General features: G+C 44.1%; 2 protein-coding genes across 2 annotated transcripts in view; both read left to right on the top strand.

Moving 5' to 3' along the window:
- The first annotated feature begins 22,066 nt into the window (after positions 1-22,066).
- Positions 22,067-106,372, top strand: LOC137379986 (protein SSUH2 homolog). The gene is made up of 12 exons (XM_068051441.1): positions 22,067-22,180; positions 57,323-57,427; positions 61,434-61,512; positions 66,581-66,710; positions 74,904-74,964; positions 77,759-77,883; positions 79,874-79,936; positions 81,504-81,589; positions 86,594-86,686; positions 99,337-99,442; positions 100,299-100,406; positions 102,618-106,372. The coding sequence occupies exons 1-12, from the start codon at positions 22,156-22,158 to the stop codon at positions 102,753-102,755; spliced, it is 1,119 nt and encodes a 372-aa protein (XP_067907542.1). The 5' UTR covers positions 22,067-22,155; the 3' UTR covers positions 102,756-106,372.
- A 6,752-nt stretch (positions 106,373-113,124) lies between these two features.
- The window catches only part of LOC137379985 (interleukin-1 receptor-associated kinase-like 2), an 82,595-nt gene continuing 68,731 nt past the window's right edge, over positions 113,125-126,988 (top strand). The window contains exons 1-2 of the mRNA XM_068051440.1: positions 113,125-113,586; positions 123,402-123,581. Of these exons, the coding sequence (XP_067907541.1) occupies positions 113,487-113,586; positions 123,402-123,581 (280 nt within the window). The 5' untranslated portion in view covers positions 113,125-113,486. The remainder of the gene's footprint in view (positions 113,587-123,401; positions 123,582-126,988) is intronic.

The following is a 126,988-nucleotide window of genomic DNA, read 5'->3' as shown; positions in this document are numbered from 1 at the left end:
TTCATGGAGCACAGGGTGCCTGATCAAGAGGGCACCCCCAGCCTGCAAGGAGGACACCAGGTTTAGCTGGGCAGCCTCCCCTGGGGATGAAATGTCCATCCGCTGCTGGTACAATACCAGTGGTGGCAGGAAGAGTCCCTTAAATGGTCATTAATTGGCCACTTAAAGACCTCAATTGACCTAAGGGCAGGTGGGCCACCTGCCACCTACCCTGCTGCTGGTAAAATATCAGCGATGTTAGTTAGGCAATGGGGACAGCACCCCCCACCATCCCACCAATTTGACGCCTGCCCCCGGTTCCCATCCTGCTCCCAGGGGGTGGGCGCAAAATCCTGGCCATGGTTGTAAATGTAAAGTTGAGGAATGGCAGTGTAGATGGGACAAATGGACTTTACAGTCTCAGATCTAAACTGTACACTATGGTGAGGTTTTTAATACATATACTTGAAACACAGTTCTTACGATGCATCTTTTTTAACATCTGTCATATTTTAATTGGAATGAATCCTGATTGTGTAATTGTCTAATTTTATGTGTCGAAATATTTGATGAAAGGGATCAATTTCACTTTATTAAAAAGTTTTCAGATGTTACTGTTCTTGAGTGTTTTGTACGAAAGGCATACCCACCTCTCCCTTCAGATCATTTATTCACACCTCCAGTTTCTATAATGTATTAAATATTAAATGCCACACATTTCTTATTGTTGGCGAAACCATTCTGCCATAACTCTAAATGGTGTCTAGATTGTTCATTATAGAACTGCCTGTCAGACAGTCACATCTGTAGCTGTACACTTCTGATAGGGAGGAGTGAACAGCCAGAGGTCATGGTTCCTATTGGTACCAATGACTTAAGTGAAAAGAGGGGTGAGGTCCTGCAGGTAGATTTCAGGGAGCTAGGAAAGGAATTTAAAAGTGGGATCACAAAGGTAATAATCTCAGGATTACTCCGAGTACCATGCACTAGTGAATATAGAAATAGGAGGATGGTGCAACTGAATGCATGGCTGGAGAGATTGTGCAGAAGGGATGGCTTTAGATTGTCGGGGGATTAGGATCGGTTATGGGGGAATTGAGACCTGTACAAACTGGGCGGGTTGCACCTCAACAGGGCTGTGACCAGTATCTTGGCAGGAGGTTTGCTAGTGCTGTTGGGGAGGGTTTAACCTAGCTTAGCAGGGTGATAGGAACCTAAACCTAGAGACAGAAGGAAGAGAAGCAAAACTGGAATAGAAAGCAGAAAATTAATAAGCAGGTATGAAAGGGCAAGAAGTCAGAAGAAAGAAGATAGACAACAAAGGAGTTGTTCAGTGGTTAGTGGTATATACTTCAATGCAAGGAGTCTAGTAATAAGGTAGATGAACTGAGGACATAAATAGACACTTGGAAGTAAGTCATCATAGCTTTTACATAAAAGCGGATTAAAGAAGGGCAGGAATGGCAGATCAACATTCCTGGTTACAGGGTTTTTGGATAGGATAAAGAGGGGGATAAAAAAATGAGTGGGGTGGTTGCAATATTGCTTAAAGGAACAATCATAGCTGTGAGAAGGGATGATATGCTAAAAGCATAAAATGAAGCTAGAAGTGTTGAACTAAGGAACAAAAAAAGGGGCAATCACACTGCTGGGAGTATACTATAGACCCCCAAACAATCAGAAGGCGATGGAAGAGCAAATATGTAGGAAAATTGCTAAAAGGTGCAGAAACAAAAGGGCAGCAGTAGTAGGCAATTTCAACTATCCTAATATTAACTGGAATAAATTCAACGTAAAAAGTACAAATGTAAGATTTGATATGATTAGGGTGGTTTATACCCCCTTCTAGAATGGGAAGAGATTTGGCAGCACAAAGCTTGTTGTGAATCGACTTTATTGAGATAAAGGTAAAGACACATTTGTTAAGTTTTCAGATAAACTATTAGTCACAAACTCAGGCAGTGATTAACAGTCTAACACAGATGATACTACCCATATCAGAAACTGGATGGTAAAGCGCACGACTAGTTTCTTTTGCAGCTTTTGGTCCTCAGGCTTTTCTGTCGGTCGCTCTCTCTTGTCGTTTCTCTTGTCTCTTGTTGTCTGAAAATTCTCTGCCGTACAGTATCAAAGACAGGACTTCTTTTATCCTGGCAGCTTTCCAGTTAACCCCCCCACCACCACTCTCTCAATCAGTGATTAGTCTTGTATTAAATGCCTTTCTTTACCAACCAAGGATCATTTTGTGATAGTTGCTAACCTTTTGGATTTGCGCAAGTAGTACCCCTCTGTCTTGACTACTTTATCTCAATGCTTTTACATTTCAAGGCTCCTTATCTCATTACAAGGCAAATCTACATAGAAGCTGTTTTCACTGTCTGCTGTCAAAGTTTCACCCTTTTGCTGCAAGTAAGCATTTTAATACTTGACATAATCTCTTAGAATCCCTCTGCCTTGACATCTTGTCTAGACTGTGCCCTGTTTCCTAAATTTTTCCACTTTACCATACTACAATGAAGGGTTCTAATAAAGCTAAATGTTAGTTTATGATAATAAGTTAGTTGTTTGTTTATAATGTTTGGATTTTAACAATTAGTACTCTGGTTAGTAACTTTTAGTAACGTAACAATCTTACACAAAGGATGCGGAATTCTTAAAATGCAGTCAGGAGAACGTTTTCAGCCAGTATATAACAAGCCCAACAAGAGAAGGGGCAGTTCTGGACTTAATGAACCTGGACAGGTGGAAGCAGTATCAGTGGGAGAGCATTTTAGTGGTAGTTTATTTATTTAGCGAATGCAAATCCCCAGGGCCAAGCGATAGCCTCATTTGCTGAATTTGATGTGATTTGTCTGCCACTTAGTCTGTAGAGGGGTCACTCCTCAGTAATGTGCAGCATTGTTTGTATCTCTCCACAAATGCATAAGGGGTTTGTACTGAGGCCCCAGCAGTGGAGGTTGGCTGTACAGGGGCCCTGGCTTGTCCTGAACCTGTTTAGCAAGGACCACTCTCGCCATGGTAGTTCAAAGCCTGCCATTGGACAGATGGGGTTTGTCACAAGGAACTTGTCAGTGACTTCCCGTGTTTCCCATTCCTTGATCCAAAGGATGTCTGTTGGTAGATCTTGCTCAGGAAGGTTGCTCCATATGGGGCGTTGAGATGGAAGGCGGGCAGTAGGTGGATTGAACATGTCATTATGGGGTGGTAAGTGAGGTTCAGCACGGATGGTTTCAACCAGCTTGTGGATTTTTGTCAGTTGGCCGATGTCTGGGGGAAGTGATGTTTGCGAGGACAGGATGCCAAGGGAGGGATGTTGAGCGGAGGGTTCCAGGTATGATGCGCATTGTTGCATCCAGTTGAGTATCAACAAGATGTGTGTGTGGTGACCTATGCCCAGACAAGTGCACAGTACTCTGCTGCTGAGTATGATAGGGCAACCCTCTGGCTTTAGTGGTAGTGATCATAATTCAGTTAGATTTAAAGTGGTTATGGAAAAGGTTAAAGATAGACCATAAGTAAAAGTTCTGAATTGGAGAATGGCAATTTTACTAAGCTGAGATGTGATTTGGCAAAAGTGGACTGAAGACAGCTACTTGAAGGTAAATCAGTGTCAGAGCAGTGGGACAGTGGGAGGCATTCAAGAAGGAGATAAAGAGGGTTCAGAACAAACATGTTCCCACAAAGAAAAAAGATGGGACTCACGAACCTAGACACTGACACCCACTTCCCAACCCCCACCTGATGCCAAGGAGCATACAGACTAGGATAAGGCAATAAAAGAAAGCTTATGTCAGATAGCATCCTTGAAAGTTGATAAATCACCAGGGCCAGTTGAAATGTATCCTAGGCTGTTAAACGAAGCAAGAGAGGAATAGCAGAGGGTCTGGCCATCATTTTCCAGTCCTCACTGGATATAGGTGTGGTACCGGAAGATTAGACAATTGCTAATGTTGTACCTTTGTTTAAAAAGGGAGCGAAGGATAGATTGAATAATTACAAGCCAGTCAGTCTAACCTCAGTAGTGGCCAAATTATTGGAATCTATTCTGAAAGACAGGATAAACTGTCACTTAGAAAGGTACAGGTTAATCAAGTCAGCATGGATTTGTTAAGGGAAGATCTTGTTTGACCAACTTGATCGAATTTTTTGAATAAGTAACAAGGAAGACAGATGAGGGTAGTGCAGTTGATGTGGCCTACATGGATTTTAGCAAGGTTTTTGACAAGGTTCCACAGGCAGACTGGTTAAAAAAATAAAATCCCATGAGATCCAGGGAAATGCAGCCAGTTGGATACAAAATTGGCTCAGTGGCAGGAAACAAAGGGTAATTGTTGACTGCTGTTTTAGCGACTGGAGAGCTGTTTCCAGTGGCGTTCCGCAGGACTCAGTACTGGGTCCCCTGCTTTTTGTGGTGTATATTAATGATTTGGACGTAAATGTAGGGGGCCTGATCAAGACGTTTGCAGACGACACAAAGATTAGATGTGTGGTAGATAGCGAAGAGGATAGCTGTAGGCTGCAGGAAGATATTGATGGTCTGGTCAGATGGGCAGAAAAGTGGCAAATAGAATTCAACTTAGAGAAGTGTGATATGATGCATTTGGGGAGGTCAAACAAGGCAAAGGAATATGTGATTAATGGGAAAATACTGAGAAGTGCAGAGGAAGTAAGGGACCTTGGAGTGAATGTCCACAAATCCCTGAAGGTAGCAGGACAGGTTGATAACGTGGTTAAGAAGGCATATGGAATCCTTTCCTTTATTAGCCAAGGTATAGAATACAAGAGCAGGGTGGTTATGCTGGAACTGTATAACTCATTGGTTAGGCCACAACTTGAGTACTTTGTGCAGTTCCTGTTACCTCATTACAGAAAGGATGTAATTGCACTAGAGAGGGTACAGAGGAGATTTACAAGGGTGTAGCCAGGACTGGAAAAATGCAGCTATGAGGAAAGATTGCATAGGCTGGGGTTGTTCACCTTGAAACAGAGAAGGCTGAGGGGAGATGTGATTGAAATGTACAGGATTTTGAGGGGTCTGGATAGAGTGGAGATGAAGGGTCTATTCGCCTTAGCAGAGAGATCAGTGATGAGGGGGCATAGATTTAAAGTGATTGGTAGAAAAATTAGAGGGGAGATAAGGATAAACTTTTTCATCCAGACAGTGGTGGGGGTCTGGAGCTCACTGCCTGAAAGGATAGTTGAGGCAAAAACCCTCAACTCATTCAAAAGGAGTCTGGTAATGCACCTCAAGTGCAGTAAGCTGCAGGGCTATGGACCAAATGCTGGAGGTGGGAATAGATTAGCTGGATCGTTTTTCAGCTGGCACAGACACGAAGGGCCAAGTGGCCTCTTTCTGTGCCTTAAACTTTTTATGATTCTATACCAAGAACTCAATATTGCAGAAAGCCAAGCAGCATGGAGAGTGCAGGGTAAAATTAAAAAGAAAATCAGGAAAGCAAAACTGGCATGAAAGAGTATTGGCAAGTAACATCAGAAAACCCAAAGATCTTTTAGGAATATGTAAAAAGAGAATAACTAAAGAAAGGTTAAGGGCCAATTAGAGACTAAAAGGTAACTTGTGTGCGGAGACGCAAGACATAGATATGTTTTTTTCTTATTAGTGCTTGGGATGAGAGCATCGCTGACAAGGCCTGCATTTATTGTTCATCCCCAATTGCACTTGAGCAGGTGGTGGTAAGCCGCCTTTGAACCGCTGCAGTCCCGGTGGTGTAGGTACACCTACAGTGCTGTTAGGGAAGGAGTTGAAGGATGTTGATCCAGTGACAGTGAAAGGAAAATATTCAGCAATGAATTGTTCCATAATCCTAAATTATAAAGAAATAGAACTGTACCGTTAACGCTGTCACACAATGACTATTGTTAGTTTTACAAACTTCAGGTGTGCTGGTTCAAGACAGCCTGGGAGCAACCATGGGGTCACTCATAGAACATGGGTGCAGTGCTGCAAGCAAATCAATGACTTGCTCAGATTGGTGAGGGTAAGTGGTCCCGACAAAGCTGTTCCATTAAAATAAAAACAAAATACTGCAGATGCTGGAAATCTGAAATAAAAACAAGAAATACTAGAAATACTCAGCAGGTCTGGCAGCATCTGTGGAGAGAGAAGCAGGGTTAACGTTTCAGTTCTTCAATTCTGAACAAGGGTCACTGACCTGAAACGTTAACTCTGCTTCTCTCTCCACAGATGCTGCCAGACCTGCTGAGTATTTCCACCGTTTCTTGTTTTTATTAAAGCTATTACATTGTTTTCTTCCATGGCAGAGGGAGTACACAAGGAATGCAGTGGAATCCGTGAGCAGCCTTGGTGCCATTCACTAAATGGTCTTGCGCCAAGATGAAGATTGCCATTGTTTACATGCTTGGATGTGTCGTGTGAAAGCCGATGCAGAATGAGTGATGTTGATGCATGTTATGCAACGGTTGTGATGCGTCAATTGCCATGTCATTAAATCTGCACTGGCTGCTTCAGGATAAACAAAGCCACAACCAGCGTGAGGGAGGAGGGGTCCCTGACAAAAGGCTGCTGACCATAGCTGAGGAGGAGGTTTCTGAGATCGTGAGAGAGGAGGGAGGCAGGGCAAGCGGAGATGGCGAGGCAGGAACCACAAGTGTCATCTCTGCTCTTGCAGCCATATGTGGAAACTGAAGGAAATTGCGTGAACTCATGTGAAGCACATGCTCAAAGTGCCTCTATTTATGTCTCCACTGCAGCTGCCCATACTCGAGTCACCACGTGGCCCAAGAATCCTCCTCTGGGGAGGAAGGTGAAGCCTCTTCTTCCAACTCTGCCACCACAGATACATTCACATGGTCCGCGGGAGGTTTAAGATTAGAATCTGGGTCACAAGCTGGTATGCTTGACACAGACACGTCCCAGCAGCTGAAGGAGCATGTTTCAGCCGAGTCCCCTGACAATCGGAGGACTGTTGGGGACCAGGCCCCTGCTCAGTCCTACGCTCATGATGATCCTATGTTTGTCGCTATGAGACGTCTGCTGAATGTGCAGCAAAGCCATGTGGAAAATATGTCGGAGATGCCTGAGGTCATGTGTGGCTTTGCACCTGCCATGGAGGAGTCCATGCAAGCCATGACGTCTGCCATGTCCCAGGTATTTGAGCATATGGTTTCCTCAGTCGAGAGCCTGACGAGCTCTGTTGCAAGTCCGATTGACCACTCGAGCCATATGCGATCTGACCTGCACTTCGCTGTTGCCTTTGGCTCCATGCAGCAGAGTCTAAGCGAGGGGGGGAACGAGGAACCTAGACCTCTCTCCTGGAGCTCTTTCCCCTCAGGGAGACAGGCAGGTGCCCCGGGGCCATGCTGTCAGGACACCCCCAGGGTAAGCAGTTACTCGTCCACCCCCCGACATTGACCCCTTACCTCCAGCAGGCAAGTGCACGGGGGATACTCAAGCACCATTGCTGCAGACCCCTAGCAGAATGGAGTCATCAAGGCCCCGTTCCTCCAGAGGACGCCCGCTATGGTCACCCACAGCAGCGGGACAGCGCACTGAACAAATCGCCTCCACCTCAGCTGTTAATGTTGGGGTAGCACCTAGATATAGTGGGAGAAAAAAGAAATTGGAACAATTTAGAGCACAGGTGGTATATACATTGTGACATGAGAAGAGATTTATTGATACATTTTTGCTTCATGCAAAACAACCCTAGCCTTTTCTGTCTCTCTTCATAGCTGAAATGTTCCAGCCCAGGCAACATCCTGGTGAATCCCCTCTGCACCCTCTCCAGTGCAATCACATCATGAACTGTATGACTCAATACCACATCAGGTACTGCATGTGGTCACTGAAATGTCAACATTTCTTAACAGCAGTTTTAATAATTTCGCTGTTATTTATTAATGTTAGTGAAACTACCTAACTACAAGGAGAAAATGACTGCATTATAATCAACTTATTATCCACAATACGGACAACCAATATTTCTTGTACTATTAGAAGTACTGTTCTTATTTTTTCACGAACTTTGCAATGTCTTTGGGTTTTGAAGTTAGTTTTGGCTGTTACTCACTTCCTGTTTGTGGATTTCTCTGCACACATAAGAGTTCAAACCAATGCAGCACAGCACATAAAACTGTTACATTTCTTTCCATTCTGCTGTTAAGTACTGACCGCAAGCCAGCATGGGTCCCATACATTCGCCTCTGGCACAATGTCTGGACAGATCGTTGACATCGATTGAGCCACTGCTGACATGTGAAGAGAGGATAGTGCAGACTGTTGGGGTCAAAAGCTAATGGCTAGCATATGGGGAGCTAGGAGATTAGGCGATGCTCGGGTGGGAAGCTGAACATTTTTTTTTCCCAATCATGAAGATTGGTTTTGGAGGCAATCGAGTGTTTAGGGATGAACAAGTGGCTGGAAGGAGCCTTATCAGTGGCAGTGGCTTTCAAAGTGGTGGCAACCTATGTAATGAGAGCATGTTAGTGTGGGTGGGACAACTGGTGTGTAGGGTAAGGTTGAGTGTGCACAACAGCTCAGGCAAGTCAAAGATGAGGGGGGTTGGGTGGGCTGAGTATAGTAATTACTGAAATATAGTACGTTTCTTCACCATGTCAATTCTCTTTATGCAAAATGGACTGAATAAGCATTCAACTGAAATGAGGCACAGGCTTTGAACCAAAAGATAGCATATTTACATTTAATACATGAATGAAAATATGCAGTTTTTGTGCCAAGAACATTTATTCCACCACACTCCTCAGTTTATGGAAATAATACAAACAAAACATGCATTCTCTTTAACCTGACCCTACACACCAGCTGTCCCACCCACACCAACATGCTCTCATAGGACAAAAGATCATTTATACCAACTTAACCCTTTAAAAATACGCAGGATCAAGCTTTAAGATACGGGCATTTGTCTGCTGGTTGCAAAACTAACATAACACTGTAACAGAGAGACTGACCCCATGTCTAAGAGCACTGCCCCCTTACATCAGTGATTGATTTAACCCCTTGCATACCGATCGAGTGGTACACAAATAAGTTAAAAATTACAGAATAGGCAATATAAATAAAAGACTCTTGACAAGAGGATCGACCTGGTCAAGTGATAGAACATTTCTTCATTCTGCCTTCCATAAAGAGGAGAATTCACACTGTGGAATGTGCCATTTTCCATACCTTGTGTACAGAGGAAGGGTTCACTGCTATGATCCTGCAGTCTTACTATTGTTTAATTAGATCGTAGCAAAGACCTGCAAAACATTTGCGGTAGAATTAATATCTTTATTGCAAAAGTACTTCTTTAAGCCCCCATCCCATGCCATTACATCCTTCCCATGCCATCCCTCTCATGCCATACCCATCTCATTCCTTTCATTCCTCTCATGCATTCCGCCCTTTCCATGCCATTCCCCCACCTCCCATGCCATTTCCCCCCTCTCATGACATTCCCCACCTCCCCTATACTGTCCCCATCTCCCTTCCCAATCCCTCCAGGTAGGGTAACTTTGTTGTTAGGCTCCCCTTATCTTCGGCTGTTCTTTTTCTCCACAAATCCCCCCACCCTGCCGCCACCACTAACCATCGGCAGCTACACATGCATCACGTGCTCCAGTGCTCTATGTGGCCCACGTGCACCAAGCTTCAATGCACTGACCAATCAGAAAGTGCGGACAGACAAAAACTGCATATTATTTTTATAGATTGGGTAGAAAAGGTGCAGTCTGGGTTGTAGTGCATGCGAGGTCCAGTTGCAGGGATTACAATTGATGCTGAACCTGAGGGAAAGTCTAACAAAGAAATCGAAAAACTATGACACTCTTGCTCTGCAGAATTATTGATCTTTGCTATGCTCAGATGCAGACAGTACACAGCCCAGGGAGACCCAAGAAAGAGGGAGGGCAGAAAATAATTTTTGCAACACTAAGCTTTATTTACCTCAGTAACTAAATAGCTCTACCCGCTAATCCTTTGCTACACTTTGTGCCAATGTTTCCTTTTTCTTCCCCTCTTACTGCAAAGGCTAGAACTCTAGGGTATGATGCCAGATACTGGCAGCCCTCCAGTACCTGAACATTCTTCAAATATGAACCAAGCTGTGAATGTCATTAAATTGCTCTATCTTGGAGGGCATCACAGTCATAAATGATACAATTTTAAAGGGGGAGGAGGAACAGAGGGACCTAGGGGTGGGTGTACACAAATCTTTGAAGATGGCAGGACAAGTTGAGAAGGCTGTTTAAAAAAAGCACACGGAATCCTTGGTATTGCTAATTGAGGAATAGAGTACAAAAGCAAGAAAGCTATGGTAAACCTTTATAAAACACAGGTTAGGCCTCAGCTGGCGTATTGTGTCCAATTCTGGTCACCACACTTTAGGAAGGATGTCAAGACCTTGGACAGGGTGTTGAAGAGATTTATTAGAATGGTATTAGGGATGAGGTACTTCAGTCATTGCTGAAAATGGAGACAGGCTGTCAAAGATTTTCGTCTTGCACTCATCAGGACAATCCGCAAGAATACCAATGTAAGGGAAAGCAGCAACTTTATACTAAATGACAAGAGAGTGCTGATTGGTTGGCAACTGAACTCTGATTGGTAGAGGCATTGCCATGGAGAATGCACCAGTTTATGGTGACTGACAGTTAACTGCCAAGCTTTGTTTGAAATTTAACCCAGGCAGCTTGACTCTGATTGGTCAAGGCATTGCCCTAAGGAATGAACCAGTGAATGGCTGTCACTTATTTTGTTTAGCTGAACCTTGCCTGCGATTTACCCTCCATATCTTGGGACACTGAGGCTACACAATATATGAACAGGAACAGGAGAAGAATATTCAGCCTCTCATGCCTGTTCTAGCAGCCAATCGGATCACAACTAATCTGTACCTCCACTCCATTTACCCACCTTTGATCCATATCCCTTGATTTGCTTCCCTAACAAAACCTTATTAATCTCAGTATTGAAAATTTCATTTGACCCAGCGTCCACAGCCTTTTGGGGACAGAGTTCAACGTTCCTACTGCACCTTATGTTAAAAGTGTTTCCTGGTTTCACTTCTATATGACTGAGCTCGAATTTTAAGAATTTTGTCCCCTTATTCTGGATTCCCCCACCAGAGGAAAGAGTTTTTCGGTATCTACCCTTGTATATCCTTTTATTGTTTTAAACACCTCAACTGTCAAAACTCAAGGAATATAAGTTTGTACGACTTGTCCCCATAATGTAATTCTTTAAGCCCCTAAGATCAGATGACACCACAGACCAGGAACTGAACCTAGGATCTTCTGTATGACTCAGTACCACACCAGGCAGTGGATATCATTTTCATTTAATTTAACTAGTGTTGAATTTGTATAAGACATTAGTTACATTTCCGTATGCGAGGAAGGATATTGAAGCCAATGATACAAGGTTTGATGCACTGGGGCATTTTCACTGGAACACTGAAGGTTAGGGGGAATCTGATGGAGATTTTCAAAAACATTTTTTTAAATTCGTTCATGGGATCTGGGTGTCTCTGGCTAGGCCAGCATTTATTGCCCATCCCCAACTGCCCTTGAGAAGGTGGTGGTGAGCTTCCAAGATTCTATAGACTCTGGAACAGTTCCTACAGATTGGAAGGTAGCTAATGTAACCCCACTATTTACAAAGGGAAGTAGAGAGAAAACAGGGAATTATAGACCAGTCAGCCTGACGTTACTAGTGGGGAAAATTCTAGAGTCCATTATTAAAGGTTAAGTAGAAGAGCACTTGGAGAACAGTGGAAGAATCAGACAGAGTCAGCATGGATTTACAAAAGGGAAATCATGCTTGACAAATCTACTAGAATTCTTCGAGGATGTAACTAGTAGAGTTGACGAGGGGGAGCCAGTGGATGTGGTTTATTTGGACTTTCAGAAGGCTTTCGAATAAGTCCCACATAAGAGATTAGCGTGTAAAATTAAAGCGCATGGAATTGGGGATAGTGTATTGCGATAGATAGAAAATTGGTTGGCAGACAGGAAACAAAGAGTAGGGATAAATGGGTCTTTTTCCGAATGGCAGGCAGTGACTAGTGGGATGCCGCAGTGTTCGGTGCTAGGGCCCCAGCTATTCACAAAATACATTAATAATTTAGATGAGGGGCGGCACAGTGGCGCAGTAGTTAGCACCTCACCGCAGCCTCACAGCTCCAGTGACCCGGGTTCAGTTCTGGGTACTGCCTGTGCGGAGTTTGCAAGTTCTCCCTTTGACTGCATGTGTTTCTGCCGGGTGCTCCGGTTTCCTCCCACAGCCAAAGACTTGCAGGTTGATAGGTAAATTGGCCATTGTAAATTGTCCCTAGTGTAGGTAGGTGGTAGGAGAATGGTGGTGATGTGGTAGGGAATATGTGGTTAATGTAGGATTAGTATAAAATGGGTGGTTGTTGGTCGGCACAGACTCGGTGGGCCGAAGGGCCTGTTTCAGTGCTGTATCTCTAAAAAAATTAATAAATAATAAAAATAAACTAAATGCAATATCTCCAAATTTGCAGATGACACAAAACTGGGTGGGAGGGTGAGTTGTGAGGAGGATGCAGAGAGGCTTCAGGGCGATTTGGACAAGTTGAGTGAGTGGGCAAATGCATGGCAGATGCAGTATAATGTGGACAAATGTGAGGTTATCCACTTTGGTAGCAAAAACAGGAAGGCAGATTATTATCTGAACGGCTATAAACTGAGAGAGGGGAATATGCAGCGAGACCTGGGTATTCCCATACACCAGTCGCTGAAAGTAAGCATGCAGGTGCAACAGGTGGTAAAAAAGGCAAATGGTATGTTGGTCTTCATAGCAAGAGGATTCGAGTACAGGAGCAGGGATGTCTTGCTGCAATTATACAGGGCCTTGGTGAAGCCACACCTGGAATATTGTGTGCAGTTTTAATCTCCTTATCTGAGGAAGGAGGTGCATGCTATAGAGGGAGTGCAGCGAAGGTTTACCAGACTGATTCCTGGGATGGGGGGACTGACGTATGAGGAGTGATTGACTCGGTTAGGATTATATTCGCTGGAGTTCAGAAGAGTGAAGGGGGATCTCATAGAAACCGATAAAATTCTAACAGGACTTGACAGGATAGTTGCAGGAAGGATGTTCCCGATGGTGGGGGAGTCCAGAACCAGGGGTCATAGTCTAAGGCTATGGGGTAAACCTTTCAGGACTGAGATGAGGAGCAATTTCTTCACCCAGAGAGTGGTGAGCCTGTGGAATTCGCTACCACAGAAAGCAGTTGAGGCCAAAACATTGTATGTTTTCAAGAAGGAGTTAGATATAGCTCTTGGGTCTAAAGGGATCAAGGGGTATGGGGCGAAAGCGGGAACAGGTTACTGAGTTGGATGATCAGCCATGATCATAATGAATGGCGGAGCAGGCTCGAAGGGCTGAATGGCCTACTCCTGCTCCTATTTTCTATGTTTCTATGTTCTTGGACCCCTGCAGTACTTGGGGTGTAGGCATACCAATAGTGCTGTTAGGAAGGGAGTTCCAGGATTTTGACCCAGCGACAGTGAACCAGAAAAGGGTATAAAGCCACAGCTCACAAGGACATTGTTGCTGCAGCTGGGAATTGTGACTTGGTCAGTCAGAGGAAGTTGTGTGGAACAATTCATTCAGCAGATCTGACCACCTGGGAACAAGTTTCTGTATGCGAGTCTACGAAGCAACTGGTGTTGTAAGTATATATTATTGCTTGGTGAGTTAATAAAGATGTTTCCACATAAAGTGGAAATTGAATCCAAAGTTTGTTTCATGCGATTAATACTCAGTACGGAGTCAGGACCCTAGAGGGAAGTGAGGCCCCCTTGTTAAGAGTCTGACACTGCAAATGTTTTCTCTTCAGATAATTATCCAGTTCTCTTTTGAAGGCCACAATCAAATTTGCCTCCACCACATTCTCGGGCAGTGCATTCCAGATCCTAAGCACTCACAGCGTAAAAAAGCTTTTCCTCATGTCACTGTGGCTTCTTTTGCCAAACACCTTAAATCGGTGTCGTTTGGCTCTGGATCCTTCAGCCAATGGGAACAGTTTCTCTCTAACTACTCCGCCCAGACCCCTCATGATTTTGAACACCTCTATCAAATCTCCTCTTAATCTTCATTTCTCCAAGGTGTTCAGACTGTAGGATGGTAAATAATAGTGTTCCCCAAAGGTCAGTGCTAGGACCACTGCTTTTGTTGCTATATATCAATGACTTGGATATTGGAATACTGAGTAGAATTTCAAAATTTGTCAATGATACCAAACTTGAAGAGTGACAAACACTGAGGATGATATGAACCATATGCAACAGGTCATAGAAATGCTAGCAGAATGGGCAGAGAAGTGGCAGATTGAATTTAATACAGACAAGTGTCAGGTGATGTATTTTGGCAGAAGGGATAGGGAAAGGCAATGTAGACTTAATGGCGCAGATCTAAAGAGTGTGCAGGAACATGGAACCTTGGGGCACATGAGCAGCGATCTTTGAAGGTGGCAGGGCATTTTTTTTTTATTCATTCATGGGATGTTGGCGTCACTGACCAGGCCAGCATTTATTGCCCATCCCTAATTGTCAATCCCTAATTGCCCTTCAGAAGGTGGTGGTCAGCTGCCTTCTTGAACTGCTGCAGTCCATGAGAGGTAGGTACATCCAAAGTGCTGTTAGGAAGGGAGTTCTAGGATTTTGACCCAGCGACAGTGAAGAAACGGCGATATAGTTCCAGGTTAGTATATTGTGTGACTTGGAGGGGAACCTGCAGGTGGTGGTGGCAGCATTTGCTGCCTTTGTCCTTCTAGTTGGTAGAGGTCGCGGGTTTGGAAGGTGCTGTCTAAGGAGCTTTGGTGCATTGCTGCAGTGCATCTTGTAGATGGTGCACACTGCTGCCACTGTGTGTCGGTGGTGGAGGGAGTGAATGTTTGTGGATGGGGTGCCAATCAAGCAGGCTGCTTTGTCCTGGATGGTGTCGAGCTTCTTGAGTGTTGTTGGAGCTGCACCCATCCAGGCAAGTGGAGAGTATTCCATCACACCCCGACTTGTACCTTGTAGATTGTGGACAGGCTTTGGGGAGTCAGGAGGTGAGTTACTCGCCGCAGGATTCCTAGCCTCTGACCTGCTCTTGTAGCCACGATATTTATATGGCTACTCCAGTTCATTGTCTGGTCAATGATAGCCCCTAGGATGTTGATAGTGGGGGATTCAGCGATGGTAATGCCATTGAATGTCAAGGGGAGATGGTTAGATTCTCTCTTGTTGGAGATGGTCATTGCTTGGCACTTGTGTGGCACGAATGTTACTTGCCACTTATCAGCCCAAGCCTGGGTACTGTTCAGTCTTGCTGCATTTCAACATGGACTGCTTCAGTATCTGAGGAGTTACGAATGGTGCTGAACATTGTGCAATCATCAGCGAACATCCCCACTTCTAACCTTATAATTGAAGGAAGGTCATTGATGAAGCAGCTGAAGATGGTTGGGCTGAGGACACTACCCTGAACTCCTGCAGTGATGTCCTGGAGCTCAGATGATTGACCTCCAACACCCACAACCATCTTCCTTTGCGCTAGTTATGACTCCAACCAGCAGAGAGTTTTCCCCCTGATTCCCATTGACCTCAGTTTTGCAAGGGCTCCTTGATGCCACACTCGATCAAATGCTGCCTTGATGTCAAGGGCAGTCATTCTCACCTCACCTCTTGAGTTCAGCTCTTTTGTCCATGTTTGAACCAAGGCTGTAATGAGGTCAGGAGCCGAGTGGCCCTGGCGGAACCCAAACTGAGTGTCACTGAGCAGGTTATTGCTAAACAAGTGCCGCTTGATTGCACTGTTGATGACACCTTCCATCACTTTACTGATGATTGAGAGTAAGCTGATGGGGCGGTAATTGGCCGGGTTGGACTTGTCCTGCTTTTTGTGTACAGGACTTACCTAGGCAATTTTCCACATTGCCGGGTAGATGCCAGTGTTGTAGCTGTACTGGAACAGCTTGGCTAGGGGCGCGGCAAGTTCTGGAGCACAGGTCTTCAGTACTATTGCCGGAATATTGTCGGGGCCCATAGCCTTTGCAGTATCCAGTGCCTTCAGTTGTTTCTTGATATCATGTGGAGTGAATCGAATTGGCTGAAGACTGGCATCTGTGATGCTGGGGACTTCAGGAGGAGGCCGAGATGGATCATCAACTCGGCACTTCTGGCTGAAGTTGTTGCAAATGCTTCAGCCTTATCTTTCACACTGATGTGCTGGACTCCCCCATCATTGAAAATGGGGATATTTGTGGAGCCACCTCCTCCAGTTAGTTGGTTAACTGTCCACCGCCATTCATGGCTGGATGTGGCAGGACTGCAGAGCTTAGATCTGATCCTTTGGTGATGGGATCGCTTAGCTCTGTCTCTCACATGTTGCTTATGCAGTTTGGCACGCAGATAGTCTTGTGTTGTAGCTTCACACCTCATTTTGAGGTATGCCTGGTGCTGCTCCTGGCATGCCCACCTGCACTCTTCATTGAACCAGGATTGGTCTCCTGGCTTGATGGTAATGGTAGAGTGGGGGATATGCCAGGCCATGAGGTTACAGATTTTGGTTAAGTACAATTCTGCTGCTGCTGATGGTCCAGTGCACCTCATGGATGCCCAGTTTTGCATTGCTAGATTTGTTCAAAATCTATCCCATTTAGCACGTGGTGCTAGTGCCACACAACACGATGGAGGGTATTCTCAATGCGAAGGCGGGACTTCGTCTCCACAAGGACTGTGCATTGGTCACTCCTACCAATACTGTCATGGACAAATACATCTGCGTCAGGCAGGCTGGCGAGGACAAGGTTAAGTATGTTTTTCCCTCAGCACCTGCTGCATATCCAGTACTTTAGGACTCAGTCAGCTGTGGTACTACCGAGCCACTCTTGGTAATGGACTTTGAAGTGCCCCACCCAGAGTACATTCTGTGCCTTTGCCACCCTCAGTGCATCCTCCAAGTGGTATTCAACATGGAGGAGTACTGACTCATCAGCTGAGGGAGGGCAGTAGCTGGTAATCAGTAGGAGGTTTCCTTGTCCATGTTTGACCTGATGCCATGAGACTTCAAGGGGTCTGGAGTTGATGTTGAGGACTCCCAGGGCAACTCCCTCCCAACTGTATACTACTGTGCCACCACCTCTGCTGGGTCTGTCCTATGGTGGGACAGGACATATCCAGGGATGGTGATGGCAGTGTCTGGGACATTGTCTGTCAGGTATGATTCCGTGAGTATGACTATGTCAGGCTGTTGTTTGACTAGTCTGTGGGACAGCTCTCCCAACTTTGGTACAAGCCCCCAGATGTTAGTAAGGAAGACTTTGCAGGGTCGATAGGGCTGGGTTTGTCGTTGCCTAGGTCAATGCTGGATGGTCCGTCCAGTTTCATTTTTTATTGACTTCGTAGCGGTTAAATACAACTGAAAGGCTTGCTGGGCTATTTCAGAGGGCATGTAGGAGTCAACCACATTGTTGTGGGTCTGGAATCATATGTAGGCCTTCCCTAAAGGGCATTCGTGAACCAGATGGGTTTTTACAACAATTGACAATGGTTTCATGGCCATCATTAACTTTTAATTCCAGATTTATTAATTGAATTTAAATTCCACCTTATGCTGTGGTGGGATTTGAACCCTTGTCCCCAGAGCAATACCCTGGGTGTCTGCGTTACTAATCCAGTGACAATACCACTACACCGCAACCACACACCGCATCCCCCCCACCTCCCCATGAGAGAGCAGTTAATAAAACATATGGGATCTTGGGCTTCATAAATTGAGGCATAGAGTACAAAAGTAGGGAAGTTATGCTGAATCTTTCTAAAGCTCTGGTTAGGCCACAACTAGAGAGTCATATACAATTGTGGTCCTTGTCTACCTTATCTAAGCCTGTCATAATCTTGTACACCTCAATCAAATCTCCACTCAATCTCCTTTGCTCCAGGGCAGGAAGGATGTGAAGATCCTTGAGAGGGTGCAGAGGAGAATACCAGAATGGTTCCAAGGATGAGGGATTTCAGTTACAAGGTTAGGTTGGAAAAGCTGGGGTTGTTCTCCCTGGAGCAAAAGAGATTGAGTGGAGATTTGATAGAGGTGTACAAGATTATGACAGGCTATATAAGGTAGACAAGGAAAACTGTTCCCATTAACTGGATACAAAGACTAGGGACATAGATTGAAGGTTTTGGGCAAGAGATGCAGGAGGAATGTGAGGAAGAACTTTTTTACGCAGTCAGTAGAAATGGTCTGGAACTCACTGCCCACAAGGGTGGTGGAGGAGGAGACAATCAATGATTTCAAAAGGAAATTGGATGGCCACGAAGGAAATAAACTTGCCGGGCTACGGGGATTGAGTGGGGAGTGGGACTGACTGGATTTCTCCGTAGAGAGCCAGCATAGACTCAATGGACCAAAAGGCCTCCTTCTAGGATGTAAATTACTCTATGACTGTAGGAGAACAGACACAGCTTCTCCAACCTATCCACGTAATTGAAGTTCCACATCTCTGGAACCATTCTCGTAAATCTTTTCTGCACCGTCTCTAATGCCTTCACATTCGCATCACATTCACACCCACACAAGTGCCAGGCAGTGACCATCACCAACAAAAGAGAATCTAACCATCTCCCCTTGACATTCAATGGCATTACCCACTATTAATATACTGGGGGTTACCATTGACCAGAAACTTAAGTGGAACAGCCACATAAAGACTGTGACTACAAGAGCAGGTCAGCGGCTGGGAATTCTGTGGCAAGTAACCCACGTACTGACTCCTCAAAACCTGTCCACAATCTACAAGGCACAAGTCAGGAATACCCTCCACTTGCCTGAATAAGTACAGCTTCAACAACACTCAAAAAGCTCAACATCATCCAGGACAAAGCAGCCCACTTGATCGGCATCCCATACACCACCTTAAACATTCCCTCCCTTCACCAGTGTGTACCATCTACAAGATGCATTGCAGCAAATCACCACATGTCCTTCGACAGCACCTTCCAAACCCACAACCTCTTCCACCTAGAAGCACAAGGGCAGCAGATGTATGGGAACACCACCACCTGCAAGTTCCCCTTTAAGCCACACACTATCCTGACTTGGAACTATATCACTGTTCCTTCATTGTCGCTGGAGCAAAATCCTGGAACCCCTCCCTACCAGCACTGTGGGTGTACCCACACCAGATGTTCAAGAAGACAGCTCATCACCACCTTCTCAAGGGCAATTAGGGATGGGCAACAAATGCTGGCCTAGCCAGCCACTATTCAGAAACAAATAAAAAAAATTCTTTCTGAATAGTGGTGCCTAGAACTGGACATAATACTCCAGTTGAGGCCAAATCATTTTTTTAATACAGAATTATCATAACTTCCTTGCTTTTGTACTCTATTCCACCATTTATAAAGTCCAAGATCCCATATGTTTTATTAACTGCTTTCTCAATCCTGCAACCTTCAATGATTTGTGCATATATACCCCCAGATCCCTCTGCTCTTGCACCCTCTTTAGAATTGCATCCTTTAAGTTATATTGCCTCTTCTTGTTCTTCCTACCAAAATGAATCACTTCATACTTTTCTGCATTTAATTTCATCTGGCCACTCTAGCAGCCTATCTATATCCTCTTGAAGTTTATCACTATCCTTCTCACAGTTCACAATACTTCCAAGTTTTGTGTCATCCACAAATTTTGAAATTGTGCCCTGTACACCCAAATCTAGGTCATTAATATATATCCAGAAAAGCAGGAGTACCAACATTGATCCTTGGGGATCAAAGGTACTATGTACCTTTCTCCAGTCTGAAAAACAAGCGGTCTCAACTACTTGATTGAAACATATAGGATCCTGAGGGGTCTTGACAGGGTGAATGTGGAAAGGATGTTTCCCCTTGTGGGAGAATATAGAACTAAGGGTCACTGTTTAAAAATAAGGGGTCTCCCATTTAAGACAGAGATGAGGAGAAATTTTTTCTCTCAGAGGGTCGTGAGTCTTTGGAACTCTCTTCCTCAAAAGGCGGTGGAAACAGAGTCTTTGAATATTTTTAAGGCAACGGTAGATAGATTCTTGATAAGCAAGGGGGTGAAAGGTAATTGGGGGTAGGTGGAAATGTGGAGTAATCAGTTCAGCCGTGAACTTATTGAATGGCAGAGCAGGCTCGAGGGGCCGAGTGGCCTACTCCTGCTCCGAATTCCTATGTTCGTATGTACTGTTTCCTGTCACTCAGCCAATTTCATATCCATGCTGCCACTGTTCCCTTTATTCCATGGGCTCTAATTTTGCTGACAACCCAGTTATGTGGCACTTTATCAAATGCTTTTTGGAAGTCCATGTACACCACATCAAGCGTATTACCCTAATCAACCCTCTCTGTTACTTCATCAAAACAATCAATCCAGTAAGTTAAACATGATTTGCTCTTAACAAATTCATGCTGGCTTTCCTTATTTAATCCACAATTGTCTAAGTGACTTTAAACTTTGTCCTGAATTATCATTTCTACAAGTTTCCCACCACCGAGGTTAAACTGACTGGCGTGTAGTTGCTGGGCTTATCCTTACACCCCTTTTTGAATAAGGGTGTAACCCTTGCAATTCTCCAGTCCTCTGGCACTATCTAAGGAGGAGTGGAAGATTATGGCCAGTGCCTCTGTAATTTCCACCCTTAACCTCCCTCAGTATCCTTGGATGCATCTCATCTGGTCCTGGTGACTTATCAACTTTAAGTACAGCCAACCAATCTAATACTCCTCTTTATCAATTTTTAAACCCCATCCAGTGTCTCAACTACCTTTTTAACCATGACTTGGGCAGCATCTTCTTCCTTGGTAAAGACATTTAGTACCTGAGCCATGCCCTCTGCCTCCATGTGTAAATCCCTTTTTAGGTCCCTAATTGGCCCCACTCCTCCTTTTACCACCCTTTTACTATTTATGTGCCTATAGAAGACTTTTACATTCCATTTACATCCCGCCTCCTGGTAGGAGACACTTTGTTCTGTCCCCCATGGTGATCACACAATGGCCCAGGACATAGCTACTTCACACCTCTTTGTTTCAGAAGAACCCAATCAATTCTGGAATATTTTATGATTTGCGTAGGATGAGTGCAATTGACACCTCTTAGCTTTGAAGATTTTCCTTTGTCCCTGTCAGACAGTTTGAATATACAGAGGCCATGTCCTTTTCCTTCAGCAGCCATTTTGGAGCATATTGTCCACTTTTTAAAAAAAGACAAAGTCAGTGTTTTTAACTTTTCCCTTTTTGTCCACAACTTTTCATCATCGCACTTTTTGTACACATGACAGCTTTTTCACTTCCCCTCTGAAACTTTAATATCCAGCCTGGTTCTCAATTGTATTATCCACCTCTGTAACATCGCAGACTTTGTCCCTCTGTCATCAGATCTGTTGCTGAAACCTCATTCATGTCTTTGTTAACTATAGATTTGACTATTCCAATGCACTCCTGGTTGGCTTCCCACATTCTACCCTCCGTAAACTTGAGGTCATCCAAAACACTGTTACGTGCGTTATTACTTGCACCAGGTCCCATTCACCCATCACCCCTGTGCTCCATAACCTACATTGGCTCCTATTCAAGAAATGCCTGGATTTTTAAATTCTCATCCTTATTTTCAAATCCCTCAATGGCCTTACCCCTCACTATCTCTCTAATCTCCTCCAGCCCCAAGATATTTGCACTCGTCTAATTCTAACCTCTTGAACATACCTGATTTTAACTGCTACACCATTGGCAGCCATGCTTTTGGTTGCCTAGGCATTAAGATCTGTAATTCCTTCCCTGTTTCAGTGCTGTATCTCTAAACTAAACTAAACTAAACGTCTCTGCCTCTCTACCTCACTTTCCTCCTTTAAGACACTCCTTGAAACCTACCTCTTTGATCAAGCACCTGTCCTAATATCACCTTGGTGTATAATTTTGCTTTATAAAGCTGCTGTGAAGCACCTTGGGCGTTTTATTACAATAAAGGTGCTATATAAATATAAGCTGTTATTTAATAGAGATCTGCCCCTTTAATTATGGGTGTAACGTTGATTTTCTGTTATGCTGAAGGGGGAGTCGTTGAGTCATAGCTCAGTTGTGTTCAGAATCAACATTTTGTTCCTGATTGTTTCTTTGAGCAACCGTCATTTTCAACATGAACCTTTGAGCTGGCAAATTATGGATCCCCAACAAGCAGAACCATGTAAGTCAACTGCAGTTTATACTTGAGCGCACTGTCTGTTATCAGTGAAAAAGCATGTGTTATTGTTAGTTCTGTATGATCTACAGAGCCACTTGAGAACTCACTAACATCCCCCAACAAGGGGCCCCCAGTACCAAGGCTGAAGACCAGGCAACAGGCTTGTTCGGGCCTGAATAGTCAGATTAATGTGTGGATGCAGCAAATACTTCTCAATGCTCCAAATACTTCAGGTGCAAAGAAACAAGGTTCTTAATGTACCTCAAACACAAGGAGAAATATTCCTGAAGTGGGTTCAGTTAGAATTAAAATAGTTCACTTGGTATTGGAGCACCGTTTTTAGGTTTGAACAAGTGTCTCAGCTCCCAGTAAACAACTGTGGTAAGACGATGAATTGTGTTTTGAATTCCTGAATCTGCTTGTGTAGAGTGCCAACTTGGACTTTAACTCCTGGTTGCAGTTGGCGAGATTTTAACTCCTGAACCTCATTTGCAGGTTTCCGCCTGAAGGGTAGGGTTAGAATTGGGCATAAGTTTTCAAGCTGGGATCCCAGAAACCCAGTGGGTTCACAAGGTGGTCTGATTGTACAGCCTCTGCCATCAGATTTCTGCATTTTCTGTATTTGTTGAATGAATTAAAATTACCTCAGTTATTGTATTATAATTATTTTTTTTAATGATTTTGCATTAACATCACCGTTTTCCTTTGGATCATTAACACTGGAGTAAATGGGATGAATGGGCACTTTCTGTGCAGCAAATCTTTCTATGTTTTAAATTTTTGATTTCAGCGACTCTGGGCGAGAATCTGGTGGCGTAGATCACCCATCAAACTTCCACTGACTGAACATCGGTAGATTTTATAACGAACTTGCGATTTACTCCGCCAGGTTACTGCCCAAGTAGTGAAGTCAATAATTTATCCCACTGGAATTTAGGACAGTAGGTACCCTGAGAGTGTGTCAATATTTTTTCAGAGGTGGGGTGATGGTTTCCCCTGTCATGTGTCAGTATTTTTGGGGGGGGGGGAGGGCAAGGGGTGTCGCAAGGACTTTGTCAATATCTGTAGTGGGTCCCATACATGGAAAGGTTGAAAACCACTATTAGTGAGGCAGAGAATAAAGTAATAAAAGTAAAATACTGCAGATGCTGGAAATCTGAAATAAAAACAAGAAATGCTGGAAATACTCAGCAGGTCTGGCAGCATCTGTGGAGAGAGAAGCAGAGTTAACGTTTCAGGTCAGTGACCTTTCATCAGAGAATAAAGTAAGGTTTATGAAGTTTGTACAAAGAGACGGCAAGAAAGTCAGAGTTGTGATGTTATTTTCCATTCTTTTTTTGCTTCCCTCACAAAAAATTGTTGGTCAAACATTTTGTTTCACTCTTTGGACACGCTTTTTCATTAAGATGCCACTTTAAAAATATTACATCCGAGGTTACAATGGGCTAACCTTCCAACTCACCCTGATTTTGAGAGCAAAACCCTCAGGTTTCGTTGTTTGGTACACATTCCTTATTTTACTGGTGCATTGTGTATCAAACAGAATAATTGAAGATTTTGTGGCAAGGCCAAAGCTTCTAGGGGCCCATAGCAGCTGCTGAATGCCGGCAGATTAGGCTATGATGCACATCTTCAATACTTGGCTGTGTTTTCACTCTGATCAAATGCTGGAAAGTCCACAATCGAGACCATTTAAAGCAATCACGCTATTTAATGAAATCCAGAACAAGAGAGCACGATCTTAAAATTAAAGCTGGTCTATGTAGAAGTGAAAGCAGGAAGCAGTTCTTCATACAAAGTGTGGTGGAAATCTGGAACTCTTCCCCCACCCCAAGCCCCCTGCCCCTGCCCCAAAAGGCTGTGGATGCTATGTCAGTAAAAGTTTTCAGAACTTAGATTGACAGGTTTTTGTTGGCTAAGGGTAATAAGGGATATGGAGCAAAGGCAGGTAATTGGTATTGAGATGTAGGTTAGCCAAAACTTAACTGAATGGCTGAACAGGCTTGAGGGACTGAATGGCCTACTCTGTTCCTAATGTTCCTGAGGTGTGCAAGCTGTTTGCCAGCACTTTTAGTGAAGTGCAAAGTGGCAAATAAGGATATCTAGGAGCGAGCGCACTCAGTCACATGCTGAAGCTGCTCTTTTACTTTTATCTGTCATTGTTTATATAAGTGAGGAGGTTCCATTGCCTTAGGCCCTGAGGGTGTGTATGGTTTGTTTAATAGTTGTACGCAACAGCTGACATTGCTGCTGCCATGTATAGAATGTCGAAGTCCGCTGGGCACATGTGAAGCATTGAAGATGTGCAGATCCGTTTTTGAAAAACTGCGCTGTCCATCGGGCCACATTTCTCCACTCCACAATACTCCTATTCGAGTCCCACTAGAATCTGCCAGCTAGATCACAACGTCTGACAAAAAAACGAGTGGCATCCTGAATTGGGTGGGGGGGGGGGGCGGGGGAGGGGAATAGGGATGAATTGAGTGAGAAGGAAAAGAGTGTCAGTGTAAATGGAAGAATAGATCCTATGCAGCGGGTATGGTTTCCATGTCCTTCCTGCCTCTCCTTCCTCTCCCCTGCCCGCCGGATGCCCGGGGCTCCGCGCTTTCTACGGAGGGTGTTGCCCTTTATCATCACTGGGCCCAAAATCTGACAGTCATACCCCCATTGCCAGTTGCAGCCTTCCTTGTGCTCAGACAGCTCCCCAATTGTCCTTGGCAGCCTTGGCCCCGCTCTTCTGCCCTGGGATGCCGGAAGGGCGACTTCCGACTCCCCTGTCACCTGCGCAGTGCCAAGAGAACCTGTTTGTCAATGGTTGAATCCTCCTCTGCACCATTTAAACTTCTATGGGTCCGGGGTAATTCCCTGGCTCCCCATTCTGTACCCTCCTCCCTTCCCCTGGTCTACCCCAGACAGTGCACGTCGACTGTGAGCCTCCATAAAATTTCAACACTCCGCTATTATGTATTGCTGAAAATAGAGACCAATCAGAGTTCACTTGCCAACCAATCAGCACTCTCTTCTCATACTGTATAAGTTGTTGTTTTCCTTTACATTGGTTATTCTTGCGATTGTCCTGATGAGTGCAAGATGAAAAGCTTCAACAACATGTCTCCATTTTCAGCCATACTCAAGTTCTGTACTACTAAACGACTACTCCCCTCTTAACGAGCTCTTAACAAGCTCTTCAATCACTTAGTTGGCTCCAATAAGGGACCAGGCATGATCACGCCCCCACCCTGGTGAATACAGCCAGCACCGGGAATGGCATCAGTAAACTGGCACGCCAGCCAGCCAGTATTTTCAGCATAGTGTTTCCATGACTTACCACAGGGTACTGGGATGTGAGTGACTGGCTGAGAAACCCAACTTTCTCCAGTCTTGTCTCATAACCCTGATACCAGGGATCAGCCTGCTGGCTGTTCTCTGCACTTCCTCCAGCACCTGAATGTCTGATTCTTAACAACTAGAACTGCATATAGTATTTAGGTTATGGTTTTATTGGCAAACCAAGAGTGGTCTGACTATAAAGTTTGCTCGCTACTTCCTCTAACTCATTTGCCACAATTTTGGCACTGGAATTTAATATCCTTCTCGTTTTGTTGATTGCTGCTCTGCATTAGTTGGACGAGTTAACAATAAATCGATGAACTACTTCCCTTTCAGCTTCATTCTTAACTTTTTGTACACCATATCAGCATGGCATTGGTTAGGTGTGTGTGCATGTGGCCAGAAATGTGCAGGCTTGCTTTTGAAAAACAGCATTGGCAAACTTTGATATAGCTCCTCCAGAATTGTTTGCAAGAAATTTTAAAACTGATTACATGGCCGACAAATTAATTACTTGGCCAGCTACCTGCTCTCACTTCCCTTATAACCCAGGGTCTGGGTGCAGTGTGAGGGACCAGGGTATAGTTTGAGGGAATGGGGTGTTGTGTGAGGGATTGGGTACAGTGTGAGGGCCTGGGGTACAGTGTGAGGGAATTGGGTACAGTGTGATGAAATGGGGTACAGTGCAAGGGAATGTGGTACAGTGTGAGGGGCCGGGGTACAGAGTGAGGGAATGGGGTACAGTACGAGGGAATGGGGTACAGTGTGAGGAGCCGGGGTACAGAGAGAGGAAATGGGGTACAGTGTGAGGGAATGGGGTATAGTGTGAGGGAATGGGGTACAGTGTGAGGGGCCGGGGTACAGTGTGAGGGAATGGGGTACAGTGCGAGGGAATGGGGTACAGTGTGAGGGGCCGGGGTACAGTCCGAGGGAATGGGGTACAGTGTGAGGGGCCGAGGTACAGAGTGAGGGAATGGGGTACAGTGTAAGGGAATGGAGTACAGTGTGTGGGGCCGGGGTACAGTGTGATGAAATGGGGTACAGTGCAAGGGAATGTGGTACAGTGTGAGGGGCCGGGGTACAGAGTGAGGGAATGGGGTACAGTGTAATGGAATGGGGTACAGTGTGAGGGGCCGGGTACAGTGTGAGGGAATGGGGTACAGTGTAATGGAATGGGGTACAGTGTGAGGGGCCGGGGTACAGAGTGAGGGAATGGGGTACAGTGTAAGGGAATGGGGTACAGTGTGAGGGGCCGGGGTACAGTGTGAGGGAATGGGGTACAGTGTAATGGAATGGGGTACAGTGTGAGGGGCCGGGGTACAGAGAGAGGGAATGGGGTACAGTGTGAGGGGCCGGGGTACATTGTGAGGGAATGGGGTACAGTGTAATGGAATGGGGTACAGTGTGAGGGGCCGGGGTACAGAGTGAGGGAATGGGGTACAGTACGAGGGAATGGGGTACAGTGTGAGGGAATGGGGTACAGTGTGAGGGGCCGGGGTACAGAGAGAGGGAATGGGGTACAGTGTGAGGGAATGGGGTACAGTGTGAGGGAATGGGGTACAGTGCAAGGGAATGGGGTACAGTGTGAGGGGCCGGGGTACAGAGTGAGGGAATGGGGTACAGTGTGAGAGGCCGGGGTACAGAGTGAGGGAATGGGGTACAGTGTGAGGGGCAGGGATACAGAGTGAGGGAATGGGGTACAGTGTGAGGGAATGGGGTACAGTGTGAGGGGCCGGGGTACAGAGTGAGGGAATGGGGTACGGTGTAAGGGAATGGGGTACAGTGTGAGGGGCCGGGGTACAGAAAGAGGGAATGGGGTACAGTGTGAGGGAATGGGGTACAGTGTGAGGGAATGGGGTACAGTGCGAGGGGCTGGGGTACAGTGTGAGGGAATGGGGTACAGTGTGAGGGGCCGGGGTACAGAGAGAGGGAATGGGGTACAGTGTGAGGGAACGGGTACAGAGTGAGGGAATGGGGTACAGAGTGAGGGAATGGGGTACAGTGTGAGGGGCCGGGGTACAGAGTGAGGGAATGGGGTACAGTGTGAGGGGCCGGGGTACAGAGAGAGGGAATGGGGTACAGTGTGAGGGGCCGGGGTACAGAGTGAGGGAATGGAGTACAGTGTAAGGGAATGGGGTACAGTGTGAGGGAATGGGGTATAGTTTGGGGGGGTGAAGTACAGGCCGGAACTTTGCTCCCCCCGCAGGAACGGGCTGCAGGCGGAAGGGGAGTATAAAATGGGTGGGAGGTGGGGGATGATGTTCCCGTTGCTTTCCTGCCCCGCTGCAATTTTAAGAGCCAACTAATTGCCATTTAAGGGCCTCCTCCCATCACCGCTGGTATTTTACCAGCAACAGGCAGGCGGCTCAGCACCTCAGGAGAATGCCCAGTAAAACCTGGTGGCCTTCTTGCCCCACGGAGGACACCCACATGGCACAAGCCGCCCCTGCTGCAGTGCATTAACCCCCCCCCACAACACCTCAAACGAACCCCCCACCTTGCCGGGGCCCTGCCGATTGTCTCTGGCGAGGCCCTACATACTTACCTCAATTCTGGGGCCTCTTCCATTGCTGCTCCTCTCGCTGGGTACCGTACTAGCAGTGGCCACCGCTCCAGGTGGCGCTGCTAGGAGTGAAGAGCTGCGGCCGCTGATTGACTGGCAGCTCTTGAAGGCAGGATCTCCTGGCTCAGAGGAGCAGAAGTACCATCCGAGGCCAATTAAGGGCCTGGGCCACGTAAAATCATTGCAGGGCTTCCAAGCCAGGCGGAGACGAGCTTGGCCAGACTCTCTGGATGGTGGGTGGGGCCTCCGGCCAGACTTAAATTCACAGTGTGAGGGACCGGGCACGGTGTGAGAGAGCTGGGGTACATTGTGAGGGAACAGGACATAGGGTGAGTGTCTGGGTTATAATGTGAGGGAACTGGGTACATTGTGAGGTACTGGGGTATAGTGAGAGGGAACTGGGTATAGTGTGAGGGATCACAGTACAGTATGAGAGACTAGGTTACAGTATGAGGGACTAGGGTAAAGTCACATTAGGCATCACTTGTTCGGCTGGTCAATAACTTCCTGCCTCTTTCTACCAGGGACTGAAAGGAAATTTCTTGCAACATTACAAGGAGAAAAAGTGTAGATGTGAAATGGTTAAATGGATTAACATGCGTATCCGAAGGTCAGACTGGCACAAGGATTCAGAATGCCCCCGAAGTAGTGCCATGGGGCTGAATTTAATGGGCCCTGCCTGAGAGGAGTTTGGATGTGGGGGAGCCCACAGAATTATGACGGGAGCAGGGCGGATGGCCTGTTATCTCCCAATGCAATGCAATTTTGTCAGGGCGGGATGAGCCAAAGGGGGCCTGCTGACCCAGAGGCCAATTCAGGCTCTTAAGAGGCCTATGAATGGCCACTTAAGGGCCTCTTCCTGTCACTGCTGGGATTTAACCAGTAGCGGAGGGGCGAGTGGGCCCTCCAACAAGCGGGGAGGGCGCCTCATAAAACGAGGGGAACTCCCTGCAGGCCTGGTGCCCTCCTGTGTTGGCAATCTGTGGCCCACAAAGGGCCCCTACCGGGAAAGTTGGGACCTCCCTGAAACACCCTCCCCCGGCACTTAATGCCCACCCTACTCCCTCCCCCACAACCCCTCACCGGAGCCTGCCAGTCTGGCTCTGGCGACCGCGCCTTAGTCACCTTGGATCCAGGCTCCAGCGTGGGCCTAGGGCCAAGGCTTCCTGCAGTACTGGCAGTGGCCACTGCTCCCATTGGCGCTGCTGATACTGCTGAGCTGCTGGCCCTGTGAATAGCTGACAGTTGTTGGAGGTGGGATCCCCGTCTTAAAAGGTATGGGGATCCCAGCTCCAGGCTGTTAATTGGCCCGGCGCCAGAGAATAACTCTGGGGGGGCCTCCAGCTGACCGAGGGGAGATTGCCCCCGCCTTTTAGGCCTAGTGCCATGAGCTCCGCTTTGGGCACAATATTTACCCATTGTGTGCCAGCACTAAAATGGGCCATGGCATTTCAGACTCTTTTGTTGACATACTCCAGAAATTTCTCTTTTTTATTAAATCTCTGGAGAAACTGTCTCCAGACAGTTACATTATTCCCAATACATAATGGATCCAAATTTAGTTTCACCTGGTGCAGTTTCATGATGCTGCAGGTATCAGTTTTAAGTTTTCTCCACTCAGCAAAGAGGAAACCAAGATCGTTTACTCACTGAAGCTAACAAACACCTGGAGGCAATTTGAGAGTGTGAGGGACAGTGAGGCATCGAGAAGGTCGCAACTCTGCATTATCAACAGAGCAGAGGGCGAAAGTCAAGGTTTAGGGCCTGCCACACTCTGCTGGAAAAAAGTTAAAGTTAAAGGCACTCTATCCAAATGCACAAAGCATTTGAAGGCAGCAGCACAGGTAGAACAAGTGGTTAGGAAGACATATGGGATACTTGCCTTTATTAGCCAAGGCAAAGAATAAAAGAGCAGGGAGGTTATAAAGGAGCTGTATAAAATGCTAGTTAGGCCACAGCTGGAATACTGTTTACAGTTCTGGTCACCACACTATAGGAAAAATGTGATTGTACTGGAGAGGGTTCAGAGGTGATTCACCAGGATATTGCCTGGGCTGGAGCATTTCAGCTATGAAGAGAGACTGGATAGGCTAGGGTTGTTTTCCTTAGAGCAGAGAAGGCTGAGGGGGGACCTGATTGAGGTATACAGAATTATTAGGGGCATTGATAGGTTAGATTGGAAGAAAACTTTTCCCATAGCAGAGGTGTCAATAACCAGGGGGCATAGATTTAAAGTAGGAGGTTTAGAGGGGATTTGAGGAAATAAAATTTCACCGAGGATGGTTGGAATCTGGAACGCACTGCCTGAAGCGGTGGTAGAGGCAGGACCCCTCGCAACATTTAAGAAGTATTTAGATGAGCACTTGAAACACCATAGCATACGAGGCTATGGGCCAAGTGCTGGAATATGGGATTAGAATAGATAGGTGCTTGATGGCTGGCATGGACACGATGGGCTGAAGGGCCTGTTTCTGTGCTGTATAGCTCTATGATTCTATGATTTGCCACAAAATAAATGAATTATTAGCACAGACAGAAATTAATGGGTTTGAGCTAACAACCTGCACTTAATCAAGGTTACAGAGACATGTTTGCACAATGTCCAAGGTTGGGAACTAAATATTCCAGGATGATTAACTTTTAGAAATGATAGGCAAAATGGAAAAGGAGTTGGTGGGGTGTGGGAGGAGGACAGGAGAGGGTAGCCTTACAATAAGGAATGGGATGAAGGCAGTAGAGAGAGAGGATCATAGCTCCGAAAATGTAGAATCAGCTGTGGTCGAGCTAAGTAACAACAAGGGGCAGAAAACATTGGTGGGAATTGTTTATAGGCCCGCTAACAATAGTTGTAGTGCAGGGCAGAATATAAATCAGGAAATTAGAGGCACATATAATAAGTGTAATACAGTAATCAAGGGGAACTATTACGACCGGGTGAGGAAGGGGTCTCAGGCTCCCCTCTTGCCCCTTTCCTGGTTTGGCCATAACAGGGTTTGTCTTTTAAAACACAGTGATTTTAGCTTACCCTCCCCTCAGTGAGGCCTTTACTGACTGCACCCTAATTGTAATTGCAAATGAACCAATCAGACAGGTTTTCTTTGGTTTAAAGAAGAAAGATGTACGTTTATTAGCCTTATCACTCTAACTCCTTTAAAATTACTAAAATACGTGACGCAATCATGCTAGCATGCATACGAGAGAAACACACACACAAATAGATACAGAGGGGAGGAAAGAACAGGGGGATGTGGTGTTGAAGTAGAATTCAAAACAAAGGAAATTCGGTTACAGTACTTCAAAGCTTACGAGACACACTCGGTGCGGGGATGGAGTGCTGGCTCTTACACAGACAAATTGTGGATCATCACTATTCCCCAGACCAATCTTAATAGAATCAGTGAGCACTTCCATTGTCTCTCTAGTCAACTGTCTCTCAGAATGCAAATGCGCAACAATGTTTTCAGCCACTCTGCTGTTTTTTTAAAAACATGTTCTATGCAATGTCCAGTAAAAAAAAAAGTTTCAGTAGTGTCCCATATGACAAAATTAAGATGTTTCCATTCCCCTGAGTTGGGTCTGAAATAGCTCTGTGTTGCCCAAGGGGTTTAAAGTTTCTTTACTATCAGCCTGCAATACGTTGGGAATGGGCATCCCAATAAACATGTGATTTTTGGGGAGGTTTGAAGTTTGCACATTTCCATGATAGTCTAGGGTGCCTTTGTTCCTGTTGGGGTCTGCAGGACTTGGTTAGATTTAATTAGCCCTGGTTTGGAGCTCTGATCATGGGAGTCGACAGTGAGTACATCCACTCTGACCTCACTTTCAGTGCTCCGGTGAGTCATGCATGTGCTATTCACTTCAGGGTTGGTTCCCTTTTCTCCTGACTGTGGAGGCGGATTCTTTGCTAATCTACCCTTTGTCCTCTGGGACATTCCTGCTTGCAGGTACTTGTCCAGATTCTGCTGCACTCCCCACGTGGCACTTCGACTTGGTGAGGCATCACCCTCACGTCTTCTCTGCCCTCTTGAGGACTTTCTTTATCCCTACAGATTTCTGCAAATGCTATTAACAATCCTGCTGGGGTGCTTAGAGTGAAAGCATTTACATAGGAGGATGTGGGGTCTAATGTTTCCAACATTTTGGGGTTGGCCAACCAGATAGTAGGGGTTTTCATTTAGGAATCTTCCCAGACCTTCTTTAACCTGTCCTCTGTCCCTTTTTCCCTTTTCCTCTCTAACCTTTTGCCAGACCTGTGCCTGTCTGTCCCCTTTTGTTCTCGGCAGGGGTCCCTTACAATTCACCAGCCCTCTGCTGGAGGGTCCTCCAAACACCGGTACAGGATTAGGAGTGCAGATTTCACTGCAGGTCCCCTCAACCTGGCACATGTGGCAACTCCTACAGTACTCTAGTACATCTTTGTGCAGTTTTTGCCAGTCAAACTGCTGTCTTATGCAGGCTTTGGTGTTTTGTATACCAACATGTACAGCCATTAAAATCTCATGGGCCGTTCTTAATATTTCTTTCCTGTACCTCTGTGGCGCCACTAACTGGTAAACCACTGTCCATTCTTTGTCCTCAGGTCTGTGAAGAGAACTCCACTTCCTCATCAGTACCTCATTCTTTAAATAGTCTCAATCAGGGACTCCCTCTGCTTCAATTTCAGTCTGGGCAGCCTGTGCCAACTCTCTCAGGACTGGGTCAGCTCACTGAACCTCAGTTAGGGATGATCCGTTTAATCCATTCTCTGGGTCCTCTAACTTTCCAAAGAAAGTTTCAGACAGGCAGACCTCATGGTCATTGTCTGCAGTTCCAATTCATTCTCCTCTGGGGGAGCTGGTTTGGTCAAGGCCCGATTCACTACACATTCAGGGGAATTGCAGGGGGCCATCTCCTGCCACTGCTCCGTCCCGCTAACCTCCTTCAGTCTCTCTATCACTACAGGGGAAACTATCACCTTTGCCCCCGCCAGATCATTACTAGGAGCAGATCAACCCTGTCCACAGGCAAACTAGGGACAATCCCTAGTCACCGGTCCCAAAACTAGGTCGTACTCCAAGTGCACCCAGTGTAAAGGTACAGGCATACACTGCCCTCCAATACCATTTAACACCATTCTGGTATTTACTGCACTCTCTGGGGGAAAGGTCATGCCTGTTCCCAGCAAAAGGGATCTTGTGGTCCCTGTATCTCTGAGGATTACTATGGGCTTGCTTGCCCCACTCGAGGGGTATGGGGTTACTCTCCTTTCAGATACAAAATCCTGATAACCTTCAGGGATCCTATTAAATTTTGCTGCACCTGCAGCAGTAGGTTTTCTGGGTCTTCTGGGTTTGTCCTGATTAACCCTACAGGCTTTCCTTGTAGTTTCCAGCAGTCAGCTCTTAGATGACCTGTCTTATTACAATGGAAGCACACAGGTCTCTGGGTCTCTCTCCTACTTTCAGCATCGTCCTTTTTGGCTTAAGGAGGGCCCCCTGTGTATCTAAATTTGCTTTCTCTTCCAGGACTGCTTGGGCTCCTATCACTTTCCTACCCTTTGTCCTTTTCAGATTTGTGGGGGTGACTAGCAAAGGTTTTCCCCTGGGGAACCGACTCGTATATTAGAACAAACTCATCAGGCAGAACTGCAGCTTGCCTCGCTCTATGCACTTTTCGTTCCTCCACATACATCTTTATAGAGAAGGGGGGAGAGTTTTTAAATTCCTCAAGGAGAATTACCTCTTTGAGGTTTTCATAGCTGGGCTGCACTTTAAGAGCCCTCAACCACTGGTCCAAAGCCAGCTGCTTACTTCTCTCAAACTCCAAGTAAGTTTGGTCAGCTTGTTTCTGGAGGGCTTGGATCTTCTGACTGTAGGCTTCTGGTACTAGCTCATATTTTAGAACATTACAGCGCAGTACAGGCCCTTCGGCCCTCGATGTTGCGCCGACCTGTGAAACCATCTGACCTACACTATTCCATTTTCATCCATATGTCTATCCAATGACCACTTAAATGCCCTTAAAGTTGGCGAGTCTACTACTGTTGCAGGCAGGGCGTTCCACGCCCCTACTACTCTCTGAGTAAAGAAACTACCTCTAACATCTGTCCTATATCTATCACCCCTCAACTTAAAGCTATGTCCCCCCGTGTTTGCCATCACCATCCGAGGAAAAAGACTCTCACTATCCACCCTATCTAACCCTCTGATTATCTTATATGTCTCTATTAAGTCACCTCTCCTCCTCCTTCTCTCCAACGAAAACAACCTCAAGTCCCTCAGCCTTTCCTCGTAAGACCTTCCCTCCATACCAGGCAACATCCTAGTAAATCTCCTCTGCACCCTTTCCATAGCTTCCACATCCTTCCTATAATGCGGTGACCAGAACTGCACGCAATACTCCAGGTGCGGTCTCACCAGAGTTTTGTACAGCTGCAGCATGACCTCGTGGCTCCGAAACTCGATCCCCCTACTAATAAAAGCTAACACACCATATGCCTTCGTCACAGCCCTATTAACCTGGGTAGCAACCTTCAGGGATTTATGCACCTGGACACCAAGATCCCTCTGTTCATCTACACTATCAAGAATCTTCCCATTAGCCCAGTACTCTGCATTCTTGTTACTCCTTCCAAAGTGAATCACCTCGCACTTTTCCGCATTAAACTCCATTTGCCATCTCTCAGCCCAGCTCTGCAGCCTATCTATGTCCCTCTGTACCCTACAACATCCTTCGGCACTATCCACAACTCCACCGACCTTAGTGTCATCCGCAAATTTATTAACCCACCCTTCTACACCCTCTTCCAGGTCATTTATAAAAATGACAAACAGCAGTGGCCCCAAAACAGATCCTTGCGGTACACCACTAGTAACTAAACTCCAGGATGAACATTTGCCATCAACCACCACCCTCTGTCTTCTTTCAGCTAGCCAATTTCTGATCCAAAGCTCTAAATCACCTTCAACCCCATACTTCCGTATTTTCTGCAATAGCCTACCGTGGGGAACCTTATCAAACGCCTTACTGAAATCCATATGCACCACATCCACTGCTTTACCCTCATCCACCTGTTTGGTCACCTTCTCGAAAAACTCAATAAGGTTTGTGAGGCACGACCTACCCGTCACAAAACCGAGGATGGCATTTTTTTGTCAGTTCATAATTTGATGAACTCTTATCTGGCAACAGGGAATAAACCTCATGGGCTTTTCCGGTTAGCTTGCTTTGTAACAGTAGTGTCCAGCTCTCAGCCGGCCATTTTAACTATCTAACAAGGTTGTCAAACGTTACAAAAACATGCTTCCATGTCTCCCTCATTGAATTTTGGAATCAATTGGGAAAATTTCTAAAGCTCACCACCAAGCCCCAAATTACTTTTATTCTTTGTATTGGCCAAGTTTTCACTGGGGTTACTCTGTCATCCCCTAGCTAACTCACGCCGCCTCAGCTCCCTTTCCTCCGGTTCCTTCTGGAAGGTTCTTTCTCTCTCTCTCCTGTCTTTCTTTCTCTCTCTCTTCTCTCTCCCTTTCTCTGTCTTCTAATTCAAGTTTCCTCTGTTCCAATTGTATCTTAGCTAACATTATCCTGTTGGATACTATTTCTAACCCTATCTCTGTTTCTTCATGTTCGAGGGAAACATGGTTGGCCACTAGTCTTAGGAGTTCCAATTTCCTAGCTTTGGCATGGAAAGTGATCCCACACTGCTCAGCCATATTTCTCAACTCCTCCATAGATAGTACCTTTAACTTATCCCAAGTTACTTCACCCTTGCTTGGGAGTGTATTGGCTTTAGTCGCGGACATGATAGTATTCTAGTACACACAACCACAAGAAAAACTGTATTGAAATCTTTTCTCTTTTTGATTGGGATCAATTTGATTTCCAACTTCCAATTTCTCATTTGTCTGTGGGTCCAATCCGGATGTTAGCCCCCAAATTTCTGTTATGACGGGTGAGGAAGGGGTCTCAGGCTCCCCTCCTGCCCCTTTCCTGGTTTGGCCGTAACAGGGTTTATCTTTTAAAAACGCAGTGATTTTAGCTTACCCTCCTCAGTGAGCCCTTTGCTCAATGCACTCTAATTGTAATTGCATATGAACCAATCAGACAGGTTTTCTTAGGTTTAAACAAGAAAGATGTATGTTTATTAGCCTATCACTCTAACTCGGTTAAAATTACTGACATGCACGATGCAACCACGCGAGCATGCGTACGAGAGAAACACACACAAATAGGTACAGTGGAGAGGAAAGATTTGGGGGTGTTGAAGTAGAATTCGTAATAAAGGAAATTTGGTTACTGGGTGGAAATATCCTTGATAAAAGCTGAAGTCTTGGAGTTCTTGCTGGGGCCCAGTGAACAATTTCCAACTTGCTTCTCTGGTACCAGAAAGCTGAAGAAGTGCTCCGTCTTGAGGCTGAAGCTGCTACCATGGGTCCCTGGGACTTTGCTGGAGAGAGAGACAGGGAGAGACCTTCTTTTTCTTTTGTCTTCAAATTGCAGTCTGTTACCTTTCTGTGTGGCACAATTCAAAAAGTCCCCAGGTTGGCCAGCAGGTTCTTGGGGGTGGCAGTGGTTTGCTGGACTTCGAAGCTTACGAGACACATTCAGTGGGGGGTGGAGTGCTGGCTCTTACACAGACAAGATGTGGATCATCACTGTTGTCCAGACCAATCTTGTTAATTGAATCAGTGAGCACTTGTCTCTCTATTCTACTGTCTCTCAGAATGCAAATGTGCAACCATGTTTTCAGCTGCGCAGTTCTGTGTTTTTTTAACAAGTTCTGTGCAATGTCCAGTAAAAAAATGTTTCAGTAGTGTCCCATATGAGAAAATTAATATGTTTCCATTTGACAGGTATGATTTCCGTCACAGGGACTTTAACCTCCATTTAGATAGAGAAAACCAAATTTGTAATAATAGTGTCGAAGACAAGTTCATGGAATGTGTACAAGATAGTTTTCCAGATCAGTATGTCGAGGAACCAATTAGGACGAGTATTGTGCAATGAGAAAGGGTTAATTAATAACCTATAGCAAAGGAGCCTCTAGGGAAGTGTGATCATAATATGATTGAATTTTATATTGAGTTTGCATGTGATTTGGTAAAGTCCAAAACTAGGGTCTTAAATCTGGATAAAACAAACTACATAGGTATAAGGGGCAAATTGGGAAACTATATTAAAAGATATGATGGTAGACAAGCAATGGCAAATAGTTAAAGAATTAATTCATAATGTGCACAAATATACAGCCCCTTAAAGAATAAAAACCCCATGGGAAAAGTGGTCTAACTGCAAAGAGATATAGACTGGTTAAAGATAGCATTAAGGGGAGATGTTTATAATGTTGCTAATGTTATGACCAGGTACGAAAGGTGTCTGGGGGTCTGTTACTATCTTCAGCTGGTCTTATTGTAACAAGGTTTAATTTTAAACACACTGTGTTTTGAGTCTCCCTTTGTGAATCCTTGTTCACAACTTTCCAATTATAAGGCAAAGAAATGAGCACAAACAGGCTTTCTGTGGTTTAAAGAAGAAAGATGAAATTTATTAAACCTTAAACTTAAACTCTAATATGGTTCACACCTACGGATATACAACGTGCCCACACTAGCATGCACACGCAATACACACATACAAATAGGGACAGAAAAGAGCAGAGGAAAAGATAAGTCGAACCATTTGAGGCAATATCTTGTTACTGTTTCCCAAGTTCGCTGTAATCCTTGACTGAAGCTATGGTCTTGCGTTTCATTGGGGCCCAGTATTCTTTGTGAACCTTGTTCACGTAGGAGATTTTTCTCTCTCTGAGTTTGCGTGGCTTCACAAAATTCAGTTCAGTGGGAAAACAGATGGAAACAGGCAGGAGAGAGGTCTTCTTGCTTCAGTTCCAGGATATCTTTACTCCATGAGCACACAGCTTTGTCTCAGTTCAAATCCTTTGTTGGAAGTTCAAATTCAGAAAAATTCCAGCCAGTTAGTTATATGACTAAAACTAGTTCAGTCACTTCTTCTGTGTATTGGGGAAGCAACGACTGGGTCCCTTTTGTTCTAACACTGCTAGTTATTATACAAAAATGTCTTTCCAGTCAGGGGCTTGCAATTTTAAGTTTTAATGTTCATGTGGTGAAATAATGGGTGCCTCAATCTCGGTAGGTAGGGGTTTGCCTGACACTAAAAATAGAGTAGTAAGCCAGAGGAGTGAGAGGATTTTATAATTTAGCAAAGAATGACCAAGAAATTGATATAGAAAGCAAAAGAGAATATGAGAATAAAATAGCAAGATACATAAAGACAGATTGCAAAAGCTTCCGTAAGTATGAAAAGTTAGAGCTCATGGGATTCAGGGTAACATTTTTGCACGGATTGAGGATTAGTTAACGGACAGGAAACAGAGAGTAGGAATAAGAACTCATTGTTAGTTTCTATCTGTTATCAGCTGTTTATGTTAACAGCAGTCATAAAGTCAGCTATCCAAACTAACTGTTCTAATTCCTTATCAGACTATTGAACCATGGAATTATTCATTACTCATTATTCATTCCACTAGTCTCATTTCCAGGAAGTGAAACTTAAGCAATTCCCATTAAAACAAAATTTACAGCATTAATCTAATCCTTAACCTATTCCAAGCTCTAATATAATCGTCAATTATCTGCATCACAGTTTTTTGCATATCGCTAATTTCTAACAGTAGCTAAGGTAGAACAAGTGAATGCAGTGTATTTGTATTTTCAGAAGGAATTCAATAAGGTGTTAATGGACAGGAAATAAAGAGGAGTAAATGGGTCATTTTTTGGGTTGATGGATTGTAACTAGGCTGGGTACAACAAGGATCAGTGCTTGGGCCTCTGCTATTAACAATCTATATTCATGACTTAAATGAGTGGACTGAATGTAATGTATTCAAGTTTGCTGATGATATAGAGTTAGGTGGGAAAGTAAGCTGTGTGGAGAACACAAAGAGGCTGCAAAGAGATATAGACTGGTTAAGTGAGTGGGTAAGAACATGGCAGATGGAATACAATATGGAGAAGTGTGAAGTTATCCACTTTGGGAGGAAAAATAGAAAGACAGAATTTTTTTCTAAGTGTTGAGAGACTGAGAAATGCTGGTATTCAGAGGGACCTGGGAATCCTTCTATACAAATCAGAGAAAGTTAACATGCAGGTATAGCAAGTAATTAGGAAGGCAAAGGGTTAGTTAGCCTTTGTTACAAAGGAGTTGGAGTACAAACTAAAGAAGTCCTTCTGTAATTATATAGGGCCTTGGTGAGACCACACCTGAATTATCATTAACAGTTTTGGTCCCTTACTTGAGGAAGGATATACTTGAGTCGGAGGGAGTGCAATGAAGGTTCACTAGATTGATTTCTGGGATGAAAGAAAGAGCAGAGATTGAGTAGACTAAGCCTGTATATCCTATAATTTAGAAGAATGTGAGGTAATCTTATTGAAACATATAAATATTTTAAGTGGCTTGACAGGATGGATGATGGGAGGATGTTTCTCCTGGCTGGGGAGTCTGGAACTAAGGGTTATAGTCTCCGAATCAAGGGTTGGCCATTTAGGACTGAGATGAGGAGAAATTTATGCACTCAAAGGGTTGTGAATCTTTGGAATTCTCTACCCCAGTGAGTACTGGATGCTTAGTCGTAGATATATTCAAGACTGAGATAGATAGATTTTTGGAACCTTAGGGAATATGGGGATAGTACCAGATTGTGGAGTTGAGGTAGAAGAACAGTCATGACTGTAATGAATCTCAGAGCAGACCTGAAAGGCCAAATGGCCTACTCCAGATCTTATTTCTTATGTACTTAATTTCTGTCTCCAGTGAGCTGGTCTGCAATAAATCTACACATGCTACTTAGGCCCTCGCTGAAACAAACTGACAGAAATGAAATGTTTAAGCCACCAAACTCATCTAGCTCACAGTTCCATGTGGTACATTTACTCCCCTTTCCCAATGCATGGGTCAGTTTGGTGTGTGGTCATTTGTGGCATGGGTTGAAATCCAGTTTAGAGCCAATTGCCTCAATTTTAAACCACCCCCCTCACCCCCCCACCCCACCCCTTATTGGGCAGGAGAAGGTCAGGCATTGAGGTTAAAAGTGTAAAATTTGAGTAGTCCCCCACCACGTTCCCCCCCACCCCCGCCCCCGCCCCATCTACGTTCCCATCTCTGGGTCAATATTGAGGCCAAAAGTAATGGAGTGGTGGCAATTAAATGGGGTGGGGCCACAGATGGAGGAAGAAAAGTACATGTTCTTACCAGAATGGCAACACACATTAGTATCAAAATAAAATTCTTTCATTTTCTTTCACAACACGACGAGTTTAAATTCAACATTTCTTTGAACTGAATGTGAAAAGGCCTCAGTGACATTTTCCATGGTGGAGACAGCAGGCATAGATTGAGGCACGGTTGCATCATTGATCATGATGAAAAACACGCACGCAGAAATGAGTGGGGATCCACCCCAAGTGGGAAGCAGCAAAGGTGGAAAGCGAGAGCATTCAGGTTCACACTCTACCCATGTGCTTCGATGGCTGGGCAGGTTGCTCATGTGGCAGAAGCTGCACAGTGTTTCTTTTTCCTTTTTTTTCTCTTGCTGGTTCAGCTTACTGAATATTCCCCAGGCCTTCATTCCCTTTGGCCACCCTTGTTGTTTGGTGCCCACCAACCGACAACTTCCAAACTTTAGGAGGCTCCGTGCAGTTGTCTCGAGTTTGCCAGGAAGCTGATGATTGTGTGTATGCAGTTTTGTGGCCCGTGAGGTGTCTGGTTCTTCCAATGTGACAGGCCATTGAGAATATGGCTGCTCATGTGACAGAAGTGGAGAGGTGTACAGGTAGACAGCTGAATGATCAAAATGTTCAGGAGGTCAGGGGCTAGGCTTATTGTCAGGCAGGGATGGTAACATGATGCTGATGTCCTCAGTGTAATTTGACTGTAGATCTGCAGGTGATTCTGCAACCTGCTTGAAAGAGGTCTTCTGCAGGAATGTGGTATGAGAGTGCTCGTCATCCAGGATCTCATTGTAGAAGACCAACACTTCAATGCATTTCTTCATGGATGAGCAGATGTTTTATCTTGCCATTCTTTGACGACCGATTATTGCTGTTATTCCCACATGTTCGAAATATACTTTGGGAAGATGCTGCCCACCTTCTGCAGACCGCAGTTAGTTACCAGATACTCCTGCAGGGATAGGTGAAGCTGCACAATCCTTCCTACACAGAATGTCCATTTCTCCTCTGAGCCTGTGTGAACTATCTCCCTGTAGATTCCAAATAATTGCTGCTTTCGAGGATGGTCCAGTGTGTTGCTGCAGATCTTCCTCCTCACATTTATTATGACATGCAATTGGCACAGAAACGGCTTGACAGCTGTTAGATGTTTCTTGAATGCGTTCATCTTGTTAATTTCCTTATCCATAATTGCTACCTTCACCCAATCTATGCATCATTTCAACGAACACACAGTCTCAGCTTCCTCATTCCTCACCATGGTGCAGAACACAGCCCTGCCTCAGACAGGATTGTCCTGCAGAGTTTTGGATAAGTTCAAGTTTATGGAGGGTGGAAGATCGGCCAGGAGTGCTTTGGAATATTCAAGTCTACAGGTAACATAAGAACATAAGAACTAGGAGCAGGAGTAGGCAATTCAGCCCCTCGAGCCTGCTCCGCCATTCAATACGATCATGGCTGATCTCATCTTGGCCTCAACTCCACTTTCCTGCTCATTCTCCATAACCCTTCAACCCATTTCTAATTAAAAATCTGTCTATCTCCTCCTTAAATTTACTCAATGTCCCGGCATCCACCGCACTCTGGGGTAGTGAATTCCACAGACCCACGACCCTTTGAGAGAAGTAATTTCTCCTCATCTCTGTTTTAAATCTGCTACACCTTATCCTAAAACTATGACCTCTCGTTCTAGATTGCCACACAAGAGGAAACATCCTCTCTATTTCTACTTTGTCAATCCCCTTAATTATCGTATATACCTCAATTGGATCTCCTCTCATTCTTCTAAACTCCAGAGAGTAAAGGCCTAAACTGCTCAATCTCTCTTCATAAGCCAAGCCTCTGGAATCAATCTGGTGAACCTCCTCTGAATTGCCTCCAATGCAACTACATCCTTTCTCAAGTAAGGGGACCAAAACTGTAGGCAATACTCCAGGTGCAGTCTTGTACAGTTGCAGCAACACTTCCCTACTTTTATACTCTATTCCTTTCGCAATAAATGCCAAAATTCCATTTGCCTTCCTTATCACCTGCTGTACCTGCAAACTATTTTTCTACGATTCATGCACGAGGACACCCAGATCCCTCTGCACCGAAGCACTCTGAAGTTTCTCTCCATTTAGATAATAATTTGCTTTTCTATTCTTCCAACCAAAATGGATAACCTCACACTTATCCACGTTAAAATCCATCTGCCAATTTTGGCCCATTTATCTAATCTATCCAAAGGCATGAGCCAAGGTTTTCAGCAGCAGATGAGCTGAGCAGGAGTGGAGTTGGGCGATATTACAGAGGTGGATGTAGGCAGTCTTGATAAGGGCACGAGTATGTGGTCGGAAGCTCATCTTGGAGTCAAATATGACACCAAGCTTGCAAACGGTCTGGTACAGCCTCAGACAGTTGCCAGGGAAAGCGATGGAGTCAGTGTCTAGGAAATGGAGTTTGTGGCAGGGACTGAAGACAATGACTTTATTCTTACCAATATTTAGTTGGAAAAAATTTCTGCTCATCCAATTACCGGTTGAAATGCCTCTAATTTACTATTGAAATCATGGCGAACTCTAGTGACGTAAAAATATTGAGGAACTGAAGTAGCCATCCCAGACATAAACACCTCAGGAAAACTTCAAATGGATCAAAGGGCAAGCATCAAATTAAGGGAGACCAAAGACTCATCATAGACAGTGTGAGTGAGACGAGCCACAGAATGGCAAGCACAACTTGCACCTAGTCATTCATCATTCTTGGTTTTGTGTTAATCTATGTCAAGGCGTTTTGATAAAGTGCCATCTAATAGATGGGGTTAGCAACAATGGAATGAAAGGGGCAGGGGTAGGTAGTACTGCAAGGTGGTTAAGCCCTATGCTCAGGCTCTTATTACATTCAAACAGCACAGGATATTAATCAAACCCCCACTCTCCCCCTTTCCCAATTTCTCAAGATACATCCAACTGAGTCTTAATTTGCCAAAGACTGTCAGCTTCTCTAAGCTATCAATTCAGCTTCTTGCCTCCCACCAAGTGTGATATAGTCTGGCAATAAGGTGGGACGGAATAGGTGGGGTTGCTGTTGTAAGGAGGCAGTGATGATTGCCTCAATACATCCTGCAGAGGATGCCAAGAGAGGCACAGAGAGAAGCTGTAGGCTTATCTGAGAGAAAGCCAAGCCTCGGATGGTGGCAAGAGAGGAGTAAGGTCAAGCAGTGCTGAGGGGCTGGGGCAGGGGTCTTGGGGAGCAGCATACCCATGAAGGGAGAAATGAAAGGAGACATGAAGACAGGAGAGAGGGACCTAGGAGGGTAATGAGAAAAGGAGGGGGGAAATAGAAGTGATGGGCTCTGGTCCAGAGTGACAGTCAAAACACATATGTGAATGGAGAGGAAACTCAAGTTACAGAGGTGTGGTTGCATAGCAAGGTTTGGATAGATATATCCTGGGAATAAACCCCAGAAGCTATTTGAAGAGTTGAGTATCAGAGGACACACTGCTGGAGATATTTCCCTGGGAATAAAGAGTCAGAAGGTGTGCAGAATCAATTGCGGGCAGAAAAATGATGGAAATGTTGGAGATCACCGTAAGATCCAGAAGTGACAGAGAAATGGATGACAGCCCAGGAAAGTGAATTGCTGGCCACTGTAGCAAAATCTGAAAAATCAGTAAGACAGACATAATTACAGCAGATAACAAATTGCCTAGTGGAGTAGTATAGTCTTGATGGCAAAGAAGTCCAGAGATTTGGAAGCCAAATTTAAGCATAGTCAGAGGATGAACAGTGAGCACAAGTTACTTTAAACTTGCCTCTTAAACTTATAGTTAGGGCTAAAATACACCCACTATTAGAGCCAGAGGAGCTAAAACAGTGGAAGAGTGGAGACTGGGGGAGAAAGATCAGAGAATGGTTAACGATAGAGTTGCACAGCAAAGGAGCATCCAAATGAGCTGCCACATAAAATCTCACCAATAACATTACAAAAGTTGATATTAACCACAATAAACTTTAAATATTTGTCAAGTATTTAAACAAAGATACTCACATTTAATTCAAGATACTGCTGTTCCACAGGATGTTTTCTTTCAATCGATGATGTCTTTGTTTGGTGGAGCCTTCAAATATCTTGGTGGAGCCTGCAAAGTGAAATGAGTGCACCAAAGGAACAGACATGTAGCATGTGCATGCTGATGTCACTGCATGGGTAGTGAACTGTGCACATGCGATAGTGTTGCTATGTGCAGTTGGCATATGCAAATTATTGCCGATGCTGTGCAGGCATAAAGCAACTTTGGATGCCAACTTCTGGCTGGTCAAATGGTGCTGGTGTGTCTATGCACCAACACAGTCATTCAGTGGAGTTATGCCTGCACAAATGTCTTTGAGCTGCTGCACATGTGCAAGCATCAAGTAGATCACGTGTCAGTAGGGGAACAATTAGGGGACAGTGATCATTGTATCATAAGGTTTAGGTGAGCTATGGAAAGGAACAAGGAGTAATCCAGAGTAAAAATAATTAATTGGTGGAGGGCCAACAATACAGAGTAAGAATAATTAACTGGGGGAAAGCCAACTTTAGTGGGGTAAGAATGAATCTGACCCAGATAAGTTTGAATCAAAGGTTGGCAGGCAAAACAGTAACTGAACAATGGGCTGCCTTTAAGAGATAGTTCGGGCACAGTCAAGGTATATTCCCATGAAGGGGAAAGGTAGGGCAAACAAATCCAGAGCTCCCTGGCTGACGAAAGAGATAGAGGTTAAGATGATGAAGAAGAACAAGTCTACTGATGACAGATGTTACGTTGCTAGTATAACCAAGAACCAGGCTGAATATAGAAGGTTCAGAGGGGAAGTGAAAAAGCAAATAAGAGAAGCAAAGACAGTATGAAAAAAGACTGCCAGCTAATATAAAGGGGAATCCAAAAGTCTTCTCTAGGCATATTAATAGTAAAAGGGTAGCAAAAGGAGGAGTGTGTCCAATTAGGGACCAAAAAGGAGATTTACGCATGGAAGCAGGGCGCATGGCTGAGGTATTAAATGAATACTTTGCATCTGTCTTTACCAAGGAAGAAGATTCTGCACAGGTCATGATGAAAGAGGAGGTAATTCAGATACTTGCAAGGTTTAAATTTGATAAGGAAGAGATATTGGATAGGCTAGCTGCACTTAGAGTGAAAAATGCACCAGGGCCAGAAAAGATGTATTCGAGGATACTGAGGGAAGAGAGAGTGGAATTGGTGGAGGCACAGGCCATCATTTTCCAGTCTTCCTTAGACTCAGGGGTGCTGCCAGAGCACTGGAGAATTGTAAATGTTACACCCGTGTTCAAAAAAAGGGTGCAAAGATAAGCCTAGCAACTACAGGCCAGTCAGTTTAACCTCGGTGATGGGGAAGCTTCTAGGAAGGATAATTTGGGACAAAATTAATAGTTATTTGGGCAAATGCGGGTTAATTAGGCAAAGCCAGCACGGGCAAATCATGTTTAACTAACTTGCTGGGGTTTTTTTAATGAGGGAACAGAGAAGGTTGATCAGAGTAATGCTGTTGATATGGTGTACATGGACTTGTAAAAAGCATTTGATAAAGTGCTGATCAACAAACTAGTGAGCAAAATTATACCTCATGGAATAAAAGGGACAGTAGCAACATGGATACAAAATTAGCTGAGTGACAGAGATAGTGGTTAATGGATGTTTTTTGGATTGGAGGAAAGCTTGTAGTGGAGTTCCCCAAGGGTCAGTGTTAGGACCTTGCTATTCCTGATATATATGAATGACCTAGACATTTGTGTACAGGGCATAATTTCAAAATTTGATACGAAACTTGTAAATATTGTGAATTGTGAGGAGGATAGTGTAGAACTTCAAAAGGATGTAGACAAGTTGGTGGACTGGGTGGACCAGTGGCAGATGAAATTTAATGCAGAGAAACATGAAGTGATTCATTTTGGTAGGAAGAACACGGAGAGACAATGTAAAATAAAGGGTGCACTTCTAAAGGGGGTGCAGGAGCAGACGGACCTGGGTGTATGTGTGCATAAATCATTGAAGCTGGCAGGACAGGTTGAGAGAGTGGTTAAAAGAGCATACAGTATCCTGGGCTTTATTAATAGGGGCATAGAGTACAAAAGCAAGGAAGTTATGTTCAACTTGTACAGAATCTGTTTCGGCCTCAGCTGCAGTATTGTGTCCAGTTCTGGGCGCCACACTTTAGGAAAGATGTGAAGGCATTTGAGGGAGTACAGAAAAGATTCAGGAGAATCGTTCGGATAATGAACTTCAGTTATGTGGATAGATTGGAGAAGTTGGTACTCTTTTTCTGAGAGAAGATTGAGAGGAGATTTGATAGAGGCGTTCAAAATCATGAGTGGTCTGGAAAGCATAGATAGGGAAAAACTGTTCCTATTGGTGGAAGGATCGGGAATAAGAGGGCATAGATTTCAGGTAATTGGCAAAAGAAGCAATGGTGACATGAGGAAAAACCTTTTTAGGTTTTAGTGAGTCATTAGGATCTGGAATGTACTACCTGAGAGTGTGGTGGAGGTATGTTCAATCGAGGTATTCAAGAGGGAATTGGATTGTTATCTGAAAAGGAAGAATGTGCAGGGCTACGGGGGGAAGGTGGGGGAGAGGCACGAAGTAAACTGCTCTTTTGGAGAGCCAGCACAGACACAATGGGCTGAATGGCCTCCTTCTGTGCTGTAATAATTCTGTGATTCTGTGAAATATTGTTTCCATTAGTCACAGTATTAATGGCAATGAGTAAAGCAGTGTACAGTCCCCACCCCAGTATTAAACTGGGGTGCAAAGTTGGAAATCTACCCCAGTGTATTTACATGCTGACAAATGGCAGAGTGGGAAGCTTCTCTCCTGTTTAAACTGGCTTGTAATCCACTTAACTCTCCTCTTGATAATAAATCTCTTTACTAATGGTAATTGTTTTATCCTGTCAGCTCTGGTTGCTCTAGTAACCAAGAGAAGCATCCACTGCATTGTTGTAATGAAAGAACTGAGGGACCGTATTACCTGGTCTTAGAGTTCATTTTCGGAATTGTGTGTTCTACATCATTGGATCCAATTTGAGACTGGTGTTGGTTGAGAGATTTGACTTGGAGAGTAAAACATTTAGGAACTCTGAAGCCTAAACCAAAGGTTGGGATTTCATGGAATAATTGCTTGTGAAAATGCATAAAGGCTCACCAAGTGGCACAGTGTTGTAAAGGATGCTGGAAATTCATCATGGTGGAGCTGTTAATGGGGAATTAAGTTTTAATCTTCTCTCACAGAAATGTATTTCTTGGTAACACTTTACTGTTACTGGGGTCAAAGGAACTTTTATAAAAACAATTTTAAAAAACAATCTCCTTTGTATATAACAGTTTTGAGACACTTCAAAGGATCAAAAGAAAAAGGCAGACATTGTTATGCTTTGCTTTCTCTGACTGAAGCCAAAGATTTCCAATCTGCAAGCTACCCTCATCATATAGCAATTAAACTCTCATTGACCTTGGGCTATGGTTACTTACAGCAATTAGACAATATGGTCTTAAAGAGACAAGTCACCTTGAACATAGCTCCATTGTAGCAGTATAATCATACACACTCCTGTGATTATAGAACTGTGTATCAGATGACATCATGTGAATCACTGTGAGAGATCACTGCGAAGTGAAAAAAGGACCTTAATAGCAAAATGGTAATTGAAAATCTATAGATAACAAAGGCAGGATTTGAATACCACTTCATTCGTAAATTCAAAGATCATGGGATTAAACCTCATTCCAGATCTTGAACATCTTCTAGGCTGACGTTTAAATGAAGTACTGAGGGAGTGTAGCACTGTTGGAAGCACGGTCATTTGGATGAGATGTTGAAGTGAGATTCCATCTGCCCTCTCAGGTGGACATTAAAGATCCCATGGCACGACTGAAAGAAGAACAGGGATGTTCTCCCAGTTCCCGGCCATCATGTGTTGCTCAACCAGCAACCCCAAAACAGGTTAACTGGCTATTTATCTTACTGCTGTTTGTGGGACCTTGCTGAGTGCAAATTGGCTGCAGGGTTCACCTACATAACAACAGTGACTATTCTTCAGAACTGAAGATGTGAAAGTCTGTTTAACATTTCATCCAAAAGACAGCACCTCTGACAGTGTAGCATTCCCTCAGTACTGACGCAGCAGCCAAGATTATATGCTCAAATTTCTAGAGTAAGGCTTGAACCAAGATCTTCAAACATTCAATTGAAAGTATTACTACCACACAAAGGCTGACATCTAAGTGAGCATCATAATTAAGTTCAACGTCTCCTTCCATCTGTTTCTGTTGACCTGTATTTGTTTAAAGTGAAGATACCAAAGTCCTGAGAGAACTAACTGAGCCTAACAGTACAAGTTACATGATTGCTGCAGTATCCTTGCTTAATGACTGCATCTAACTGCTCCCTCACACATTCCAGCCTCCCCAGCGAAGTCCCAGACAATGCCCTTTAAGCAGCCGCATTAGAAGCTCCCCTGAAGGGCCCCAGATTAACAGGAAGGCAGCTAAGTTAGCTGAGTTGATACAATTATCTTCAGTGCCTCTGGGCATGTGAAGGAGAAACAAAATCGGCAAGGGATCTTTTCCTGATTAGCCCCCAGCAGAAAATTGTGCATAAACAGAGGCTCGATCAGTGTTGAACATTTCTTGTTCCAGTCTACTCAGGCCCCCTCCCCCAACTTTTTTTCCAGTACATTGATGACTGTATCGGTGCCATTTCCTGCTCCCACCCAAAACCGGAAAACTTTATCAACTTTACTTCTAATTTCCACCCTTCTCTCATCTGTACATGGTCCATCTCCGACACTTCCCTTCCCTTCCTCGACTTCTCTGTCTCCATGTTTGGGGATAGGCTGTCTAGTAATATTCATTATAAGCCCACCGACTCCCACAGCTACCTCGACTACACTTCTTCACACCCTGCCTCCTGTAAGGACTCCATTCCATTCTCCCAGTTTCTCTGTCTCCAATGCATCTGCTCTGATGATGCTACCTTCTACGACAGCGCTTCTGCTATGTCTTCCTTTTTCCTCAACCAGGGATTCCCCCCCACTGTGGTTGACAGGGCCCTCAACCGTGTCCGGTCCATTTCCCGCACCTCTACCCTCACCCCTTCCCCTCCCTCCCAGAACTGTGACAGGGTTCCCCTTGTCCTCACTTTCCACCCCACCAGCCTCCACATTCAAAGGATCATCCTCCGCCATTTCCGCCACCTCCAGCGTGATGCCACTATCAAATGCATCTTCCCCTCCCCTCCCATCAGCATTCCATAGGGATTCTTCCCTCCGCGACACCCTGGTCTACTCCTCCATTACCTCCACCACCTCGTCCCCTTCCCACTGCACCTTCCCCTGCAATCGCAGGAGGTGTAATACCTGCCCATTTACCTCCTCTCTCCTCACTATCCAAGGCCCCAAACACTCCTTTCAGGTGAAGCAGCGATTCACTTGTACTTCTTTCAATTTAGTATACTGTATCTGCTGTTCACAATGTGGTTTCCTCTACACTGGAGAGACCAAACGCAGACTGGGTGATCGCTTTGCGGAACACCTCCGCTCAGTCCGAAAGCATGACCCTGAGCTTCCGGTTGCTTGTCATTTCAACACCCCTCCACCTGCTCTCATGCTCACATCTCTGTCCTGGGATTGCTGCGGTGTTCCAGTGAACATCAACGCAAGCTCGAGGAACAGCATCTCATTTACCGATTAGGCACACTACAGCCTGAACATTGAGTTCAATAATTTCAGAGCATGACGGGCCACCCTTTTTATTTTTAGTTATTTTTTTCTTTTTTATATGTTTATTTTATTTTCGTTTGTTTCTACTGTGCCTACCCACTGTTTTTTCATGTTTGTGCTTGGGACCAGGCTGTTCAGTTTTCTGGCAATTGACACCCTCTCTGTACTAACGCGTTGTCTTTCACCAGACCATTAACATACCATTTGCCTTTGTTCCATGACCTTCTGCTCAGTTATTCTCTGTGACCTTGTCCTATCAACGCTTTCTCTTTTGTTATCTTTTGCCCCACTCCCGCTTTACTTGCTTAAAACCTATTACATTTCTAGCGTCAGTTCCGATGAAGGGTCACTGACCTGAAACGTTAACTCTGCTTCTCTCTCCACAGATGCTGCCAGACCTGCTGAGTATTTCCAGCATTTCTTGTTTTTATTTCAGATTTCCAGCATCTGCAGTATTTTGCTTTTATCCAATCAGTATTGAGTTCTGTTGTGATGTTACTTCATGGTCAAACAGCTTGTCACCCAGGCACAGACGTAAAAATGGGCATGTGGGCAGGGTAGCAGAGGATTGTCAGTGCCCATAGAAATGAAACCAAGTGAGTTCTTATCTTCTTGAGGAAATTGGGTGAAATGTTTAAAAATAACCATTTATAATGGACTTTGGTACATTAAAATTGCCAACATGATACAAACAAAACTTTATCACCAGTTTGTAACAGTCTGATGAAGGGACACTGATAGTGGGGGACTCTCTGTCGAGGTGCACTGATAGTGGGAATCTCTGTAAAGGAGCACTGATACTGGGAGTCTCTCTGAAAAGTGCTCTGATATTGGGGGGGGGTCTCTCTGTAAAGGGACAGTGATAGTGGGAGTCTCTCTGAAAAGTACTCTGATATTGGGGGGGTCTCTCTGTAAAGGGACACTGATAGTGGGGGTCTCTCTGAAAAGTGCTCTGATATTGGGGCTCTCTCTGTAAAGGGGCACTGATAGTGGGGGTCTGTCTGTAAAGGAGCATTGATAGTGGGGGTCTCTCTGAAAAGGGCACTGATAGTGGGGGACTCTGTAAAGGGGCACTGATAGTGGGGGTCTGTCTGTAAAGGGGCACTGATAGTGGGGGTCTGTCTGTAAAGGGCACTGATAGTGGGGGACTCTGTAAAGGGGCACTGATAGTGGGGGTCTCTCTCTAAAGGGTCACTGATAGTGGGGCTCACTCTGTAAAGGGGCACTGATAGTGGGGGTCTGTCTGTAAAGGGGCACTGATAGTGGGGGTGTCACTGTAAAGGGGCACTGATAGTGGGGGGTCTCACTGTAAAGGGGCAATGATAGTGGGGGACTCACTGTAAAGGGACACTGATAGTGGGGGTCTCTCTCTAAAGGGATACTGATAGTGGGACTCTCTCTGTAAAGGGCACTTCTGGCAGGGGTCTCTCTGTAAAGGGGCACTGATAGTGGGGGTCTCTCTGAAAAGGGGCACTGATGGTGGGACTCCCTCTGTAAAGGGGCACTGATAGTGGGGTCTCTCTGTAAAGGGGCACTGATAGCGGGGGTCTCTCTGTACGGGGGCACTGATAGTGGGGCTCTCTCTGTAAAGGGGCACTAATAGTAGAGGTCTCTCTGTAAAGGGTCACTGATAGCGGGGGTCTCTCTGTAAAGGGTCACTGATAGCGGGGGTCTCTCTGTACGGGGGCACTGATAGTGGGGCTCTCTCTGTAAAGGGGCACTGATAGTAGAGGTCTCTCTGTAAAGGGTCACTGATAGCGGGGGTCTCTCTGTAAAGGGACACTGATAGCGGGGGTCTCTCTGTACGGGGGCACTGATAGTGGGGCTCTCTCTGTAAAGGGGCACTGATAGTAGAGGTCTCTCTGTAAAGGGTCACTGATAGTAGAGGTCTCTCTGTAAAGGGACACTGATAGCGGGGGTCTCTCTGTACGGGGGCACTGATAGTGGGGCTCTCTCTGTAAAGGGGCACTGATAGTAGAGGTCTCTCTGTAAAGGGGCACTGATAGTAGAGGTCTCTCTGTAAAGGGTCACTGATAGCGGGGGTCTCTCTGTAAAGGGACACTGATAGCGGGGGTCTCTCTGTACGGGGGCACTGATAGTGGGGCTCTCTCTGTAAAGGGGCACTGATAGTAGAGGTCTCTCTGTAAAGGGTCACTGATAGTAGAGGTCTCTCTGTAAAGGGTCACTGATAGCAGGGGTCTCACTGTAAAGGGACACTGATAGCGGGGGTCTCTCTGTACGGGGGCACTGATAGTGGGGGTCTCTCTGTACAGGGGCACTGATAGTAGAGGTCTCTCTATAAAGGGTCACTGATAGTAGAGGTCTCTCTGTAAAGGGTCACTGATAGCGGGGGTCTCTCTGTAAAGGGACACTGATAGCGGGGGTCTCTCTGTCCGGGGGCACTGATAGTGGGGCTCTCTCTGTAAAGGGGCACTGATAGTAGAGGTCTCTCTGTAAAGGGTCACTGATAGTAGAGGTCTCTCTGTAAAGGGTCACTGATAGCAGGGGTCTCACTGTAAAGGGACACTGATAGCGGGGGTCTCTCTGTACGGGGGCACTGATAGTGGGGGTCTCTCTGTACAGGGGCACTGATAGTAGAGGTCTCTCTGTAAAGGGTCACTGATAGCGGGGGTCTCTCTGTAAAGGGTCACTGATAGTGGGGCTCTCTCTGTAAAGGGGCACTGATAGTGGGGGTCTCTCTGTAAAGGGTCACCGATAGCGGGGTCTCTCTGTACAGGGGCACTGATAGCTGGACTCTCTCTATAAAGGGGCACTGATAGTAGAGGTCTCTCTGTAAAGGGGCACTGATAGTAGAGGTCTCTCTGTAAAGGGTCACTGATAGCGGGGGTCTCTCTGTAAAGGGTCACTGATAGTGGGGCTCTCTCTGTAAAGGGGCACTGATAGTGGGGGTCTCTCTGTAAAGGGTCACCAATAGCGGGGGTCTCTCTGTACAGGGGCACTGATAGTTGGACTCTCTCTATAAAGGGGCACAGATAGTGCTGCACTCTCTGTAAAGGGCACTGATAGTGGGGGCGTCTCTGTAAAGGGAGTATTAGCTTAATGATTCTCCTCTCTGGAACTGTCACCAGTCTAGGATGAAAAAACATTTCAGTTCTAGTGTGTATGTTTGCCTTGCAGAATGTTGCAATTATCCTCAATGGCTGACTATGTTTACTTTAGATTGGCCTCCGCCCAAGTCTTTCTAACATGTTGGGCCAAGAAGCAGTTCTGCTTCGGTTCAACAATCCCCACCTCTAATCTTTGTTCATCTTTAATTCAGGATAACAAAACACCCATAATCATTCCCATGCTCTTAGGCTGAAGCATTGCTTTTTCTACAGTAAGGAATGTTACTTAACTAGGACTGTGGGCACAAAACTAACAAGCTCCAAGCAACTAGAAGAAAAAAATCAGGGATATTCCTATTGTGTCGACTAAATTTTAATTAAAAATGAGATGGATAAATATCCATTTAAGAATAGGAATATAAGAATATGTAAACATGGAGATCGTCATGATATAGTCTTTTCCAGTTTTGTCCTTTCCAAGTTTTCTAATTATTTAAATTGCAACATTGTTGGTCACAAGGATTTTCCAAAACAATTTGGAGTGTTTTGATTGGTTTCCCCTTTCCTTTCTATCATTAGCTGATTAATCACCTTTTGATTGGGTTTTCAAACTTTGTTCATCATTCCTGCTTGCTGATTGGGAGGTTCCCTACCTCTTCTGCTGTGAGTATTTCCACCTATATCTGTCTACGTCCACCTCCATAACATCACTCGACTCCACCCCTGCCTCAGCTCATCTGCTGCTGGAGCTCATCCATGCCTTTCTTACCTCTTGACTTGACTATTCCAACACACTGCTAGCTGGGCTCCTACATTCTACCCTCTGTAAACTTGAGGTCATTCAAAACGCTGCTGCCTGTGACCTACATCGCACCAAGTCCCTTTCACCTATCACCCCTGTGTTCACTAACCTATGCTGGCTCTTAATTAAGCAAGGCCTCGCTTTTAAAACATCCTGTTTTCAATACCCTCCATGGCCTCGTCCCTCTCTCTCTCTCTCTCTCTCTCTCTCCGTAATCTCCTCCAGTCCCCCAACCCTCCCAGATCTCTGTACTTAGCTAACTCTGCCCACTTGAGCATCACTGATTTTCATCGCTCCAACCATTAGTGGCTGTGCCTTCAGCTGTCTTGCCCCTAAGATCTGGAATTCCCTCCCTAAACCTCTCCACCTCTCTATCTCACTTTCCTCCTTTAAGACGCTCCTTAAAATCTACCTTTTTGACCAAGCTTTTGGTCATCTGCCCTAATATCGCCTTTTGTGGTTTGGCATCAAATTTTACTTTATAACGCTTCTGTGAAGTGCCTTGGGTGTTTTATCACTTTAAAGCTGCTACATAAATACAAGTTGTTGTTGTGATTTATCACTTTTATTTTGCATGCCTCTTGAGTTTCTGGTGGGGTTGGGAGCAAACAGTGGAAACTCCTGTCCAAAATAGGTGTTAGCTTAATAATAATAAAAAGGAAAAAGAAAAACTTGCATTTACATAGTGCCTTTTACGACCACCAAACATCTCAAAATGCTTTACAGCCAATGAAGTACTTCTGAAGTGTAGTCACTGTTGTAATGCAGGAAATGCAGCAGCCAATCTGCACGCAGCAAGCTCCCTCAAACAGCAATGTGAAAATGACCATATAATCTGTTTTTGTGATGTTGATTGAGAGATAAATATTGACCAGGACATTGGGGATAACTCTTTCTTCAAAACAGTGCCAGAAGATCTTTCACATCCATCCCAAGCAAGCAGCTGGGGCCATGGTTTAACATCACATTCACAAGATGGTAGCTCTGACAGCATAGTGCTCCCTTCGTACTGCACTGGGATATCAGCCTTGATTTTTGTACTCAAACCCTACAGTGGGATTTGAACCTGGAACGTTAGAGACAAGAGAGATACTAACTGAGCCACAACAATGCACAGCAGTGAGCAGGGAGTGACATAATTTAGACATCAGAGGCAAATTCCAACAGTAGTCCTCACCATGCCTGTATGTAAGGCGTGCTGGATTTTATACAGTAACAAATTTAAAGAGTTAAAGGAGAAGATTCATTCAACAGATATTGAGCCATTCCTGCAGCATTCATTTCTTCATTTTTTGCTACCACTTAGATATCCATCAGCCCTTGTGGTAATAGTTCTGAGTTTTTTTGCTCACAACCATCTTTGTTGCTACCAATGGGAATTCCTCTTTCTGATCTTTTTGGAGGAAGAAGAGGGGGATTGATTGTGTCAGCTGTAGTTCAGTGGCACACTGATCTTGTGAGTTATTAGGTTCAAGTACCACTCCTGGCCTTGAGCACAAAAATCATGACTGACATTGCAGTGCAGCAATGAGTTCGTGAGCACTGTTTGAGGTGCTATCTTTCAGATGAGATGTCAAACTGAGGGTCCCAGCTACCTGCTTGGGTAGATATTAAAGATATCACATAGCACTATTTTGAAGATTATTCTGGCCAACATTTATCCCTCAATCAACATCACAAAAACAGATTATTTGGTCATTATCACATTGCTGTTTGTGGGAACTTGCTGTGTGCAGATGAGCTGTTCTGTTTCCTACATTGCAACAGTGACTACACTTCAAAGCACTGTGAGACGTCCGGGAGTTGTAAAAAGTGCTATAGAAAAGCAAGTCTTTCTTTTCTGAACAGAGGAATTCCAGGCAGATCAGGTTTGCTCTGTGCCCTCCCGTGGATACCATCACACTTACACCTGCAGGTGCTCGTTTTGGCATAGGATTCAGACATGCAGAGGATCCTGTTCCCAAAGGAAACTAGAGTGGATGGTAACTAAGTTCTGTGAATACCAAACTAAATGTACTGCTGAATGGTTCATTGTAAATACCCCAATCACAGTATACCATGCTTTAAATGGCATTGCATAAGTAAAGGCACGGCAGGGTGATCACAAATCAGTGTAGCCTGACTGACTATGCCCACCAAGAAACCAGTAACCATATGTGCAGGCATTGTGATGTCTACCTAGGAATGAACGTGGGGAACCATCTTGGCAGTGTCCAGGTCAGCAAACTGCCAAAGACCGAGCTGTGCCATTTGTTACAATGGCACCAGCAGTATTGGCCTGGTACAAACCAGTGACGATGTCAATTAACTACAGCTTCAAGTGTGCTTTCCCTGCCTTGCAACTGCATTCCTAACCAATGGGGGCAGCAGCAACAGTATCTCTAATTACTGCTGATTCTTTGTGACAGTTGAGTTTTGGAAGGAGTCCAGAAGGTGAGATTCTCTTCGTAAATTGGCCATTTCGCCACAGGACACCTCAATCCTGCAATCGCAGGAGGTGTAATACCTGCCCATTTACCTCCTCTCTCCTCACTATCCCAGGCCCCAAACACTCCTTTCAGGTGAAGCAGCGATTTACTTGTACTTCTTTCAATGTAGTATACTGTATTCGCTGCTCACAGTGTGGTCTCCTCTACATTGGGGAGACCAAGCGCAGACTGGGTGACCGCTTTGCGGAACATCTCCGCTCAGTCCGCAAGCAGGACCCTGAGCTTCCGGTTGCTTGCCATTTCAATACTCCCCCCTGCTCTCATGCTCACATCTCTGTCCTGGGATTGCTGCAGTGTTCCAGTGAACATTAATGCAAGCTCGAGGAACAGCATCTCATCTACCGATTAGGCACACTACAGCCTGCCGGACTGAACATTGAGTTCAATAATTTCAGAGCATGACAGCCCCCCATTTTACTTTCATTTTTAGTTATTTTTTCTTCCTTTTTTCTACATTCTTTTTTTACATTTTTTACAATCTTTTTTTGCATTTATTTCATTTCATCTTAGTTTGTTCAGTTTGCTTACCCACTGTTTTTTTCAGGTTTGCACTTGCTGCTGTTCAATATTCAGTGTATTAACACCTAATCTGTACTAATGCTTTGTCTTTCAACACACCATTAACATATTGTTTGCCTTTGCTCCGTGACCTTTTGGTCAGCTATGTGGCCTGGTCCAATCTACACCTTCTCCTTTGTTATCTCTTGCCCCACCCCCACCTCACTTGTTTATAATCTGTGACTTTTCTAATATTTGTCAGTTCCGAAGAAGGGTCACTGACCCGAAACGTTAACTCTGCTTCTCTTTCCACAGATGCTGCCAGACCTGCTGAGTGATTCCAGCATTTCTTGTTTTTACCTCAAAATCTATGATGCTAAACTAAATGTCCTACTTCACACAGGGGCGGCACCTGGAAATCCTCCAATGGCGGCTGAGGGCCCAACTGCACCACCTGCAAGCATGCTGGATAAAGTGACTGGCTATGAATCAATAGCCACAGGTGGTGGTAAGTGAAGGGCAGCAGTTGATGCAGATTAATTACACGGTATCCTGCAAGCCTGATCAACTGTACCAACCCTAATTAATATAAACATACCTAATCTAATTTAATTGAAGGTTTCAGATGGTTTACATTTAGAGTAACTGATATCATATGTGTGAGGGCCTTGGAGAGGGTGCAGACGAGGTTTGCCAGAATGATTACCAGGGACGAGGGAATTCAGTTATGTGCAGACACTCAGGAGCCTGGAAAGGTGAAAGGGAGATTTGGTGGAGGTGTTCAAAATCATGAGAGGTTTTGATGAAGTAAGTAAGGAGAAACTATTTCCACTGGCAGGAGGGTCAGTAACCAGAGGACACAGATTTAAGGTAAAAGAACCAGGGGAATATATTTTTACGCAGTGAGTTGTTTTGATCTGGAATGCACTACCTGAAGGAGTGGTGGAAGCAGATTCAACAGTAGCTTTCAAAAGGAAGTTGGATGTATATTTAAAAAGGAAAGAATTTCAGGGATATGGGGAAAGAGCTGGGGAGTGGGACTAATTGGATAGCTGTTTCAAAGAGCTAGCACGTGCATAATGAGCCAAATGGCCTCCTTCTGTGCTGTACGATTCTATGAATACATGAGCCGGAGAGTAGGTGAGTAAAGGATTTGACACCCCCCCCCCCCCCAGTCTGTTCTGGGAGCTGCTCTCAGCTGGAGCAACAATAGGGGCAATTCAGTTGACCTCAACACACAAGGTTGGGGAGGGGAAAATTGATCAGGATTCCTGCTCCTGATCATTTTCCAGTGAACGCAGCAGAAATTGTAAGTGTAGACATTGTGTCAGAATAGGATTGGGTACAGTAACCCAGCCCTCAATGTCAATGCTTGATAAGTGACTAATTGCCAGTGAGATCTGTTATGGTCAGGTGGTAATGGGCGTAGGTGGTTCCCACTGTTCACCTCCCAACTAACTGCAATCATGTTTTGTTTAAAATGATGAGTTAGCACTGAGTGTTTAACTTGCCAAATAAACAGACAGTGCAGGTTTTCTTGTAGATTTAAAACAGAAGATTAACCATTTATTGAACAATATTCATTCCCCAAAATGTTCGCAACACCATTCAGGCACACATTCACTCTGAAAAGAAAATTATTCTTCTTTGGCATCCTTGTCTCGAGAAACAATGGTTAAGCGCCTGGAGGTGGTCAGTTGTTTGTGGAGAGGCGCCTGGAGTGGCTATAAAGGCCAATTCTAGAGTGACAGACTCTTCCACAGGCGCTGCAGATAAAACTGGTTGTCGGGGCTGTTACATCATTGGCTCTCTCCTTGCACTTCTGTCTTCTTTCCTGCCAACTGCTAAGTCTCTTCGACTCGCCACTCTTTAGCCCCGCCTTTATGGCTGCCCGCCAGCTCTAGCGATCACTGGCAACTGACTCCCACGACGTGTGGTCAATGTCACAGGACTTCATGTCGCATTTGCAGATGTCTTTAAAGCGGAGACATGGACGGCCGGTGGGTTTGATACCAGTGACGAGCTCGCTGTACAATGTGTCCTTGGGGATCCTGATATCTTACATGCGGCTCACATGGCTAAGCCATCTCAAGCCCCGCTGGCTCAGTAGGGTGTATATGCTGGGGATGTTGGCCACCTCGAGGACTTCTGCATTGGAGATACGGTCCTACCACCTGATGCCAAGGATTCTCCGGAGGCAGCGAAGATGGAATGAGTTGAGACGTCGTTCTTGGCTGACATACGTTGTCCAGGCCTCAGGACACAGGCTTGAAACACTTGGACTTCTGTGTTCCGTGTCAGTGCGCCGTTTTCCCACACCCTCTTGGCCAGTCTGGACATCGCAGCGAACGCCTTTCCCATGCGCTTGTTGATTTCTGCATCAAGAGACAGGTTGCTGGTGATAGTTGAGCCTAGGTAGGTGAACTCTTGAACCACTTCCAGAGCGTGGTCGCCGATATTGATGGATGGAGCATTTCTGACGTCCTGTCCCATGATGCGTTTTCTTGAGGTTGATGGTTAGGCCAAATTCGTTGCAGGCAGCCGCAATCCTGTTGATGAGTCTCTGCAGACACTCTTCTGTGTGGTATGTTAATGCAGCATCGTCAGCAAAGAGGAGTTCCCTGATGAGGACTTTCCGTACTTTGGTCTTCACTCTAAGACGAGCAAAGCTGAACAACCTGCCACCTGATCTTGTCTGGAGGAAAATTCCTTCTTCTGAAGACTTGAACGCATGTGAGAGCAGCAGTGAGAAGAAGATCCCAAACAGTGTAGGTGCGAGAACACAGCCCTGTTTCATGCCACTCAGGATAGGAAAGGGATCTGATGAAGCACTGCTATGCTGAATTGTGCCTTTCGTATTGTCATATTGCCCAAAATGTTTGCAACACCATTCAGGCACACATTCACTCTCAAAAGAAAATAAATAGAAGGTAAAGGGTAAGAATTCAAGGTGTGTTAGGTGCTCATGGTTTACGGTAAACCTGTTGAATCTTTCAAGTAGGACAGTCTTTTTTAAAGATGCAAGCCTAGGTTGTTTGTAGTCTTGACTTTTTGAGGTGTTGTAGATTTCTGGTGGTTAAGATTTCAGATTGGAGGTGGTGGATCACTTTCAGTTCTTTGCTGCGCCAAGTTGAAGTGTAGATTTTGCAGCAGGACTTCTCCCTTGCCCAGCTGGGCTTCTTCCCACAACCACTGGATGGACTGCTTCTGTGATGTTTTTGCAAGCTCTCCCCTGTTGTGACCACACAATGGACCAGGATGTGGCTACATCGCACCTTTTTCAGAAGAACTCATTCCATTCAGCAATGTCTCTTGATGGTTTCAGGATCGGTGTAATTGACACCTCTTAGCATAATGTACCTTTTTGTCCTTAACAGACAGTGAAAAGTTTGAATATACAAGTGAAGTCAGCTGACCTTTGGCCATTTTGCCATACATTGTCCACTTTTTAAAGGAAAAGTCAATTTTTATAACTCCTCAGTTTGGTTCTGTATTTTCATTGCTGCACTGCTCGTGAGTGTGACAGATGAGTATCAGAGAGCTCTCTGCACCCATAGAACTGTATCCAGAAAGGAATTAATACTTTCAGTTGTATCATCACAATCAACCTTTCCCTGTCCAGTCTCTAAAACAAAGCCCTGCACACAGTGCTCTAAAAAAAAAAAAATCCTCCCTTTTCTAACCTTAAACTAAAGTCTAGCAGACTCCCTCAACTAACTGTCTCTGACTACATGATGTACACCACATAATCATATGTATAAAAGGTCCTAAGTGACCTGGGCCAAATTTTGCCATATTTCGGTTGAGGCTCAGCACACAGCTGTACAAACTGGGGACACAGGACTGTCTCAGGGAACTCACCTGTTGTAAGAGGTCTCTTAAAAGAAAGTCTTTATTTAAGTAAAGCTTTTGGCCAGAAATTTCCTCCAAGCTGATCCCTACTTTGCCATCATAAATTTGTCAGCAGTGGGATGTAAACCAAATTTACACACATAAATGGGGTTTTCATTGCACTACTGCCAACATTCAGCAGAGGAGTGGCAGCAGCTCTGAAGAAATTCTCGGACTTGCTTTTTTCAGACAATTTTAGATAATCTTGGCTGCATTTGCACTGTGCATTACTTGTTTTTGGTGGTTAAGTCACCTTTTTTGTAATTTTTTGGGGGATTCCTTGCTAATACTTTCCTTTGTTTCTCCTGGTTAATCCTGGCTTTGACGGTGCACCTTACATAGAATGAGATTACTTTTGGTGCAGATCCTGGAGCAGTTGTGGATGTGGCTAGATCTTCCCGGGGGGGGGGGGTCATTGCCTTTGTATTTCATGCTCCTCATGTAGAGTTTTCTTCAGATTTAGATGCAGTTTTATTGACAGGTCCATACCATTGATCACATGTACAATACTCCATATAACCCAAGATTATAACAAATATAAAATCAACAGCGTACACTGGATATTATATTGACATGCTATGATGTTATGTAACGGGAGGAAATTCTGTCTCTATCTCTCACAGAGGAAAGGTATCTGCCTCCCCCAGTTTATCCAGTGCACAGTGCGGAGGGCGGCCAATCACAGCCTGTTCAGAAATGGAGGTGAGATCTCAAATATTAAGGGTGTAAGTCCGGTGTTGGTTCTACTGTACATGATGTGCTTTAAAGGGATAGATCTCATAGCATTTACAGCACAGAAAACAGCCTATTTGGCCCATCTGGTCTATGTGGTTCCACATGTGCCTCCCCCTCCCCCTTTCCATTTAACTCTATCAGCATATCTTTCTATTCCTTTCTCCCTCATGTTCTTTTCTGTGATATTCAACTCAACCAATTCTTGAGGTGGTGAGTTCCACATTCTAACCACTCCCTGGGTAAAGAAGTTTCTTCTGAATTCCTAATTGGATTTATTAGTGACTGTCTTATCATTATGATCCCTAGTTTTGGACTTCTCCACAAATAGAAACACAAGATCAGTTCTTATTCTGATGGCCTTGAATATAATATTTCTTTCTTTATTGATGTTGAACCTCTCTCCTCCTTTAAATACCCATGCAGAATATTCTATTCTCTGACTTCCAGGACAGGCAGACAAGTTTATGCCAGGATTCTAAGTGCTTTGTGAGTGCAGGTCCTTAAGAAGGGCTCAGGGTCACTCCACTACTTTGTCTCCCTAGAGAAAGAGCCTCGGCCCAACTTGATGCCTTTGCCCAATTGAGACACACAAGGCACCATGTGTGGCAGAAATCACCAAAGCAAACTAGTGTCACACTACTCCATGACATGGTTTGCACCAAAACAGGCATTGGGTAAGAGGGTGGAACCACAGCCTTGAGTCAGAATGAAGGGGCCTAGGGAATATTTACTTGTTTATAGAACATTCAAAAGAAAAATCTATGTAGTGGCCACTTCAAGTCCTGGTACTTACTGTATCAATACTCTGTGCCACACAGATCTGCTGTTGTGATTCATCCTCCCTTGGGAGCTGGAAATCAAGACCATTGCGTCTCATCCTTCAATGAAAGAGTACAAAACAAAAATTACAAAGCTGTCATTTTTGGCTCTAATTTATTCTGAATTACACAAGCTGATGGAAGAAATGTTATATAAGAGCACAATACTGCAGATGCTGGAAATCTGAAACAAAACAAAAAGTGCTGGAAATACTCAGCAGGTCTGGCAGCATCTGTGGAGAGAGAAGCAGGGTTAACGTTTCAGGTCGATGAACTTTCATCAGAATTGGCAAAGGTTAGAAAATAATTCGGTTTTAAGCAAGTGAAGGGGAGGGGGTGGGGGAGAGAACAAAGGGGAAGGTGTTTGATAGGGCAGGAGAGATTAAATAACAAAGCTGTCCTGGGACATAGGCAAAGCGTGTGTTAATGCTTGTGGTGAAAGACAAAGCATTAGTCCAGAGAGACTGTTAATAGTGGAATAATGAGCATCTCTGACCTCATGAAAAAAAGGCACATGGTTAAAAACTAAAATATTAAAAAGAGGCCAGTCATGCTCTGAAGTTATTGAACTCAATGTTCAGTCTGCAAGGCTGTAGAGTGTCTAATTGAAAGATCAGGTGCTGCTCCTCGAGCTTGCGTTGATGTTCATTGGAACACTGGAGCAGGCCAAAGACAGAAATGTTGGCATGAGAGCAGGGGGAGTGTTGAAATGGCAAGCAACCGGAAGCTCAGGGTCATGCTTTCGGACTGAGCGGAGGTGTTCAGCAAAGAGGTCACCCAATGGTCTCCCCAATGCAGAGGAGACGGCATTGTGAGCAGTGAATACAGCATACTAAATTGAAAGAAGTACAAGTAAATCACTGCTTCATCTGGAAGGAGTGCTTGTGGCCTTGGATAGTGAGGAGAGAGGAGGTAAAAGGGCAGGTATTACACATCCTGCGATTGCATGGAAAGGTGCTGTGGGAAGGGGACGAGGTGTCGGGGTAATGGAAGAGTGGACCAGGGTGTCACGGAGGGAAGGATCCCTTCAGAATGCTGACAGGGAAGGGGAGGGGAATATGTGTTTTGTGGTGGCATCACGCTGGAGGTGGCAGAAATGACGGAGGATGATTCTCTGGATGTGGAGGCTGGTGGGGTGGAATGTGAGGACAAGGGGAACCCTGTCGCAGTTCTGGGAGGGAGGGGAAGGGGTGAGGGCAGAAATGTGGGAAATGAGCGGACACGGTTGAAGGTCCTGTCAACCACAGTGGGAGGGAATCCTCAGTTGAGGAAAAAGGAAGACATATCAGAGGCGCTGTTGTGGAAAGTTGCATCATCAGAGCAGATGCGTCAGAGACGGAGAAACTGAAAGAATGGAATGAAGTCCTTACAGGAGGCAGGGTGTGAAGAAGTGTAGACGAGGTAGCTGTGGGAGTCGGAGGGCTTATAATGAATATTAGTGGACAACCTATCCCCAGAGATGGAGACAGAGAAGTCGAGGAAGGGAAGGGAGGTATTGGAGATGGACCATGTAAAGGTGAGAAAAGAGTGGAAATTGGAAGCAAAGTTGGTAAAGTTTTCCAGTTCAGGGCGGGAGCAGGAAATGGCACCGATACAGTCATCAATGTACTGGAAAAAGAGTTGGTGGAGGGGACCTGTGTAGCACTGGAACAAGGAATGTTCGACATATTCCACCAAAAGACAGGCATAACTAGGACCCATGCCAGTACCAATAGCAACACCTTTTACTTGAAGGACATGAGTGGAGTTGAAGGAGAAGTTGTTAAATGTGATAACAAGTTCAGCCAGGCGGAGGAGGGTGGTGGTGGATGGGGACTGGTTGGGCCTCTGTTCAAGGTACAAGAGGAGAGCCCTCAAACCATCCTGGTGGGGGATGGAGGTGTAGACCGATTAGATGTCCATAGTGAAGAGGAGGTGGTTAGGGCCAGGAAACTGGAAATGCTCAAAACGATGGAGAGCATCAGAAGAGTCACGGATGTAGGTGGGAAGAGACTGGACCAGCGGAGAAAAGATAGAGTCAAGATAGGAAGAAATAAGTTCAGGGGGCAGAAACAGGCTGAAACGATGGGTCTGCCAGGACAGTCATGTTTGTGAATTTTAGGAAGGAGGTAGAAGCGGGCTGTCTGGTTTTGTGGGACTATCAGGTTGGAAGCTGTAGAGGGAAGATCTCCAGAGGAGATGAGGTCATTTGAAGAAATGTTATCCCAATTTTATTTAAAGCTCAATTGCTGAACAGGTGTAGTAATGGTCCAGTCACCATAGTGAAAATCCACACAGTACTGAAACACAAAGATACACAGGTGTGAAATAGATTAGTTTGTATTTAATACTCAAATCAACTTATGATGATAATGATATAGCCTAAAAGTTGGCCTTACCAAACATAGATACCCCAATGCCTCAAATTTAAAATCCTCAGCTTCATGTTTAAATTCCTCCATGGCTTTACCCCTCCTTATCTATGTAAACTCATCCTCCGCAACTCTGTGTTCCGCCAACTCTGACCTCATATGCATCCTTGACCCCCTGATGACCATCCACCTCTATACCATATCTTGCTGTATACTTCTCTATCACTATTGTCAGCCACACCTTTCTTATTTAGGGCCTGGTCTCACCAACCTCCTGCATTCCACACTACATAAATTAAAGCTCACCTGGAATTCCCCGACTGATGTGCTATCCTATATTAAGTCCCATATACCTGTCACTCCCTTTCTCACCAATCTTCCTTTCCTTCCCATTTTCAAACCCTTCCATGGCCACACCCCATCTTCACAATCTACTCCAGCCCCATGTTTTAGCATGTTCCCTCTCCACTCTTGCAACTTTGATCTACTCTGAAAGTGTTTGTTTGTGTTTTGTGTGTGTGTGTCTGCGACATCCTTCAGTCATCCTTCCCCTGCAGTATGAAATGAAACCCTTCCACCCTTAACACATCTCTCCCCAACTTCAAAAGGTTCCATGACTTCTTTGCTTTTGAACTTTATTCCTTGAGTCACAAAGCTGCCTGATTTTTTTTAAACAGCCTTCTCAACTAGTCCTCCCACCTTCAAAGATTTGTGTGTACATTGACCCCCAAATTTCTCTGTTCCTGCACCCCCTTTAAAATTGTACGATTTAATTCATATTGTCTCTCCTCCTACCAAAATATATCACTTTACACTTCTCTCAGTTGAATTTAATCTGCCATGTGTCTGTCCATTTCACCTGTCTGTCTCTGTCCTCCTGGAGTGGGTTACTACACTACTGAGTTTTGTTTTTTTCTGTAAATTTTCAGATGATGCCTTGTATACCCAAGTCCAAGTCATTAATATATATCAAAAAGAGCAATCGTCTTAATATTGACCCCTGGGGAACACAACAGTATACTTCCCTCCTTTCTGAAAAGCAACTGTTCTCTCCACTTCCATCTCAGTGTCCCGTTAATTGCCTTAGGTGAAGGGCCCCATATAAGTGTATGCAGATGTTATATTGATGGGTACCCAGACGATGGGCTATTGGCAGAATTAAAGTCACACCCATTGGAAAATCCAATCCAACTTGTCCATTTCCAATTTCCATTGTCTCGACCAAAAGTTTTGGCATACTGGCTAGGGTTGATTAGGTTTCATTTTTACTTCAGTCCTATATCATTATCTTAATTTTATGAGAGATTTAGGAATAGAACTTTACATTGGCAGAAGGATTAGACGGGAGTCGAGGAGAAATTTTTTTCACCCAGAGGATAGTGGAGGTCTGGAATTCACTGCCTGAAAGGTGGTAGAGGCAGAAAGCCTCATCAAATTTCAAAAGCAGTTGGATATGCACTTGAGGTGCCATAACCTACAGGGCTATGGATCATGAGCTGGAAGATGGGATTAGACTGGATAGCTCTTTTTTGGTTGGCACAGACATAATGGGCTGAATGGACAGCTACTGTGCCGTAAATCTTTCTATGTTTCTATTTTCTATATCACTACTTAGCTTGCTCATAGTATTTTCTTTTGAGTATTGTACAGAATTTTGCAGATATGGTTTAGTTTACACATTCATACTTGACCATTGCTGACCAGAGCTTCTGTCTTTAAATTCCAATTTATTTTCTTTTATTAACAAAAATATCAATTTGGCAATTACTATTTTCATCGATGAATGTAACGTTGGCAAATGCACGAAAAGAAAGGGACTTTTGTCAAAGAGACAGTCACAACATTGTTTTGCCATCTCTCCCCCAGCATTCCCTCTATCAATGAGGATACAGCTAGACAAGCATTGATCAAGTATGCGTCTGATCATGTCACCTACAGCAGTCGTCCTGCTGAAGAAATGGTCTTCAAAGAATTAAAACCATATAACATGTACAGGGTATGTGATTGATTATCTGTTGCTGTGCCTTTGTAGTCTCTTTCAGCTATTAGTTTATGTTATTCTAAATCAGGGGTGTCCAACCTTTTCGCGTGGGGAGCCATATTATAATTTTTGTCTTACATGGTGGAGGGGGGGGGGGGGGCGGGAAGGGGGTGAGACAATTTTAGAAAAATAAAGGTATTTAAAATTTATATTACTATTAATCAAAACAATAACAAACGTGCAATTTTGTGAAGAAGCTTTAAATGCAAGATTAATTTTTTGACTTACTTTCTCATCACTATGTTGGACACTGATTTAGTGAGATACCTAGCATGTTTTTGCTTACACAAGTAGTCAGTGTTTGCCCACACACTTGTTTTGGTGATGTGGAGTATTCCAGATAGATGTCCATCTGTCAGGAGTGATCTTGATCACTCTCTCTCCCTCGCTGACTCTCTCTGACTCTCTCCCTTTGTTCCCCCCCCCACTCTGTATTGTTCATCACACCCCATGTCATCCTCACTCTGTGTCCCCTCCCTCTCTCTCTCTGCCCTCCTCTCTCCCATTTCTCTCTGTTTCCCCCATCTCTCTCTTCTCCCCTCGCTCTCTCTCTCTCCTCCTGTGCCCCCCTGCCTCTCTATCTCTGACAGTTGCAGTGAGTGGGAGCACTTAGCACAGCAACTTTGTGGTTGGTCAGTTCTTTTTTAAAAGCGTCCTGTGTTTCACAGCTGACAGGTGCTGACATCGGAAACAGCAGCTTCCCAACTTTGGACAGATTCGGGGTTGTCTGGCGGCCTTTCAAAAATAAGTCGGAAAACCCCAAATCTGTCCGAAGTTGGGAAACCACTGTTACCGCTCTCATGCGGACCTGTCAGCTGTGAAACTGATAGTGTGATGTTTTAAAAAGTCAGTCTTTAAGAAGAAGACAATGGAAAAGTTCTCATCTCTGAAATACATCCATGAGCCAGATGGAAACCTTTGGCGGGCCGCATCCTGGCCCATGGGCCGCAGGTTGGACAACCCTGATCTATATTGCCCCTTTTGCTGTTAATTGTACATTAATTGAGTCTTTAATTGTATTCAGGTGTTGGGCATTAACTGGTGATTCACTTGTGCTCTTATAAATAGGAACAGACTGAAATTGGTTGTTGGGTTTAGAGGTGAATGTAAATAAAAGCTTATAGGTATATTAAGGTTAGGCTCCAGTTCTATTCTTCACAGCCTGGCTATCAGGAATAGAACATTTACTCCCTTACATTTCATTAATTCTGGGGATGTGGGTGTCAGTGGCAAGGTCAGCATTTTTGTCCATTCCTAATTGCCCTTGAGAAGGTGGTGGTGAGCCACCTTCTTGAACTGCTGCAGTCTGTATGGTGAAGGTACACCCACAGTGCTGTTAGTTACAGGGTTGCAGGATTTTGACTCGACAACGAAGGAATAGTGACACGATGAGCCAAATGCTCTCCTTTTGCACCATAACCATTCTTTATTCTATATTTCCAAGTCAGAATGGTATGCGACTTGGAGGGGAACCTAGAGGTGATGGTGTTGTCCTTCTAGATAGGTTTTCCATTTAGTGGATAAAATCAGATCCTGACAAATCCCACACACATGGGGGAATCGGGTGCTGCAAATCAATGCACCATTCCTAATGATTTTGGGAATGAGCAGCTGTTTAAAATCAAAGTTAAAGGAAGAATTGATGTTGGGGAGCTGGGCTGGAGCAGTTCGGAAGAGACCGAGCCAAAGGGAGAGATGGTGGAAGAGAAAGAATTCTAAAAAGCATGAGACCTAGATGTCGATCTCTGGAGGCCTTTGTCTTACGAAAAGCCACAGGTCTGAAATTACGCCAAGGGCAATCAACATTTGCCTGAAATTCCTCACTCCGGTTACTTGGGGAAGTCACGGGGGCAATTTTAACTTACTCCGCACATTGATGAGATCAGATGCAACGCTGCTTTTACACCCCATCCAATTTTACTCTCCATTGAAGTTAATATAGTATCATAAAAACAGAAAGTGCTGGAAGTACTCAGCAGGTCTGTCAGCATCTGTGGAGAGAGAAGCAGGGTTAACGTTTCAGGTCAGTGACTTTTCATCAGAACTGGCAAAGGTTAGAAAAGTATTAGGTTTTAAGCAAGTGAAGGGGGTGGGGTGGGGGGTGTCGGTGGTGGTGGTGGGGAAGAGAATAAAAGGGAAGGTGTAATAAAAGCAAAATACTACAGATGTTGGAAATCTGAAATAAAAACGGAAAGTGCTGGAAATACTCAGCAGGTCAGGCAGCATCTGTGGAAAGAGAAGCAGATTTAACATTTCAGGTCTGTGACCTTTCATCAGAACTGGCAAAGGTTAGGAATGTAATAGGTTTTGAGAAAGCGAAAAGTGCAGTGGGGGGGGGGGGGTGGTGGTTGGGAAGAAGAACAAAAGGGGTCTCTGATAGGGTAAAGGGCAAGAGAGATTAAATGACAAAGATGTCATGGAACAAAGGCAAAGGGAGTGCTAATAATACACTTTACGATGATAGTAGAGGAGATAAGTCTGACACAAACCAGGTTAATAGATTGGAGAAAATTTGATTTTGAGGATCTGAGAATAGAACTTGGGAAAATAAAATGGGAAACAATATTGGCAAGCAACAATGTAGAAAAACAATGGGAAACAGTTATAACTGAGTTCAACAGAGTGCAGGAAAAATATATTCCCATAAAAGAACAAACTAAACACTAATGAGACTCCATGGATGAATAAAGACATAAGGGAATAATTGAGGCAAAGGAAAAAGGCATACATTAAGTATATAGACAGTAGAGCAGTGCATGATAAAAGAGAATAGGAAGAGATTATGAGAGAAGTCAAAAAAAGATTAGGAAGGCAAAGAGGAATTACAAAATTAAATAATTAAGGAACATAAAATAAAATAGTAAAATATTTTAAGGCACACCAATAATAAAAGGAAGGCTAGGATGGGAATAGAGCTATTAAGGCATAGATTGTATAATAACACAGGTAACGACAGAGAAATGGCAGAAATATTAAATAATTATTTTGCTTCAGTATTCACCAGGGAGATAGGACAGGTGGACATGACATTAGATGTCGAAATGAGGAATGAGATAAGTGTATTTAAAATAAAATAAAAAAGAGATGTATTAAATTAATGAATCAAACTCCTGATCCAGATGGATTGCATTCACACATTTTAGAAGAGATAGCAAAGGCATTACTACACATATTTAATAATTCATTCAAAAAAGGTGTAGTGACAGAGGACTGGTGGATAGCTAACATAACTTATACATTTAAGAAGGAAGATAAAACATATTCAGGGAATTGTAGACCAGCCAGCAGAACATTGGTGGTAGGAAAAATAATGAAATCCCTACTAATGGAGATAACAGAAGAACATCTAGAAAAGGAAAATATAATAATGAATAGTCAGCATGGATTGCAAAAGGGAAAATCGTGAATGACAAACCTTATAGAATTTTTTGAGGAGGTAATGGAGAGGCTAGACAATGATAATGTATTATTATTTAATGTATTAATTTATCTGGATTTTCAAAAGGCCTTCCGTAAGGTGGCCCGTAATAAACTAATGAATAAAGTCAGAGAATGTGGAGGCAGGGCTTAAATGACAGACAGGATTGCTAACTGGCTTCAAAACAGAAAGCAGAGAGTGGGAGCAAAGGGGAGTTATCCAGAGTGGCAGAAGGTGGGAAGTGGTTTTCCACAAGGATCAGTGTTGGGACCACTGCTATTCACAATTTACATTAATGATTTGGACTTTGGAATTTCTAAAGTTGTGGAAGACACCAAATTGGGTGGGGGATAGTCAATACTGAGGACAATTGCAACAAATTAAAGAAGGACATTAATAAACTTACAGAATGGGTAAATAATTGGCAAATGAAGTTCAACACAGATAAATTTGAGATAGTATATTTTGGTAGGGAGCAGAAGGAGGACACTTTCTGTAACAATCTGTAACCTCATGGCCCGTCATATCCCCCACTCTATCATTACCATCAAGCCGGAGGATCAACCGTGGTTCAATGAAGAGTGCAGGACGGCATGCCAGGAGCACCACCAGGCATACCTCAAAATGAGGTGTCAACCTGGTGAAGCTACAACCCAGGACTACATGCGTGCTGAACAGCGTAAGCAGCATGCGATAGGCATGGTTAAGCGATCCCACAACCAACGGATCAGACCTAAGTTCTGCAGTCCTGCCACAGCCAGTCGTGAATGGTGGTGGACAATTAAACAACTAACAGGAAGAGGAAGCTCCACAAATATCCCAATCCTCAATAATGGGGGAGCCCAGCACATCAGTGCGAAAGATAAGGCTGAAGCATTTGCAACAATCTTCAGCCAAACGTGCCGAGTGGATGATACATCCTGGCCTCCTCCTGAGGTCCCCAGCATCACACATGCCAGTCTTCAGCCAATTCGATTCACTCCACGTGATATCAAAAAATGGCTGAAGGCACTGGATACTGCAAATGCTATGGGCCCTGACAACATTCCAGCAATAGTACTGAAGACCTGTGCTCCAGAATTTGCCACGCCCCTAGCCAAGCTGTTCCAGTACAGCTACAACACTGGCATCTACCCAGCAATGTGGAAAATTGCCCAGGTATGTCCTGTACACAAAAAGCAGGACAAGTCCAATCCGGCCAATTACCGCCCCATCAGTCTACTCTCAATCATCAGTAAAGTGATGGAAGGTGTCATCAACAGTGCCATCAAGCAGCACTTGCTTAGCAATAACCTGCTCAGTGACACTCAGTTTGGGTTCTGCCAGGGCCACCCAGCTCCTGACCTCAATACAGCCTTGGTTCTAACATGGACAAAAGAGCTGAACTCTAGAGGTGAGGTGAGATTGACTTCCCTTGAGATCAAGGCAGCATTTGACCGAGTATGGCATCGAGGAGCCCTAGCAAAACTGGAGTCAATAGGAATCAGGGGCAAAACTCTTCGCTGGTTGGAGTCATACCTAATGCAAAGGAAGATGGTTGTGGTTGTTGGTGGTCAATCATCCCAGCTCCAGAACATCACTGCCGGAGTTCCTCAGGGTAGTGTCCTAGGCCCAACCATCTTCAGTAACTCACCTTCTGACTCCCCAAAGTCTGTCCACCATCTGCAAGGCACAAGTCAGGAGTGTGATGGAATACTCTCCACTTGCCTGGATGCACGCTGCTTCAACAACACGCAAGAAGCTTGCTACCATCCAGGACAAAGCAGCCCGCTTGATTGGCACCCCATCCATAAACATTCACTCCCTCCACCATCGACGCACAGTGGCAGCAGTGTGTACCATTTACAAGATGCACTGCAGCAATGCACCAAGGCTCCTTCGACAGCACCTTCCAAACCCGCAACCTCTACCACCTAAAAGCACAAGGGCAGCAGATGTGTGGGAACACCACCACCAAGTTCCCCTCCAAGCCACTCAACATCCTGACTTGGAACTATATCGCCGTTCCTTCACTGTTGCTGGGTCAAAATCCTGGAACTCCCATCCTAACAGCTCTGTGGGTGTACCTACTCCACATGGACTGCAGCGGTTCATCACCAACTTCTCAAGGACAATTAGGGATGAGCAATGAATGCTGACCTAGCCAACAACACCCACATCCCATGAATGAATAAAAAATAAATAAAACTTGGAAGGTATGAGTCTAGGTGGGGTAGAGGAACAAAAGGATCCCGGAGTACAAATACACCAAACATTAAAAGTTGTGCCACAGGCTTAACAAGCAAAAAAAGCAAACAAAGCACTAGGCTTTATTTCTAGAGCGATAGAATTGAAAAGTAGGTGAGTTATGTTAAACCTGTATTGAATCTTGCTTAGACCACTCTTCGAGTACTGCATGCAGTTCTGGTTGTCACATTATAAAAAGGATATAGAGGCACTGGAGAGGGTGCGGAGAAGATTTACAAGGATGATACCAGAAATGTGAAGGTATACGTATTAGGAATGATGGGTTTTTGTCCAGGTTCATCTGAGCAGCTCCATTACGCAGGACCCAGTGCTCCAAGGGATGTTCCCATGGATGCACACCTAGATAAACATCAACTGCTGCTGGAGGATCATCAGTCCGGTGAAAGACACACTTTGGTCTGCCCAAAACCTACTGCTCTTCTAGTGCAATGAGCTGTCCGCGACTGCCTATTACAGACTGGCACATTCCAAGGTCCAGGACTACATGCAGAGGGATGCACTAAAGCTCGGAGCAGCCGCTGCAAAGGCTCAATGGGAAAGGCCACTGTTTTAGGCCCCCCTCCCAATAGCCCACAGAGGGGCTGGAACCCCTGTAAAACCCCTCAGGCTCTATGCACCAGAGAATGTTTTTTGGTATGTAATTCAAATGTACATTGTAAATATAACCTGAAATGGCAAGGGTAGTGAGGCACCTAAGGTACAAGAACACAAGAAATAAGAGAAGTAGACCATATGGCCCATCGAGCCTGCTCTGCCATTCAATATGATCATGGCTCATCTTGGGCTTCACTTCCACTTTCCTGCCCGCTCCCCATAACCCCATATGTACTGTATTGAAAGAAACTGACCTTTATAGCACTTTCTGAAATGTCCAGTTTGAATTATTTTGTAATGTATTTTTTAAAATCTTCTGAATAAAGTATATTTTTGGGAAAAATGAACAGGTTGGGTCTCTTTTCTCTTGAGAAAAAAATTGCTGAGGGGTGACCTAATAAAGGGCTTTGATAGAGTGGATACAGCGAGAATGTTTCCACTTGTGGGAAAGAGCATAATAGAATCGATCAATATAAGGTAGTCACCAAGAAATTTGATAGGGAATTCAGAAGAAATTTCTTTACCCAAGGAGAGAATGTGGAACTCGCTACCACAGGGAGTGGTAGGTGAGTGTCCCATCACCCTCTCTGTTACCTCATCAAAAAACTCAATCAAGTTAGTTAAGCATGATTTATTTTTTTAACAAATCCATGCTGGCTTTCTATAATTAATCCACACTTGTCCAAGTGACAGTTAATTTTGTCCTGGATTGTTGTTTCTAAAAGCTCTCCCTCCATCGAGGTTAAACTGACTGGTCTGTCGTTTCTGGGTTTATCTTTACACCCTTTTTGAACAAGGGTGTAACATTTGCAATTCTCCAATCCTCTGGCACCACCCCGAAGTTTAAGAAGGTTTGGAATATTTTGGCCTGTGCCTCTGCAATTTTCACCCTTACTTCCCTCAGCTTCCTCGGATGCATCCCATCTGGTCCCAGTGTCTTATCAACTTTAAGTGCAGCCAGCCTTTCTAATACCTCCTCTTTATCAATTTTTAGCCCATCCAGTATCTCAACTACCTCCTTTTTCATTATGACTTGGGCAACATCTTCTTCCTTGGTAAAGACAGATTCATAGTTCTCTTTCAGTACTCTCAGTCATGCCCACTGCCTCCATGCGCATGTTTCCTTTTTGGTCCTTTTTCAGCCCCACCCCTCCTCTTGCTACCAGTTTACTATTTATATGCCGATAGCGAGGTGGGAGATCCTAGGAGAAAGAGTAAGTGAAGGAGAATAAGTCAGAAAAGGAAAGAAATAACAGAGCAAAAATAAGAGAGAGAGATTCCATAAAGTCACCAGCCATCCAGTGTTTGAGGGCAGTGCCAAGAAATTTTTAACATGTAAACTGGATATCAAAAAGCGGTTAAAATAGAAACTTGTTTCATAGATTAATACACTGAAGGCCTTCCAAGGCTTATCAATCTGTATCCAAACAAAAGTTAAGGGAATTTGTACCCCAGCAAGAGTGACTGCCATAAGAAGAGGAGGATGAAAGGGGAATTAGAAGAGATCTTTTTTGTTCCCTTTCTATTTTCTGACCATTTTCCTCCCCTTCTGTCCTGAAGATGCTGCCTGTTACCGGGTGCAGTTTTGTAGAGACTGGCAGCTCACCAATAGCTTTGCCAATATTCCATTTAGCATGTGAACCTAGACCTGGGGTTCTCAAATTCTAAACTAAATTCCAGACTTTTTATTTGGACTGCAGTTGAGAGCATTGCTGACCATCTGCTACCCCAGAATAAAACACTGCTGGCACTCTCAGACACTCATACTCACAGTGTAACTACTATATCACATCACTTTGTATGATGTGCAGCACTGTGTGTGGTACCTCGAGATTTATAAAAACAACGGAAAAATTTGATGGTTCATTTAACTTTCTCTTTCATTTCAGTATCGCCTAGATACCTTCACTGAATCCAGATCACCTGAATGGAAAAGTGAACCTTATCACAGTGAGTATGTCACATTTAGAGAAACCTAATTTCTCCTTAAACCTTTGTAGTAATATTGAGCACCAGATTATCACAATACCTAACTCACCATTGTAATTGTATCTGAAAGCCCAGTGTTCTTTTTCCTAAGTCCATTTGCAGTTCCTTAAGTGGCTCAACAAGTCTATCTAATGAGTAACTAAACCCCACAGATTAGAAAGGTCTTGGATGCAATCTTTGCCATTTGCTAAGTTAGCTGATCTCAGTAGGAGTGCTGTAATTGGCCTTAACGCCCCTGGATCAGGGAAGGAAAAGTGGCAATGAGGTCCCCTCTAGTCAAATAGCCTGCCGTTACTAATTGTTGAGGCCTACCTTGTTAGCAAGCTATTCAACTGGACAGGGCTTCATTATTATGAATAATGGTCACTTGAACAAATTAATGGAGAATGGCCAGTGCTAGGAAGGAATTAACACCTAAAGAAAGGGCCTGTGTACATGAATGAACATATCAAAATAAAATTACTCAGGTACTACTGCAGACTGCATAACCAAGTGAGGGCTTGAGTCTACTGGTGAGTTGCTATGCTTCAAATGGAAATGGTTGTGTATCTGTTGGTTCTATTTCTTTTGGAATCTGCCATGTTTACACTGCAGTTGTTGTTCACCTCATGCTGTGCACATTGATTGTTACATCTGTCTACATAACAACTGTCAGGGCTCATGACAATACATGAACTCCTTCGACATGTTTCTGAAAGAACCTGATAAGGTCCTGTGCAGCACCCATTCTTTTCAAATCTCTCTGTCCACACACAGCTGTTTAAAAGTTACGATCGTGAGCACTGCTTTTGTTTTCTGTCTTGGACCATTTCAGCATTCCTGGATTAGGGAGGGGAGCATTGGGCCAGGGTTGTTGGCTGCGATGAGCACTGCAGTTGAACTGTTTGTTGTTTCTCACTGATATAGACCATGGCTTTGTACAGCTGAAGCATAACCGACTCCCCTTTGTATTCCAGCCCCATTAAGCCTTTTCAATTGCTTATTGTCTTTTAATGATTCATATCCTTGAACTCCCAAATCTCTTTGCTCCTCTACAGTTTCTAGTTTCTCACCATTTAGAAAATACTCTGATTTATCTTTCTTGCGTCCAAAATAAACGAGCTCACATTTGCCCACATTCAGCTCCATCGGCCAGTTTTGACCACTCGCTTAATCTGTCTATATCCCTTTGCAATTTCGTATTCCCACCTGGATGGTTACTCCTATATTAGTGGCATCCAGAAACTTCAATATATTCCTTGATCCAAGTCATTAATAAATCTGTTGAAAGTTTGAGAACAGATCCCTGAAGACACCACTTGTTATATCACATCAATCAGAGTACCTACCCTTTATCCCCACTCTCTGGGCTGGATTCTATAGAGCGCTCGACATCGGGATCAATGGCGGGCGGGGGGTGGGGGGGGCGGTGGCATTAAGATGAATGTGGATGACGCCCGCCACAGACGTCGACAGGGCCTGGCCCCATATTGCTGGCGGCAGGGAGGCCTCATGGCAGCCCTCCCACCGCTTGGCGACGGGACCGCAATTTAAATATGTAAATAAATTACAATACCTGAATTAATTAATCTCCCGTCGCCTCCTAACGTCTCGCCACGACCTTCACCCTGGCGGCCGGCACTGCCTGGCCTTCAGATCCCCGTCCAGGGAAATGAGATGCAACAGTAGTGAGGAGGGGGGAGGATGTAAATTTCTCAGTGTGGTGGGGGGGGGCGGGAGCGGGGTCAAATTAGAGTCATGGGTGTAGGGGATGGTGGGAAGGGTTACAGTTTGAAATTTGTGCAGTTGACGGGGGTCCGGGGGGGGAGGTCAAGTAATTAATTTAATAGTTACTGGATGTGGGAGAGAGGGAAAAGATGTTTTTATTTATTTTCAATAACTCTTTCTTTAAATATTTAAATTTGCCAGTAGGGCTAACAGCTGACGCCATTGCCATGGATGGACAGCCTAACCCCTCCATGTGATTGTTCGCCAATTCTACCTACTGACCAATTTCCAACCCAGATCAAAAGAATTCAACCACATTAGTCCCGCATGACTTACACTTAAAGTCATGATGGCTGTCTCTGATCAGCTGATACTTGTTCAAGTGTTCAGTCACAACTGGGTTAAATCGCACAAGTGATGTTAAATTGACAGACCTGTAATTACCTGTTTTTTTCTCCAATTCTTTTTAAATAATGAAATAACATTAGCAAACTTCCAATCTAACAGCACGATTCTCGAAACAAGGTACAGACAATATTAGATAGCTAGGGCTACACTGACATGTGGAAGTGAGTTTTGTATTTAGGTTTGATTCTCAGGAAGCACGTGAATGAAAATCTATTTGTTTGCAGCTAGTACTCTGTGTAATGATTGAGATCACGTTAAGGTACATCATCATATCGCTTGTGATTGACATAATTCTGACACCTCGATCTTCCCCCGCAAAAGAAAAGCTCACATCGCATTTTCTTCACAAAGCTTTTATTCAGGCACTACTTGAATTCAGATTCCCAGAGCCTAGTGGCTGTGAGCAGGCTTCCTATGTTTGCACTGCTAAGCATGGCTTCTTTAACCCATGAGATCAACTAAGTATACAAACTTCCACTGGTGTCAAAAAGCTGGCAATGTAAACACTGGTGAGATTGCTCATATGCAGCAATCTCCTGGAGCCTGAGCTGAAACAGTGAGATTGTTAAAGCAGCAAAGGACAACACCTCATTAATTGTGATAAGAATATAAAGGTAATACTTTCCTCTCTCCTTTCTAGGTCAGATTGTTGATAATTATAGCTTTGGACCCCCTCCCCCTCCATGGGAAGTGGCAGTTGACATTCCAAAAATGTTTGAAAAGAGCAAAAAGAAAGTACAGGTGCCTCACACGGCGTCTGTAAAGGTATGGCAACTCGGAACAAAGGCCAGGCACTGTTTGGACTGACTGACCCAACAAATGTCAAGGGCTCGGTCAGGTTAAAGCTGACCCATGCTGTAAAATAAAGATGTAGGGCCACCAATGGGGAATTCATTCCCTGGCTCCAGAGGCAAAGTCACTGTAGCAACTAAGGCAAATGGCAGTCATGGGCAACATCTTGCGATTTTATTCTGGCCACAGGCATATAGCCTGGCACTGTGATTTGTATATTGTAAATCTACAGGAGCCTTCCTGTTACATAGGGGAAGGTTCATTGCCATACTTTAGTTAGCAATGGTACCTTAGCTTCTGATTGGGATAATTCCATAGTGGCATTTCAATTAAAGTGTTCTGAAACTATAAATCAGGAGTGATGTAAAATAGGCTGCCACTTTACTTTCTCTCATTTTACACTATCAAATTAGCTCCCTGGTGTCTCTACCATGGGTAAGAGCCCATGGGATCCAGGGCAATGTGGCAAATTGGATCCAAAATTGGCTTAGTGGCAGGAGGCAGAGGGTGATGGTCGAGGGTTGTTTTTGCGAGTGGAAGCCTGTGACCAGTGGTGTACCGCAGGGATCGGTGCTGGGACTCTTGCTGTTTGTAGTGTACATTAATGATTTAGACGTGAAAATAGGAGGTATGGTCAGTAAGTTCGCAGATGACATGAAAATTGGTGGTGTCGTAAATAGTGAGGACAATATAGATGGGCTGGTAAGATGGGCAGAGCAGTGGCAAATGGAATTTAATCCTGAGAAGTGTGAGGTGATGCATTTTGGGAGGACTACAAGGCAAGGGAATATACAATGGATGGTTTATCAGCCGAGGCATAGAATATAAGAGCAGGGAGGTTATGATGGAGCTGTATAAAACGCTAGTTAGGCCACAGCTGGAGAGCTGGTCGCCACACAATAGGAAGGATGTGATTGCACTGGAGAGGGTGCAGAGGAGATTCACCAAGATGTTGCCTGGGTTGGAGCATTTCAGCTATGAAGAGAGACTGGATAGACTAGGGTTGTTTTCCTTACAGCAGAGAAGGCTGAGGGAGGACCTGATTGAGGTATACAAAATTATGAGGGGCATAGATAGGGTAGAAGAGACTTTTTCCCTTAGCAGAGGTGTAAATAACCAGGGGGTATAGATTTAAGGTAAGGGGAAGGAGGTTTAGAGGGGATTTGAGGTAAAAAAACTTTCACGCAGAGGGTGGTTGGAATCTGAACACACTGCCTGAAGGGGTGGTAGAGGCAGGAACCCTCACAACATTTAAGAAGTAATTAGATGAGCATTTGAAATGCCGTAGCAAACAAGGCTACGGGCCAAGTGCTGGAAAATGGGATTAGAATAGATAGGTGCTTGATGGCTGGCACGGACTATGAACTTCCATTTTGAAGCTAGTGATAGGAGAACAGCCTCCATTTTAACACTGAGCATTAATAAAATGTTGAAAAGCCAAAGATCTTTCATCCGATTTTCATTGCACCAGTCTGGCTGGACATAGACCCAGTCAAAGGCCAGTTTCCAGCTCACTTTATCACCCAGGTCCTTTGGAGTAGTTTTTAAGAAGCCATTCAAACCTTTGATACTGTTGCTAAAGGAACAATAGACACCATATTGGACCAGCTAATCTAGCACAAACCATCCCTATTTTGAGAAACGATGCAGTCCTTTATATTATTTATGCCCAGTTTTCCCTTTGATTTCGCTCCTCCCTTACTCCTTTCTAGCAGGAAGTGGCTCATGTTGGGTATAGTCCCATGGGCACCAGCAAGCATGTTTCATGTCTGAGCCCAAATGTTAGGGAGCCTGAGAGTCACACCTCATCTAAGTGCAGACATATTATACGTAGCACACTGCGGTGCCTTCGGAAGATGAAAAGAAGGTCTTGCTTTCATTTGAGAAATTTCAGCAAATTTATCTTAACCAATTTGAGAGCTGGGAGGCAGCACTCACTTTGTTTGAATGTATTTTCTTTCAGGGCTGCCACAGATGCATGGCCATGGGTAAAGTCCCATGTGATAAGTGTGCTCAAACAGGACGGGTAAGTAAACAAAGAATAAACTCGCATTTATGTAGAACCTTTCACATCCTCAGAGCATCCCAAAGTGCTTCACCTTTTGAAGTGCAGTCACTGTTATATGTAGGCAAATAAACCAGCCAATTTATGTCCAGCGAGGTCCCACAAATGTCAATGAGACGAATGCTCCTTTATAATGTAAAGCTATTTTGGAGATGTGCGTTGAGGAATAAATGTTGGTTAAGACACTGGGAGAACTCCACTGCTCTTATTTGAATATTGCCATGGGAACCTTTATGCCACGTTGAGAGGTGGTCAGGGCCTCAGTTTAACATCTCATCTGAAATACGACATTGCAGCACTCCCTCAGTACTGCACTCAAGTGTGCTCAGGTCCTTCAGTGGGGTTAGAATCCATCACCATCTGACTCAGTGATGAGAGTTACTACACAGCTCCTCGCAAATACCAGGAGCACATATTACCAAATTCTGCACTCCCAGCTGCAATTTTACATCCACTCACATAAAATGGCAAACTGCATGTGTGCAATTTTGGAACATGCACTGCAATGTGTGTGTGCGTGCGTGTGTGTTTATGGATACCGAGTGAGGTCAGGATTGGGTTTGGGTTTAAAAACAAGAAATGCTGGAACCACTCAGCAAGTCTGGCAGCATCTGTGGAAAGAGAAGCAGAGTTAACGTTCCGATGAAGGGTCACTGACCCGAAACGTTAACTCTGCTTCTCTTTCCACAGATGCTGCCAGACCTGCTGAGTGGTTCCAGCATTTCTTGTTTTTATTTCAGATTTCCAGCATCCGCAGTATTTTGCTTTTATTTTTGGGTTTGGGTTTACCTTGCGGTAAAATAGCCTGCCAATACCCATTGTCGAAGCTTCTATGTGCAGTATGGCCAATTGGCCAAAGCGATGGAGGGTGCCAGGCACCTGTTATACCATACCCCAACAATAGCCAGCAATTTCAGGTGTTAATGGGGTACCAGCAGCCTCAAAATAGGGTTGGTAGTCTCACTGCCCCATTAAAAGGGGCTCACCTCTTGGTGTCCAAAGCATGCAATAGACGCCTTTTAATATTGAAATCGGGATCCAATGACATAAGTAGGACCCTGATTGCCATTTTAAGAAGGAACTGGTGATGACAGAGAAGAGGGTCAGGAGTTCCGAGACCCAAAAAAAGTATAGGCCACTGGTCCACTCTCCACAATCGCGACTCCCAATCCTGGTGACAGCAATATCCTGCTTTCCTTTGCCAAATCTGGCACTCTGTGATGCAGTGGCTATGTGGTGTCCTGCAGCTTGCCTGGCCAATGTACATGAGATCAGAGCCTTAAAATCACAGTATGGGGAATAGGATGGAAAGCCACTGGGATGGGTGGGCGACCAGCTCGCTCAGCCACCCAATAGCCCCAGTGGTCTCCATTGAGCCGAGTATGAAGGTGGGAGTACTTCACCTGGTCCCACAGAGCAGTCGCTTTTTAAGCAAAGTTGTTAGGTCATCAGTCTCCATGTCCAAGTGTATTAGGTGTTAATTTTGTGAAATATATTAAAGTAACACTGAGCCATTTTGTACCTACAGGTGAAATGCTGGGTTTGTTCTGGTAAAGGATCTCGATTTGGTGGTGATGACAGATGTAATCATTGTATGGGCAGTGGGATAGAAAGGTAAGGATGTAGCTTTGGGGTCTTAAGAATGCAACAATCGAGGTCACAGCACAGAGCTGGTTATTAATTGTATATTAATTGTGTTTAATTGTATGCAGGGGTCGCATTAACTGGGGATTCACTTGTGCCCCTATAAATAGAAACATAGAAAATAGCAGGAGTAGGCCATTCGGCCCTTCGAGCCTGCTCCGCCATTCATTATGATCATGGCTGATCATCCAACTCAGTAACCTGTTCCCACTTTCCCCCCATATCCTTTGATCCCTTTCGCCCCAAGAGCTATATCTAACTCCTTCTTGAAAACATACAATGTTTTGGCTTCAACTGCTTTCTGTGGTAGCCAATTTCACAGGCTCCCCACTCTCTGGGTGAAGTAATTTCTCCTCATCTCAGTCCTGAAAGGTATACCCCGTATCCTTAGACTATGACCCCTGGTTCTGCACTCCCCCATCATCGGGAGCATCCTTCCTGCATCTACCCTGTCAAGTCCTGTTAGAATTTTATAGGTTTCTATGAGTTCCCGCACACTCTTCTGAACTCCAGAGAATATAATCCTAACCGACTCACTCCTCATACATCAGTCCCGCCATCCCAGGAATCAGTCTGGTAAACCTTCGCTGCACTCCCTCTATAGCAAGAATATCCTTCCTCAGATAAGGAGACCAAAACTGCACACAATATTCCAGGTGCTGCCTCACCAAGGCCCTGTATAATTGCAGCAAGACATCCCTGCTGCTGTACTCGAATCCTCTCGCTATGAAGGCCAATATACCATTTGCCTTTTTTACCCCCTGTTGCACCTGCATGTTTACCTTCAGCGACTTGTGTACGAGAGCATCCTGGTCTTGTTGCAAAATCCCCTCTCTCAGTTTATAGCCATTCAGATAATAATCTGCCTTCCTGTTTTTGCTACCAAAGTAGATAACCTCACATTTAACCACATTTTACTGCATCTGCCATGCATTCACCCACTCACTCAACTTGTCCAAATCACCCTGAAGCCTCTCTGCATCCTCCTCACAACTCACCCTCCCACCCAGTTTTGTGTCATCTGCAAATTTGGAGATATTACATTTAGTTCCCTCATCTAAATCATTAATATATATTGTGAATAGCTGGGGTCCGAGCACCAATCCCTGTGGTACCCCACTAGTCACTGCCTGCCATTCGGAAAAAGACCCGTTTATTCCTACTCATTGTTTCCTGTCTCCCAACCAATTTTCTATCCATCGCAATACACTACCCCCAATCCCATGCTCTTTAATTTTACATGCTAATCTCTTATGTGGGACTTTGTCGAAAGCATTCTGAAAGTCCAAATAAACCACATCCACTGGCTGTCCCTCATCAACTCTACTAGTTACATCCTCAAAGAATTCTTGTAGATTTGTCAAGCATGATGCCCCTTTCTTAAATCCATGCTGACTCTGTCCGATTCTACCACTGTTCTCCAAGTGCCCTGCTATAAAATCTTTGATAATGGACTCTAGAATTTTCCCCACTACCGACGTAAGGCTGACTGGTCTATAATTCCTTGTTTTCTCTCTACCTCCCTTTTTAAATAATGGGGTTACATTAGCTACCCTCTAATCTGTAGGAACTGTTACAGAGTCTATAGAATCTTGGAAGATGACCACCAATGCATCCACTATTTCTAGGGCCACTTTCTTAAGTACTCTGGGATGCATAGCATCAGGCCCTGGGGATTTATCAGCCTTCAATCCCATCAATTTTTCCAACACCATTTCTCTACTAATACTGATTTCCTTCAGTTCCTCCCTCTCACTAAACCCTGTGTTCCCCAACATTTCTGGTATGAGATTTGTGTCCTCCTTTGTGAAGACAGAACCAAAGTATGCATTTAGTTGGTCAGCCATTTCTTTGTTCCCCATAATAAATTCCCCTGTTTCTGACTGTAAGGGACCTACATTGTAGGAGATGAGCTTCTGACCTCATATTTGTGCCTTCACTAAGACCACATATTTCCACCTCCGTAATATCGCTTGACTTCAATCCATCTCAGCTCATTTGCTGCTGAAACCCTCATTCATGCCTCCATTACCTCTAGACTTGACTTGGCTGGTCTCCCACATTCTACTCTCCATAAACTTGAGGTCATCCAAAACTCTGCTGCTCGTTATCTTTGTTGCCCCCCAAGGATTTATTCTTGGTCCCCTCCTATTTCTCATTTACATGCTGCAGCTCGGCAACAACATCCGAAAGCACAGCGTTAGTTTTCACACATATGCTGACAACACCCTCATCAGCAATCTCTCAACTTCTCCACTGTTGCTATATTATCAGACTTCTTATCCAACATCCAGTACTGGATGAGCAGAAATTTCCTCCAATTAAATATTGAGAAGACTGAAGCCATTGTTCCTGCTCCAAACTCTGTTCTCTAGCTACTGTCTCCATCCCCCTCACTGGCAACAGTCTGAAAGCAAGCCAATCTGTTCTCAACCTCGGTGTCATATTTGACCCCAAGATAAGCTTTCAACCTCATATTCATGCTAAGGCTGGCTAGTTCCACCTCCATAACATCACCCAACTTTGCCCCCATCTCAGCTCTTCTGCTGCTGAAACCCACATTCATACCTTTGTTACCTCTCGACTTAACTACTCCAACACACTCCAGGCTGGTCTCCCACATTTTTTTAGATTAGATTAGATTAGATTAGAGATACAGCACTGAAACAGGCCCTTCGGCCCACCGAGTCTGTGCCGAACATCAACCACCCATTTATACTAATCCTACACTAATCTCATATTCATATTCCAACCAAACATCCCCACCTGTCCCTATATTTCCCTACCACCTACCTATACTAGTGACAATTTATAATGGCCAATTTACCTATCAACCTGCAAGTCTTTTGGCTTGTGGGAGGAAACCGGAGCACCCGGAGAAAACCCACGCAGACACAGGGAGAACTTGCAAACTCCACACAGGCAGTACCCAGAATCGAACCCGGGTCCCTGGAGCTGTGAGGCTGCGGTGCTAACCACATTCTACTCTCTGTAAACTTGATGTCATCCGAACTCTGCTGCCCGTGTCTTAACTCCCACCAAGTCCTGTTCCTCTATCACCCCTGTGCTCGCTGACCTACATTGGCTTCCAGTCAAGCAATGTCTTGATTTTAAAATTCTCATCCTTTTTTTCAAATCCTTCCATGGCCTCACCCCTCCTTATCTCTGTAATCTCCTCCAGCCCTAAAACCTCTCCAAGTTATCTGCATTCTTCTAATTCTGGCATCTTGTACATCCCTGATTTTAATCACTCCATCTTCAGTTGCCTATGCTCCCAGGTTTGGAATACCCTCCCTACACCTTTCTGTCTCTCCACCTCACTTTCCTCCTTTAAGACACTCCTTAAAACCTACCTTTTTTACCAAGCTTTTGGTCATCTGACCTCATTTCTCCTTTTGTGGCTTTGTGTCATACTTTGTTTTGTAATGCTCTTGTAAAGCACCTTAGGATGTTTTATTATGTTAAAGGTGTTATATAAATATAAGTTGTCGTTGAACAGATTGAAACTGTGTAGTCTGCATCTCTGTAAATAAGTGCTTATAAAAGTGTGTAAAGATTGACTCCAGTTCTATCCTTCACCACCTAGCTTTCAGGAATATAACACTGATGATTCTTTCTGTCTGGTAGAAAGCTGAAATTTTATATCTCTTTTGTACTGCTCATGATGATCTTTCCTTTCATGTTGTGACCAAATTTGCAGTGAGACCCTTGGAAACAGCTGATTTTTAAAAATTCATTCACAGGATGTGAGCATCGCTGGCTAGGCCAGCATTTATTGCCTATCCCTAATTGTCCTTGAGAAGGTGGTGGTGAGCTGCCTTCTTGAACCGTTGCAGTCCATGACAGCCAGGGCTGCACATCATCACCGAAACAATATATAATGACATTTTGGCTGATAAATCTTATTGAGGGCCAATGTTCTCTGATATTGTGTTTAGTACTGGTTGCTCAGTTGATAGTAGGATATTCTGTTCCTATTAGTTGTGCTGAATTTGAACTGGAGAGACATTAAAACAGTGATACCTATGACAAAGGCACCCCACCCTGTTTATCTGTGCTCACAGGCAGAATTTCTGTTCCAGGAACCTTTGGGTATTCATTTGCAATTGCGCGATGCTGACTAAAGCCATATTCAGACTGTATAATCTGCTCTTATTACTCTCCAGTTCTACCAATTAGGAGGCAGGGTTACCTGACCTCCACAGAAAGAGAAAAGGATCCTATTAGAATAGAACTAATTCCCCATAGCTTTCTTTTCTTCCCATCCTATAAGAAAGTGTCTGGCCTTCAACTGGTGACTGCTTGCAGTGGCATGATTGAAATTAGTATGTGAAGAATTGCAGGCACAGACCCAGGCCCCAGTGCTCTGAGTTGTAATGTGCTCAAGCAAAACTTGCAAAGCGCAGCAAAATATTGCACTACTATAGCTCCTGAAGTTCAACAAGAAATAAAATGCATCATGAAGTCCAGTGAAATATAATGAACAATATGGATGCATCAATACTATGCCTCAAATTGTTGGTTTACTGGAATTAATTCAATATTTAATAAACAAGCAGGTAATATATAGTCAATTATATGGCCAATCAGGTGTCAAATAGCAGAAGGGATATCAAGCTGGCTACAACACAGAAAGCAGAGAGTAGGGATTAAAAGGTAGTTTACTCACATTGACAAATAGTGGGAAGTGGTGTTTCATAAGGATCAGAGCTGGGATCATTGTTGTTCACCATTTACATAAATGATTTGGACTCGGGAATCGGAAATACAATTTCTAAATTTGAGGATGACACCAAATTGGGGTGGGGGGGGTGTGGTGCAGATAATACAGAGGAGGACAGTGATAAAATTCAGGGAGACATTAATAAACTTTTGTGACGGGTACACCTATATTGGGCGAATTACGCCAAAAAAAGCGCAATCAAGCGAAAACGCCAGATATATATATATCAGAAGTTTCTGATTTTCCCTTAGCTGTAAATCCTGCTCTGGATATGGCTGTCAGACATGCAATGTATGCCAGGGCCGAGGACAGCTGTTTTTCTACATTCAATTGACAGTAAAATGGTGAGTTCTGTTTTTGTTTCTTAAGTAGAAATTGAATTGTTCAGTCTGCCATATTTGCTAGCCATACTGCACATCTCATCAAAATTTCAAATGCGTTCACCAAATAAAGGGTGACAGGATTTGACCCAAAGACAACTAAAACTATGTGCATATTTTCAGTATTAATTTGGCTCCCTCACCCCAACCCCAAGCTCCCAGAAAGCTTATCTGGTGAGTAGCTTGCCAATCTGACAAGTAAGGTTGGAATCATGCTGGGAGCACAACAGCTGGCGATAGTGCCCTTCATTGGGGAAGAGTAAAATTGGGCAGGGCTCATTCTCCTGATTGTTCTCCAGCACCCGCTGCTGGAAATATGCATGTTTCAATGCTGGGTGAGGAGAGGATCCAACTCCACTCTGGTTAAATAAGCCACATACTCTTACTGTGAAGGTTTAAACAAGAATAATGGCCACTTAGGAAAGCTACGAAAGGATGACTGATGCCGTTGAAACCAAGACACAGCAAGTAGTTGGCATCATCAGAAGGGGGGGGCGGGGGGGAAGAGAAAGTATCGAGGGAAATATAGACATATTTTGGCTCAAATTCCACATGTTTCTCATGATGAGCTGGATGATGTGCTTATTTACTGCATGCAGTGCAAAGTGCATTATTATATAGAAATGAGCAGTGTTTACACTTTGATTTCTGACAGTTCTAATGAATGGTCACTGACCTGAAACATTAACTCTGCTTCTCTCTCCACAGATGTTGCCGGACCTGCTGAGTATTTCCAGCATTTCATGTTTTTATTTCAGATTTCCAGCATCTGCAATATTTTGCTTTTATTTACATTTTGATTGCCCTTTCTTAAAAGATATAAAGGAACTACCTAAAGAAAAGCTGTCTGGTCTTAAAGGGATAAGGCCATTGTTCCACCTTAAAACCACAAAATGTAACTGAAACAGATAGTATCCAATCCTTACTCAACTGCCCCGTGTGGGAAGCTACTCTGTATAGGCACATCCTGAGATCATTTAGAGGTGACTTGCTGCTGCTGAGAGAAGGTTGTCTAGATTGGCAGCTGCTTGTAAATCAGTGGTTCCTTTCCTCTGAGAGGTCAAGTTACAGTAAGCAGCAACCAGCAAGAAATGAGTGACTTTCACTCTTTTAGATATTTTTTCTTCAGATTGCTCAATTCTGATTTGATGTGGTTTCATTATTATGACATTTCAGCCAATCAGGTGTAAGTGCAACATACACTTTCCGTGTGTGGCTTCTCTTCCAGCTCCACACCGTTACCTTAGGTGTCCCCCAAGAATTTATCCTCAGCCCCCTCCTATTTCTCATCCACGTGCTGCCCCTTGGCGACATCAACTGAAAACACATCAGTTGCCACATGTACACTGATGACAGCCAGCTCTACCTCACCATCACCTCTCCTGCCTGCCTCTAAATTATCAGACTGTTTGTCCGACATACGGTACTGGATAAGCAGAAATTTCCTCCAGTTAAATATTAGGAAGACTGAAGCCATTCTCTTTGGTCCCCACTACAACCTCCATTCCCAAGCCATGGACTCCATCCCTCTTCCTGCCAACTGTCTGAGGTTGAACCAAACTTTTGGCATCGTTGGCGTCATATCTGACCCGGAGATGAGCTTCTGACCACATTTCTATGCCACCACTAAGGCTGCTTATTACCACCTTCATAACATCATGCAAATCCGCCCCACCTCAGCTTACCTGTTGCTGAAATCCTCATTCATGCCCTTGTTACCGCGAGACTTGACTATTCTAATGTACTCCTGGCCCAAGCTCCCACTATCTACCCCAGCCTCACTTGGTCATAACAAAGGGCTTACTGAAGATGAGATACCCATTGAATGCTATGTCGATAATCATTCCTTGTGGGATAATGTACATTCTACATAACCAAAAGGTTATGGATTGACCTTGCAGGATTGAAACAAATGCTGGAGAGAAAGGAAATCTCCAAAATTAAATGGGTACATGCAAGTCATCAATTATCAGATTATTTTACAAAAAGAAATGCTTGTACAAAGAAATTGTTAGGGATGCTAGAGGAGTGGTGTTTCACAATGTAATGCATGGTACAGAATAATGAATTTATTTTGATTTGTTTTGAAATGTTTGTGCATGTTAAACTCTAATTTAATTTAAAGAAAAAGAGTGGAATCTGTTAATTGTGTTTAATCATATGTTGGTGGAGGGTGTTAATTAGGGTCTTACTTGAGTATATATAAGGAGGCACTTACTGAAACTGGGGAAAAGTTTGAGTGAGGAGCTGCATGTTTGTAATCTTTTTGCTTGTAAAGATAGGCTCCAGCATAATCCTTCAACTGCAAGCTTTCTGGAGTATAACAGTGAGAAGACTAGGTTGAAACAGTGGAACAGAGGGAGAGAAAAAGAGGGAAACAGACAAAGAAAGAGCGAGAGGAACAGAGATAAACCAAGAGAGCGATTGAGAGAGAAAGAGGGAGATGTTATAGAGAGAGGAGGAAGAGGGGTGGAATAGAGACATTGAAAGGAAAAGTGACTGGGTAAGAACGGGAGAGAGACCCTGGGTATAGTTACTGAGAAACTAGGGGAGAGCGAGAGAGAAGGTAGGAAAGGAACTGACTCCGAGAAAGAAGAGACTGGGGAGAGGGAGCTAGGGAGAGAAACTTGGGAGAGAAAATGATAGAGAGATTGGAACAGATGGAGAGAGAGAAAGAGACAAAGAGATTGGGACAGATGGAGAAAGAGAGAAAGAAACAGAGATTGGGAAAGATGGAGAGAGCGAAAGAGACAGAGATTGGGACAGATGGAGCGAGAGAAAGAGACAAAGAGATTGGGACAAATGAAGAGAGCGAAAGAGACAGAGATTGGGACAAATGGAGAGAAAGAGACAGAGATTGGGACAAATGGAGAGAAAGAGACAGAGAGATTGGGACAGATGGAGAGTGGAAGAACAATCTGATACAGTGAACCCCACAGTCCATGCCCAGTTACTAGTAATGGGATGTTATCCTGAGAGACAGAACAGAAGAAAGAGAGAGAAAGAAGAAACAAAATAGAGTTTGAGAAATAGAGAAAGACAGAGAGAGAGAAAGAGCCACCGACGGAGAGAGAGAGAGAGAGAGAGAGAGGAAGTGAGTGGAAGACAGAGACAGGCAGAGAGATGGGAAAGAGAGAACATGAGAGGGAGAGAGTCGAAGAGAACCAGAGAGACAGAGAGAGAGGCAGAGATACAGAGACAGGGAGTGAGACAGATGGACAGAAGAGGAAGACAAGTATATGGAGGTTGTGCTGAGAGAGAGTCAGCACAAGCTGCTGCTATGTGTCACTGAATGTTTTGATGAAGTGTGTGGTATGTGGAGACTTCCCCCAGTGTGTCAATTAATAGAAGGAGCAGTACAGTGAATAATAATGTTGAACTGGGTGCTTTAGTTACACTGACAGTACCTAAAAGCTGAGTTCCCACTCAGCACCTGGGAGAGTTGCAATGCTGTGGGAAATTCAGAAACAATCTTCAGTGATAGAGAGAACAAGACAGAGAGTGAGAGACAGGAAGAAAGAGAGAGCAAGACAGAGAGCGAGATGGGTGCGATGCTGGCTAGTTTCACCATCCAAGCAAAGCAGCAAAGCCATCTCCATGGTAAGTGTATTTATGTATGTAGTGCACACAAGTGCAGAGCATGGGAGTGATTCTCCAAGCCTGTAATTCTTTGTGCTACTGTCAACTTGCTTTTTTCCCAAAGTGGCTCAGCGACATATCTCATCCATATTGTCAAATACCTGGTAGTATTACACAGGTGTAGGGTGGGAGCAGCCTAAAGTGTACACAGGCACAGACTGGCTAATTCCTGCATCTTGAAGAGGATGAGGGAACATTCTGCTGTTTCCCACTAGATGGGCTTGAAGATTCGGAAGTGCTAAGGGAACTCTTTCCCTCTCTGCCTGTGCCCTCAGCACACCTCCAGTGAGATCGCTGGGAGACAATGAGGGAGCAGACTGCAAATAACAGAGTTTGCCCAGAGTATAAGGTGTCAGTGTGGCTCAGATGTTAATGCTCTGCTCCCTGAGTCAGACAGTTTGGGTTCAAGTCCCTCTCCAATGGCTTAAGCACATAGCCTAGGCTGACACAACAGTTCAGTATTGATGACATGAAGCACTGCCAGGCATGCTGTCTTTCAGATGAGATATTAAACCGAAGCCTGCAGTATAAGGGTATCAAAGGGTTAATCTTGAGAGAACGTAAATATTACTGCCCACCAGGATGAGGTAAGAGATCATGTGGGAGAGACCCGAGAACAGTTACAGCGTGGCTTTTGAAGGAGACACACAGGCTAGTGTGGAGTGTATATAGTTACTATCCAATAAAGATTAATAGTACAGTCTAAGAACCTCTCTGGCTAGACTCTATACGGTGACAGAGTAAAGAACCAAATATATAATATGGTGAACAGCGCTGGGATCGAAGTCCTACGCTCAGGAGAAAATTTGCAACAACAATCATCCTTCAGAGAGAAGAAACTTTAAAACAAGTAGCTGAAAAGAGGAAAATAAACTACAGACCTGAGAAAAGCGCCACAGAACGGAAGTGTGGCTGAAATGCAAGCGATCGGGTGAGTCATTGTGCCGCGTTCAAGAAATCCTGGTTAAAAAAAATCTTGAAGAGCTTAAAAATTAATTTTCAAAAGGCTCCATGTGAGAGAGAAAGAAAAAAGGGGAAAACCCTGAAACGCACACGAACTGAAAAAAAGTCAGATAGTGAAGAAAAAATGCACAAGAAACCCTGAACACAGCAGATTCTCCATTAATACGGCTAAGCTGAAGAGAAAAAAATCATGGTCAGTCAAGCAAAAAAATCAATTAAAAAATCTCAGCAAAAGGGAAACCCTGGAACTGTCCATTGAACAGTTGTGTCGATTCCATTAGGCAGCTGTGTAAACAAACACAGTGCACGACTGAAAGAAAGGGAAGTCCCTACCAGAAGCCTGAAAAGCAAACAGGAAACACTGTCAAGCACCTGTAACTCTCCATCAAAGCAAGTTAGCCTGAAAAAAGAGTTTCTGAAAGGGGGAACACTATGAAAAGTTTATAATTTTTAAAAATTGGATCAAAAAAATTGGGAATGCCAGAGAATTTCAAAACTCATGAGGGACCCAATCAGATTCAAAACTGGGAACTATGGAGGAAAAGGTTCCTCAGATATAGAACTGCATCAAAATTGGACAGCCGGTCTGAAACAGAGCAAGTGCATACATTATTATATTTAATTGGTGCTGGAGCTTATGATATAATAGCAAGACAAAGTATTGTTAAAAAAATCAGCCACATTTGACAAAGTCTTAAATGCTTGTGATTCCTGCTTCAATTGATGCCGCAATAACAGACGAATTATACGAGGTGAGAAAAAATCTTGGTACAGGGCTGAACAAAAGGCACCAGAAATAAAGGTAAATGGGGGGGGGGGGGGGGAGGGGGTGGGGAGAGTGAAAGACGCCTTTAAACCCTGCCAGCGATGTGATGCAGAAACTTCCCACAGCGTGAACAATGTCCCGCCAATGGAGAAGAATGCTCTTATTGCAGAAAAATAGGGCACTTCAGTAAGATGTGCTGAAATAAAACCTCGACTACTTCTAGCTCTAAAGGAAAATTAGTTTAGAATAGAGAGGTAAATGAAGCTGAGTTTGTGGGATCTTGCTGTGTGTAAAATGGCTGCCACATCTACCTACATAGCAAGAATTTCAAAGTATGTGAAGCCACTTCTGAAATATGATTGGGTGCTATAGAAATGCCAGTCTTACTCAAGGTTACGACCAGGTGAGCAATGTGTCTAGGGGTCTCTTGCTGCCTTCACCTGGTCTTATTGTAACTGGGTTTAATTTTTAAACACACTGTTTTGAGCTCCACTTTGTGTAAATCCTTGTTCACAATTTTCCAATTATAAGGCAAATAAATGAGCACAAACAGGCTTTCTTTGGTTTAAAGCAGAAAGAGGAAATTTATTTAAAAAACCATAAATTTGAACTCTAATACGGTTCACACCTACGGATACACAACACGCTCACGCTAGCATGCACACGCGATATAAACATGCAGGTAGGAATAGAAAAGAGCAGAAGAAAAGATAAGTAGAACAGTTTGAGGCAATATCGTGTTATTGTTTCTCAAACTCGCTGTAGTCCTTGATTGAAGATATGGTCTTGCGATTCGTTGGGGCCCAGTAATCTTCTTATAACTTTGTTCACATGGCAAACCCTTCTCTCTGAGTTTCACTTGTTTTCACAAGATTCAGTTCCATGGGAAGAGATGAAGGCAGGCAGACAGGACAGGCAGGAGACGAGATGTTCTCAGTTCCAGGAGAGGTCTTTACTCCATGAGCACGCGACTTTTCTGTCCTCAAATCCCTTTGTTGGGAGTTCAAAGTCAAAAACTCCCAGGTTGCCCAGCAGGTTAGGCATGTGACTAGCTCTTTATATGGAACAGTCTCTTCACATCCTTTGTTGGAGGTTCAACAGCCAGTTAGCCATGTGACTAAAACTGGTCTGACCACTTCTGGATATTGGAGGAAGAACTGCTGGATCCCCATTGTTTCAACATTGTCTGTTACCATGGAAATGTCTTTCCAGTCAGAGATTGTAATTTCTAAAGTTTTAATGTTCATGTGGTGAAATAATGTGTGCCTCAGTCTTGGCAGATGGGGTTTGCCTGACACCTCCACACCCGGGGAATGAAACGCGATTTGAAGAAAATGGCACATTTTATTACAGAGTTTGAGAGAAATATAAGATACAGAAAGAAAACCATGCATTTATCTCATTCATTTCCATTCATTTACTAGTCTCGAAGCTCATTAAGATGGTCTGTCTTTACTGTTTAAGGATGAGAAACCTAATGGTAGTGTTAGATGAAGAACGGTGGGAGGAGGCTCATGTGGAGCAAAACAATGACATAGACCAGTTGGGCTGAATGGCCTGTTTGTGTGCTGCCACCAGGGAGCAAGCAGTCCCCAGTATCGCATCCCCCATCCACCCCAACGAACAGTGAGGCCACTGAAATTTCAACCTCATCCATCCTGAAGTGGGTGTTTTGGGAGGAGAGGGAAGAAATGAGCACTGAGGCATGGGAGAAGGTATAGAGAAAAAAGAGGTGGGTGGATGTGGGCAGTAGTGTCCAGTGTGAAGAGTGACCTGTGGTGATCCTTGCTCTGTGTGGCAGTAGTGCCCAGTGTGTCGAGTGACCTGTGGTGATCACTGCTCTGTGTGGGAAGGGTCACTTGTGGGAGTAGCTTATAGGCCTCCTAACTAATGACGCTGTAGGACAAGGTATATAGGAAGAAATAATGGGGGCTTGAGAGAAAGGTATGGCGATAATCATGGGTAATTTTAATCTACAGATAGATTGGACAAATCAGATCGGCAAAGGTATTCTGGAGGATTAGTTCATGGAGTGTTTTCGGGACAGTTTCTTAGAGCAGCACATTCTAGAACCAACCAGAGAGCAGGCTATACTAGATCTAGTAATGTGTAACGAGACAGGATAGTAAACAGTGACCTCATAGTAAAGGCGCCCCTAAGTAGCAGTGATTACAACATGGTTGAATTTCACATTCAGTTTGAGGGTGAGAAGAGTGGATCTAAGACTAGTGTTTTAAACTTAAATAAGGGTAATTATGAGGGTTTGAAGACAGAGCTGGCTAAAGTAAACTGGGAAATTAGGTTAAGTGATAGGTCAGCAGAGATGCAGTGGCAGACATGTAAGGAGATATTTCATAACACTCAACAAAGATACATTCCAGTGAGAAAGACTCTAGGGGAAGGACCCTCCATCCGTGACTAACTAAGGAAGTTAAAGATAGTATCAAATTGAAAGAAAAAGTGTACAATTTAGTGAAGAGTATTGGCAGGTCAGAAGATTTGACAGAATATAAAGAGCAGCAAATCATGACTAAAAGAATAATGAGAGAGAAATTAGAGTACAAGAGAAAGCTAGCTAGAAATATAAAAACAGATAGTAAGAGTTTCTACAGGTATTTAAAAAGGAAAAGAGTAGGTAAAGTGAGTGTTGGTACTCTAGAGAGGGAGTCTGGGGAGTTAATAATAGAAAATAAGGAAATGGTGGAGGAATTGAACAGATTTTTTGCATCTGTCTTCACAGTACAGGATACAAATAACATCCCAGAAATAATTGTGAATCAAGAGTTGAAAGTGAGGGAGGAACCTAAAACTACCATCACCAGGGAAAGGGTACTGAGAAAATTATTAGAACTAAAAGGTCCTGATGGACTTCATCCTAGGGTCTGAAAAGAAGTGGCTGCTGAGATAGTGGATGCATTGGTTTTAATATTCCAAAATTCGCTACATTCTGGTAAGGTACCATCAGATTGGAAAATAGCAAATGTAACTCTGCTATTTAAGAAAGGAGAAAGACAGAAAGCAGGAAACTACAGGTGAATTAGCTTAACATCTATCATAGGGAAATGCTGGAATCTATTATTAAGGAGTTTATAACATGTCATTTAGAAAATCTCAATGCAATCAGGCAGAGTCAACATGGTTTTGTGAAAGGGAAATCATGTTTGACTAATTTATCAGAGTTCTTTGAGGATGTAACAAGCAACGTGGATAAAGGGGAACCTTTGGATGTGGTGTAGTTGGATTTCCAGAAGGCATTTGACAAGGTGCCACATCAAAGGTTACTAAACAAAATAAGAGACAAAGGTGTAAGTGTAATGTATTGGCATGGATAGAGGATCGGTTAGCTAACAGGAAGCAGAGAGTACACAGAAATGGGTCATTTTCAGGTTGGCACGATGTAACTAATGGGGTGTCACAAGGATCAGTGCTGGGGCATCAACTATTTACAAACTATATCAATGACTTGGATGAAGGGACAGAATGTATGGTTGCTAAGTTTGCTGATGACACAAAGATAGGTAGGAGAGTAAGTTGTGAAGAGGACATAAGGATTCTGCAAAGGGATATAGATAGGTTAAATGAATGGGCAAAGATTTGGCAGATGGAGTATAATGTGGGAAAGTGTGAACTTGTCCACTTTGGCTAGAAGAATAGAAAAGCAACATATTATTTAAATGGAGAGAGATTGAAGAACTCTGAGATGTAGAGGGAACTGGGTTCCTAGTACACAAAGCACAAAAACTTAGCATGCAGGTACAACAAGTGATTAAGAAGGCAAGTGCAAGGTTGTCATTTATTGCAAGGAATATAAAAGTAGAAATGTTTTGCTACAGTTGTACAAGGCATTCGTGAGACCACATCTAGAGTATTGTGTACAGTTTTGGTCTCCTTATTTAAAGGATAAAATTGCATTGGAAGCAGTTCAGAGAAGGTTCACTTGACTGATTCCTGGAATGAGAGAGTTATCTTATGAGGAAAGGTTGGGCAGGTTGGTTCTGTATTCATTGGAATTTAGAAGGATGAGAGGTGATCTTATTGAAACATATAAGATCCTGAGGGGACTCGACAGGGTGGATGTTGAAGTTCCCCTTGTGGGAGAGAGGAAAACTAGGGGGTCTCCCATTTAAGACAGAGATGGAGAAATTTTTTTCTCTCAGAGGGTTGTGAGTCTGTGGAACTCTCTTCCTTGGAGAGCAGTGGAGGCAGAGCCATTGAATGTTTTTAAGGCACAGGTAGACAGATCCTTGACAAACAAGGGAGTCAAAGGGTATCGGGGGTAGGCAGGAAAGTGGAGTTGAGTCCACAAACAGATCAGCCATGATCTTAAAGAATAGCGGAGCAGGCTTGAGGGGCCGAAAGGCCTACTTCTGCTCCTGGTTTGTATGCATATTCACACCTCACTGTAATGTTGTGCAGTGGTGACTTCACATTTAAGAAACCGTACCTTTAAAAGATCAGGCTACTGACACAAGTGATGACGTCATCAGACATATATAAGGAGAACCACTTTGAGAGCTCACACAGCACATTGCTCTAAAGAGAGCAGACACACACCAGTGAGGAAATGACCTGTACCTGAAATCATGCAATCTAGATAAGTAATAAACAGTGTTTGTGTTGAATCCGAATATAAAGCCTACAGTTCTTCTTTAAATACAATTTAAGAACACAGCATAATACTACACTCACCACCATCTATCTCCGTCCTGTTCATTTGTTTCCCAGTGCAATCAGCAGGGTGCAGTGGGAGTGTGTGCTATTGTGCATTTCATCCTCTTTTTCTAAAAGTCCAGGATTCACCCCCTTGACCCAACAGTGTCCCATCACTGAAATCCAACAAGACTGACTGTAAGGACCCAAGGGATGTTTCTTAGTAAACATCAGCCTCCCAATCCTGCCCTATCCCTGCCACTGGACATCCATTCATAGTGCATTTAAATGGGGTGTGGGTCACTCTGCACAGGTGAGAGTGGAAAGGTTATTTGTTGCTCCACTTACAGCTTCAGAGTAGCTGCAATCCCCAATCAAACAACCAATAAATGCAGTTAAACTTGCTGGTTTCTATAATACCATTGATCTCTCCATGATACAGTGTGTGATGCAATCCCAGGTCGAACAGCCAATAAAAGTGGTTAAACATGCTGCTTTCTATAATGCCGTCAAACATTCCGTGATACTGTGTGTGATGCAATCCCCGGTTGGATAACCAATAAATGCAGTTAAACATGCTGGTTTCTATATTGCTGTCAATTTCTCTGTGATACAGTGTGTGATGCAATCCCTGTGAAAGAAAGTATGGCTTGTGAAATGGACACTTTTTTCCACTGAAACAGAGGTGGTTAAAGGGAACTCTGCTCAAGATTCAATATTGACCAGGACACTGGGGTCCTCCCCGCTCTTCTTAGAAATAGTGCCGTGGAACTTTGACATCTTGGGGCCTTGGTTTAACGTCTCATCCAAAAGACAGCACCTCTGACAATGCAGCACTTCCTCAAGTAGTACTGAGTGTCTCAACCTAGATTCTATGCTGAGTGGGTTTGAACGTTGCACAAGCTGCTGACTCAGAGCCAAGATGCTACCCATTGAGACACAGCTGACACCACAATCCTTAGGTCTCTTTCTCTCTGCACGTTCTAATCATCTCTGAGTAGAAGGCTCTCCTTGTTTTGCTCCCACAAGTGCTTTGCATTGGACTGCATTGAGTTCCATTTGGCACTGAACAGATCATTTACAAACCCTTTTGTAGCAGGAATTGCTGTGAAAACACTTAGACTATTTTAAAATACCTGACAGCGCAGTATTAAAGCTGGATTTTAAAACTCTGTGAATTACGTTTGATGATTGGGGAGAGGAGAGGAGTTGCATATTGTTGAGGTCCTGTAAACCATGAGTTTGAGTAAGAGATGGTGACATGATTCTTGATTTCAACAGAGTGCAGGTGCTGGGGGAGGGAGGGAGCACAGGACAGGGTATGTGGAACAGGAGTGAGCAGAAGGGCCAGGCTCTGAGTTTCTGACCACAGCAGCATTAATGCAATCGAGAGCCGAGGACAGATTTGGGCAGAGAGATCAGAGCTTGTAGGTGAGAGAGGATTACTTCAAACCTTTACCCTTCTTTCTCCTCTGTCTCTATTTGCGTGTGTGTTTATCACGTATGCATGCTAGCGTGGCCACGTTGTGTACTTTTAGTAGTTTTAACCAAGTTGGAGTTTTAACCTTAATAAACTTACACCTTTCTAGTTTAAATCTGAGAAAAGCTGTCTGGTTAATTTCTTTGCAATCACAATTAGAGAGCTGTGAGCAAGGACTCACTGAGGGGGAAGCTAAAACACGTTGTTTGAAAAGTTAAACCCCGTTACAGCCAAACCAGGAAAAGGCTGAGAGGGGAGTGGTCATCCAAATTCTGTTGCCTGGGTCCTTATTCGTACCAAGTCCCATTCATCCATCACCCCCTGTGCTCAATGACCTACTTTGATTCCCAGTTAAGCAATGCCTCGATTTTACAATTCTCATCTTGTTTTCAAATTTCTCCTTGCCACGCCCCCATCTCCATAATCTCTTCAAGCCCCACACCCTCCCAAGATATTTGCATTCCTCTAGTTCTGGCCTCTTGATCATCCCCAATTTCAATCGCTCCACCATTGATGGCTGTGTCTTTAGATGCCCAGGCCCTGGAATTCCCTCCCTAAACTTCTCTGCCTCTCAACCTCAAGTTCCTCCTCTAAGACACTCCTTAACACCTACCTCTTTGACCAAGCTTTAGGTCATCTGTCACAATATCCCCTTATGAGGTTCAGTGTCAAATTTTGCTTTATAACGCTCCTGTGAAGTACCTTGACATGTTTTAGTGTGTTAAAGGTGCTATTTATATACAAATTGTTGTTGTGTGACATTTTCAAAGTATGGCAGACTTGCTAGACTTTTAAGAGGTTGCATTGCAAGACTCTGTTTCCGGGCTGGAGCCTCTCTAGAAAGGGGCGTCGATCACAGAAATGGCCGTAACATGATTGGGATGAATTCTGCAACCTATATGCCCAACTATCAAGGCTCCACACCAGGAATAGATCTCTGCTAATATACCCCTTCACTATATGGATAAACAGTTATTTAATTAGAACAAAATTGTACATGGTTTTACTGAGGTACCAAGTGAAATGCACTTCATATTTTTCAAAGATGAAATTTAAAAGCAAGATGCATTTCTATTGAACTGTAGAACAGATTGTCTGTGTCCTCTTCTTAACTAGGGAAAACAACACATTTGAACATGTTGTTGAGCAGCAATGTGGATTTCCTACAAAGACTCTCAGCAAAGTCACCGGAGAGAAGCTCTTCACTGATCAACAGTTTCAGGTAAGGGATGAGGTCGACATGAGTCTGAAAGGCTTGTTATGGGGTTGCTTTTCACTGCCTTTGCCTGGTGGCAACGGCCTCAAAATGGAGTCAGAAGCCTAGCAGCCTGACTGACTGGGCGGCACAGTGGCGCAGTGGTTAGCACCGCAGCCTCACAGATCCAGGGACCCGGGTTCGATTCTGGGTACTGCCTGTGTGGAGTTTGCAAGTTCTCCCTGTGTCTGCGTGGGTTTTCTCCGGGTGCTCCGGTTTCCTCCCACAAGCCAAAAGACTTGCAGTTTGATAGGTAAATTGACCATTATAAATTGTCACTAGTATAGGTAGGTGGTAGGGAAATATAGGGACAGGTGGGGATGTTTGGTAGGAATATGGGATTAGTGTAGGATTAGTATAAATGGGTGGTTGATGTTCGGCACAGACTCGGTGGGCCGAAGGGCCTGTTTCAGTGCTGTATCTCTAATCTCATAATCAAAAAATCTTAAATGAGGGCCGGGCTTCAAAATCATGGGGACCACTTTGTTGTGGGAACGGGTGGCTGACCGATTACTCAATAGTCTAAATCGACAACCACCTCTCCTGCACCACCCACCCACCACCCCCAACCTTGGCCTATTGCAAATTGTTGTCACATGGTGTATTATATCCTGGGGACAGAGTTAGTTGGAGTGTATCCATTTGTAAGCAAGAAATCATTCAGTACTTTCAGAAGTCATATTGCCAAAACTCTAAGGCACTGCATAGTTTGTGCATACTCCTTTCGCAACTTCGCCTTGTTCTCACAGTACACATTGTGACTGAATATTTACATTTTAGTTCATGTCTTATCCCTATGTCACATTTCTTTCCTGCTTCCTAGGTGTATCCTGTTATGGGCCTCCCAGATCCTAGGATTAACCAGGTCTCCCAACAGGGGATCCAGGAGCATTGGGCTCAGTTTGGCAAAACCTCACGTATAATCCAACAGGTGAGGAGAAAAGCAAAATACTGCAGATGCTGGAAATCTCAAAAAAAACCAGAAAATGCTGGAAATACTCAGCAGGTTTTGCAGCATCCATGGCGAAAGAAAGAGAGTTAATGTTTCAGGTCAATGACCTTTTGTCAGAACTGAACTTTCGTTAGGTGAGGTGAAGACTTGAGCAGGGAAGTGGAGCTACATAACAGCTGTTTTACATTGCAACCCAAGCCTTAGGAGAGCAAGCTAATTGTGTCATTCTCTGGCGTTTAACTGTGGATAATGCAGAAAGTTCTGCTGTGGAACAGCTGCACTGTGGCCTTCACTTTTCTGTCCATGCACCTGTCAGCCATAACCTTTTGGCTACTGGACATGCCTGAAGTAGCGACCAATGTTCCCTCTAAGCTGCGTAAATGAACAGCAACACAGCAATCGGGAATGCGCCGTTCATGGAACAGGCCGAACACAAGCAAGGTTTCCTTTAAAATGCACGCATTCACAGCTACATTTCAATCTTAAAGGCACCATGAAGTGCAACAAGCTGGCCACACATGGCAAACAGAAATTAGAGAGTAGTGACATCACAATATCACTAGAGAGAGATCCATATATGTTTGCGATGATGTCATTACCCAAAGGGTCTGCATCCTGACAAGCTACAGCAAAACCATTTCATTTATCTGGAATTAATGGGATTCATTGTCTGGTATAATAGGTTGAATAAAATATGCTGTTGAGCCTTTGCCAATATCTTAAGCTCCATTTTGCGGAGACATGTTACTGAGAACTAATGCATGGAGTCTTCTAATCAAGAGCATCACCAAAGCTTGATCTAAATTCATTAATCATGAAACAATTTTTCTGACTAGTTTTTATAAACATATAACAGAAGTATGAGCAGTTTGTAGTCAAGTTGAATTGTAAGCCATTGGTCCTGGCAGCGCCAGGAGGTAGAGAACCTGCTGATCTTGACAGTAAGGTCTGATTTAAATCAATCAATGCAGATTCCCCCCACCTGCAAACCCAGCCACCCCCTCCCCCAGGCCTTCACCAGCTTCTTCTGGCCAGTCGGCACCTCCTGCCAGGTTTCTGCTGCTGGATAGCATAGAGTATAGGATTCTCCCTGGGGTGAGGTCAAAAACAAGTCACGGTACTGATGACATGTTAAGTAGGTCCTTGCCTGCTTTTACAGGAGACTCGTCCTAAGTCCTAACAATTACGGGGCCTGTAATGGAGTTAAGTTACTCGATGCCAATATTTTAACCACTCCCTACCAACTATATTCAACCCATTGGGGAGATAAAATCAAGGCAATTGTATTCTTTGTTTTCTACAAGACCAGCATAAATCCTGAATAAAAATCCAACATTCCCTCAAATCATATGTTGCACATGAACCTTCATCATATTTACAATGGCTCATCTTAGAATGATTAAAACCATCCCACTGCATGGACTCACTTCCTTCTTTTGAATTTTACCCCCTTCCTTTCCTCAGCTCCCTTACCTGAAGTCACTGACTTGTATTGGGGAGCTATTCCATGAATGCCAGCAGCACAACATGGAGCCTATAATACAGACAAAGACTCAATTGTTAGGTATCTCACTAATCTGCATTTACATAGCGTCTTCAACAAAGCAAAATATCCCAAGGAGCTTTACAGTAGCTATTTCCCAGGTGCAGATTTTGACTGAGGGTAATGGCAGACTACTTGACCATGCAGGATCATATTCTCATAGGAACTCCACACAGACACACTTACCAACAGAAGTCACTGGAAAGTGTTCTCATACAAGAATCCTACCTGATGTTTCTGCACCCCTGCCCCACCCCTCAGCTGAAGGATGGTGATTTGAAGTGTCTCTTCTGCTGCTCCATCTAAGATCAGCTGATGGATTACTTAGCAGGGACCAAACCTGGGACCTTCCTGGTCTTGGTGGTTTACTACTGCACTAAGTGCTGTATTTAGCCACTGGGGCATTGGGAAGGCATGGGTAATTTCCTCACAGTCAATCTTTGTGGGACCACTGCCAGAACTTCAGAGCTTCCTGACGACTCTTCATTAAGTTAACTGTCAGCTTGACTCTCACCATTTGTTCAGATTGAGTCCAGCCTTCATTCCAGTTAACTGATTACTCCTCATGTATCATTCCCCATATTTCCAGTTAGTCACACATTCCCATCCCACTGTAACTTTAATTCATTTTTTTCCTCCTTTGACAGCGCCATACAGTTGAACTCATCCCTGTCACCGAAGTGCACTTCCAGTGGAAAAGGAAAGATTACAGCTACTTTGTGTATGGCACCGAAAATAAGGTTCATGCTCCGGATTATCCTGGCAAGAATTGCACAATTATGTGAAGTGATTTGTGCGCCAATTTCCTTTTCTTTTTACTGCACAACTCTTCAAATGTTTCTCACAAGATATAGCTCCAGGAAGAGTTGAATATGCTTATTAAAAGGAAGCAAACTAAATGAGTTGATATATCCATATACAAAGATATATAATATACATTTCAATATAGTAAAGTAATTCTTGGTGCAGGAATGAGACAAAGATAAAGAACCAAATTGACTTATCTTGAAAGTTGGTGCATACAGTTTCTCTGGCTATATGAAAACAAGTTTTAAATGTTATCCACATGGTCATTCAGCCTTTAACTGTAACGCTGTTTCCAACCAAATGGACAAACCAAAAAGAAATGTTACTGCGCAACCTCATTGAAATTCTATGTAATTTTATGTAATAGGATAATCTCTGCAGAATTATACTCCACTGTGTGTCCATCATTCAGTATTTTAATTACTTCTTTACATTGTAACAACATTGAAAGTGATGGAGCCAATGTCACACCCATATCCATTTTAAAGTCTCACTGTGCTAAATCTATTTCTTTTATTATCTGTTGCAATTTCTCATGTAGCTTGGAATATTTTTCATTTTAATAACTATAAGTATTAATTTTTGTTTGTTACTTGTCTGCCCAATTGTATAACCGATCTAAATTCATCCACAAATATTTAACTGCATCCTCTGACTCTATGTATTGATCCCTAACGACATTTTATCGTATGAGCAACTGCACAGGTAAGAAGTTAGTTGAAATGCTTTACAAAGACAGGTTTTATTCCAGTAGTTAAGGGAGAGATATAGGATCCACAGAAAGTAGGATGGGGAGCACTCAATTTCTTATAAAGAAATTTATAAATTGGGAAGAGAGGAGAACTTTGGTTCTTCCTTAATCATTGTAGGCTTTCGTGACCAAGAAAATTCTTGAGAAGAAAGTCATCAAATCTGATTTACGGAATTTCAGGAAAGAGAGAGAAGGTAAATGGAGGAGGCATTTGCAGGAAGGGGGAGGGCAATAGTACCTATCATGGGACAGTTGCCTTGATTGTTAAAGGGCAAATTTTTGGTGACAATCTGGAAGAATGGCAGAGAATGTCACAGAGCAATTGCCAAAACGTCCAACACATATTGCCCAATATATGCCATCCAATTACTAAGAAAAAGGGGATATTCTTTATTGAAAAACTGCTGGTTTGTAGCTTAACATAGGAGATGCTATTTCGCAATGGTTCAATGGGTAGCTGTAGATGTTTAAACAAAATCAACTGAAAATTTCATTTGTACCCTTGATATTTTGTCTTGAGGAGTGAAGTTTTTTTAAATTCATTCATGGGATGTGGGCGTCACTGGCCAGGCCAGCATTTATTGTCCATCCCTAATTGCCCTTGAGAAGGTGGTGGTGAGCTGCCTTCTTGAACCACTGCAGTCCATTTGGGGTAGGTATACCCACAGTGCTGTTAGGAAGGGAGTTCCGGGATTTTGATCCAGTGACAGTGAAGGAACGGCAATATAGTTCCAAGTCAGGATGGCGTGTGACTTGGAGGGGAACTTGCAGGTGGTGGCAGTTGATATTTTGCAGCGGGGCTCAATGGATAGTGAGCGGGTGGTGTTCCCATGTATTTGCTGCCCTTGTCCTTCTAGTTGGTAGAGGTTGCGTGTTTGGAAGGTGCTGTCTAAGGAGCCTTGGTACATTGCTGCAATGCATCTTGTAGATGCTGTGCATCAGTGGTGGAGGGAGTGAATGTTTGCCAATCAAGCGGGCTGCTTTGTCTTCACAATAATTTGAATAAATAGACTTTGCATAACTTCCCTACTCCCATACAGTGGAACTAATCCCAGAGTGATTGATAGCCACAGTGCAAGCTTGCTGTTTAGATTGTTAATCAGGAAACATAGTGTTTCCTTTTCTTTACTTCCCTTCCAGCTTCCTTGCTTCTTCTCCTGAAGCTGTTGATTACTCAATGAGGCATCAACTCCATTACCTTACCAAAGTCATTCTTAATGTGTAACCCTAGTGTGGTGTATCTATTTTCCCATGGCAGAAATCGTTTAAAAAAAATTCTTTCATGGAATGTGGACGTCGCTGGCTAGACCAGCATTTATTGACCATCCCTAACTGCCCATGCGAAGGGGGCGGTGAGCCGTCTCTATAAATCGCTGCAGTCCATCTGGTGTAGGTACACCCACAGTGCTGTTAGGAAGGGAACTCCAGGATGTTGACTCAGCAACAATGAAGGAACGGCAATATAGTTCCAAATCAGGATGGTGTGTGGAATTGGAGGGGAACTTGCAGGTGGTGGCAGTTGATATTTTGCAGCGGGGCTCAATGGATAGTGAGCAGGAGCAAAACACTGGCTGATTCTTCTTTCCTCTTTAATCCAGTTGTAACATCCCTGCGTTTTCCCCAAATAACATTAAGTTTCTCACACAGACTGAGGTCAGAATTTGTGAACATTTTTGTGGCTGAATTTCACAATTCCTAACTTTTCTTCACAATTCCTTTTACGTAGCAGGTGCTGAAAAGCTTGCAACAGAACTCATAACTACTATGACAGTGAAGTGTTGGTTTTCTCTATCTTTCTCCATCATTCTGTATCGAATTAAATTTATGGGTGTGTCTGATATATTTTGTGACATTAAAAAAACTGAATACGTCCATTGCTTCTAAAGAGCAGGCATCATATTACAGGGAATAGATTTGAGATTACATTTTATGCTATTGTATTCTAGCTGCATTGTGACAGAAAAGACATGACATCCTCTTTTTCTCCATGGGAAGTGACACGATACTCAGCCGAGCCTGAATGGAGCACATTTTCCTGCGATAACTGGTAGTGAAAAATTGGCGGGGATATGAAGTGGATTTTTTGCTCTATTCTTGAGCCAATCTTTTCACTAAAAATAGCACTCAATTTTGTGGAGTCAGGTCATTATTATAATTATTGATAGGTCAAGTTGCACATTTGGATAGGTGCAGGGAGCATATTAATTGTGGGGCTAGAAAATTGCTTGCAAGTGAAATTTAAAGGGATAATGACAATTAAAGGGAACTGATGATTGGGAGTGGGGGAGGGGGGGTGCTGGTGGTAGTGGGGGCATAAATGCTGAGCACCTTTGCTCAAAAAAAAACCTCAACTCATTATGCGGCCTCTGCCAAAGCCGTAAGGGAGAGAGCTAAGAAGTGACAAGCAAAAGTGTACAGCATGAGTCTCAAATAACAGAGTAGTCCAGGACCTAACTCCCTGTTTGATTGTTGCAACTTCAGGTGGTTCTTCCATAGAATAGAAATTACAGTAGAGGAGGTCAATTGGCCCATTGCACCTAGCTCGTCAAATGGAACTACTTATTCACTTGCTCATGTTTTATTGAGAGCACTCAAGCCTTACAAGGCGCTCTGGAATGTGACAGTGCATCAACCAATCACTTTACTTATGCATGAATGCTGATCTTCCAAAGTCAAAAGGAGAAAGGTTAAAAATACAGTCCTCAGTCAATCAGAATGCTGTACTTTCCAAGTTAATGATAGAGAAATAATGAATGGACTTGTATTGGTTAATGGGTTATACCATAATCACTGTACCCTGTGCTTTATATGATGTAGTTAATAATAAAGGAAAAGCTTAAAATACACAGTTCACATGTTTTTTTTTTCCAAAGACTGAGACCCACATTCCAGTTTAAATATGCTAATGACCAAATTTACAAACGATAACTAAGATTTGCTCACTTTAATTGTCCTTCGACTTCAGAATTGATGATGCTTAGCCTAATACATTTGGTTTCATTCCCAAATGATATTTGCTTATATTCTAAGAAAGGCCTTTTTAAAGGTGAAAAAATATTCATCAACAAACACCATTGGATAGGACAGGAACTGACAAGCAGCTTATGAGGAAGAGTTAGAAAAGGGTCCCTCCCTGTTATAAGCACTTCAGCCCCTCACTTTGATTTAGCACACTCTGTATGCAGAGGCTCACTATCAGTGGTTGCAGGCAGAAGTCTTTTGTTAAATCAGTGAGTAATTTGACAGTCAGCTCCTTCACTCTGGAACAAAATGTCACAGCTTTGGAAGCTACAAACTGAAATTTGAAGTTTTTTCATCCCCCATTCTCATAAAGTCATTTCTGGTGCCGGTTTGCTAAGTGTGCTGGAGCTCTGATGTGCTGTGTCAAGCAAGGCTGGGATGTGGTTTTGTGATGAGCTCCTGATCCTATGAATACTATCAGGGGCCATATGGATTAGAGGCTGGTGACTTCCCTGCAGCAAGTTAGTTACCTCAACATGGTATTACAAAACTCCTAGTGGCTGGTCACAACAATTAGCTGCAGAGGCCTGGAAACAAGGCCTTCATCTACCATTTCAGCCAAGCCATCGAGAAGTTCCACAATAAATCATGCCCTAACAACTAGATATTAGTTACAAAATCATAATTTAAAGTTAAATATTGGTTACATGAGCAATGAATAGATATAAATATAATGAAGGTCATCCAGCAGCTCAATAGCAAATCATTAATACACAGTTACTTAACAAATGAGTAACAGAGGTCACTTCACAGTTAACCACACTAGCGATAGCGATGTTTAAGAGACATCTTGACAAATATATGAATAGGAAGGGAATAGAGGGATATGGGCCCCAGAAGTGCAGAAGGTGTTAGTTTAGGCAGGCATCAAGGTCGGTGCAGGCTTGGAGGGCCGAATGGCCTGTTCCTGTGCTGTACTGTTCTTTGTTCTTTGTTCTTTTGTTCTATCTGTGTGTCGGCAAATATGACATTGTAGCCCTTACAGCCTACCATTGAGGACATCACTGTTTCTACAGGCTAATCTGCTCGCTGTACCTGATTTAGTTACAAGTTACAGCCAAAATCTGAACAGATCAAGAATCAGTCCATAAATCAGTCCAGAATATCTTTTTCAGATAGCTGCCATTTTACAGTTTCTTGTACTGCAACAGTCCCTTTGGATGAATAAGCTGAGCCTCCTATATAAATGGTGATGCATCCTGTGGACTGGTGTGCACCACCACGATGACCACTGGCTACAGCAGTTTGGCAACAGGCACCAACGTCAAAAACAACAATTCACAGCGTCACTTGACAGCTTCACATGCAGCACTTGTGGCAGAACCTGCCTCGCAAGGAATGGCCTTCACAGCCATCAGCAAAGGTGCACCAAGAGAAAACACCCCACCTAAATGGATTGTTTCCTGCCTGTCCCATCATCTTTCGTAGATGGAAGGATGCCAACCAACCTATCACCTTGGTATTCACATAAATTGCGAGACATTATACATGGAATACACGAACTTCTGGTACCCACACAGTCTGACACCCTTTCACCAAATGAAAGATCTGCAGCCACAACATCCCATAGAACGTTTAGGTGTGATTTGTTTTTTGAAACCATCAAATTGTTAAGAGTCTTCACACCTTGGTATACAATGGAATGATGTTGTGGCTTCCACATCACAATCGCCTGCTTATTTTAACACCAGTCAGTAATGGGAAATTACAGGTGAAATTTTCAATGGAAATGAATAACAGGCAGATGATCCACAATGCCTGTTTAACACACCACGGAGCTTGGAAATTCAGCCAGTCACTTGTAAAACAAAATGCTGCAGCCTTTAACATTTGAAACATATTCGCAGGAATTTCCTTAGGGGGCTCTTCCGATCGGCTGCTTTAACGTCGGTGGAAGACTTTATTTGTCTCTGCAGGTTCCTGTAAATGCTGTTAGCAACTCTGCTGAGGTGCTTCCAGTGTCTGCATTTACATGGGAGGATGTGGGATATAACTTTTCAAATATTTCAGGGTTGGCTGACCGGACAGTAGGGGTTTACACTTGGGATTCCTCCCGGACTTCTTTTAATCTGCCCTCTTGGTCCCTTTCTCCCCTTTCCTTTCTAAACTTTTGCCAGCCCTGTGCCTGCCTGTCCCCTTCTGTTCTCAGCAGGGGTCTCTTTCAGTTCGCCAGCCCTCTGCTGAAGAGTCCTCCAAACACCGATACAGGGCTTAGGAATGCAGTTTTCACTGTAGGTTGGGGTTTCCCCTCTACCTCGCACATGTGGCAACTCCTGCAGTACTCCACCACATCTTTGTGGAGTTTTGGCCAGTCAAACTGCTGTCTTATGCAGGCTTTGGTTTTTCGTATACCGGCATGTCCAGCCACTGTAGCCTCGTGGGCTATTCTTAACATTTCTCTCCGGTACCTCTGCGGCACCACTAACTGGTGAATCACTGTCCACTCCTTGCTCTCAGGTCTGTAAGAAGAACTCCACTTCCTCATCAGTACCTCATTCTTTAATTAGTAGCAGTCAGGGACCCCCTCTGCTTCAATTTCAGACTGGGCAGCCTGTGCTAACTCTCTCAGTACTGGGTCAACTCACTGCGCCTCAGCTAGGGAAGATTCATTTAACTCATTCCCTGGGTCTTCTAACTTTCCAAAGAAAATCTGGGACAGACAGACCTCATGGTCATCTGCCTGCTGTGCCAATTCAGTCTCCTCTGGGGGAGCTGGTTTGATCATGGCCTGATTCACTATACATTCAGGGAAACTGCAGGGGTCCGTCTCCTGCCACAGCCCTGTCTCTCTGACCTACTGCGGTCTCTCTTTCACTACTGGGGAATCTACCACCTTCACCCCCGCCAGATCATTACCTAGGAGCAGGTCAACCCCATCCACAGGCAAACTAGGGACAATTCCTACAGTCATTGGTCCCGAAAATAGGTCGCACTCCAAGTGCACCTGGTATACAGGTACAGGCATACACTGCCCTCCAATACCATTCACCACCATTCTGGTATTTACTGCACTCTCTGGGGGAAAGGTCAGGCCTGTTCCCAGTAAAAGGGATGTAGTGGCCCCTCTATGTCCCTGAGAATTACTATGGACTTGCTTGCCCCACTCGAGGGGTATGGAGTTACTCTCCCTTCAGACACAAAACCCTGATAACCTTAAGGAATCCTGTTAAATTTTCCTGCACTTGCAGCGGTCAGCTTCCTGTGTCTCACTGCTGTTGCAGTTAAAGGCTCAGCTTGTTCTGCTGTGCTTTCCATCAGGGTCCCTTCTCCTTCACTGAGCGGGTGTGCCCTGATTAACCCTACAGGTTTTCCTTTTAGTTTCCAGCAGACTTAGATGCCCTGCTTTATTACAATGGAAGCAAACAGGTCTCCGGGTGTCACTCCTACTTATAGCACCCTCCTTTTTGGCTGCAGGAGGGCCCCCTGTGTCTCCTGCCTTTCTTTCTCTCCCAGGACTGCTTGGGCTTCTATCACCTTTCCACCCTTTGTCCTTTTTGGATTTGTGGGGGTGACTAGGAAAGGCTTTCCCCTGGGAAACCAACTTATGAGAGCAATCTCATCAGCCAGAACTGCTGCTTGCTGGGCTCCATGAACCTTCTGCTCCTCTACGTGTGTCATTGTGGAGAGTGGGAGAGAGTTTTTAAATTCCTCCAGCAAAATTGCTTCTCTGAGATTTTCATAGCTGAGCTGTACTTTAAGAGCCCTCAGCCACTGGTCAAAAGGTAGCTGCTTATTCCTCTCAAACTCCAGGTAAGTTTGATCAGCTTGCTTCTTGAGGGTTCTAAACTTTTGACGATAGGCTTCCATACTAATTCATAGAGGATAGCATTTTTTGTCAGTTCATAATTGAATGAACACTCGGTTGGGATTTCACGTTGGACGGATGGGAGGCAGCCACCGACTGAAAGGTCGGTGGTGAACACGCTTCCGCCTCGCCTGGGGATCTGACCCGAGAATGGTGGCCACTGCTGGGACTGCAGTCCAGCCGAAGACCTGGAGCCAGGAGTCCAGGTAAGTTTTAGTTGCCTCACCCGGGGTAATGGTTTGGGCCCTGGCGAGGCAAGGGTGGTCGGATGGGGGAGAAGGGGGGCGTGTTGGGGGTGGTTGGTATTGCGGGGCTCGTTGGGGTGGTGTAAAACTCCGGCCTTCATCTGGCAACATGGAATAAATCTCATGGGCTTTTCCTATTAACTTGCTTTGTATCAACAGAGTCCAAGCCTTAACTGGCCACTTTAACTGTCTTGGCAGTTTTTCAAAAGACACAAAAAACGCTTCCACATCTCCCTCACTGAATTTTGGGATCAGCTGGGAAAGTTTTAGCAATTCTGTACCCAGCCCTGAATTATGCTCCTCCATATTGGCCATGCTTCTACTGGGGTTACTCTGTTGCCCCCTAGTTAACTCAAGCTGCCTCAGCTCTCTCTCTCTTCGCGTTCCTTCTGCAAGGCTCTTTCTCGCTTCTCTCTCTTTTTTCTTCAGATTCCTTCGGGAAGGTTCTTTCTTTCTGTCTTTCCTCTCTCTTTCTCTTTCCTCACATTCAAGTTTCCTCTGTTCCAATTGTAGCTTTGCTCGCAATACCCTGTCGGAGCCTACTTCTAACCCTGTTTCTGCTTCTTCAGATTTAAGGGAAAAATGGTTGTGCACTAGCCTTAGGAGTTCAGACTTCCTAGCCTTGTCATGTACAGTGATCCCACACTGCTCAGCCATTTTCCTCAACTCCTCCACAGACAGTGCTTTTAACTTATTCAAAGTTACTTCACCCTGGCTTGGGGAGCTACTAGCTTCAGTCACAGACATGTTAGTATTCAAGCACACACAACTACAAGAAAACCTGTATTGAAATCTTTTCTCTTTCTTGATTGGGATCAATTTAGTTTCCCACTTCCAATTTCTCGTTTGTCTGTGGGTCAAATCCAGGTCTTTGGCCCCCAAATTTCTGTTACGACCAGGTGAGAAAGGGGTCTAGGGGTTCCCTGTCTGTCTTTGCCTGGTATAACCTTGACGGGGTTTAGTTTTACAAACACCGTGTTTTAGCTCCCCCTCAGTGAATCCTTGTTCACTGTAAAGAATTCAAATGGAATATCATCACATGGTTTGCATTGCTTCCTCCCTCCCCGCTTCCCTTTCTCCCTCCCCTTCTCCCTCCCCATTTCTCCCTCCCCTCCCTGCTTACTCCCACCCCCTCCCCCTCGCCCCCCTCACCTGTTCTCTCCCCTTTCCCTTCCCTGCTTGCCTCTTCCAACTTCCCACTTCTTCCGTTCCTTCCCCCTTCCCGTCCCGTGCTCTCTCCCCTTCACCCCCTCCCCTTCCCTACGACCATACGAATTAGGAGCAGAAGTAGGCCATTCAGCCTATTGAGCCTGCTCCACCATTTAATAAGATCATGGCTGATCTGTTTCTGTCTCAAATTCCACACTCCCATCTATCCTCGATAATCTTTGATTCACTTGCGACCAAAGTCGCACAACCTTCAGAGAAAAAATTTCTCCTCATCTCTGTCCTAAAAGAGCAACCCCTAATTTTCAAACAGTGCTCCCTAGCTCTGGACTCACCCACACGAGGAAACATCCTTTCCACATCCACCTTGTCAAGACTGTTCAGGATCTTATAAACTTCTATCAAGTCTCCCCTCACTCTTCTAAACTCCAGTGAAAACAAGCCCAGTCTGTCCGACCTTTCCTCATAAGACAACCCGCTCATTCCAAGTATCAATCTAGTAAACCTCCTCTGAACCGCCTCGAAAGCATTCACATCCTTCCTTAAATAAGGAGACCAAAACTGCACACAGTATTTGAGATATGGTCTCACCAATGCCCTGTATAACTGAAGCATAACATCCTTACTTTTATTTTCAATTCCTCTCATAATGAAGCATAGCATTCCATTAGCTTTCTTTATTACTTGCTGTACCTGCATACTAACCTTTTGTGACTCCTGCACTAGAACATCTAGATCCCTCTGCACCTTGGAATTCTGCAGTCATTCTCCATTTAAGAAATACTCTGCTTTTTTATTCTTCCTGCCAAAATGATCAACTTCACATTTTCCCACATTATACTCCATCTGCCAGATTTTTACCACTCACTCAACCTATCTATATCGGTCTGCAACCTCTTTATGTCCTCTTCATATCATACTTTCCTACCTATCTTTGTGTCATCTGCAAATTTAACTCCCATGTCATAACTCCCCTCATCTAAGTCATTGATATAAATTGTACCCCTTCTGCCTCCCCTTCCCCACCCCCCCTTTCTCTCTCCTTCACATCTCCCCCTTTACCCCCCTTCCTCCCCTTCACTCCCCCTGCCCTCTCCATTACCTTCTTGCACTCCTCCTCCCCTTCCCCTGCCTCCACACTTCCGCCCCCACCTCCCACCTTCCACCTTTAGAACCCCCAGCCTTCCCAACCTTTACTCCACCCTGCCCTCCCACCTACTTTTACCCTTCCCACCTTTACACCCCCCCCCCCCCACCTTTTACTCGTCCAGGCCCAGGACTGTCAATGTTGTATATTCCATGGAACCCATGAATCATGAGTTGCTCCGCCTCCTCCGCACTGTCCACACACACTCAGATATTCCAGCAGTGGCGTTCACTCACTGCTAGCGCAGAACAACCAGTTATCGCCCGGTGTTCATCAGTACATTTGCCACAAATAATGGCAATTACTGTCAATGTGAATGAAAAGTAGACCTGAATGAATAAAAGCCCTGCTCATTGCGACGTGGTGGTCAAATGCTTTCCCACCACAACTTCTCCATTTCCTAGACGTGACGCATGAAAAAAATCCACCGGAATACTTTCTCTTCAGTTCCGAATTACTGAAGAAGGTTTGATCATTGGGCCGGGTTCTCAGTTGCGGATTCTCTTGTCACAGATAAGGACGAGTTGATTTAGGGAGAGAGGCGGGAAATTAGATAAACATCTCTCATTTAAAATGACTTCTCATCACTTTGTGTATGACATTCCTGCCAAGATTATGGAGGAGTTTTATTTGGTGATGGACACTTCGACTCCTGGGCTGTGGTATCGGTTTGGTGAGTAACTGCAGCTTCCGTGGGTCTGTTTCACGGAGTGATTACATCTTGTAGTTGGTCAATTGCTCGCCAATTTCAGAGATAAGCGGGGAGCCGAAGTTGTTACTTTTCCCCTGCTTTTCAGGACCCCACCCCACTAGATGAGTTTCATCTTGCATTAATGATTCTGTTCCTTCTGTCGAGGGGATAGACTAACGAAACCAGCTTGTTCTTTTCCTGATGGTCAGGAGTCAATTTCAATTTAAAGTGGTCGTGACTGTGGGTTTTTCACCGTTGTTTCTGGCTTTCCTGTCCCGCAGTTGTCATTTTCCTTTCCGTTTACGGCAGTAATAACATCATCGCCAAAGTTAACCACGGCAAGAGCGAGGCCATGTTCTTTGGCAACTGGGCTGACCGATCCTTTGTCCCCTTCACCGTCAGGTCAGATTACCTGAAGGTGCTGGGGATATGGTTCGGAAGGGCCGGGGCGTGCACCAAAACATGGGAGGACCGAGTAGCCAAGGTACGACAAAAGTTGGGCATGTGGGGGCAGTGATGTCTCTCCATTGTGGGTAAGAACCTGGTCATCAGGTGCGAGGCGCTCACGTTGTTGCTCTACGTGGCGCAGGTCTGGCCCATACCCCACTCCTGCGCCGTGGCAGTCACCCGAGCCATTTTCCACTTCATCTAGGGATCTAAAATGGACCGGGTCCGGAGGGACACGATGCTCAAATCTCTGGACAAGGGCGGGAAAAATGTACCCAACGTGGCCCTCATCCTGATGACCACCTTCGTGTGCGGCTGCATCAAGCTGTGTGTAGATCCCCAGTACGCAAACTCCAAGTGTCACTACGTGCTGAGGTTCTATCTGTCCCCGGTGTTGCGAAGGATGGGCCTGGTCACATTGCCGCGGAACGCTCCATGCAGTTGGGCCGTGCCGTACCACCTATCCTTCGTGGAGCAGTTTCTGCAGGAAAACACCTTTGACCACCGGTCCATCAGGCAGTGGTCTGCACGGAATGTCCTCAAGGCCCTACGGGAAAAGGAAATGGTGGATCCTGTCGGATGGTTCCCTGAGCAGACCATCAAAGTCATTTGGCGGAATGCCTCATCACCAGAACTTTCAAACAAGCACCAAGACGTAGCTTGGCTGGTGGTGAGAAGGGCCCTCCCCGTCAGATCCTTCATGCACACCCGAAGTCTGGCCCCCTCCGCACAATGCCCCCGCGTTGGCTGTGGTGGGGAAGAGACGGTCGCCCACCTCCTCCTGGAATGTGCCTTTGCAAAGCAGGTGTGGAAAGAGACGCAGTGGTTTTTGTCAAGGTTCATCCCAAGCAGCTCTGTAACACAGGAGTCTGTGCTCTATGGGCTGTTCCCAGGGACGCACACCGAGACAAACATCAACTGCTGCTGGAGGACTATCAATTCGTTGAAAGACGCCCTTTGGTCTGCCCGAAACTTGCTGGTCTTCCAGCGTAAAGAGTTGTCCACCACCGAATGTTGCAGACTGGCACATTCCAAGGTCCAGGACTACGTGCTGAGGGACGCACTAAAGCTTGGGGCAGCCGCAGCAAAGGCTCAATGGGGAAAGAGCACAGTGTAAGGTTCCCCCACCAAGCTGGACTGAGGGGCTGGATCCATGGGAAACCCCTCGAACTGTATCGTTAATATTCTCAATTGCTGTAAATGTAAAACTGTAATTGACATGACAATTGTGAAACGGAAGGGTTGGGAAGAAACTCATGACAGTATTGAAGGAAACTGATCTCCCTTGCAATGTTTGTATTTTTTGGTGCTGTTTGGAAACTGTTTGGCAATGTAATTTTTACAGATTTTTATGAATAAAGTATATTTTGGAAAAAAAAAGTAATAACATCATCGGACACAAACTGTGTAAATGAAATTACCAGGTGATTCATACTTATGCTATCGTATCTTGTGCTCCTAAGCAAATTGGTGGCGAGGAGAAAAAACAGCAAGAACTTTGCCCCCTGAACACACTCAATACTTCTGGGGATAGTGCATCTTTTTCTAGTGTATTAATTTCATTTTTCTTTTAGTTATTGACTGGCTGGGTGAGTACACCACTCTGTGTACTGACACAAAAACCCCGTTACATCTGACATTTCACCCACTCAAGTGCATGAAACCGGCTTTACGTTGACAACAACAACTTTTTGCATTGAGAGAGCGCCTTTAATGCTCTAAGGCTCTTCGGCCGAAGCGTTATCAGACAAAAACTGAGGAAGCATATAAAGAGATGTTAGGGCAGGTGACCACAAGCTTGGTTAGAGGGGTGGATTCTAAAGGAGGAAAGTAGAGAGGTTTGGGGGATGGGTAGATTGTAGGCCTTGTGGCCATGCAGCTGCAGGCATAGCTGCAGTGACAAGTTATAGCTTGCTTTTTGTTTAATTCATTCCTGGCAGATGGGCATTGTTAAGTTCAGCATTTATTGCCCATCTCTAATTGCCATTGAGAAGGTGGTGGTGAGCCTGGACTGGAACCTGCAATCTCCTCCAGCCCTACAACCCTCTGAGAACTCTGCATTCCTCCAGTTCTGGCCCCTTGTGTATCCCCAGTTTCCTTCATCTCACTGCTGATAGCCATGCCTTCAACTGTCTAGGCCCTAAGTGCCCGAATTCCCTCTCTAAACCTCTCCATCTCTTCTATTTTAAGACGCTCCATTAAAAAACCTACATCTTTAACCAAGCTTTCAGTCACCTACCCTATTATCTCCTTATGTGGCTAAGTGTCAAATTTTGTCTGCCAATGCTCTAGTGGGATATTTTATGACATTAAAGGTGCTTTATAAATGCAACTTGTTGTTCTACCAGCAAGAGTATTGCTTGCTTTCGAAAACGCAATCCCCGAGATAGTCAGTGACGTGTGCTTCCTACAGCAGCAGTTCCAAGAACATCAATGCCAAAGGCTGTAGCCAGGCAACCACCAAGCGTAACAACTTAGGCAGGGTTTAGTATAGTATTGGCAGCTTTTCATGAGTTATTAATTTTAAGTCCTGGCATAAATGAAGCATGAATGATTAGATAGCACAGCAAGATACTGAACCAATAACAGGAAGCTATCAATAGACTGCAGACATCAGCTCTCATTGACCTTGATGTAATCCCACCGTAAAGTAACCACATGTGAAACATTGAGCGGATGCTGTGATAAACTATCATGTAAGAAGTATGGTTTTTGTACATTAATGACATTTTATACTGTGAAATTCATGGGAGCGGTTATTCTGCATATTGGGCTCTGTTTTTATTTTTGCCAACAACAGCAGCAGGCCTTCCCAATTTCCTACATGATCAAGGAGTATCTCACAGGTGTTCAGCACCTCCCCTGAGGGTCATAATCATAAGTATTATAGTTGTGCTGGCACTTCTGGGATGCTTCTATAACTTTATCCAATTTCTTTGTCTTTGTACTACTGTTCCCACACTCTTGGGTCCCAGGAAAGATTGCAACAGAGTGAAAGATTTCATTTTACTGAAATTGAAAATACCTTTCAAAGATATGCCAAGATAGTCCAGATCAATATCTAATTTTCTTCTTGAATACACTCAAAAACCTCACTTATAGAGATTGTATCAATTGAGATTAGAGATACAGCACTGAAACAGGCCCTTCGGCCCACCGAGTCTGCGCCGAACATCAACCACCCATTTATACTAATCCCATATTCCTACCAAACATCCCCACCTGTCCCTATATTTCCCTACCACCTACCTATACTAGTGACAATTTATAATGGCCAATTTACCTATCAAAACAAGATAAAAACAAGAAATGCTGGAATCACTCAGCAGGTCTGGCAGCATCTGTGGAAAGAGAAGCAGAGTTAACGTTTCGGGTCAGTGACCCTTCTTTGGAACTGGAACTGGGTCACTGACCCGAAATGTTAACTCTGCTTCTCTTTCCACAGGTGCTGCCAGACCTGCTGAGTGATTCCAGCATTTCTTGTTTTTATTTCAGATTTCCAGCATCCGCAGTATTTTGCTTTTATATTATTGTATCAATTGAGTCCTACCTGATTTGGTCTCGTAACCAATATAGGTGTCTTTGAAATGCCACTTTGAAGAACTGACTCACTATCAATAAACTAGAACCCCGACGGGGATTTTTTTTAAGTAACAATACCTTCAAATATCACACCCATCAACCCTGTATATTCAGGAAAAAAAGGAATCGAGCATTTTCACTTATGCTGACTTTTGCCCTTTGTGCCTGAATTTCTGTTCTCTTTTCTCCCCAGTTTTCACCTCCTGCCTCAAAGTTTCTGGCCTGGGAGTGGGGGGAATAAACAGTCAGGGTTATCGATCCTGTTCACTATCCCGCGTCATCACCTGGAAAGTGCCTGTTTGTGGACATTTTAGTGAGAAAAGCATACAGCTGAACTTTGCTGGTGTCGTTCTCAATTAAGTCTGGACGCTCGTGATCTAAACCTGTACATGGACAAGGAACCAGAGTCTCTACCTTCAAGAGAGATAGGGATTGGAGAGCATGAGCCATTTTTTTGTCCTGATTAGGGAATCAACTCCATTATTCCTGAAGTTCGAGGTGAGCTTAGCTGGACCAGTGGAGGAAGCCAAAGATGGAAAGAACAAAATGAACTGGGACACAGAAGTTGAAGTGATGACTCTTAGGGTGGTCAGAATCATACACACTTGGAATACTGTGCATAGTTCTTATTTCTATATTTACAAAAAGGATATTGAGGCACTGGAGCAGGTGCAAAAAAGATTTTCAAGGATGATACCAGAGGTTATAACTATCAGGAAAGACTGATCAGAATGGGGCTCTTTTTCTCCAGAAAAGTGAAGACAGAGGAATTACCTAACAGACATTTTTAAAATTATAAAGAGGTTTGGTAGGATAGATGTAAAGAAGATGTTTCCATTTGTGGAGGTGTCCAAAACTAGGGGCCATCAATATAAGATATTTACTATTAAATTATATAAGGAATTCAGGAGAAATTTTTTTTTCTGAGAAATCGGTTAGAATGTGGAACTTTCTACATCCTCGGAACATGAAAGATGCAACACCAATAGTAGTTTATTCTCTGCCAAACTTTTACTTTTAGGGGAAATCATCCTTTTAAGACTGTGCCGCCTTTAAATAAAAATAAACTGAAAATAAAGTCCTATGTGAAATGGCCATTGCAGTATTGTATTCAGGAGGGTTTTACTGCTATTACATCAGAATGTCAGTGGGAGAATCTAATTGCTAGTTGCACATATTTACAAAACCGCAGGGACCCTACATTCAAGTGATGAGGTGGTTATTGACTGAATGCCTTATTAAAGGGAAAAAAAGACTTGCATTTATATCGCACCTTTCATGACTGCCAGATGTCTCAAAGCACTTTACAGCCAATACTTTTAAAGAGTAGTCCGTGTTATAATGTAGGAAACACTGCAGCCACAGCAAACGGATAGTTTAGTTTAGTTTAGTTTAGTTTAGAGATACAGCACTGAAACAGGCCCTTCGGCCCACCGAGTCTGTGCCGACCATCAACCACCCATTTATACTAATCCTACACGAATCGCATATTCCTACCACATCCCCACCTGTCCCTATATTTCCCTACCACCTACCTATACTAGGGGCAATTTATAATGGCCAATTAACCTATCAACCTGCAAGTCTTTGGCATGTGGGAGGAAACCGGAGCACCCGGAGGAAACCCACGCAGACACAGGGAGAACTTGCAAACTCCACACAGGCAGTACCCAGAATTGAACCCGGGTCGCTGGAGCTGTGAGGCTGCGGTGCTAACCACTGTGCCGCCCCACTGCGCCACAGATAATGACTGGATAATCTGCTTTTGATGATGCTGATTGAGGGAAGAATATTGGCCTGGACACTGGGGATAACTCCCTGCTCTCCTTCATAATAGTGCCACTGGGTCTTTTATATCCACCTGAGAGGGCAGGCAGGGCCTCAGTTTAACATCTCATCCAGAAGATGGCACCTCCGACAGTGCAGTACTTCCTCAGTACTGCAATGGAGCGTTAGTGCTGAGGTCCTGGAGTGGGACTTGAACCCAGAGATAAGTGTGCTACCAACTGAACCGCAGCAGTCAGATTGTTGAGGTTGGCTTTGAGAAACAGAGAATATTTTCAAGCCACAAAGAGGCTGATGGAGTGAAGTGCTGTGAGTTAGCATTTTTGTCCACAGCTTCACACATGTCACTACCAGACGTGATAGTATAGATGTGGGCAGTCTTGGAATGTGAGCTCAGAACCTGATGAGTCAAGTAGCAAGTTAACAAGTTTATGCTTGAGGCTAGAATTTCTAAAATGATTGCCTCTCCTTAGAGAGCGAACGAGACTGACCCAATGTCAGTGGAAGTGGGCCTGCTAACTTGAATATTTTCTGACTGTTTTTGATATATAGAATGATCTATTAGACAGCAAGTGGAATTGATTAATCTTTGAAGCACTACCATTAACTATACAGCTCAACCATTAAGATGCAGTTGTGCAAAAGCTCCATAAATATTTTATTCCAAAATTTATGCCACGACTGTAAAGGAAGTTACCCACACAAAGAAAGGTAAACAACATGCCCAGCCACAAGTAAACAAAAAGAATTTGTTGAATGTATAACCAGAAAATGAAGTTATCAAATCATTCCGCACAGGTAATGAGTACAACATGTATGCCATTTGCAGACAATCAGTGTCTAAAGTCACAAAATTCAACACCCTGATGGAAGTGAATGACTCTAGGCCCGGTGTAAAACTACCATTGAAAGGTCCTGTACAGATAGAAGTATCCAGATACTGCCACATACATCACTACCTATTAAGTGCAAGTTTGCCATCAGAGTTAAATCAAAAATTGTATTCACGCATGCAGTATTTTACATTGTACAAGGAGGCACTGAATTCTTACAGAATTACCAGGCAGTACCAAAACTGGGTCTGTTCTACACATTCAACTAAACTTCTAACATGAGGTACCTCCGCAACAGATTCCCAAACAGTAGGCAAACTGAAGGATTTCTAGGGCCAACTGTGTATTGACATAAAAGTATGACCAAAGGAGCAACCTCATAGAAAACATACATTTAATATCAAAATCCTGGAGAAGATGATCAGTAGTGAAGAAGCTGACAGACCAAGTCGTGGGGTTTTACCCTTATAACAATGCCTAAATCTGGGAATGTAAGTTTCTGAGCGCATAACTAGGCGGACTCTTCAGTCCAGTACCGAGAGTGCTGCAATGTTGGAGATGCTGTCTTTCAGTTGAGCCATGACATAAGAATACAGGAGTGTAGAGGACTAGAAAAGACCATTGCGGTTTATCTAGCTGATCTCAGTGATGTTCTGTCTCCGTGTTTGGATGGATGTAAAAGGTTCCAAGGCTTCATTCAAAGAAGAGCAGGGAGATCTTCCAGTATCCAGGCCAACATTCCTCCCTCAAGATACACAATAAAAATTGATTAACTGATTATTCATCTCATTTGCTGTTTGTGTGACCTTGCTATATGCATATTAGCTGTTGTGTTTGCCTACATAGCAATAGTGACTGGACTTTAAAAGTAATTAATTGACTGTGAAGTGCTTTGAGATGTCCTGAGGGCATAAAAGGTGCTATATAAATGCAACACAGGTGTAGTGACAATGACACATCTCACCTAAACTATACAACACCAAACTTGATCTTAAAACTGAGTATTATCAACTAGAACTTGCTCCTGAATCAAGGTTCATTCACACTTTATCAATCTTATGACAACAACTTGTATTTATATGGCACCCTGAACTTAGTTAAATATCCCAAGGTGTTCCTCAGGAGCATTATTCAACAAAATTTGACACAAGCCATGTAAGGAGATATTAGGACAGGTGACCAAGAGGTAGGTTTAAGAGGTAGAAAGACAGAGAGGTTCAGGGAGGGAATTTTAGAGCTTGAGGCAGTTGAAGGCACGGCTGCCAATGATGGAGCAATTAAATTCAGATGGTTGTACGACTAGAGGAGGTTACAGAGATAGGGAGGGGTCGAGGCCATGGAGGAATTTAAAAGTCGAGGCATTGTCAGACCGGGTCAGCAAGCACAGGGGTGATGGATGAATGGGACTTGGTGTGTGTTAGGATATGGACAGCAAAGTATTAGATGAGCTCAAGTTTATGGAGGGTGGTAAATTAGAGGCTGGCCAGGAGAGCATTGAATAGTAAAGTCTAGAGGTAACAAAGGCTTGGATGAGGGTTTCAGATCAGATAAGCTGAGGTAGGGGTGGAGACTGGTGATGTGATGGAGGCAGAAGTAGGCAGTCTAATGATGGACAAGATATATGATCTAAATGCAGACAAGACCTGGGAATTAAAGTACCACAGACCTGAAATCTGGGTCTTTGAGTGCATTTTGCAATCGCCTTGCTCGCAACCTGCTAAGAGTTAACGTCATCCCCAGTGAGTTGCATGCTAGAATTTACCTGAAATGTTTGCATGAGACTGCAGACCACAAGACAAATGCTTGAGCAACTTTTAACCGTTACCTGAAACAGATTAAATTTCAGCCACAAATCTTCCCTGGTGCCTGTTGTGGTGCAGTCAACATCATGATATTTTCAGGTCTTTGTGCTGATGTCACATATCAGTGTGGACCACCTCCTGGATATGGGCTGTCCTTCACATAAGGCAATCAGTGATTGTGGTGTTATTACTGCAGGTGTAATGTGCACTTTGGTGGCTTTGTCATGTATGGGTGTACGGGATTAATCTGATGAAATCTTTCTCCAACCATGTGCCTTACTCCATGCTAATGCATATCAGGAAACTCAACACAATCTCCCCATGATTTTCCATCCATGAAAATTCCGACTACCAGTGGATGAGCTTTGCACAAAGTTATGAACTGGAATGCACTGATTGGAAGCAGATTCAATGGTAACTTTCTAAAGGGAATTGAATGTATATTTGGAAAAGAAAGGAATTGCAGGGCTATGGGGAAAAAACAGGAGAGAAGGGAAGTAGGACTAATTAGATAGCTCTTTCAAAGAGCTAGCACATGCATGATGGGCCAAATGGCCTCCTGTGCTGTATTATTCTGTGATAAGAAGGATCCGAGTATGATTTTCAGAGATGTGAAGATCAGAATCCTGTGCTGTGCTTAACGATTGGAATTGTGAAGGCGTTGCTGATTCTTCCATTGAAATCAAAATCATGTTCAGATGCAAGCCAGTTTACTGTATCACCTGTGGGACACCAGGCTAGGTTAGTGTGTGATTGGTAAGGTGTGACACAGAAGCTGTGACACCCTTATCATGGAAAACTAATATAACACAGGTTAGGTACAACTGCTGCTACAGACAGTATAATAGATTTCCCTACAAGCGCAAGGTGACCAAACTTTACATATAAGAATTTTGCTTTCTTAGAGGGACAGTTTTCTCCTGAATATCTTTCAGTAAACATTTTCTCTCTTGTTTCTAAACACACAGTGGTTAAATTGAGATCAGCCTCAACTCTGCCTCACCAGTTACCCCACCATTAGCCTTTCACACCAACCCATAATCTTTAGTACTACTTCCTTTCTCTTCCACTGACATGTGTGTTCACAGACCCATCCTATCAGGTTACGAGCTAGGTGGTGAAGACAACAATTTGCCAGAGCTTTATATTCTTCTATCCTGTTCCTCATCTTTCACGCCATTCCAAAATCTGTCTGGATTTTAGATTAGTGCGGTTATTAGAACCTCCAATCTGGCTGAATGGCAGAGGACTGCATATGGCGGATGTCATTTAATATGGATAAATGTAGTGTTATGCTTGTGGGTAGGGATAATGCCAAAGACTGTCCCTTTTAAACTTTGTCTTTCAGGCTCTCGTATCATAGCTGATCAGACTGAACTAAGGAAGATTGAATCTCTTGGCGGAAATCATACCAGCAGAACCCGAGAGCTGATGTGGGCATGGGGAATGAAACAAGCAACTGTCCAACAGCTTCTACAGATCCTGAATGAGATGCAGCTGTACCGAGCATTAGATGTTATTCTGTCATGTGAGCACACTCCTTTTTAGACAAAAATACTTGACACAGTGATAATTTAATTGTCTTTTAGAAAAGGCACAGTGGAATGCTCATTTTAAACATTCATTTCAACAATGAGACTTCCATTTGAATCCAGCCCAGACTGATAGGCAAGTCTTTTCTATTCTGCCTGCAAAGGTTATGGTTGAAATGGGTTTGAGCAGTCTCATAGGCCAATCCCCGGTGAGACAGAGCTCACACTACAAAATTGACCCAAATTTGGAACTTCATTGGCAATCTCACTCGAAGAGGCAGTTTGATGTGGAAAGAAAGAATATTGTAGGATGTTCTGCTGAGGTATATCATTGATGTACAATTGGAGGGAGCTTTATTCTGCATGTAACCTATGCTCTACCTAACTTGGGGTGCTTGATACTAATTCTGGATGCCTGTAATGGAAAAGTGTTCCTTTCCACAGCACAGCATGCTGGCTCTCTAATTAACTCAGACCTCTCCAAGTGCCTGTTTACATTTTCCTTGTTTATCGTTTCAAAAACCTTACCCACCACTGATGTTAAACTGACTGGCCTGTAGTTATAAGGACTGTCCTTACACCCTGTCTTGAATAAGGGTGTCACATTTGCCACTCTTCAATCCTCTGGCACCTCCCCGCTATCTCATGAAGATTGGAAGAATATGGCAAGCCTTTCCATTGTGTCCATTCCCACTTCCTTCAGCAACCTGGGATATAAGCATCTGGACCAAGTGGCTTATCCACTCCAAGCATAACCAGCCTTTCCAGTACATCCTGACTATCAATTTTAACCCCATCTACCATCTCCAATTCTATTGATGCTTTGTCAACATTCTCTTCCTTCGTAAACACTGATGCAAAGTACTCATTAAGTATTCTAGCCTTGTCCGGCACCTCTAAGCATTTATCACCCTCTTTGTCCCTAATGGGCCCCACCCCACCTCCTAGTACCTGCTTACTATTTACATGCCAGTAGAAGAATTTTGGGTTCCCTTTTATATTAACTGTCATTCTATTCTCATATCCTCTCTTTGCCAGTCGTATTTTCCTCTTTACTTCCCCTCTCAACTTATTGTATGGTTCTTGCTTGAAGAATTTACCTGACATGCATCATACACTATCTTTTTTGTGTTTCATTGTATTCTTTATCTCCCTCGTCATCCAAAGAGCCCTGGTTTTGGTTCCTTTACCTTTCGCCCTTGTTGGAATGTACCTAGCCTGTACCTGAAACATCTCCTGCTTAAAGATCACCTATTGCTCTGTTACAGTTTTTCCTGTCAATCTTTGGTTCCGTTGTACCCTGGCTAGATCCCCTCAGGAAAGATAGGAGGAGGGGTAAAAGTATTGATTAAGGAGAACTTAACAGTGCTGGAGAGAGAGAATGTCCTAGAGGGGTGAAGGACAGAATCTATTGGGTTAGAGATAAGCAACAATAGAGATACCATTACATGGCAGCAAGTGGTTAGGACCTGAATGCACTGCCTGAGAGTGTGGTGGAAGCAAATTCAATTGAGTCCTTCAAAAGCAAAGTGGATAAATATCTGAAGAGAAAACATTTCCAAGCCAAGGGGGAAAAGGCAGGGAAGTGGGACTAGCTGAGCTCCTCTTGCAGAGAGCCAGTACGAACACGACAGGCTGAATGGCCTCCTTCTGTGCTGTAACCATCATATGATTAATTTCCATCCGCCACCTCTCTGTCCATTCCAATAACCTGTCTATGTCTTCAAGAAATCTTTTATAATCTTCCTCAAACATTCCTTTTTTTTTAATGTCACCAGCAATTTTCAAGATCGTTTTCCCTTTACTGAAATCCAAGTTATCTGGCAAACCAAGAACAGAAGTGGGCCTAGCACTAACCCCTGGAATACCACATCTAACTCTTCTCCAGTCTGAGCAACAAGCCTTTATCTTAACTGTTTGTTTCCCGTCCATCAACCAACTTTCCAAGCATTTCCTCTTCTAACATATGCCTGAATTTTTCTAGCATGCCTTGTTTGAGACGCCTGACAACATCCTGTAGGGACACAGGTGGAAAACTTACCAGTGCTTTTCACTGACCAATAGGAATTTGTAAGAGCACCTCTGCGATGACCTTTGCTCTCTCCCTAAGAGGGAACATCTTTTTCAGGCAGCCAGTGGTTAGGATTTGGAATGCAGCTGCCTGAGAGTGTGGTGAAGGCAGGTTCACTCAAGGCATTCAAGAAGGATTTGGAATATTATCTGTAAAGGAAGAATGTGCATGGCTATGGGGAGAAGGCAGGGGAGTGGCACTAGGTGAACTGCTCCTTCAGAGAGCCAGCAGAGACATGACAGGCCGAATGGTCTCCTTCTGTGCTGTAATCATTCTGTGACTCTATGATCTTCTAAACATCCATATTCCTTACATTTACTTTCTTTATCTATCCAATCAGTCACTTGAAGAACTCTCTTAATTTGGGCAAACAGAACATGCCTTTAAGAAATAAAAACAGAAAGTGCTGAAAATACTCAGCTGGTCAGGCAGCATCTGTGATGAGAGAAGCAGAGCTAACGTTTCAGGTCAGTGACCTTTCATCAGTTCTGAGACAGACCTGAAACATTAACTCTACCTGACCTGCTGAGTCTTTTCTGCACTTTCAGTTTTTATTTCGGATTTCCAGCATCTGCAGTATTTTGCTGTGATGCCTTTAAGAAATATATGCTCGCTCTCCTGGAAAAACCCAATCTTTTCTAAACGGTTACTAATTTTTCTCAAATGTTGGATCTTGGCATGAAATCCAATACAAAAATGGTAGCAAGGTGCAATATGGATTGGAAACTGTCTCAGATTCACTTCTGTCTTGCTTTTTAATCCAGGCTTGAGTTTTACTGGGATAGGATGCTTGACAGTTAACAGTGAGTACCAATGTGGAGAATCTCAGGGAAACTAATCCCATTATGCAAAGACAAGGCCTGCTAACCAATACAGCAGCAGTGACAATGTCCTGTGGGTCAGACAGCTCTGGTCATCCATCAAGGATTTTCTCCCTACGTCAGGCTCTGTGGTGGGGGGATGCCGGAAGATAGTTCAGGCAATAGCCTGCCACGGAGCCCAATGCCAGGAATGCTGGGCTCAATCTTCCTGGCAGCAGCGAGGCTCCGTGGCAGCACCCACCCCCCACCCCCCCCCCCCCCCCCCACCCACAGGTCACTCAGCGACGGGACCCAACTTTAAATATTTAAATTGCCTCTTTGCAGACATTAATATTCATCCCGGTGTGATTCAGCCATCAGTTTACGATCTCCAGCTGGACGTGCAGCACTCACGTGCCTTCACTTTCATGTCCCAGAAAAGCCAGTGCCACCAAGTCCTCAGTCCTCGGAGCCTGTGAAGGTGGGTGGGTGTGTGTTGTGAAGGGGGTCTCAACTCTGCATTTATGAAGTG

This window comes from Heterodontus francisci, chromosome 19 (assembly GCF_036365525.1).
Source record: "Heterodontus francisci isolate sHetFra1 chromosome 19, sHetFra1.hap1, whole genome shotgun sequence".
Classification (NCBI taxonomy): Eukaryota; Metazoa; Chordata; class Chondrichthyes; order Heterodontiformes; family Heterodontidae; genus Heterodontus; species Heterodontus francisci.
This window is presented reverse-complemented; position numbering and strand designations above follow the sequence as displayed.

Coding starts and splice junctions, on each gene's coding strand:
- LOC137379986 (XM_068051441.1), top strand. CDS start 22,156: ATGGATCCCCAACAAGCAGAACCAT. Junction 57,428..61,433: donor ATCAATAGCCACAGGTGGTG/GTAAGTGAAGGG, acceptor TATCTCTCACAG/AGGAAAGGTATCTGCCTCCC. Junction 66,711..74,903: donor AACCATATAACATGTACAGG/GTATGTGATTGA, acceptor CTTTCATTTCAG/TATCGCCTAGATACCTTCAC.